General features: G+C 46.7%; 2 protein-coding genes and 1 long non-coding RNA gene across 3 annotated transcripts; 1 reads left to right on the top strand and 2 right to left on the bottom strand.

Moving 5' to 3' along the window:
* The first annotated feature begins 52112 nt into the window (after window positions 1–52112).
* On the top strand, window positions 52113–57271 carry LOC126525587 (uncharacterized). Its single transcript, XM_050173517.3, has one exon. The coding sequence runs from the start codon at window positions 52228–52230 to the stop codon at window positions 53692–53694; it is 1467 nt and encodes a 488-aa protein (XP_050029474.1). The 5' UTR covers window positions 52113–52227; the 3' UTR covers window positions 53695–57271.
* Window positions 57272–73795: 16524 nt separating this feature from the next.
* On the bottom strand, window positions 73796–90503 carry LOC129383326 (uncharacterized). The gene is made up of 2 exons (XR_008611198.2): window positions 90262–90503; window positions 73796–76278 (listed from the first exon to the last, which is right to left on the bottom strand). It is a non-coding gene; the product is annotated as an uncharacterized lncRNA (long non-coding RNA).
* A 9531-nt stretch (window positions 90504–100034) lies between these two features.
* On the bottom strand, window positions 100035–141051 carry LOC126525589 (ornithine decarboxylase-like). The gene is made up of 10 exons (XM_050173519.3): window positions 140660–141051; window positions 115537–115914; window positions 110922–111021; window positions 109368–109591; window positions 108750–108910; window positions 106752–106917; window positions 105715–105865; window positions 104503–104606; window positions 102094–102302; window positions 100035–101236 (listed from the first exon to the last, which is right to left on the bottom strand). Exons 2-10 carry the CDS (start codon window positions 115771–115773, stop codon window positions 101185–101187), a joined length of 1404 nt encoding a protein of 467 aa, XP_050029476.1. The 5' UTR covers window positions 115774–115914; window positions 140660–141051; the 3' UTR covers window positions 100035–101184.
* Window positions 141052–144179: the final 3128 nt, after the last annotated feature.

Below are 144179 nucleotides of genomic sequence, written 5' to 3'. Positions count from 1 at the left end.
ACTTTGTCAACGCCGCGCTGGAGGTAAGGGAGGCCCTGAGAGGGATCTCCGAAAAGTGTACTTCCATCGAGTCGAAGCTGGAGTCGTTCGAGGAGCGTCTTCCCTCCTTCAGAGACGACTCGATAGCGGAGCAGTCCGCCATATTGAACCAGACCGGGAGGCGCGCCATCGAAAGCGCCACTGAGACTAGTCGAGTCGAGACCGGGGCTCTGTTGGCTGAACACTGGCCCAGAGTCCGTTCGCAGATCGGGGAAGCCCTTGCTGAGAGGGAGCGCTCGACAGTCGTAGCCGTCGCCCAAGAGTGCAACCGGAAAGCGGAATCAGTCAACCGTAAAGTCGCACACCAAAGATCGACCGAAGCACTAAACGACGGGCGAACCGCTCCTATGTCATCGGCCCGGTCTCGGTTGATCTCCGACGTGAGTCGAAAGATCACGAAGTGTCGAGAGAAGCTCATGCAGAAGGAAGCCCTGTCGGGAAAGGAAGCGGCTGAGCTCCTCAAAATGCTCGCTCTCTCGTCTCTCGCAGTCACGAACGACGCCCTGGACGTGTCAGAGCCACGTGAGTGCACTATAGGAAACTGGGAAAATTTCCGGTCCAGGCTGCCTGATCGTGGTTGCATCAAACACGTTGGTCCAAGCGCATATTTTTATGGATACCGTATTTTCATCGAGCTGAGCCTGCATCCTTCTAGTGATGAGCTTCGACTACAAGCGTTTGTGCGCGAAGGCTTGTACGACGAACTCGTGGACTGGCCCTTGAGCGTAAAGCTCACGGTGCACTTCATTCATCCCACTGACGAATGCAAGAACTTCATCTTAGACGAACAATTTACCTGGGAAGAGCGCACAACAGACGATGTCTATCCCCAGGATGAAGTCCCCTACCAGACGTCGAGTCACCGTGTGAGCATTGTGTCATTGGAATGTGGTGGTTTCACATCGAACAATGGTCTCCGTGTTGAGTACGAATTTGTGCGTTAATTAGAACACGCGTGCTCACCGAAATGAATGCAGCCAGTGTATACTTTTCTTGAGTGCTGCTCGTTTTCCGTGGAACGAAAGTGCGCACATTCTGCCGGTACTGACATATGGGGCAGAAACTTGCATGTCAATAAAGGCTGCGCTAGTCCGTGTTTCGGTCCTCTCGTGCTTGTCCGTCTTGCGCATTATCTTTTTTCGAAGCATTATAAACAAACTAGCCCAGCATAGTGTTATTTCGCAAAGAATGCTTGAGCAGCTAAGGTCGGCGCAACAAGTGATGGAACCATTATGGTAGGAGTAACGTTAAGGAACAGGAAGACGGCGGTGCGCATTGCAGAGGGAACAGGAGTTGTCGATATAAAGTTGACATTAAGCAAGAAGAAATCGACCTGGTCAGGTACGTAATGCGTAGGCAGATAATCGGTGATCTATTAGCATTCCATAATTTGTGCAAAGGTAGAAGAGAAGCGTTGTCGAAGATGGTAAAGGGGTGATTCATGCAAAATTAGGAAAAGGACGGGGGTTAAGGGGCCTAAGACAAGGGTAATTGGAGATCGCCGTAAGAGGCCTTCGTCGTCTAGGGGAAATAAAATAAATTGGTGATGATGATGATGACGGGGATGATTATTGCTATCCGTACTTGCAATTGCTTATTTACGTTGTTGTTATGGAGCCTCGCTTCGGTTATACAATGTGATTGTTAATTCAGCGTTCACTGCCCTACGTTACTTTCTTTTATTAGAGCTTACAGTCCTATGCACTGATGGAGCAGCCTCAACGGCTTGCGCTGCATTTTATGTCGTAGGAATCGCTCGATATTGTTGCGTTATCATAGAGCACACCTACACTTGCTCGCCTGAAGATCGACGCCGTAAAGGTTTACCCTTGAACGTTTCTTCACTCAACACTCCGTCGCGACTCAAGAAGTTAGGGCCCCTAGCGCACGCTCCCCCTCGACCCTCTGAGGATGGAAGTATACAGGTGGCCTGGAAGCCTTCAAGAATATTCAGCTCCCTTACGCAAAAATTTTTTTTTCATGATGATGTTGATGTCTGTTGACATCCCCTTCGAAACGAGGCGGCGACAAGTAGTCTTCTATAGCCTGCTTGTAGTCAGGTTTTGCTATATCTATCGCCGTCTAGCGTTTTGCCTGTCTCTCCTTAACCTTTTCCCTCTTCATTAAAACCCCTATATCTATATTGTGCGTATGCTTGTAACGACTCCGCTTCCGTCAATCTCTTGCTTATGTGGACTTGGCCAGTTAAAGCTTCCACCCGCTTGGAATCCCAGCGCTTCTGGATTGTGGACGTTTCCTACGGGTCTCGCTGGGTGCCGATATGTCTACGGGGTGGGCCGTATGTGGCTGGGACTAAGGTCCTTAGATAAAACAAGTTTTACAGCCGAGCTATTATACGCTAGGTTCTGGCGGATTGTGTGCGTATGTAGTCAATAAAGATGGCGGCCACCTGAGGGCTTCAAGAGCTCAAGCCTAAAACAAAAACTTATCGCCGCGTGTGCCCCAGCTGCGTTTAATCGCGAGAAGTGTCAAGACTTATTGTGATTTTAAAAGAATGTCGTAATAAAAAAATAAAACCGGAATAGACACCGTTCAGTATCGATTGCGGTTTGAGGTAACGGGCTCCATAGGCAAACCACGTGACCTTATCTCGGTTCCCTTCCACCCGTGCGGTTGGTAGGCCGCGTGCGGTGAGGGCTGCGGAAGAACAGCGCTCATACGAAGAACACCGTCGTTCACAGAAGCGGGAATGTGCGCGGTGATGGCGGGCGGCACGTAATACGGACGACGATCGTGCCGCAAACGCCAAACGTATACACCTTTGGTTGGATCACCCGTATACCGACTCCACTCCCGTCGTAATTGTGAGCAATTTCAACATAGACGTGTCTCGGCCAGACGGAAAGTGGTTCGTGGCGTTTCTCTCGGAAAGGTTCGGCATTTCAATGTTACACAAACACCGTTGTGCCCACGACGCGTCATCGGTCGTCTATGGACCTCGCATTGACCAAGAACCTTTCCAGTGTCGCTACAGAGCCAATGACCGTATATCGTAGCGATCGTCAAGCGATAGTCACCTTGGTGACCAAATAATAAATCCAAAAAAAGCAAACAAAGGAAGGTTTAAAATCCAGAAGGCAATGAGTACGCAATTTAATAAAACAAAAGAAGTGAAAACATTGTGGCATGTCTTTTATTTTGAGTGAACATATGTATTATTAACATATTTATCGCCATGTATAAAGCTCCGCTGGTCATCCACCTTCGCAGAGTGCAATGGTCCTGAATTTTTTCAACTTCTTCCATCTAGGGACCTTATCAGGAACAGATTGCGCTCTCACCGCTCTTCAAAGCACGCGAGCTGTTCCGTCCCCACCTGCGCATGCGTAGGCGCGAGCTTGCGTGTGGTTTGGCCTCAAGCCCCCGCAAACGTGAACGCTGAACTGCAACTGACTAACTAAGCTAAAGCAAGGACACAAACAAAAAATGAATAATATGAGCGCCTGTAGTAGTTGTTTCTTTCATCGCGTTGTTTCAGCCTAGTTCTAAGGATGAACCAATATTTTACTAATGCAATTGAATGCGAGACGTGCTTGAATAGGATACATGCTTGAATAGGATACATGCGAGAGGAAATTGGAGAGTTTGGAGGGATACATAAAATAGATGAGGCTTTGTCCTCACAACGTTAACTTCAAGAGAGGAACAAGAATACCGAAAGACATAACCAGGTGATACAACACCCTTGCCTTTAAGGCAAATCATATGTGCAAAAGCATTTTGCTTCTATTTCTGAAAGAGAAATATTGAACTTCTCCAAGAGCAGACGAAGTTGTTTGGTTGCCTTCCTTGCGGATTGTGTAATGTTTGGAGTCGGGCATGAATTAGATGGTAGCTGGCCCATGCCGTCGTCCAACTCATCCACGCTGAGGACGTTGTTGAAGCGAGACTTGTTTTCATCGAGAACGAAAAATATGGGTTTATTTACAGTATCTACATAAGGACGTTGCAGTTCATCAGTCTAGCATGACTGCGAGTAAAACCACACTGATGAGCCGCGCAACAGCTCCTTAAATACACTCTGTCCTCCCTAGATCCCAAGGTGAGGGAAAACGTTCGACCGGAGGCATCGTAGCCGAGCCGCATTTAGGTAGAGGGCTTACACACGTACTTCCGCACAAGTTTCACTGCCCCCACCGAGGTGAGACGGTCTTCGCAGAACTGGGTCTTGCCCTAAGCAGGCGCCTCTTAATCCCCGAGCTGACCCCCGCACAGTGGTTCTCCATTGTCTTGCGTCTTGAAAGGCGCGTGGCACGGTGCCGCCAAATACATTCCCTCAGGAACCCCCCCGCTACCGACAGACCAGGTCGGTGATGGCGAGTTCACTAACAAAGCTTGGTTCGCCGACCTCGTCCCGGCATTCCGGCGACGAAGAGTTGCTGACTCGGCGTATTGTCCTCCTCACACAGTCAGTCGCCGCAGCAGGCATCGTTTGCATGTTGGCACCTCTGCAGGCCGTTCCTAACAGTGGTCTCCTCAGTCCTGGAAACCGTGTCAGCTGGGCCTTGCCCTGTTCACTTGGTGGCACTCGTTATCGAGGTTGAGGCTATTTTCAGGTACTTGTACAGCAAAAAACATTGATCCACACCGGAGTAAAAGAACCAGGAAACTTCCCAGCAACTATGCCACCTGTATCGTGAGCAACATGACAACAAAGAATGTCAAGCGGAAAGTCAGAGAGGCTTAGATAATCTCGTGGGTGGCAGCAATGGAAAAGAAACCTGCCATGAGTAACTACGTAAGAAAAAAAATGAAATCAGAAAAAAAAAAGACAATTTATGATAACTCAAAGGGAAGCTCATTACTTTTTCGAAGCGAGATCAGGATGTCTTAGAACACCCACTTATAAAGCGGGATGTAAGAAGGAAGAACAAGCATGTGCTTGCTGCCGGAAAGCTAGGGAAACGATGGAGCATGTTTTATTAGAATGAAGATATCTTCCCAACGGTCGATTTAGGCATCGCTGGCCTCCTTGAAGCCCTTGGCTTAGGTGAAAGCAGGGGTAAAGTAAGCATGTCCGCAGTAGAGGTTGCTAAGCGGTGATTGGAAGATTAGTGGAATAAAAGTAGGGAATCGTCAAACAGCGGAGGCGTGCAAAAACAAAGTTCATAATAGGGGTTCAGAAACTTTAGTTATGGGAATTCATCGTGTTTTGTTTTCTTTCTTTTTTCACATATGTAGGACATTAGGCATGATGATAAGAGCTTTATGGCGCAACCCACCACCCCGTTCCAAAGGGGACACTCACAGCATCCATCCACAATGCAAAGGTCCAAACGAGTTTCTCGCGTCGCCTTTCCTTTCTGCTGCGCTCCTGTCATGTATACACATGCTCTGAACCAGGCCCCGACCCAGTGTGCCAGACAGCAGCAGCACTGGGAAAGGCAAAGAGAGCTTCGCCGTAATAAAACACCGAAGGGTGTGACACAAGCGTCCCTCATCTTGTGAACCTCTACCGCTTCTAAGGTTTCTCTCGTGTTTGCACAAAACCTCGGTCCTTTCCAGCTTGGGTGAGCAGCCGCAGTCTCCGCAGCGGAAAGACTGGTGATCTAAATCTTTTTCGAGAAGTGGTTCCAGTGTTTCGATCAGCGTTGTGTTGAGAAGTGTTCCGGCTTTTATCGAACAAAATACGCTTGTTTTATTGACTAAGAAACGCCACAGTGCAGAGACCTATACTTGGCATAAGCTTATGGCAAAACGAAATGCTTCGCAGGATGCAGATCATGACTTTTGTTGCACGTATCGCTGGCAGGAACGAAAGCGAGAATTTCGCTTATTTCGAGCACTAAAATAAAACAAGGAGTGTAACCGCCAGTTGCATTCTGGGAAGGGGTTGGGAGGGTGGGGAAAGCGGTTAAAAACGAAGTTTAAGACTGCTGTATGTTGGGCATGTTGACAGCCTAACCTGGAAAACATTTTTAGTGCCAGCAGTCGGGGGCGTATAGCGCGTTGTGTTTTCCTCGCCTTCTGGAGCTAAGATTGTTTTCTAAGTTTGACGCTAGGTTTGTCTCCGCGTACGCCCAAGAAAGTAAAAATAAAAGAACAATGTTGGCCACAGCAAAGCAGAGCAAAAGTGTGCTAACGTTGATAAGCGGTCACCATTCGAGAGAAGGAACATCGATTTATCAGCTGCGACCACCTTGCATTGATTACAGCTACACCAAATTGAAACGGAAGCGAAGTTTGCTGTTCGCGATGCAGCCTCGCTCTTTCAAGTCGGCGATGCTTGTGAACATCGCGCCCGCCCACGTGTAGAGGGCGCCTCGGGGGGTACCATTCGTGAAGTCCTTCCCCCATGGCGTGGTCTCGCTCATTACGAAGTCGCGGCTGCAATCGCTTGGATGAACGAACTGCAGCGTCGGCGTTCTATTCACGGGCCACGTCAGTAACTCGTCGAAAGCTCCGCCGAACGCGTACGCCTTAAGTCGAATTTTGTAAGGATGCGTGGTAGAGATAACCACCTCCGCCACAATCCGGCAGCCGTAATAATACCGCGTTGTGCTGAAGAGACGCCTCGGACGATCCGAATTCAACCGGAAAGCTATGAAGGACGGCACGTCGTCTATGCACCATTCGTACGGCTCGGAAACGCTTATCGGATCACCGGCGGTTGCACCGACACCAGCTGCGTGTCGGAGACCCACGCCCGCTGCTCTCTGCGTCGACGACGCTCTCCAACGAGTCGGCGCGTTTTCAGGGACAACCGCCGTCGTCCCGACTGCATCGAAGGCATCGATGTTGGAACCTGGGGCGGTAAGGACCGCGGCCTGGGCCTCCCCAGCTCTCGCTTCTACGACCTCGAACGCGTCTTCCAAGCTCCGCTTTGACTCTCCTTCGAGGAAAAGTGCAGCGCTCTGGCTTCTTCCAGTAGCAACATCCTCGACCTCTTCCCGGTCGTCCACAGGGAGCGCGGTTCGGCTCTCGACCGGGAGGCTGGCCGCACTCGCGTGTTGCGGCGTGGTTTCGGCTGCGTCGGCGATTGTCGCCGGCGGCGGCGTGCTGTCCGTCTCGGAGAAAGGCCGCTGCCCGCACTGCGCGACGATCGCTCGCTCACCGGAGCTTTCCGGGCAAGTGTTCGCGAGGTTGTCGCTCAGAGGTTCTCGCTCGGCGAAGCAGTGCGATGCACAGCCGGACTCGAGGTGCCTCCAAAGGTCCCCGTGCACGACCTTTCGGCCGCACGTGCGACAGTTCACGGTGTGGCAGGCGCAGGCACTGGCGAAGTGTTCCAGCATCGCGGGAACGGCGCCCACGAAGTCGCAGCCGTGTTGCGCGTTCCAGCAGCGTACGTCGAGGCGAAGAACTTCGTCCCTGCAGAAGGTCTTCCACAAGACGTGCACCTCCCGGAAGGTCTGTTTGTCTAGGAGGCAGCGGTTGCGTGGGCGGAAGTCGTAGCACGTCTTGCAGACCGTGTGGTGGCAGGGCAACGTGGCCAGCGTGGGAGCGACGAGGTTGCAGACGCTGCACAGTCTGTCCGGAGGGAAAGCGTTCACGAATGATGTGGGCCGCCAGTCGAGACAGCTTCCGGAGCCGAACAAGGTATGCTTGGCGGTGAACGCCATGGGTGGACGCCGTTGGGGAAGCTGTTTGTCCCTCCTCGTGAGAATTTGTGGCTGAGATCTTGTAGAAGCTGTATCGTCACTGTACCGACTGCAGTGCAGCTGTGGCGTTTAAAGAACGTCGCGTCGACGCAATGTGACAGACAGGAGTGACGACGCGCCTGAAGATGCGCACCTGATATTAGGCTTGTGGTTCTCTGGCTTCACGGTGAGACGCGCTATGACGCTATGACCGAGTGATTGACGTAACCCACTGACTGTCCAGCGCGGTACCGTGTCTTACGATTCGTTTGCTCTTCACTAAAGGGTTCTGCTCGTGTCAAGTCAGCGCACCATAAGTGCACCATCAGATAAAAAACTGTCCGCTTTATCGGTGGGTTGGTAGCAATTTGTGTGAACCTGGGGCGGAATTCGGAAAGCTGTGCCGTTCGTACGCAATTTTTTTAGCCAAAAAGTTCTTACGCTAAGGGTTCAACCAAAGTGGCAACGCATTTAACTTACAGCGTCGTATATGATAGCGAGGCGGAAGCAAAGCTCGGATTAAACGATAAGAAATGATAGAACCGCGGTCAACTGATATCAAGACCGCACATCATGCATGTGTAATTGAGGCTGTATTCTTACAGCGAATCACTGCACGCCCCTATTCGACAGCTTCCTTTTCCGGGCGTCTTCTGCAGCGCTGACAAGCGCAACCACGCTCAGCCGTTCACCGCACCGGCGCTCAAAGGATGGCAGTGAAAGTGCCACGCATTCTTCTCGCATTTCTGCGACAAACAGGACGGATGGATGCATGGTGGCATATTTAGCGCAGAAAGAGACGCTCGTGCGGAGCAATTGCCGGCCAGCTAGGTCTTCCAGGCGGAACCCACCTGTAGCAACATCGCCACCACTGTCACCAAATTACAAAGCGACTGAATGGCTTCATTTTGATACTAATTAGGGAAAGGTAAAACGAAAGAAAAACTGCATAATAAATCGCTCATATAGCCGCAGGGCTATATGGACCGGCACCCGGAAGTCCGTCGGAATGGTATGTGATGCCGCTGCACACGGTTGCATGTCAGGTTTTAATACCGCGCATCTATAGGCCCAATATATGCTCCCTCGACAGTCGGTACCGTTTAAGTGCTAGTCGATGATGTCGTCGAGCGCCAACTGACGACTGAACTCGCGCTCCCTTCGCATATATGATCTCTGTCGAAGGCACAGATAGCTATGACAGCCGCCATTAAACAAAAAATTTACTCGCCATCCCGGCCCTGCGATAGCTGGATGTGCAGCGAAGCTGTTGAAAACCGCCACTACAACTACTCAGGGGGTTACGTAACGATTTATTGCTTTAGAGTAATGACAGTCATGATAATTTAGAGTAATGGGCGCAATGGTAATTTTGACAGCATGCCGCCGCCCATAGCGATGCTGCAACAACAATTAAATCAGTCGCTAGGCTGGTTATTTATATACGAAAGGCTCGGGAGGTCACTCCCCACGTCGCAAGCTGCCGTCGCCGCGGCAGCTAGCGGTGGCTCACATTTTTGCTAACGGGCGCAGGACACGAAAAATGCCGACCAAATAAAGGCTAGCAGCTTGGGTGTAAAATGCTGAAAGAACTGGTGGCTACCGACACTGCCGAACTCATGACGGATATAACTTTGCTACGTAACATCCGTCGCTAAGTTACGTCGTATCAGCGTTCATCGCTTCTCCGTGGCTTCACCTTAAGCTGAATTCCCTTTTTAAGGTTCAGGTGGTTGGATTCCAACAAAGGCGAAATCCACAGAGGTGCGTGCACTGCGATTTCGGAGCCCGGTAAAGAATCATAGGTTGGTGACGTCAAGGCCTGGAGCCCCAAACTACGGTGTTTGTTATAGCCCAATCGCGGCAACTGATAAACGTCAAGGCTTATCGGTGATGATAACCACAACGATCAGCGCTACCGTTTTCGTAAATTCATCAACTTCGTAAGAATGCACGTTCACGTGCACGTCGGATACTGCCCAGCCCCGCACACAAAGCACACGACGGTTCAACGTCAGCGTCGGCTTCGGATCAAATCTATTCAAGTCGTCAACTTTGCCATACTAACGCACTTTATTCGGAGCCAACACTGCACATATAGTACGAGGCCTGAGGTGGGAGTTGTGGTATCCAAGCGGCTGCAAATATTTCGTCTCCTGTCGTCTTCTCTGTCTTTGTGCCTGTTATTTGCGCTAGTCTTTTGATTAATGATGACACACCAACTACCCCAGCTTTCTGCCTTGATTGCCTTGATGGTTGCAAATAGCCATGCGAATGAGTCCTCGCAGTACGAGCAACAGTGCGTCGAAATTCCGTACGAATTTTGCATATTGTAAAACGTCAACCTCGTGCCACTGCTCGCACATTCGTCGTCCTCTTCCACATCGATGCCGCTAATTATGCCCAGAAAAGGCACATTTTTTTATATGGACTTAATTATGGAACTCAAACCCACGACCTTTAGTGTTAATTAAGGGCGCCATTAAGCGCTGCGACTGCCGCTGTGCGCCACGTCGCTAACGCCCTCCACGTCAGGACGTCGTTCAGACGCACGCCACTAACGCCGGCCTAGTCGGCACGTGGTCGAGACATGGCCATGTCACAAAAACATAAAAGGGCATGCGCTGTCGATGTTTTGTTCATGACATTTGTTTATGAGCTGTCACTCTCAAAATTACGACGAATAACTTTGTAAAGCATCTAAGACAATGCGTACCCCACGCGGAGGGCCTGTGCGATTGTGGTTCAGAATGATTGTTGCGACGCCTGCGGCATCGATACCGGATTTCCTGCGACACGGGGCCATTAACGCTATCTCGTTAGTGCATGACAGGAGTGTGGCCACAAAGGAAAGACGCCCAGAGAGGCTCGTGTCAAGATGTACGACGTGTCACATCTGCACAGCGCCCTCTGGACGCCTAAACTAGGCGTGACCGCTCAAAATGCTGTGCAGCAGCTGCCGCGCTTGTCTCCGTGCTCAGCCGCAACAGCAACGACTAGAAGGAGGAGGAGGGGGGGGGGAGAATATTAGCGAGGGAATAGAGAGAGAGAGAGGAGTCAGTTTTGTGAGCTACAACGCTACAACCCAGGTTAGCGCCGAAGCGTGCACTTAATGCCGAGGAGACGAAGGCTGGCATAAAGCGTCGAGCGGAGCAGGCAAGGTAACATTTCACAGTGCCGCCACTACTGTCGTATGCCGTCAATATATGACCGCCAAATAACGTCAATGCACGCAAACAGCAGACAAAGCTTCGCTTACATCGACTTTTTGTATCGGTTGCTTCTGACTCCCGTGTCTCTATACCTCGTCTGCTTGTCCACTGGTCGGCATTCGTCAGTGTGAACATTTCGCTTTCCATGAGGCAGCAGTGGGGGTACTTAGGGCAGGTAGTGACCGCGGATCCGGATTATGAGACTGAAATAATCAGAAGAACAAGAATGGGCTGGAGTGCGTTTGGCAGGCATTCTCAGATCATGAACAGCAGGTTGCCATTATCCCTCAAGAGAAAAGTGTATAACAGCTGTGTCTTACCAGTACTCACGTACGGTGTAGAAACCTGGAGGCTTACGAAAAGGGTTCTACTCAAATTGAGGACGACGCAACGAGCTATGGAAAGAAGAATGATGGGTGCAACGTTAAGGGATAAGAAAAGAGCAGATTGGGTGAGGGAAGAAACGCGAGTTAATGACATCTTGGTTGAAATCAAGAAAAAGAAATGGGCATGGGCAGCACATCTAATGAGGAGGGAAGATAAGCGATGGTCATTAAGGGTTACGGACTGGATTCCAAGGGAAGGGAAGCGTAGCAGGGGGCGGCATAAAGTTAGGTGGGCGGATGAGATTAAGAAGTTTGCAGGGACGACATGGCCACAATTTGTACATGACCGGGGTAGTTGGAGAAGTATGGGAGAGGCCTCCGCCCTGCAGTGGGCTTAACCAGAGTGGAGGAGATGGTGGTGGTGGTGGTGATGATGATGATGATGCAGTTGGTTGCAAGAATGAGTCGACGGCGACCAAACTTCTGCTGGGGCTTCTGCCTATGCGTCTGCGCAAGAACACGCGTTCTTGTTTTCACTAGGGTTGAGGATTGGGCGAGTTGGTATTGCATTCTAAAACTGGTACAGCGCAGCATACATAGGAAAAAACAAGCCGAGACGGCGGCCAGATAAAGGAACATAGCGCTGACTTCCAAATGGAAGTCAGCGCTCTGTTCCTTTATCTGGCCGCCGTCTCGGCTTGTTTCTTCCTTTGTATGTTGCGCTGTGGAAGTCAGCGCTCTGTTCCTTTATCTGGCCGCCGTCTCGGCTTGTTTCTTCCTTTGTATGTTGCGCTGTACCAGTTTTAGAATGCGTTCTTGTTTTGTTCTTGGGGCCATGCGAGAGTATAGCCACACGTTTGTGTGTGTGCAGGTTGAAATGAAAATAAAAGTTATCGCGTCTTTTTCTTTGAACATGCATCATTTGGTGTGTGTATGTCACCGCGACATTTAGGAAAGACAAGTACCCTCGTTGCCGGGAGCGTCCTATGTGGTGTAAAGTAACAGTGCGCTGTCTTCGATACTGAAGGCAAGGTGCGATAGCGGTGTAGCACCCTCTCGCTTGCTGACACCCTCTTCACGATGGTGTTCCCTTAGCTCAGTATATGGGACCGAATGTCCTTCTTGAGGAACGGCACGCTGACACCTATGTCACTACTGTGCCATGCGCGAGCTTATCAGTTGGCAATCAATGCTACTTTTGCTGATATCGTGCCACCAGGATGTAAGGGTGAATTTCGAATGTACAGCAAGACCTCGTTATAACGAAGTCGAAAGGGGATACAAATATTTTAATTATATTAATTACTTATCGTTATACCCAATACTGCGTGCACTGCAATATGAATCCATAAAGAGACTTCAAGGGGAATTTCACTTATTTCGTTACATTCGTTGTTTCGTTATAGCAAATTTAAACTGCGAATCTTCAGAAGTCGCCCGAATCCTTAGGCGAGAGCTCGGATTTCGCAAATCCAAATCTGCCACTGGAAATCAAATTGTTGCGCGCCGGGGTGCGATATTCCGGACACTGACAAATCCCACCGTATTGTACAATTCGCCCCACCCCCTTGTCAGCTCTGATTGGCAGAGAGGGCTGCTACGGCATCTCCGATTGCCTCAAGATGCCGCCATTGCGGAACCTAACATGGCTGCAACGCTCAGTACGGATTTGCTATGAAGTATCCGTGCAACTATGAAATTCGTCCTAAAAAATAGCTTCAGTTTTGCAAACGTTATCTTTTTGAAAGTTATTATTCAACCGATTCAAGATATGTTAAAGCGCCCTTCGAGCCTTTCGAAACAATGTTTCTGGCGGACTCATGCGAATAGACTTGTCATCTGCGTACGACACTACGGAAGTATCCTCATTTGCCTTTAGAGCATCGGTTACGCGTACACATTAAAAAGAAATGATCTAAGGAGAATTCCCTTTGAAACTCATTATGTCCCATTTTTAAAAGCGGACACGTGACACTGTGTCACGGGCTAGCCGTGACACATTGCAGGCGACCAGTCAAGTATGTCTCAAGCAAAGAATAAGCTACACCACCTACGCGATAGCTGTACACTTTCTTGAAAAGAATGTTGTGGTTTAAATAACCAAGGGATTCTTGTAGTCCATAATGCACTGGTTAAGAGGGCCTATAAAAAAAAGTCAGTCGAGCTCTTTGCCTTTCTTCCAGCAAGGCCTCTCTTTCCGTGAAAAAAAGTATTGGTAAGCCAGAAAAGGCGGGAAAATGAGTCAAGTGGCGCCGCCGCCTTGAAGTTCTCGCACCAGCTTGCTGTGACGTCATGAACTTTGACGGCATCTACTCGGACCTAGATAATATATTTTGTCGGTAAAGCTACTTGTATTCAGAAAATTGAAACAGGCAACTCAATTCGCAACTTTCAAGCTCATTTACCGAAACACAACAGCGCAAATACGAAAAGAAGGCAATTGAAACCCGTGGTTCGCCACACTGACGTACCAACGCCAGGGTTCCGCACAAAAATGATAAAAAAAGGAACATTAAGCTTTATTTTCTGTCTTAATAATCATCCTGTTACAGCAAAATTAACAAATTTATATATTTTTTTCAAGGAATGTGTTATTAGTCTAGGGGGATTTAACGTTGGTGTTGTCATTATGTTCCCATAACGTGTTCAACCAGAAATGAAATTCGTGCTTCAGCCACAAAAATTAAAGGCGGTTGGGTGTGGTGTATATAAAGCTATGGAGTCGCGGAGAAAAGCCAGCCTACTGACGGTTTACGCCAAATCGCAACCGGAGCTTGCCGTATGCTGATGAAGCCACCGTTTTGCAACGCCGAGGTGTATATGCTTAGGCTTTATCCTTTTACATTGATCTTTGGAAAGACAGAGGACATGCCGAGTTTCTTCCCCTTAATTTGCTGACGTAGTGCGATGTTCTTAGTGGGGTGGGCATGGTGGACAACTACCACGCTTACGCCCACTTCGGGAGGCCACGTAACAAAGCCGTCGAACAAACCTTCCAGCACACAAGGAGTGAACGCGGCAATGCGCAAGTCAAAGTTCAACAGAAATCCGACCAGATATCCGTAGAAGTAACCGCACGGACCGGCCAGAGCGAAAGTCTTGTCAGACAGCGTGGCCTCGTCGACGAATGTGGTTCACTCGAGAGGCGACGAGACGTTCACCACGTCGGAGGCAGCGAGCGACGCGACGGCCACCAGTTGCATGGACTTGGCCAAGTCCTTTCCGGACACGGTTCCCTTCTTGCAAAGTTTCTCTTGGAACGCGTCGATCTTGCGAGTGACGTCGCAGAGCAGACGGCTGCGTGAAGCAGCTTGCGCGCCTTCTGCACTCATCGTCTGCTGGGCGAACGCTTCCGCGGCCAGTTTGCACTCCCGCGTTACAACGGCCTCTCTGCGGTGCGCGGAAAGTGCGTCCCGTTATTGAGCCAGTATCGCCCGAGTCTGGACTCCGTCATCGTCCTCGGGGTCTCCTGGATTGGCTCCACTGAAAGCGGAGCTCGAGTACGACTGCTCTCCCTGGCTTTCGTAGTCCAGCTTCCCTTCGACGCGTCGGACGCTACTCTCTAATTGAGGCAGTCTCTCCATGACAGAACCAAATCTGTCGCGGTATACGTGCTCCTGGAGAAGTTCGAGGCTTGCCCGCATGAACGTGAGATGTACGGCGATCTGTTTGAGTGGTTCGTCCGACTGCGCGATGTCCGCGCAAGGGCTCGGTGGTTCGTAAAGGGGAAGCTGCATCAGGCAACCCGAGTGCCTGTGTTCAGCTATCTGCCGCTGCAGGAAGATGAGGGGGTAGGCGGGACAGGCCGCGACGTGGAACCGGCAGTCGTTTTCGAAGTAATTCACCATGGCGGCCGCTGCGCCTTGAAAGCCGCACCCGTTGGGCGTGTTCCCGCAGAGCACCCTGTAGGCCATTAGCGCGTCGCTGTTGAAGCGCGTCCACGCGAGGTCTTCTTCTCGGAAGGGTCGCTTGTCCACGGGGCAGTGGTGCCCGTGCTGCTGCTCCTGCTCGTCGTAGCGGGGTCGGCAGATCGGGTGGTGGAAGGACAGTATGGCCAACGTTGAGGGCACCAGTCCGCAGGCGCAGCACATCCTGGTCTGAGGGAAGGGCTCCAAAAATGGGGTGGGGACTGTCAGTATTGGGGGCTCAATCCCATCGCTCGTGATCCGTTGTCAAGATTGGAGTCCGGCATGAATTCGAAGGTAGCTGGCCCGTGCCGTCGTCCAGCTTATCCACGCTGCGGACGTTGATGAATGGAAGGACTGCTTCTCATCGAGAACGAGGAATATGGGTTTATTTACAGTATTTATATCAGTCTAACATGACTGCTTGAGAGAAGTGTGTCGAGCATCCGCACAACAGCAGTTTTTAAACGCTCGGTCCTCCCGCGATACAAGGTGATGCGAACGTTCGTTTAGTCATCGCAAACTAGCCGCCTCTTCGCAGGACGGTTTACACACACACATGCACACACACACACGTGTTTACGGTCCGAAACCGACACCACACGAATTTCATAGAACTCGGAGCCGTTCCGGGTAGCGCGTTGTCTTGCGTCTTGGTCGGTGCGTGGGAAGAAGCGCAAAACGGCGTTCCCGCGGCAACTCGCGCACCCGTAGCAGATCAGGTCCGCGTTGGGGAGTTTGGTAACAATAGTTGGCCCGCCGAACTCATTCCGTCACAACGGCGATGAGGCTAGAGGTTGGCGGCGGTTTCAGCACAAAACCTGCTTCATCGAACGCATCCTAGCTGAAGCGACGGAGAGTGGAGGATGCGCGTATTGTTCCCCGACACAAAGTCGATTTATTCACGCTGTGGCTAGAGGTTGGCGGCGACGCTCCCGGAATGTTGCCGCCATAGTCGTAACTGGGTGGCAAACTTGCACTGCAGCTGGCCGTTCTTAACAGGACCCGGTCCAGGCCGGTGCCGAAGCCGAACACCGTTTTCACCTCAGGACTGCTTGTAGAAGTCATGGGAGCGTGGCTGGCTTGGGCCATGGCTCGCTCGCTTCACGACCGATTGTGGCGGCCGTCTGCAACAGAGTCACGAAAGGTTGTCGGCGATTATACGTCAAAATAAAGCAGTGGCGGCAATTCCCCGCACAGGCTGCCGAGACATTCTAGAGGGCAGCATACTGAATACTCTGCATAACGTACAGCCGTAAGCGAAACTATGCGGACCAGAGATTGCGCGATAAAGCTTATTTTATAAAGCGTAACTTGGAAATTGAGGACTCCACTCGAAGCTTGGCATTGCGAACTTTGCAGTGCACTCATCAGTTTCTGCTCATACACGTTAATTACGATGAAATTTCGTTTTCTCGTTGACCCTGTGGTCAGTTTACTTTTGCTCACAGCTGTAGTGCTTGAGAACTGAAACGCGATCGAATATCAGCGAACGCCTTTTACGCGCAAGTAAGTACATGAAAACGCGACGCGTAAAGCCGAGACCACAGGTACGCTCGCGGACGCGCACCTCGGGATTAATGGCGGTTTGTATCCACAAAGACGCTCACTGGGCTCGCTCACAGACGCCTTGACATACGGCGCTTCGTACTTTGTTATTGGCAGTGTTAAAAAATACTTCGATCACTATAAACGTAATTGTTATATTTTTATAGCTGTTAGATCAGCACAAAAAAGGAAGAAGAAGCACTTTTTTGCATTATGTGAGTCTGCTTCACTGAGAGCTGAATGTACCGCGCCATAGCTGCGTAGCAAGGCGCGCCGACGCGAGGTGGCTGCTCAAGCCAACACCATAGAGAAAGAAATATAACAAGAGGGGACACTCTGCAAAAAGTGGCAACAGGAAATACGTCACGCTATAGTATTAACGCCGACCGTTTGCTGCCGCGAGCATCGAAAAAAATGAAATGTGAAATGAGATTAACAGAAATTGTTTCATTCTTTTTTTATTCTTTCTCGCCAAAAGCAAAAATATTTGCGTATAAATAAATTAAACTTTGCTGCTTACTTCTGCTTGTTGCCTAGCGACAGGCGAATCGGCGCATGACGAGCCAGATGCGTCATAGAGAAAGAAATTCAACAAGAGGGGACACTCGGCAAAAACTGGCAACAGGAAACACGTCACGCCTAGTGTTAGAGTGCACTAGATTGGTAGAGTGGGTCCCGTGAGGGCTCCGCGCTGAGGCATTTTTTTTATTGTAAATCCAGATGTCGCCACCTTCGCCTTTTTCTGGACGCCACGCCCCCGCGCTGTACTGACGCGCCGGTCGGCAGCGTCAGTACAGTCGCGGCCGGACTCGACTCACTCGCTCCCTCGCGGAGGAAAAAGTCGAGTCCCACCGTGGTACAGTGTAGCGGAATGGAGCGTCAGAGCGTGCGGAACAGAAGCGCGGCCGCACTCGAGCGCAGCGTTGCACTTGCGTTCGAGGATGGCCGTGCCTGGATTAGCCGGAGCCACGCAGTCAGATGGATAGCGTTTGCAGTTTGCGTTCCTTTTTAAACCTTATGTGCGTGTTTCACTGTGTCATGAGATAACAAAATTTACAGCTCATATTCCGAAGAAATGGGGATCATGTGCAGTAATGGGATGAGATACAGGACTAAATGAACTGTGTGGCATAATTAGGGGTTAAATAAAAATTGGTAAAACCTTTTTCTTCCTTTCTCAAGGCGATATATTGAATGCTAACAAAGCTTCCCCGATGCCCTAATAACGGCAGAATTTGACATTTAGGGAGAATGTGGGTCACATTTCGTTACGTGCTGCACATTTTTTTTGTAGGTTGACTGTGTGTTTTGAAAATATTTACGAAATAGCCGTTTTCTTCCCTATTTTTATGCGTCATACGCCTGAGATGTCGTTGGTTTTCCAGATCCCCTGGGTGAATAAAGCAAAACACATTGTTTATATTTGCTTGGATTAGGAAGGATGTTATCGGTTGTCTATGTCTTCGAGCTCTCTCAGGTTTCCATTGTCACATACCTCCAATCTTAATGGCGGTTCAACTGAGAACGGGAGCGTTATCTTTGATGACCGGCCTTCATCTGTTGCATATGAGGCCTTTCTCTTTCGCGTGGGCTGCTCGGGTGTAGGCTTCTCGCAGAGATACTCTGGAAAATACGGCAAAAGATTGTGGGTACCGCATCAGACCGAAGCGCAGGCTTTTCACGCTGTGTAGATACTTCCTGGCCTTCGATGATATGCGCATAATGCCTCAGTATGTACTTTGCATCAAAGTGCAGCTCACAAATGGAGTCGGTGACTTCCACAGGGCTAATCGGTGCGGTGAAGATTGAGCTAGCGCACGCATAACCTTTCTTCGTGTTTAGGGAGTCTGAAGAGCGACAACTTGACCTGACCTTTCAATCTACTGTATACGGTTTTGCAACCCACTACACAACAGTAGTTCTTTCGCCGAGGTGTGCTCATCCTCTCATTCTTTGAACACTCTGCCAAGTCGCCGAGTTACGAGACGAACTATAGACATATGCGAGGGCCGTCTGCGCGCGTGAACGTCGCGCAGACGGCATCGTTTGACGGAAGCGAGGAAACTCAATTCATGGCAAATCAGTAATTTTATTGTATTCTTTCTTTTTTCGCACATACTAGGAACAAAAATTGACGAAACAAACACAAGCACGATGCTGTGTCGGGTAGACGACGATGCGTCGAGCAGACGCCAGCTGGGCGCCGCCGTAAGCACCGTCGGTAGGCATGGTTCCGCCGGGCCGTCGAAGCACCGGATTGGCCGGAACATCAGAAAAAGGAGAAGTTTTATGAAGAAGGCGACTGCAGCGCCGCCGCAAATTTCAACGTTTTTTGCTTTACTCTCGCCGCTTGCCGGGGTCTCCGTCGGACTCACTCCCCCATTCATGCAGGAAGCAAACTGAGGAGAGGCCCTACCCCCTCCGCGCGCTAGGAGAAAAGTGTGGAGGAAATGACGTAGTAGGTTCTCCTTTCTCTTGCTGTTTTTTTTATTTCTTTGCTGTAGTGGCCCCGCCTTTCGGGCCACAATGGCGGCATTGTTATTGTTCTGTGCGCTCACACGTGTTGCTCCGTAAGTTTCGTACCGTGGAAAAGGCGTCGTGCGGGCAGGTTTGCGTTGGTCTCCGTGATTTGTTGCGCTGCGTTATCTGGACCGTGCTCTACCGGATGTTGCTGTGGCCAGGTGGGACAGGAGGAACTAAAGTTCGTGAAATGAACGCGCATGCAGCGCTGTACGCAATGTACCGCAACACGGCAATGGCTACGGACGAAGGAATATCCGCGGGAAATGTTGCCCTCTTTCGCGCAATCATGCTAACGTGCTAACGATTGCTTAGTATTGCTGCGGAGCGCGCGTTCCGGGCAGCACGCTTGCGCGCAGCGCGGCGTGGTTTCGCGAGAAATGTAAACAAGAGAGGAGAGTTGGCCCGATAGGCGGAGCAACGTCATGAGCAACGCTAACTTCCGACTTCACTTTAGCTTCACAAAGAGTGACGCCAGGGCCTCTCCTTATGTTGAATTCCAATGACAGATCCAGATCAAGTTTTTCTGCTCTGTATGGAGCAATCCTATTCTAATGGCAGAATGGGAGCGTGAGCTGTGTGTTCCAATGGCAGATTGGGAGCAGCCGCTGATCCCGGATTGCTCCGTGGAGCAAAAATATTTGCTCCGCCGAAATCGGCAGATTTGACCGGAAGTCCTCGTGACGTATTTCCTTCCCCCGCCTCTGCTTCCTGTCACGGTCGCCTGTTTCCGGTCGCGGGCACGTTTCCGCCGACCAGGTTTCCGCCGACCAGAAAGCGGTGGTGGCGCGTGGATGGAGGGGCTTTATGGACGACATGGGAAACATGGACGCCGCTTCGCGCCGTGCGATTTTGTTCGCGCTCCTAGACAGCTCCCACTCAGACAGTACAATTTCCAAGTCGAGTGATGATTCTTCTGACACAGACAGTGAAATGGGGTGGTGGGTTGCGCTTGTTCCTGTCTCTATTCTAGCGCCTCTCACTTGATTTTCCTGTACTAGGTGCCCCCGCGGGAGCTCACGCATTCCCTTCGCAGATATGGTGCGAGCAGATGAGAGCGATCCCCGTTCGAGCGACGCACTCTGTTCGTGATCCGGCCGAGCGCTCGCGATCTACCATTGGAATTCAACATCAGTTTCCTTCCTCCATGCCCCCATTATAGTACACTCTACTAGTGTCAACTCCATCCGTTAGTTGACGCGAGCATCAGAAAAAAAGAATGTGAAATGAACTTACAGACAACGTTTTATTTATCTTTATTTTTCCCACTAAAATTAAAGAAGTTTTGCGTGTAAGTGTAAGTTGCGTGTAGTTTGGCGACTTATTTTTCTTCCGTGGCCTAGCAACAAGTTAGCGGCACGCCAGACGCGCGTGCATACGCCATGCGCCAGACATGCCACAGGAGCGAGCGAGACCGGTTGCACATGCGAAGCTCGCGTGCTCGGCGACCCGTCTATTTTGTATGTAGCCCGTTTTCTTTTCTTCCTTCTTTTTCTTTCCTTTTAGGGGGGGGGGGGGGGGGGGGGCTCTTGGCGTTTTCTTTTGGGTTCCGTCTGCATTTCGACACGGCACCGCTGCACTACTGGACTACAGAAAGGTGAGGAATTTTGTTTGACAGTCTGCGACGCACTTCAAGCACATTTAGGCTTAGTGCACGAAACGCAGTTATCGAAAAACAACTCCGCGTCCAGGCCTAGTTAATTTGAGTTAATTACTCGTACTGGGAGATATTTCCGACGCTTTCTGTGAGCCCAAGCATTATTATAACTTATTTTGGTAGTTTTTGGGCACGCTCGCCGCAGCTGGCTTTGGAACGAAAAGCACCTCGGTCGTGTGACGTATAGTTACGCGTGTACTGCATCTTACCCGGACACGTTTTGGCGCTCTCTCTTACCCCATACATTATCGTAACTAATTTCGCAACTTTTTGGGGTGCTTTTCAAGCACAGTGGCCGCGCTCGGCGTAGTGGCGCAGTTAGCGAAAAGCAGCTCGGCTGTGCGCCGCAGTTGGTTTCGCGTGTACTGAATCTTATACTGGGAGAAGTTCGTGACGCATTCTCTGACCCGAAAAATTATTGCAATTCATCTCGAAGCGTTTTGGGATACTTTTGAGGCATGCTCGCCGCGCCTAGGGTCGTGAAGCTGTTAGCAAAAAAGGAAGCCGGCCGTGGTGAGTTGGTTTGGCGTGCACTGAATTTTAGTGGGACAAGTTTGTGACGCTTTTTATGGCCCTGCAACAATATATACCATATTTCGGTACTCACGCTTGTCGAAAACGCGACCAGCGATTGCCGAGAGTGATAACACGGGAGTGTGTTGCTTGCGCCGGTAGGACTCGTAAAAGATAACGCCGAGGAGCTCAAGAACTTGACATTTCTGTCTTCTGAGCAACTGAAAACAGGCTTTGCACCCACGAATCTGTGTTGAGTGCGACTAGAAGGCATTCTGCGAGCGTGTAACATGGTCTGGTTCACATCCTGTGTTGTAGCCATTACTGTGTATATACTTGGCGTACCATCGCATCGACTGAGGCCAAGTTGTTTAGGAAACGCGCAGTCACCCGTGTATTTGCGCTCTTAAAGTGCAGGAAATAATGCCCGGAAGGCAGGGATGCTTGAAAATCGGATATTTTCTCCAGATTTTAGGGCATTGTTTGGGAGGAGTCTATTTGCTACTAAATGTATGTAAAAGTGAATTTATCTGTAATGCCGCTCGTTCACCACTTACGCACGTTTCGCCTTTACGAGCAATATTCCTGTTAGGTCAATATACCAAAATGATACATGCTTGTAATTTACTTTTTTTCAGCTGATGACATCCAGTGGACCTTCGTACAGCAACGATTGCTTCTTACCTGGTGCCACAACTTTGAAAGAATGCACAAGAAGCCCAGAACGAGCATTTATATAAAACAAAGCAAACATTTCATCATTTCAGAAGACGTCCTGCGTTTTCTTTATGAAATTGCGCGTGACACAGATTCGGTGAGGGCTTGTTCGCAATCATTTTTACTAAATAATGAAACGATTCCGCGCCAAGGCCGCGCGTTGTTCAGCAGTAGAAGCGAGAAAAAAAAAATTACCGACGATTACGTTACTTCCTAATGCGAAATTTGAGCGCAGCAAATAAGCTGTTTCACCTTTTCGATAGATTGAGGCAAAGAAATCGAGCAACACATGTATGCGCTATCACAGAATTTTTTTTTTATTTTTCACACGTTTTCCTTTAACAAAGACTCCACTAACAGTTCTTGACAGTCATGAAGGAAGCTTTGTGGTCGGAGAAATAGATTGATATATGTTCGACTTGGTACACCAGCGGCAATTTCGGCTCGGGCGGTGCACATATACAGATCCGCCGCCACCGATCTGGCTCTCTGATTGCCACCGCACAGGGCGAACGGCAGCGGCAATTTCGGCTCGGGCGGTGCACATATACAGATCCGCCGCCACCGATCTGGCTCTCTGATTGCCACCGCACAGGGGTTGCATTGGAGGAGGAGCGAAGAAAGGAATTAAGTTCGAGCCGGCGCTTTGACAACCGGAGACTCGCAGGAAGAGGGGGGAGGGGGGCGGCGTGTACACCCAGCGGCAAACGATGGGGGCAGAAGCGCGCGCAGCAAGCGGACAACACGATAAAGGGAGGAGGGAAGAGATAGCAGCGACTGACTGATGCCGCTGACGCCGATAGTGAGTCAACCCCAGCTGCGGAGTTGGTTTCAGGGACAACGCCGCCGATGCCGACACAAACAATATGATACCCTCGCTTCCGCAGCGCTAAGAACCAGGTCTAGCCGTGGGAAGGTGGTCACGTATTCGTCGACGTGCCGGGGCCTACGTGAAATAACCGGCGCGTCGGCAACTGAAGAGCACCCTATCCGCCACACAAGAACAGGGGGGGGACCCTTTCCTCCTCTTTCTGCATGGCGGCGACGGTGTTCTATGCAGTCACGTTATCTTGACTCTCTAGCGGCGTCAGCGGCATCCAGCGGTATCAGTCGGTCGCTGCTAGCGCTGGGGGGATGAAAGGGGGGCGGAGCTGGTTACGAGGCCGACGACAACGCCGACGACGACGCGAAACCCAGGAACGGACGCCAAAGAGCTGCGCTCTAAAATGCCGCGCCGATCAGCGTAGCCGGCTTGGTTGTACCAGATGGCGTTCAAAACGCGCGCGCCCAAAACGGAAACCGGTGCGCTACAGTCAATTCGGCCTCTGGGCTCCATGGGAGTGTCCGCTCTTGTTGGAATATCTTTCTCTATGGTGAGCTCTTGAAATAGCACCGTCGGGTTATCACTCTTTGGACGCGACGGCTCACTTCGTCTAATCTTTGTTCCGCGCACCTGCGCGTTATCGTCGGCTCTCAGTGGCGATAAAAAAACCGGCCCTGCTATTGTGGGGGTAGAGATAGATCACTCGTCCCCTTCTGGAAACCCGGCGCTGTACTGTGTGGGCGAAGGCTGCGCGCTACGCTGGCGAAGCTGTTCATCCGGCGATCATGGCACGGGCTAGCACGCAGACGGCGTTCGGCTTCGGTTGCAGCCTCGACTGGCGGCCGACTTCGTTCGTGCCCGCTTTCCCGTCGACCAGAGTGTGCAGCGCCTGCGGACTGGTGCCGCCGGCGACGGCAACGCTGCCCTGCCGTCACCTGCTGTGCGAGCCGTGCTACAAAGGACGTGCAAGTGGCAGCAACCGCTGTCCGCTGGACAAGGAAACGTTCCAAGAGGAGGACGTCGTTTGGTCGTCCCGTATCAGAAAGGACGCTCTTCTGAGCCGCAAGGTGCGCTGCTGGAACGCTGACAACGGCTGCAGCGCCGAGGGCGCAGCTTCGGTGATGCTGGGGCACTTTGCCAACGCTTGCCGCTTCCACGTCGTGAGCTGTCCCAGGTGCTGCGGCAGGGTACCGCACCTGGAAATGGCCGACCACCTGGAGTCCTGCCGTGCGCCACCCAACCTTCCTGGGCAGCCGGCGCTCGACGACAACTTTGTCAATGCCGCGCTGGAGGTGAGGGACGCCCTGAGAGGGATCTCGGAAAAGTGTACCTCCATCGAGTCGAAGCTCGAGTCCTTCGAGGAGCGTCTCCCCTCCTTCAGAGACGACTCGATAGCGGAGCTATCCGCCATTTTACGCCAGACCGCGAGGGGCGCCATCGAAAGCGCCACTGAGACTAGTCGAGTCGACACCGGGGCTCTGTTGGCTGAACACAGGCACAGAGTGGTTTCGCAGATCGGGGAAGCCCTTGCTGAGATGGAGCGCTCGACAGTCGCGGCCGTCGCCCAGGAGTGCAACCGGAAAGCGGAATCGGTCAGCGGTAAAGTCGCAGACCAAACATCGACCGAAGCACTAAACAACGGGCGAACCGCTCCTATGTCATCGGCCCGGTCTCGGTTGATCTCCGACGTGAGTCGAAAGATCACGAAGTGTCGAGAGAAGCTCATGAAGAAAGAAGCCCTATCGGGAAAGGAAGCGGCTAAGCTTCTCAAGATGCTCGCTCTCTCGTCTCTCGCAGTCACAAACGACGCCCTGGACGTGTCAGAGTCACGTGAGTGCACTATAAAAAACTGGGAAAAGTTCCGGTCCAGGTTGACCGATTGTGGTTGCATCAAACACGTTAGTCCAAGCGCATATTTTTATGGATACCGTCTTTTCATCGAGCTGAGCCTCGATTCCTGTACTGATGAGTTTCGACTACAAGCGTTTGTACGGGAAGGCTTGTACGACGAATTCGTAGACTGGCCCGTGAACGTAAAGCTCAGGGTGCACTTCATTCATCCCACCGACGAATCCAAGAGCCTCATCTTAGACGAACAATTTACCTGGGAAGAGCGCACAACAGACGATGTCTATCCCCAGGATGAAGTCCCCTACCAGACGTCGAGTCGCTGTGTAAGCATTGCGTCATTGGAACGCGATGGTTTCACATCGAACAATGGTCTCCGTGTTGAGTACGAATTTGTGCGTTAGAACGCGCGTGCTCACCGAGTTGAGTGCAGCCAGTGTATACTTTTCTCGAAAGCTACTCGCTGTCCTTGGAATGAACGTGCGCACAATCATTTCATTCTGCCGCTACTGACATATATGGGGCAGAAACTTGCATGTCAATAAAGCGTGCGCTAGTCCGTGTTTCGGTCCTCTCGTGCTTGTCCGTCTTGCGCATTATCTTTTTTCGAAGCATTATAAGCTAGCCCAGCATAGTTTTATTTCGCATAGAATGCTTGAGCAGCTAAGGTCGGCGCAACAAGTGATGGACCCAGTATGGTAGGATTAACGTTAAGAAACAGGAAGATGGCGGTGCGCATTGGAGAGGGAACAGGAGTTCTCGATATAAAGTTGACATTACGCAAGAAGAAATCGAGCTGGGCAGGTACGTAATGCGTAGGCAGATAACCGGTGATCTATTAGCATTCCATAATTTGTGCAAAGGCGGAAGAGAAGCGTTGTCGAAGATGTTAAAGGGGTGATTTATGCGAAATTAGGAAAAGGACAGGGGTTAAGGGGCCCAGGACAAGGGTACTTAGAGATCGCTGGAAGAGGCCTTTGTCGTCTAAGGGAAATAAAATAAATTGGTGATGATGATGACGGGGATGATTATTGTTATCCGTGCTTGCAATCGCTTATTTACATTGTTGTTATGGCTCCTCGCTTCGGTTATGCGATGTGGTTGGTCATCCAGCGTCCATCGCCTTGCATTTTTATTTACATTAGAGCTTACAGTCCTATACAGTGATGGAGCAGTCTCAACGGCTTGCGCTGCGTTTTATGTTGTAGGAATCGCTCGTTGCGTTATCATAGAGCACACCTACACCTGCTCGACTCAAGGTCGAAGCCATAAACGTTTACCCTTGAACGTTTCTTCACTCAACACTCTGTCGCGACTCAAGAAGTTAGGGCCCCTAGCGCACGCTCCCCCTCGACCCTCTGAGGATGGAAGTATACAGGTGCCCTGGAAGCATTCACGAATGTTCAGCTCCCTTATACAAAAAATGATTTGTTTTTTAATGATGTCAATTCAAGTCAGTTTTATTTACATCGTTATGATGTGGGCAGGCTCAGGCAAAAAAGCGAACGATTTTCGCTTGAGGGAGCCCGAGTCCCCCTACATGGCGTACAGCAAGGTCAAAAGTTTAAAAAAAGGGCAATATCCACGCACTACATAACTGAATATAATACAAGAAATTCAGAACAATCGATATAAACTCTTGGTACATGCTCATTAATACACAACGCATTGGTGTTAACAGAGATGCAAATGTCATTCATGTCACACTTTAATGCAAAGGGAATGCAGCGGCTTACAAAAAATGAATGCTTAGAGTTTGTGTATACTATATGTTTCTGGAGAAAAACGTTCAAAGATGAATTTATTTAGTAACCTTGGAACTGCATAACGCATCATCTGTCGACCATGTTCTGTACGGCAAAAGGGAATGGTCCAGCGTTCGTGTTTTCGAGACGACTATGGCGTTGAGTTTGATTCGAGGGATGACAATGCTGTCAAGAAGTTGTCATTGTGAAAAAAAATGGATTTTTTATATCTTATGGCTAAGAAAAATTCGTATAGCTTATGAACGGGTATGAACAGTTCTTCGGTATGTATGGGGTAGTCAACATTTGCTATGTAACGTACTGCTTTCTTTTGCAGCATGTATATCTTGTGCAGGTTAGTTTGAGTAGTGGTGCGCCACACAAGGAAACAGTAGTTAACATACGACATAAATAATATGTTGTATATTATTAATTTAATAGATACAGGTAGATAGGAGCGAAATTTCGCGAGCATTCCGACGCACTTTGATAAATTGGTTAAAGTGGAGCTTATGCGAGGGTCCCAGCACATGTTCGTGTTAAAGAAAATTCCTAGTGTTTTTACTGTGTCTACCACCTCTATAATAGAGTTGTCTATTTTTAGCCTAAGGTCTGATTTAACGACGCTCTGCCGGTAATGAGAAAGTACCGCTTTTGTTTTCTTACTATTTATTATCAAGGAATTTGCTGCGCTCCATGATTTCAACTTTTCTAGCACACGTTTTAAATGAGCAATGGAATGTTATTGCCTCTAAACGAAGAGACTCGTATTGTCTGCATACAGAAGATATTTTGGAAGGTTGCTGATATCTGTTATGTCGTTTATGTATACAATAAACAGTAGTGGTCCTAAAATACTTCCTTGTGAAACTCCAGTGGTTATAGGTTGAAGGGTTGAAACATGCTGATCTATTGTTACACATTGATATCGATGCTGTAGGTAGGACTTTAGTAGACAAGCTGCAGTGCCACGGATTCCATATCTTTCTAGCTTGTTGAGAAGTATTTGATGGTTTAGGCGATCAAAAGCCTTCGAGAAATCCACAAGAACACCTATGCACATCTCCCTGTTTTCAAGTACCTCGAGCATTATCTCTTTTTGCATTAATAAGGCTGTTTCAGTGGACCTGTTTGGGCGGAAATCATGTTGTGACGGATTAATGAGGTTAAGCTTATTGCAGAAGTTCATGAGTCTTTTATGAAGTACTCTTTCTAGGCCCTTAGAAAAAATCGGCAGAATAGAAATCGGTCAATAGTTGGACATATCGTTTTTATCGCCACTCTTTACAAGTACAATTACTCTGGAGATTTGCTATAATTTGGGAAAGCAACCTGTTGGTAACGCCAGATTATGTATAGAAGTCAGTAGGGGGGCAATAACATTCAGCACATATTTAACTGGAATAATTTGTATGCCATCAATATCGCGTGATTTGCTATTTTTCAACGAGTTGAAGATATTACATACCTTGCATTCATCTGTCGGATCAAAATAAATGCTGCGGTTATTCCTAGGAATTGTGCTGCTCAGAGATTGAGGGCCTTGAGAACTGCTGACAACATCTTTAAAAAATGTTTTAAATTCTTCGGCAGGTTCTGTGCCATGTATGCGGCGGCCCTGAAAAACGATATGTTTGATAACTGGCGACGATAGGGTTCTGTTTAGCAGCTTGTTTAGTTTTTTTCCATACGTCTGCACTATCCTTATAAGATTCCTGTTGGAACTGATGCTGCAGGAAACGCCGCTTTTCATTTCTCAGGAAGGAATTCAGCTTATTTCTATATTGCTTAAATATTTTTAAATCTAAAAGTGACCTCGTTTTGACAAACTTCTTATATAACATTGATTTTTATTGATTTTTATTCGCCTTAAACATTCACGGCTGATCCAGGGCTTTCGGTTGTTATGATGTGGCTTTAAAATAATTTATCTAAATTGTTCACAGTAAATTCGCTTAAAAATCTTAAAAATAGATATGAATGTTTCATACGCCTCATCTGCAGTGTCACAGTGGAATACACCATCCCAGTTTTCATTCACAAGACTCGAGTAGAAAGATTCCAGTGTTACAGGGGTGATGTTCTGGAAAATTACTGTCATCTAAGTTTGCGCATGCGTTCTTTTACCTTCACATTCAACAAAAAGGTATATCGGAAAGTGGTCGCTTGTGTCATTACATACAACTCCAGATATTACATTTTTTGCATCAATGTTGGTGATAAAAACGTCTATCAAAGTCTCTGTGTACATTGTAATACGTGTTGCAGTTTTAGTAATGATAGCATGGACCGTTTGCTTCTACTGTCAAAAGAAAGGTCTCCTGTGTAGGGCAAGATTTTAGTACATCAATGTTGAGATCACCCGCAAGTAATAATTCCAAATTATTTACATTCACGTAGTTGAATAGCAATTCAATGTGGGAAATGAATTTATTGAATTGACCGTTTGGCGGTCGATAGATCACGCAGTTGATGTATTTTCTCGATTTGAAGCATAGGCATTCAAAATCTTCAGTCAACAGAGACAGTTCAGGAATTATTTCACATTCTAGATTATTTTTGATGAGGATTTCAATCCTACCACCTTGTTTACTACGTTTGTTTAGGAAGAAACTATTATATCCATCACGCCTGTAAACTTCTGTATCCGACGAATACCTCGCTTCTGTCAACATTATTACATCGAAATCAAATTCATTTAGAAGAATAGAAAGCCCGTCATCTTTATGCCTTGCTGATCTTATATTCAGATGAAAAGAACTCAAGCCGATTTTTCTCGATGTATTAATGTGGTGTTTATGTCGTGCAGACTGAGCCATTTTACAGGCCAGATGCAAGATATAAACAAGGGAAGACACTTAAACCATTTTTTCCACGTCCTGAGCATTGCGAAGGTACAGAATCGATGACGACTCTTCCTTCCTGGCAAGAACCCTACGATTCCTTGTCCAGACAAATTTCCACCGTTTTGCTTCCTTTTGTTCAATAGCCATGCCAAGTACTCGTTTGAGTGCTGGACAAAGATGCTCGTTGATGAATAGGGGACGAGCTTGGTGAAAAACCCAGGTCCTTAGTTGACAAGCGCATTTTACGTGCTTTTTGAAGCACAGCGTCTTGCTTGGGACAGCTTTTCAACTGTACAACGATATTCGGTACAGTGTTGGGGTATTTTGCGGGGACGCGATGACAAATTTCAATGTCGCTTTTCGCAATATGCTCCTTTAAAGCCTCCCCTATTTTATCAAGAGCACCCGGAAGGTCTTCATCTTAAGAGAAATGTATTCTTTTAATCTCAAGGTTCCCATTCCTTGAATACTGCTCCGAGAAAGTCGCTCGATCCTCGAGCTGTAAAACTTGCGTTTTGAGCGCTTGGCATTCTTCTAATAACTTTTCATTAGCCGCTTGGAGCTCTTTGTTTACTTTTGCGAGCTCATATCACGTTCTTGCTCGCTGTCCTCGAATTCTTTATTGAAAAATTCGAGACTTGCCTTTACTTCCCTTATCTCTTTTCTTAGATCCCGTTCAAGTTTAGCTTGAAAGTCGCGCATTTCCTTCCTAAGTTCAGCAGATTTACCCATCTCAAACGCAACAAAACAGTGCTTACAAGCAACGGCGTTGGCAGCAGTTTGGGCAGAAAGGACAGAAATGGCACTTCACTGTATGGAAAACGTTCTAACCTGTAATGATAGCGGACAAGATTTAGATGGTCTCGTCAGGCTGCCCCTGCCCATTCCAAGTGATTCCTCGGTAAAAACGCGGCCCTTTTTGTAGTAAACGCTTCCCTGGTGGACGTGACGTCACCGGCGTATTGTCGTCATCACGCTGGCTGCCTTCCTTGCTGACGGTTGCTTCCAACATCGATGAATACTGGCCGCGCACTTTATGCTGCAGTGATAGCGGACAAGATTTAAATGGTCTCGTCGGGCTGCCCTTGCTGCTGCCAGAATTAAGGACATAGTTGCTGCTGTTGTAGAAGTTGCTGCTGCTGTAGAATTAAGGACATAGTTCCGACAGTTCCATCTTACATTCGGGACACCAGTCAATTCATTCACGCAACAATTGGAGTCGACTATCAGACATTGTTTGGAATATCATCCGCCTTATAGTGAGATTAGAAGAATCGGTGAGGCTTATACATTGCTGAATAACGGACATGTCCTCTGCTATAGAGGTCTCCCGGATAAGACGCAATACGGGGAAGGATTCCTAATCCAGAAAGACATAGCGGGCAACACTAATTCTACAGCATTAATGGGAGGGTAGCTGTAGTCATAATCAGACTTAATAAGAGGTATAGATTAAAGGTAGCACAAGCCTACGCTCCAACATCCAGTCACAATGATGAAGAAGTAGATCAGTTTTATGAAGATGTTGGATTAACGATGAGAAAAGTGCAAACTCGGTATACAGTAGTAATGGGTGACAATGCAAAATTGGGGCAAAAGCAGGCGGGTGAACAGGCAGTTGGCAACTACGGCGTTGATTCTAGAAGCGCCAAAGGAGAGATGCTGGTAGAAATTGCAGAAAGGAATAAGCTTCAAATAATGAACACCTTTTTCATGAAGCGTAGAAACAGAAAATGGACCTGGAAAATCCCTAACGGGGAAAGAAGCAATGAAATTGACTTCGTACTTTCTGCTAATCCCAGCATAGTGCAGGATGTAGAAGTGATAGGCAGGGCAAAGTGCAGTGATCATAGGTTAGTGAGGGCTAGGATTCACCTCAATTTGAAGAAAGAAAGAACAAAATTGATCAAGAAGGAACAGGTCAACCTAGAGGCAGTAAGGGTAAAAGCAGACAAATTCAGGCTGGTACTTGCAAATAAATACGCAGCCTTAGAACAGAGAGATAAAGATGACATAGAGATAATTAATGAAACCATAACTAGGCTGGCTTCAGAGGCAGCAATTGAAGTGGGAGGCAAGGCACCAAGGCAACCAGTAGGCAAGCTCTCCCAAGAAACAAAGGGCCTAATAAAGAAACGACAAAGAATGAAAGTGTCCAACTCAAGAGATAAGATAGAATTCGCCGAACTGTCAGAACTGAGAGAGAGAGAGAGAGACAACTTCATGTAGTCGCCTGCAGAACGACACCATGACTAAATGGCGCCGTGACGCGGGCCCTGACGTCTTCTCAACGGGTGGTCTCTACTCAACTCCAGCGCATGTTACTCCCGCGGTCGGTCGCCCTGAGGGGCAACGTTCCGTCGGTTTCGCTCGGCCTTTGTCTTTCAAGAGCCGCCGAGATCTGCTGGACGGCCCAGGTTTGGCTTTCGTGGTCGTCGCATTCCGCCGCAGCAGCGAGTCGCGGCGGAATCGTTGTACTTGTCGAAGCTTCGTCGGGGTACTTGGTGCAATCTCATAGGATGTGTGTCAGGGTGGCCCTCTCCCGCTGGCACACGTGGCACACATCACTCACATATAATTTCGGGTATAGATGAGTCATTAACACTGGGGTGGGTGAAGAACCAGTTTGCAATAGTCTGAACAGCACCGCCTCCGCTCGGCTCAGCCCCGGGTGCGGCGGTGGGAAAGTCCTTCGAGCCAGGCGGTGGAACTGTGTAAGTTCGTTGAACGTCGTCATGCGGTCCTTGGCACTACACCACGTTGGACGGTCGGTTGAAACTGATCAACAAGGCGAAAATAAGTGATATTCGAAACTATAATTTGAGAAAGACTGAAGAAGCTGTAAAAAATGAACGCAGCCTGAAGTCAGTTAGAAAGAATCTTGGCATAGGACAAACCAAGTGTATAAGCAGGGTAATATCAGCAATCTCGAAGATATAGTAAAAGAAGCGGCAGAATTCTATACTAACCTGTACAATACCCAGAGGAGTCAGGATACCTCCATTCGAAGTAGTAATGAACAGGTTACAGAGGCTCCTTCTATAACTAGCGATGAAGTTAGAAGGGCCTTGCAAGACATGACACGGGGAAAAGTGGCAGGAGAACATGGAATAACAGTCAGTTTAATCAAAGATGGAGGAGTCATAATGCTTGGAAAACTGGCGGCTCTTTATACGAAGTGTCTATCGACTGCAAGAGTCCCAAAAAACTGGAATACAAACATTATACTAATCCACAAAAAGGGAGGCGTTAAAAAATTGAAGAATCATAGGCCCATTAGCTCACTCCCAGTATTATATAAAATATTTACCAAAATAATCTCCAATAGAATAAGGGCAACACTGGACTTTAATCAACCAAGGGACCAGGCTGGCATCAGGAAGGGATACTCTACAATGGATCACGTCCATGTCATTAATCAGGTTATCAAGAAATCCACAGAGTACAATGAGCCTCTCTGTACGGCTTTCATAGGTTACGAAAATACATTTGATTCAGTAGAGATACCAGGAGTCATAGAGGCATTACATAATCAAGGAGTAGAGAACGCTTACTTAAATACCTTGGAAAATATCTACAAATGTTCTACAGCTACCTTAATTCTACACAAGAAAAGCAGGAAGATACCTGTAAAGAAAGGGGTCAGACAAGGAGACACAATCTCTTCAATGCTATTCACTGCATGCTTAGAAGTATTCAAGCTATTAAACTGGGAAGGCTTAGGAGTAATGATCGACGGCGAATGTCTTGGCAACCTTCGGTTTGGCGATGACATTGTTCTATTAAGCAACAATGCAGACGAGTTACAAGAAATTATTGTGGACCTTGACAGAGAGAGTGGGGTTGTGGATTAATATACAGAAGACAAAAATAATGATGAATAGCCAGGCAAAGGAGCAAGAGTTCAGGATCGCCAGTCAGCCTCTAGAGTCTGTGAAGGAGTATGTTTACCTAGTTTAAATAATCACAGGGAACCCTGATCATGAGAAGGAAAATTCATAGAAGAATAAAGATGGGTTGGATCACATACAGCAGACATTGTCAGCTCCTGCCCTTACCATTATCATTAAAAATGAAGGTGTACATTCACTGCATTTTACCAGTGCTGAAATATGGGGCAGAGACTTGGAGACTGACAAAAAAGCTTGAGAACAAGTTAAGGACAATGCAAAGAGTGATGGAACGAATATTGCTTGGCATAACGTTAAGAGACGGAAAGAGAGCGGTTTGGATCAGATAGCAAATGGGCATCGACGATATTCTAATTGACATGAAGAGAAAAATATGGAGCTGGGCCGGTCATGTAATGCGACGGTTAGATAACTGTTGGACCATTAGGGTTACAGAATGGGTGCCAAGAGAAGGGAAACGCAGTCGAGGACGGCAGAAGACTAGGTGGAGCGATGAAATTAGGAAATATACAGGCGCTAGTAGTAATTTGTTGGCGCAGAACAGGGATAATTGGAGATCTCAGGAAGGTCTTCGTCCTGGAAGTGGACACAAAAACAAGCTGATGATGATAATAATGAGATTTCAAATTCTTTCCAAAAGATAATGGGCAGTGTAAATTTGTAACACATTCGTGTTTACTCATATTTAATTGGCGTAACAATTGCATAATCCAAGGTATGCACGCTTAATGCTGACATATGTCAAGTTGCGAATTCATCCATTAATTCTGCCAAATATTGTGTGCTTACAATAGTACAGGATCACATAAAATAAGGCACGAAACTTCCCTGCGTTTTGAATGTCCTGTATAAAATGTGTACTATTTACACGTTATCCACAAGGACACACTTCAGGCATGTCAACAGAGTTTATTGCTGGGCATGTTGTACATGTGAATGAGCAGCTAGGAAACCAACGAAGGCATGCTAACGCCTGTGTGTAAGCACGACTAGGTATTTGCCCCTATACGTCTTCCGTTGTGTAAGAGCCTGCTTGGTGGCTTTCGTTTAAGATCACGTGAATCATGAAATTCAAGCACTTCTACCAAATTTTGATTAGTTAAGGGCATCACAGGCAAGACAACATTTTACTGTGCCTTTGAATGTAGGAGTGCGAAATGGGCATGGGGCAAGATATGACATAAAAAAAAGAAGGCAGTGTGAAAAATGAATCAAACATGTGCACGCTTTATGGCCTATTGATGCTTCATGCATTTATTATCGGTGGCAATACCAAAAAAAAAAGTTTTGTTATGCCGTTGGTTGCAGTGAATTATTTCCTTCTTGCTGTTACTTGTGTAATTATACACTCTCAACATTATGGTGCAGCTGCCTGTGACATCCATTCTTTTCTTGGATGCAGGAATTCACTGTATTTGTAAATTTATGGTGAAGTGATGTTCTCATTTCATATTTCCCAATAAGCAAATACTCGCCACACTTTCTGTAGAAGCAATGTTAACATGAGAGTGGAAATAAAACCAGGAAACCCCTAAGGGAGATTTTATTAACCTTTATGGAAACAAACAGTATAAATTAAGTGTACCTGTATTGTGACAGACAAGGATATAATGAAAGTTGAGAGAGCCATTCATTATACATTCATTATGGCAACAGTAGAAGGAAAGGAGGCAGAATCAAGGACACCACAAGACTGAATAATTAGTTTTGGGTCTGTCTGAACCAATATAGGGCAAACCAACTTGCCATGAATTCAGTTTTGCCATGATATTGAAAGTAGAGTTTAAGCAAAGGAACTGTTAAAGGAAGTGTTATGAATTTTTTAGGGTACTGAATGGACAGCAAAAGTTAAAATTGAGACTAAATTAGAAAGTTTGTGCGCCAAAATAATAAATGTGCCACTGTTGCTCAGAACAGCCTCTGTAAATGTGGAATTACAATGAAATGTGAGGAAGAAGTGGTACCACACTATGGAATTGGCTTCTTCTGACGGACCTTAACCTGGCAACAATTTCTGAAAAGTAATAAACAAATGTCGGTCGAAAAGCAAATTACACTGCATTTGAATACAAAAGAAAATGCAAGTTTAGCCATTTTAATTGCATCTTCCTGCAGAAGAACATGTTCTTGCTACCTTGTCGCATTGCTGCACTGTAACTCTGTGCAGGACTGTGCTGGCCTCTCAGTGCCATCTCTCGACTTAACTCTGAAACATGGAACAAAAATTCAGTCCTAACAAGTAGAATCGAGCTCGTTGAGAAGCAATTATCAACTGTGGCTGTGCTGGACAGCAAGGTTAATGACGTTGAGACCACAGTATCTGTACTGAACAAACAACTTACTTCCTTGGTCGAAAAGATTGACGACCTCGAAAACAGGGGAAGGAGGAACAACTTGATTATTTTCGGCGTAGACGAGTCTGATAACGAGACTACCGAGGTGCTTGAAAGGGTAGTGACAGAAGAATTTAGCAGGATATTGGGTGTAAATGATGCCAGTATCGAAGGGATACATAGACTAGGTCAAAAGATTGAAAATAAAATGTGTCCTGTTATCTTAAAATTCTTGGACTACCGCGACAAAGCATCCATTTTAAATGCCTGTAGCAAACTAAAGGGTAGTAGATATTCTGTGTTAGAGGACTTTTCTAAAAAGATGCGTGAAATACGCAAACAGTTATGGAATCCTCGGAGGAAAAAGCAAATGGAGCGAAAGTTAAGTCACTATGTGATAAGCTGAGCATTAATGATGGCGTCATGTATGGATTGGATGAACAAAAGGGTTTCGTTGTCATCTCAATACAAAAAAAAAACGAAATTGACGATGCAGTCCAAAGTGTCGTTCGCTTACAATTCTCAATGTTAACTCTAGCATTGTAAACAAGTCTACTGAGTTTGAGGACTTCTGCTGATACATAATCCAGATATTGCTATTCTAATGGAAACGTGGTTGACCAATGCAATATATGACAGTGGATTTGTCCCACCGGGTTTTAGTGTGCTTAGAAAAGATCGCGGCATTAAAGGTGGTAGTCTGTGTATTGTTTTCAAGACAATCTTATATGTGCGAAAAAATGCCCGATGTACCTAATATAGAATGCATCTTTTGCAAGGTTTATTGTGCTAATGTTGGATATGTTTTGGAAGCAATGTACAGACCCCCTTTGTCTACCATAACTGTTCTAGAAGAATTACGGGAATACATGAACACATATGTTAAATCCGGTGATCTAATTATTTTGGCAGGAGATTTTAATTTGCCTATAGTGAACTGGTCCTCCATGTCGTAGAGCAAGTGTAGTGATATTACTGCTGATGCACTCTTAGATATCGCCTTTGATTTTGATCTTTCGCAGGTAGTTGAAGAGCATGCTAGGGTGCAGGGTGTCTAAATTGATCCTGGATCTTTTTTTTTTTTTTGGTAGTGGAGACATTCTTCCTAAAGCATGCTGTGAAGTAGTTCGTGGCATTTCTGGTCACCGTGCTGTATTACTTCATGTATCTTCTGCCTCTACAAATGAAATCCGAAAAGCTTCTACGTTTCCTAACTTTTCTAAAGCAGATGACGTGTCCATAATCGATTTTCTTTCTTTTCATTTTGATGACTTTGCCAATAGCAATGATAACATACACATTTATTGGCGCCGGTTTAAGCATATTGTGAACAGCCGTATGCATCTCATGCCAAACATTGTTAAGAGAACAAAGTAAGAATCCGTGGATACTGGAATCCATCATACTGTGGTAATCTAATTTCAGATTTATCCTCTGAAATTATGAATCAGGTGTACATAGACAAAACACGCTACTACGGGGAATCACTACCTAGTTTTATTACAGCATCACCGGAAAAGTTTTGGAGAACTATTTCTCCTAAATCCTTGGACTGCAATACCTTTCAAATTAACGGGTACAGGTAACTGATATTGAATTAATATCCAATTCATTTAACTACCACTTCAAATCTGTTTTTACTAAAGATGATGGCGCCCTACCTTTTTTTTGGTGCCTCCTTGCCACGTATGCCAGACCTTATAATCTCCGAACAAGGTATCTTCAACATGCTGTTAAAACTGAATATAAAGAAATCACCGGGGCCAGACAACATCCCAAATTCATTTCTTCAAAAATATGCCAAGTGGGTGGCTAAGTATTTGCACGTTTTATTTCACAAATCATTACGCGACGGTGAACTACCAAATGACTTGGTGACAGCCAGAATCAAACTATTGCATAAAAGTGGAAGGAGAAACAACATTAAGAACTATTACCCGATTTCATTAACATCACAACTTGCAAATTACTCGAACACATTAAACATAATCAAATGTGAAATTTTCTAGGTAATCATAATTTTTTCACCAAATATCAACACAGTTTTAAAAAAGGATTCTCGACGTGTACTCAGCTGGTAGAAACAATGCACGATTTTGCAACATCTATTAACAATGGTACACAAATTGATGCTATATTTATAGATTTTTCATAGGCGTTTGACAATGTTTCTCACAAAAAACTACTCTATAAATTGCACAATGTTATCAAAAATGATCATAACTGAGTGGACTGCTGCGTACCTTACCCACAGAAAACAGTTTGCTTCCTTCCGTAACAGCATATCTGCATCAGTAACAGTGGTGTTGCTTACGCAGCTCTGGGACCCTCATTTTCAACATCTGGAGCACTAAACCCACACACCAGTATCTTTACAGCGGAAGCATACGCTATACTTAAGGCTATATCAGCCATATCACATCTACCATGAGGAATTCATTGTGCACGCCATCCACAATACATCGTCAACATTACCACTTGTCATGGTGCTCTTTGGCCAAACCAGGCCCTTGCGCCATAAAACACCACACATCATCGTCATCAATAGCAGTGGATTCTGGAGTATCCCAGGGTGCAGTATTAGGGCCACTTCTCTTCCTCCTATATATCAATGATATTGTAAAAGATATTCCAGTTCATATTAAACTTTTCACCGACGACTGTGTTGTGTACTCCGAAATTAATACCAAATCGGGCCAATTATTGCTTAACAGTGCACTTGAGAGGGTTGCTTCTTGGTGTCGTGAATGGCAGATGGTGATCAAAGTTGAAAAAACAGTTTTCATGAGAATAACACATAAAAAGAAACCTTTGCACTTTGATTACAGTATTAATAAGTTTCCTCTCTGAAGTTAGTAGCTGTAAATATTTAGGGCTGTGGACTTCGAATGATCTCAGTTGGAATACTCATAATAATTATGTCACTGCAAATGCGAACGATAAACTTTTTTTCTCAGGTAAGCACTTAAGCTTTCCTCCCCTTCTGTTCGCCTCTTGGCTTACAAATCCATTGTGCTGCCCATTTTAGATTACACTAAGTGATGTGGGACCCTTTTACAAAAACTAACATCGCCAAACTAGAACAGGTACAAGGAAGAGCCATGCGTTTTATTTATAACACATTTACGAGAACTTCAGTTAGAGCTTTTAAAAAGGGCTAATCTTTCTTCTCTGGCACAAAGAAATCGTTGTTCACGATTGAAATTCTTATATCAAGTAGTAAAGGGGCATTACAAGATTGACATAACTGATATCATATCTTTCTCATTCAGATACACAATTTCACTATAACTCCCGTTTCCTCACGTAGCAGCCCTTTCAAGTATTCATTTTTCCCGTGCACAATAGTGGACTGGAACTAGCTAAGAAGTAAAGTCATCTCTGCTCCAACATTATTTTTTTTCTTATCATGTTTACAGTGCCATTATTTTGTTTGCATCATGTTTCAAGTGACAGTATTTTAGTTCCTCGGTGTAACCTCGTGTGTGCCCAACCTGTATGATTTGCGTTTATTTATATAATAGTTTTTTATTATTATTAACCTGTGCATTTTTCTGTACATGCCATTGGATTAAGTTTGTACTACCCTGCTAAAATCACCGCATGGTGATTGCAGTATCTATAAAATAAATAACCGAGTGGTAGCATCCTCTGAACATGGCATCTGTGGCCACTGATGTAGTGTGCAGTTCCTGTATTGTTCTGATATGTGGATGAAGTAGCTCTCTGTCAAAGAGGCCCATAGAAGAGGCCCAGTGGGCCTCTTCGATTTTCGGAGCTCTGGCAGCCAGATGGTAGCCAGCTAGTTCCGGTCCTGATAGAAAGTCACGTGGGCTGGGATCCCAAGACAACCCGAACCTGGCCGAAGTTTGCAAAATCGAATGCCGGGACAGCTGGCCAAATGTAAACGTGCTACCAGCATGGCAGCGCGCAGCGAGGCCTGCACGTGCTCGGCGTAGTCGGCCCATTTATGCGTTGCCAGCTTGAAAATATATGGTTGCACTCAGGGATACGATCACTGTTGCGCGAATTCGCACGACTCGACACAGGATGCACACTGGGCCAACATCACCTTGCGCAGCGCAACAGATGGCCTCCGACTCGTCCGATGACAAGACGGGAAATCGCGCGTAAGTGATTGTATACTCGAAAGCGATAGCTTGAGGATCCCTGCTCGCAGCGATCACATCGCCCACCAGCGACATTGATGAGTTGGCGTTGTGTCATCACTTCACAAGACATGAAAAAGCAGGATATTAAAAGCAGACATGAAAAGCAGGTACGTCTCATACGCATCAAATTTCGTGCCGACCTGCTTGGGCTTCGATTTCAGAAAGTTTGTTGTGGCTGATGGTGCTTCTCATTTTGACCCTAAGGAGCTGGGGACGCGGCTGGCGCATGAAAGTGCATGCTACTTGTGACCAGCGAAACGTTTTACACGAAAAACAACGTTGGTCGCGATCATGAGGGCAACAAGCCAATGTACATGTCTCTAATGTACGTGTGCCAATTACTCAATCAGTGCATTCTTAGATCAACGACCTGCAGTTCGAACACATATCGGTTTCGAGCCGCCACCCAAGCATACGACGGAGAGACGGAGCGAACACGGGCTAGCTGCAAAGCCTTCGCTAACTGCAGAAAAAGAAGATATATCCGCATACATACGCGAGATATGTGAAAAGGAATGCCACCAGAGAAAGACGTATCCAAAATGTACCGCAATGTGTGAATGAGCGTCTACAACTTGCGTGGAACACGATGCAGATAACATACACTCATGAGAGCATGGTGCGCTGATCACCGCCACGAAGAAGCCTTCAAGGGACACACACACAATAGCTTCGAACAGTTCACCACTCCTCGTATCACACCTCTTCGCAATGTGGAACAGAGCTTTAGCACCTAAAAAGATAATGCTAGAAGTAAGGAAATCCGAAGATGACCGTAGACAGTCGGCTGAGAGAGGTAAATTTAAGTCCTCAAGCGCCCGCATTGCAATCCGTGAAGTGCCCACGGCGGCCACTTACCGACGACTTTAAGCTGCGTGAGATGGCACCACAAAACATCTCGTTCCAGAAATTCCCCTGCTCCTACCTGACCTTGACGGCGTACACACCAACAATACTTGCTCCGCCGACTGCGCCTAGCCATCTCGGAGCCGTCCCCTGGTTGACGCGGTGCATTCTTGCCTTCACAAAGCCGGTTGTCGTCGCAGCAGACATCCCGGCGCCAAACGGCTGGGGAAGCGGCACATTGTCCTCCCTACAAAATGAGTCGCCGCCGCAGCCATGGTGGCGCCGGTGGGTTGGGGACTGACGTCTGGTGATGCTTTCAAAGCGAATTGTCGCAGCAGACCTGGTGGCGCCTTTCCGTTGGTCGCTGCCCGGAAGATCACCAGCCCCCGCCGGTCAAATGTAGCACCGCGCGGTCAGGGAGTGGGCACGGATGCCCCATTTGGTGATCGCTGTGTCTGAAGGGGCAAGGCTCCAACTGGTGTTGTACAAGTTGCGGGTCGCTTTTTTCGTCGCGACGATAGATTGGATTTTTTACAAGCACTGCTCCAGGAGGGCACATTTCCCCGGCAAACGGAGGCCTCAGGAGAGCACCTGAGGTTATAAAGCAGGCGGCGCAGGATCGCCAAATCGATTACCCATAGAGTTTCACATTAGTATAATACAGTATTCATTTAGACGCTCTATGAGGTCAACCAAGGGGTAGTGAGGGGATCAAAGCTGGAAGCAGGGCGCCCCGTGGGTTGTGGCCGCGTAGGCCGAAGCGTGCCAGGGGGTGTTCGCAGAAAAAATTGGCTGTCAGCGATAGCGGACAGCCGATCTTATACACCCCTGGCACGCGCAGGCCTCGGTGAGCGCCAACCCACGGACCAGCCCGGGTTGCGTATTTCCAACTGCTTGTAGCTACAGCGGGGCGTGGCACTTGCGGAGACGACGGACGTTTGCGCGCATGCGCGAGTAAGAGCGGGTGCGAGAGAGGAAATGTGGAGAGTTTTGCTTTTTGAAAATACGACTCTGCCTAGGTACTACGGAGGAGTTTCTTCGCGCGCGTTGTATGCGCTTATCCCTAGCCGTGCCGGCAGAAGTCGCGGGGCGCGGTAGTGCTGAACTTAGCATCGCAAGTTGGCGGCTCGAGGCAATTATATTTATTCGATCATGTTTTTACTAATTAAAACAACGTGTCATTATTTCGCATTATTGGCGGCACCTCCAGGACACCAAAGCGGCAACGGGGACATCAAAGCTAGAAGCCGGACTGGTCCGTGGGTTGGGGGTTCTAGCTTTGAAGGCACGCCGGATATACTTTCTCGCGCCTGCGGCGCTGGTGCTGAGTCATCGTCACCGGCGGCCTTTCAGCCGCTTGCGTTCAACCGCGATTGCTAAGGCGCTCTACTCCGCCTTCTAGATTTTCAATCTGTATGCGGCCCGGGCACTACTGTCGCTACTGCTCCCACAGAAAATGTGATGTTATTTACAAGGTACATCGCCGTAAGGCGCGAGAAAGCTATGATCCGCCACGATTGACTTAGCACGAGCGCCGCAGGTGCGAGACAGTCTGTCCGACACAGCGGTCGCCAAACCGGGCGTCAATGCCTGCTGCTTCGCACGAGACGTTCATTTGAGGGATCGCCAGTCGTGTGTGCGCAGGCGCGAGTAAGAACGGGCGCGAGAGAGAAAATCTGGGGGCTTTTGCTTCTTGACACTGCCTAGGCACTACAGAGGAGGTTTCTTTAGTGCGTGTTGTTTGCGTTTCTCCCCTAGATATGCCGGCGTTGCGGAGTGCGGTCTAGACGGTCTAGCTCCGCCGCTGGCTGGCCGCGCGGTGAGGCAGTGTTGTAGCAGTGGGCACGGACGCCCTATTTGGTGATCGCTGTGTCTGAAGTTTCTGGCTGGTGTAAGTCGCGGGTCGCTTTTTTCGTCGCGACGATAGATTGGATTTTTTACTAGGACTGCTCCAGGAGTGCACATATAACCGGCAAACGAAGGCCTCAGGAGAGCACCTGTTATAACTTGAAAGAGCGTAGGTTTGGGCATGTTGGTATTCCATAACTTTTAGGTTTTTAGCGCACAAAAAGGGATGAGTGACAGGTACAACGCGGGCACAGCGCCAACTTCCAACAATTGTTTTATTCTACGAAGCGGTACACATATATATAGGTAACGACAGCGTACGCATGCGCATATGTATTGGTTTCTAATCAAATGAGACAGCAACGAGACATGTGTAATGGAAAGTTAAGATGATATCGAATACGAAAAAGCGGCCATGCATAGCCAAAAAAAAATTTTTTTTGTATTTACAAGATTAAAATGCCATCTCCATCAACGTGTCACAGTGCCGGGTGGCTTCAAATGCAATAATCTTGCAATCTCACCTCTGCCGCGGGTCGGCCCGGTATTGCACTACCCTCGAGATCGGCCCACGTAGGTGTAGGATGGATGGAAACAACTTTATTTTAAATCCGGCAAAGTTTAACGACCTGGGCCCAGGTCTCCCATGAGGGGACTTCGAGGCCTCAATTGCCTCGTCGCCGCCTCTCGGGCCTGCTTCACAGCCCACTCTTGCTTCTTGAAGTTGGAGCTGCGCAGAGCGGCGGCCCACTTCGACGCGAGAGCCTCCGGAGCTACTGTCATTGTAGTTGATTTAACACGACACTCCCACAAAATGTGTAAGAGCGTCGCTCTAGTTTCGAGACATAATTTGCAAAGAGCACTCGGGTATTGCGCGGGGAAAATGTGCCGCAATCGCACCGGACTGGGGAAGGTTTGTGTCTGCAGTTGTCGCCAGACGACTGCCTGGCGACGTTTCAGTTTGGGGTGAGGGGGCAATAACCGCCTGCCTAGCTGGTAGTGCTTGGTAATGTCATTGTATCTGATCAAGCGTTCTCGCGTGTTTGGAACCAGGAGTTCCGAACTCGAAGAGGCGGTCTCCGATTCTGCGCGGCGGGTTAGTTCACGCGCAGAGCGGTGTGCTACCTCGTTAAAGTTAAGGGGGCCCTCGTCGGTGGGGGTGGCGACGTGCGCTGGGAACCACATGATCGCGGTACTATCGAAGTGCTGTCGACCAGATTTCCTTATGATCTGGAGAGCCTCGGAGGAAATGCGCCCCCGCGCGAAGTTGCGAACTGCGGATTGTGAGTCGCTAAGTACTACCTCGCAGAGGGGGTCGTGCTTAACGCTTGCTTTATCTCTGCCGCGAGTTGGCCCGGTGTTGCACTACCTTCGAGATCGGCCCACGTGTGGGGAGTGCTTAACGCTTGCTTCACCTCCGCCGCGAGTCGGCCCGATATTTCATTATCCTCGGGATCGGCCTACATATGGGGAGTTTTGTCTCTACACACGGACACGATCCTGAGGGAACTGGCGCTTAACAGCTTCGCTGTAGGAAAGAGATGTTCTTGGCGATACCTTCTTTTATTTTGCTCTCTGCGGTTGATGCTTTTACTTATCCTTCAAGCCCTTGTTCGCGTCATGCGCCCGTTTCGAGGATCTTCCTGTCCATCCTGGAACTGTCGGGGCCTTTGTATTTTTATTTCTTTATTTCCTTAAAGGGGCCCTGAACCACCCCTCGGGCTTGGTGAAATAACATAGTCCGCGGGTAGCATACGCTGTTGTGAACATCTCAGCCAAGTTCTGCTGTCGTACGCGGTCCGTGGACCTCGCAAGCGGAGCGCGAAATCACCGTTTTCTCAAACGCTTTCGTTTCAAAAACCCCATGCTCCTCGCTCTTTTCTGTGTGCTTTATTTCGTCATAAAGCACACTCCAATACGCGGCTGCTATTGGTCGCTGCGCTCGACTACACCGCGGCCGCCGCGAGGTGCCGCCACGAGTCCAGTGGCTAAGCGCAGTGCGGCTCTCTGAGGACAGCCGCGTTTGGCTTACGTCGGCACAGGCACCAAATCGGAAATTTGAACAGCGCGCCACGGTGACGTCTGCGCCGTAGCCTTCGCAGTTCAAGGCATTGGAGGAGGAAGGGGAACACAGCTGAGGTCGTGTTTGATAGCTGATAACTCCGCTTCTGCTGAACGCATTGAAGTACTTTTTGTGGCAAAGTTGTTCTGAAATAGCCTATCTTCGCTTCAAATGTAGGTTGGCGTTACAACGGTTGTCCTGTTTTACTGCTTCGCTCTTCCAACAAAATTAACGGAATACCAGCTTGCCCAATATAGCACCCTTCTCGATCGTACCTTAGTTAAAGGGACACTAAAGTGAAAAATGATTTCTTCTGCATCAGTAAATTACCGTTCTACAACACCAAAAACACCACTCTTACAAGCCGTTTGGTAAGCCATAAGCCGTTTGGTAAGCCATGAAAAGCGCAAGATTTTGATGGTATCTTCTAGGGCCTACTAATTATATATAGCGGTACAGATTGACTACATTGTGTTCTAAAGGAACCAAATATTAAACATGGCAAGTTTCGGGAACCTTTATTCAGCCAACGCGGCCCAAATGCGAAAACATACTTTGGAATCCCTGACGTACCGGCGCTGGGGTTTCGGCGCGAAATTCAAATACTGATACTTGGACCTTCCTTTTCTCATCTAATAATCAAACTATTTTTTTAAATGACTGCCTGCAGGGTTCTTAAACAATGCTTCATTAGTCTAAACTGATTTATTGTTTCGCTTTAGTGTCCCTTTAAGGAAATGCCCTGTCAACTTCACAGCTACCATTTTCAATGCGGAGCAACGTCAGCGCTGCGTTCGCCTCCCAGCACAGCACCGCCGTTTACATGTGCGCGACGTGCGGCAACTGGGAAGCGACGCGCCATTTTTGAATATGTAATAAAGGCGGCAAAAAAAAAGGGGGGGGGGGGCAGCAAGCTTTCATTCACTCAAGGCCAGCGAGCGCCGATCTTATTATTTATGACGATTTTGCTTGAGCGTTGACCGAAAAGGAAGCATATGTGTGTCATATTCATGTATCTTCACCACTTGCTCACAAAAGGTGGGCAGCATTCGATGGTTTTTCTAATGCCTGCATTTATTCCTACTCCTTACTAAACCGCGCAACTTCGGCGAGAAATCACGCTTAACCCCATTTCATAAAACTTGTTCGGTGGTGCAAAAATCAGTGATTATGATGCTTTACTCGAAAACGGAAGGTTCCTATGTGGCACTGGGGCCACTGGGTATGGGCTCCTGCGTATGTGTCCAAAGGGTTACTGGGTATACCTGCCGTTCTTCAGCGAACCCCTTTGACGCCAGCTTGGGTCACTGAGCATCACAACAACACTCAACAACACAATGCCCTGCACTCCGTATCACTTCGCAACACGTCGTCAAAGCGTTAAACCAAGACTGCTTCGCATTACGTAGATGCCAAATGGAGTTAAGTGCTTTAACTTTTGTTTTTATCTTCTTTTTTTTCTTCACCCAATATACATCGGCACAGGTGTAATGCACGTAACACGTCTACGCATCGAACTACAAAAATGTATGTAGGAACGATTCAATTTTTAATGCTGACATCCTTTGATTACCGTTCTGCGCGCATTCAAACCTACCTCATTTAAGACATATTACTGACACACTGCTGCGTGCAAGGGTTACAACCAGAACCGTAGCCGCCTAGGCTATGCCAGAACACGTTCTACTCTAGCGACTAAGACGCCGAATCTAAAACAGTTCTCGATGCGGCGCTGCCAAAATGCTAGGGCGGCAGTCTTGCGCGCTTGCCTTCCGCCTGTCGACAGCCGTGTTTACTTATGTTTTATATTTTTTACGCTGTAAGAGCAGAGTGCAGCTGTTGCTTGCTGAAAGCTACATGCAGGCGAACAGACATATCAACAATCATCGAACTAACAAATGTGCCAGAAGAGGAAATTACACTCGGGAATAACGTACGAAAAAAACATGTAAGTCACTTGCGTGCGTACTAACAACGCGAGAGAACTAGCAAGGTGCCACTTTGAAGCGCATGCGCAGTTTGTTGCTTTCGATGAAGCCGCCAGCTTCCAGATCTCGAACACTGCCCAACGCGCTGCTGGACCACATGTACTCCACTTGTTCACCCACAATACTCCAAGGTGTACCCAATCTAAGCCAAGAAACATCGTGGCACGCTTTCACGTCCAATTTGGCATATTTCGGATGAAGGAACCGCAACAAGAACCTCTTAACCAAAGGTAAGCCAGTTGTGGTCCCAAGGGAGCTTTTGAACGCAAACACCTTCATGTATAGGGAACCGGCCGTCGGTGACGAACGTAGCTCTGCACTGAGTATGTATCCGAAGCCGGATTGGCGAGCTGTGCAGTCACATCGACCAATACAGATGCTCGCTTGCTCTTGCCCGCTACTGAAAAATGACCAGTTTTCTATAATGCACTCACAGCACTCAGCTATGTCGTTCACAGTGGTCTCGAGCTTTGGACGGGAAACCGACGCCTGCCTGAAGCGATTCCCTGGTACTGTCGGTTGGACAGTGGCTGTCATTTGTTCCACGCTCGCCCCTGACGATCCGCCGGGTGCCTCCAGGGATGCTTGTAGCCGCCCGTGACCGACAGTAGCACGTGTCCATTTACCATCTCCAGGTGAAGTTTGTGCCACATTACCTTTTAATGCGCGCATCATGCGCTCGTATTCCTGTTTTAGGACGCATTTGTTCCTATCGAGGACGCCTCGGATCTTGCCCACCGAAGAATGAATGTTAGCACTGCTTGCCCAACTCGACTGCCGCGCGGCATCGTCTATGGCGCGAGCAACAACTGTCGACACGCCCATCAACAGAGCTTGTCTCTCGGCGATAGCTTGCTGTTCGAACGACTCGAGCGCTGCCTGCAGGCGCTCGTTCTCTTCGGTGATCGTTCTCAGTGCTTCCCTCACTTCTCGCATATCAATGCCGCCGTTAGAGTGCTGTAGGGCTGTATGCGGTATGGAGTACCCAACGCAGCCCGAGTACATATGATCCACGATGTTCCGTTGCAGCACTTTTTCGGCGCACCTTAAGCAGCTGACTGCGTGAAATAGGCAGTCGTTGAAGTGGTCCCTCATGGAGATGATGTCACCCTCTGCTCCACAACCGTTGCCAAAGTTCCAGCAGCGAACCTTGTATTGGCGAAGACTGTCATCATGAAAGGCCGCATACGTAACGTCTTGTGGTGCGAAGACTTCCTTGTCCAGGGGACAGTGGTTGCGTGACTCGACGTTGATCTGGTAGCAAAGGCAGCAGAGCCGATGACCACAGGGCAAGTTGATCAACATCCGGGGAACTAGTGTACAGGCGTTGCACGTTCTATCCGAGGGCGACGGCTCGAGGAAACATGTAGGACGCCAGTCGAGCTTGCTGCCGAACCGGAACAGCGTGTGTTCCGCGGTGGGAGTCATGGGTGGATCGTGCTGGTTCAACGCCATACAGCCCTTCTCCGCCGCACAGCTGCAGGAACGACTGAGTGCTTCCAGCTAACGGCGAGGTGTGGTGAGCACCGCGCTGGTGTTGGCATTTATAAGATGGCTGCGTCGCCGATAAACAGGACTGCATGCGGTATTATCACAGGTGATGCGCCCGTCACTGTTGCGGTCAGTTGCGCCGGCTATACTTTCCAGTTTGTACACGTGCATCGAAAAATCGTCGCCACTGCGTAGACATTCCTATTTTTTTTTGTCCCACCCGTGAAAAATCTTTTTCGTTTTATGTCTTGACGTGAAATGTATTTGAAATCGACCAGCATCGGGGGCCGCTTGCTGAAACCACTTGTAACGAAAATGTGCAACACTTTATAACGGCGCCCATATCTTTGCAACCGCAACAACCCACGCGTCATACTTTCGTATCGTTGTGCACAGGAGATAAGCCATCACTCGATCTTGCATGTGTCGCGTGCGTAGAGGGTGCCATTAGAGAGTTTTAGAATAGGGGCCCCAAAGAGCTTTGCGGGTGTTAGCGTTGGGGCACGTAGGAGTGAAGAGTTTCAGAATAGGGTTTTACGTTTTCGGATAGCGTCTTGCGCTGACAGCGCCACTACGGCGTCAAAGAAAAGCTATTAGAAATAATTAAATAAAATATACCATTTTATGATAGGAATAATAATTTTGACTTTCGTGTATTCGCATTTAATTACAATTTATACCCCTGTGCACTTACGGCGAGTGCACTCGGTTTTTAAGTGCACTTTCCCAAATCTTAACGTCGCAGCGGAGTGTACTCTCAGATGAGTGCACTCAAGTCGGAGTACGTTCACGGAACGCACTTTGCTGGCCGAGTGCGTAGCCTCGCCGCCAACGGTTTGAAGGAGTGCCTAGCCTCGCCACCAACGCTTTCAACGACGCAAAATGTAATGCATAGAAAAAGGACACAAAAGTTCATTTCAGTTATTGGACAGCTTTTAACAATATAATTTGTGTTTAGCGAGAAGCGAAACAGCGCAATAAAGAAACGAATTTATCATGTACGCAACTAACGGCGCCAGAATGATGTGGCACTGCGGCGCCGCCATGTTCATTGAGTTCGTGTTTATTTTGGTGTGAAAGCGTGCTGACCACGTTAGTCGTGCTTTGAGCCGTGTGCGTGGCATTTTGCAGTGTAGCTAAATATCGAACTCGCCGTCTTTGCTCATATATACTCGCTCATATTCTGTTCTAGCAGGATCATGAGCAGGATCAACTGCCGCACACCGCCGTGTTGTTTTGGATTGGCTAGGCATTCGTCTTGGCCAGCATTGACTTGCAACACACTTATAATAAAAACATCTTCGTTTTTTGTTGAGACAAATAGATGAAGTTTGTTTTTATATATAATTCTACTTAAAACAATTGCTTTTTAGCAGCTTTCTCTTGTTAATTTACATCTTTAAGAACGCGCTCTTAGTCTGTCGCAATTTTTTTTTTTTTTTACTGCGAGTGCACTCTGTTTTCCCGTTAAGAAGCGCGTTGCCTAAAGTGTGACTCAAGGTCCCGAAGTGCACTCAACGTAAGTACACTTAACTTGCCCGCTTGACAGGGGTATTAGAGGTTATTCTGTAAGCAGCAAACAATTAGTTGCGCTTAGTTTTGGGCAAACCAACTTTACTAGCCTTCACCAGCCAAGCTTAGCCGTGTTAGGCCTACGAGCCATAAAATCCACAATCGAATTCAATATCAGCGGCGTCTAATCAGTCAATCTTCATAACACACGCTAGTTAAGAGAAAGCGATAACCGCAGTCACTTCTCCGAGCTTGCGAACTTCACGCGTTACCGCGAATCGAACCCAGTTTGGTGCTAGGTTAGAGCTGTCGCTTCGATGAGTGCCGCCATGTTTGCCGACGCAAAACTTTTGGGGCCGCTATTTGGGCTCCCGCTAAATCGGTGAAATAGCGTTCCCAACGCAAAACCCAAAGGCGTCTTGCGCATGCGCAGTGGCTTCGACGCTATTTCTTTGGGGCCCCTATTCTAAAACTATCTATTATCGCGCCACGCATGACGCGATCGGAGCAAAGTTTAACATGGAGCGCGAGGTTTAGGGAGGGCACCAGTTTGGGGATATGTGCGCCATCAAACTCGCCGCGGGAAATGATATTTCGTTCCACGCACGTTTTTAACAAAATACGCTTTTGTGTATTGAAGTACAAAAGTAACTGTAGAACGAACGCCCATGTAACGTAACGCTCATGGAATGCTCATAGAACGCAAGTAACTGGAACTCACGTCCCACAATTTGGAATGTAATATCTCAAAACTGGTGCGATCCCGGAGCTTCATTTCAAGATGACTCGTCTTGCAAACTCAACGGAATAAATTCCTAAAGTGCAATACGTGCCGTAAAGTAATTAAGAAGTCAGTTGGTGATGTTTGGTTGATTACATGAATATTTTTATCGATTTCTCGCGCTATAGTAATGTCCGCCTCTTGGAATAATCCATCTCAAGGAGAAAACATTACGCAATGTGCCACAGGCGATTTTTAAAAACTCCGGATAACTTAAAAATGATCACTCGGCCACAGTACACTTTGGTGAAGAAAGGACACCCCCACGTAGCTAAAAGAGGCGCGGTAGGTTGCTGCTCGCTCTCTCCTGCTTACTCCGTGCGAACAGTGTGCGCATGCGATGCAGTCGAGATGGGATCGAGTTGAGTCGACGTGAGTCGAGATGTGAACTTAACTGCCACGTAGCACGCACAACAGCTTACAAGGACCTCGGCGTGCGTATTTCACCCAAACTTTCTTGGACAACTCACATAGATAAAATCACAGCGCAGGCTTCTCGCACGCTCGGCTACCTTAAACAAACCTTCACGATGCTCCTACTTCGACCCAATCACTAGCATATCGGTCTATCCTCAACTTGAATACGCGTCATCAATTCGGTCGCCTCATCAAACCTATCTAATCAACGCTTTTGAACATGTTCAAAATCGTGCCGCGCGTTTCATTGCCAAAGACTACAGCCGTCATTCCAGTGTTACTAATATTAAATATTTTATGACATTATGCTCCTCAGAATCACGCGGAAAGATTGCTCTAATCTGCTTATTTCATGAAATAACAAACCGTCAGCACCAGACTGCCCGCCCTCTCTCCCAACCGTTACGAAAGTCTCGCCGTTTGCGCAACAGCCGCTTCTTCAAACGTATCTTTGGGCACACAAGCGCTATCAATTCATCAGCGTTACCACTAGCAATTGAACTATGGAATAGTCTCTCTGATAATGTTGTCCACACTCATGACCCTGTTAAGTTTCCTCGTGAAGCAACCGCTGTTCTTTCGTGACCAGTTGCTTTCATTAATTTTCTCTTAATTGTGTACACGCTTCTCGCTAACTTCGGTATTTGGCAATGTCAAGAGGTGTGCCTTTACATTGCTTTGGTAAATTTTCACTGTGTTAAATGGTAAGCTCTTACATTGTGTATGTCACCATTCATTCTGATAGTGTGTATCGCTTTCCGCTAACTATTCTGTAACGTCAGCTCGTCTTAGTATGCGTCTCATAACCTCGTTATCTCTTTCCATTCTTTGTAATGCTCCCACTTATACAGATATATACGGTATAATCTCACCCCCCTCACACAATACTCCTGCTGGAGCCTGTGAGGTTCTTTGAATAAATAAATAAATATTCATGAAAGACGCTGTGGGTGACCTCCTTTTGGTTTCACTTCCGGTTACGGTTTCCGGGCGCGCACTAACTCTCTGTGGCGAGGCGCCTGCATACATATTGCAATTTTGACATTTCTTTGAGCGGAGCACGTCTATGTAACGACAACTTTCGGTACGGTACAATAATTTTTTCTCGCCCCGATTTTTTTTATATTGCAACTATATTGGTACGGGGATTGTGTGTACTTACTAGGTAGTATCGTGCAAACGCCAGAAATGTCGTATGCGTTGTGTAAAAAAATTATTTGCGTGCTTTGCGTAACTGCACGAACAATGTTCAGCTATACTGACATATTATGGAGAGCTTATTTGTTAAAGCGAAGCTTTTTTTGCCTTTTCCTTCGGTTTTCCCGCCGCCGCTGCTGCTGGTGCTGCCGCTGCTGCTGCCGCTGCTGCCGCCGCCGTTGCCGCCGCCGTTGCCGCTGCCCGCTGCTGCATCAAGCGGGCCATGTTGCAAATATCATCATCATTAATGCAGCTGCACGGCTATACCAGCAGCCAAAGCCAACACCCGTCCGAATTCAGGTTCACATGAGAATCGTCCACGTGTTTACAGAAGACGTCTCGTGACACTCGTCGTGTACGTCCACTACAGCCATGGCTTCAGCCATCGCACAAACAGTATTTGGCTATGGTAGCAGCCTCGACTGGCGGCCTACTACTTTTGTGAGCCCGTTTCCGTCGACCAGACTGTGCAGCATTTGCGGACTGGTACCCCCAGCGACGGCGACGCTGCCTTGCCGTCACCTGATTTGTCAACCGTGTCTCGACTGCCTCAGCCACGACACTTGTAAAAGGAAGCGCTGCCCTCTTGACAAAGAGCTGTTTCTAGAGGAAGACGTGGTATGGTCAACGCACAGCAATGACAATGTCATGGACCGCCGGGTACGCTGCTGGAATGCGGCCAACGGTTGCGACGCTGAGGACAATGCTTCTGCCATGTTGGATCATTTCACGAACACCTGCCGATTCCACGCTGTGAAGTGTCCCACATGCGGCGGCAACGTACTGCACCGTCGCTTTGCTAATCACCTTGAGTCGGGCTGCGTTCCTACGTCCTGCGGCAACGTGCAGACACTGAGCGAAAACTTTGCCAACGCGTTCGTGGAAGTGAAAGACGCGCTGAGGAAGATCTCGGATGAGAATGCATCGCTACACACTAGTATTAACTCGTTCGAAGAGCGCCTCCGCTCCCAGAGAGACCGTGCGATGGCGTTGCAGGCTACGAATGTCAATGATGCCCTGACAACCGCTATTGAACGGATCAGAGAGACTTGTCGGGCGTCGCTCGCCGACCATTTGCGCCAAGTGTCCGCAGAACGCGGGCGTCAGCAGTATGAGAACCGACAAACCATGCAAGTGCTCCTAACCGGCGAATTCAACAGGAACATGGCGTCATTGAAAGCCCAGATAAAGCAAGCATTTGCTGAAGGGTATGGTCATACTAGTGATGATTCTGCCTCCAGCTCGGCCAGCTGCGTGGCTTCCGGCATAACCAAAGAGATTAACCAGTTCGTGAAGGACCTCTCTAAGCGGCCGACACTTACGGGAGAAGACGCGTCCAGGGTCCTCAAGTTATTGGCTGCTGCTGCCCTTGGTGACAAGAACAATGCTCTAGTGGAAAATCCATCACCACGCTTTTGGGTAATAGATGACTGGAATGACTTCTGCCCCGAGTCTAGCGGCCGAGGTCGCCAAAAGCGTCGAGATAGGTTCGGCAGTCCATACTACTTACGTGGACACCTGGTGGTCCCACGTTTGTGCTTTTACCCACGCACCGATGATGTTCAGTATCGTCCCTACATAATCAAGGGTTTATACGATGAGTTCTTGGACGAGCCCGAGGAAGCATCGAATGTGCGCTTTGTTCATCCCTCAGATTCTTCTAGATACTTGGAATTTACTGGCAACTTCAGTTGGGTCAGGCCGGATCACTACTTTGAGTGTATGGGCAGTGAAGTGCTGTACATAGGGTACAACTCAAGGTCCATAGAAGTCTTGACATTGGAAGATGATGGCTTCATAGCTGATGACTCAGCTGAGCTTGAAATATACCACTCTTGAGATATCGCATTGTGCCATTTTGCTTTGAAGCTTCTACGAAACTTCAGAAAGGTGTTCCAGGAAAGATGTTACCATGACAGGATAAAGCTGGACAGCTGACCTGTGTTGTTAAGAACAGATAATCATGTTCCATGCTCTTCGCCGTTACCCTTTTTCATTTAATGCTTTTTGTGCTGATAACCTTTATTGTTTAACTCATATGTTCCCATGTGTTTCTGAAGTTTACTTTTTGCTCTTTGCTTTTATTTTTACAACCCATAAGGTTGGATCACCTTTGGTGCTGCAAAATTTGTGCCATAAGCCTCTTAGTGGAAGCATAAACTACATTCTGCGTGAGTTGGAGGTGCTCACTGTGAATCATGATTGTCTTCTGTTTCATGCTTTGTCGTTTGTAAACAGTGACTTGTAGATCTGTGTGTGCACTAGGGTGGGGGGCAAAATATACCCTGCACTTGTTTCCTCTCTTCGCTGTGATGTCTAATCAATATTTTCCATAAGGAATACTAGCATAACACATAAGACAAGGACTATAAAAGGCACATCGACACACAGATGGTGCTACATGTCTATGTATTCGTGATTTTTATTGTTTTTGTGTTGGCTTTTCATGTCTTGTATGTGTTAGACTAGTATTCAAAGATGACATAGACACGGCCGCATCGCAGCACTAATTGGTTCAATACATGGTTTCTCTCGCTCTTTCTCTCTCTCTCTCTCTTTGGATGCGATACGTGCCTTAAGTTGACTGCCATTCAGAAAACATTGACTTTCTCACTTGCCTGCTTCCGAGGATGAACAGTGCTCAGCGATTCTTTTTCTGTTGTCTAAAGATCAAGTTTGGCAAGTGCTCTGACGCAGAACTTCTGGGGTATGCTGAGCAGCTAAAGATTGCATGGCTGTACATGGTAGTCATAATGGAAGTTGCCATCCTGAAAGATCAATTGAGAGCCAGCCAGTTTGTTGCTGTCTTAAGCCAACCAGCTTTGCTGGCACGCACGTTTCTATGATGCCAATGCCAAAAGTGAAGGAGAGGGCTGCACTGATGTTCACTGGACATCATCATGCATGTTTTGTCAGTAAGTCGGCCACCACTCTGTACAGCACCAACCTAGCCATCAGGCAACAGAAAACTTACCACTGCACACTGCCTTTGTTGCAGACATGGGAGGAAACAGTTGTCTTTTACCCCTGTCAAAACTGAAGCATATTCAAACTTGCATAACAGTAATTCAAAAGTCGGCGACTCCACAATACATAGTTCTAAGGTATTGGTGGCACTGTGCTGCTCTTGCAGCATCGGTGGTAGAAAGAAAGATGTTTTAGCATTAAACTCCACAAGGAAATATACTGGGGATCTTGTTTTGTATGTTGCATGGGAGAGCATAAGGCTAATCTGCTGTGCATGAAGCTGGCTTCAGTGCAAACAGCCAACTCCACCTGTAATTTGATTTGATGGCACAATAGCATGAGAAGGTGCATGCCACAGTTGTCCTTAATTCTTTTCTTTAGATGTTTTTCTTAGCTTTAGTGCTTCGTCTCCACAATCTTCTGGAATGACTATGGCCATTTAGCCGCCTTCAACTCATATTGGCTTAGTAACAGCTGCATGACCATGCTAGTCCTTCACAGAGTGTGAGAGTTGCCTTTCATAGCGTGATGTTTGCCAAGCCAAAAAGAGTGTGAAAATTTTAACTTGTTTGCAGTCTGTGTAAGAAAGAACAGCAGTGCATACACTTGCTTGTTACAAATGCTTTTAGAATGTAGCACGTTTGTAGCTAATTGTTTGTAAGCAAGAACTACCAACTGTTTTCACATGTTCCCTCTAAGGACTGCCCTCTGTAATGTCACCTAAATTTGAGGATATTTTTTCACCCTCCGTGGTTGCTTAGTGGCTATGGTGTTGGGCTGCTAAGCATGAGGTCGAGGGATTGAATCCCAGCCACAAAAAGGAAACGCAGACAGCACAGGGCACTGTCGTGCACCGGGCGCTGTAGTGCACCACGGTGTCTGTCACACTTCTGTCCTTCTCTGCTGGAAGTAAAACGTTATCAATGTCTGTCTTGTTCTCCTTATAACTAGGGGTGATAAAGGCTGTTTCAAGTCCAGTCAGCAGAAAGGGCCTATTTGCATTATTTCCGCATGTACTGTACTGTAATTCACCCACCCGCCGTGGTGGCTTAGCAGCTACGGTGTTGCACTGCTAAGTATGAGGTCGTGAGATCAAATCTCGGCCACAGTGGCCATATTTCGATGGAGGCAAAATAAAAAAACCGCCCGTGTCCCATGCATAGGGGGCCTGTTAAAGATCCACAGGTGGTCAGAATTAATGCACAGTCCCTCACTAAGGTGTGCCTCATAATTAAATCATGGTTTTGGCATGTAAAACCACACAATTGAATTATTCACCCTTTCACGTAAACCCACTGTAGTGTAGAAACCCGGATGCTTGTCTGGTTGACTTTCCTGCCTTTCATCTCTCTGCTTTCTCTCTGTACTGCATTTAACAACTGGATGTTGGGTAACCAAAGAAGCTTGTAAATCAGAAATGGCTAGATGATGATTGTATCTAGTACACCATGACTATGATAACAGTGAAGGAAAGGGACAGCATGTTATTGCATGCACATACTAGACTTATGTCCATTGACGGAGCCAAGTTTAATGCTGCAGCACTACATGTTGTCCTGAAGGAATGCAAACAGAGTGACATTGGCCAAATGTTATAACTTGGTTTGTCTAAACTAAGACAACAAATCTTGTAGGCTGCCTGGTTGCCTACAAGGCACGCTTATATAGCTACTGGAAGCTATTGTGCAAAAGTGGCTATTGTGTAAAAGTGACCTCCTCCACTTCTTTGCTCAGGAAATGATGCATCCACACAACAATGAACCACAACTCTTCTGCAGCAGAATCGTTTGGAAGTATATATGTAGCTCTTTCTGTTTGTATATAGCAACACTGCTGTTATCTCTTTTAATAATTATACAGAAATGAATATTGAAGAACTGCAAATTGTCAATTCTCATATTGAATATGAATCTATTCGAGAGGTTATTTTTATTCAGATTTTTTTATATTCACAGACCCCTGCTTTGAACAGCAAAGCAACATTCTGAAGGTAACCTGAATAACACGTTCACATAACGTGCAACAGAAGTACCATATTACATTGCAAGTACAGTGCACAAGTGATATGTAATAAATGCCATAACTAAAGATTAACTGCATAATGTTTTCTATAAGATGTTGACATAACTATGAGAATTGTTCTCGTGCTCTTTGGTGCGCTGTTCATTCTTGTTTTTCTAGCATCAAATTACTTTAGCATATTTTTGTCTGTTTACCTTCAGTACTGCAGCCAATAAGGATAGTCTGATTTACCTTAGTATTTATGATTAAAGTTTCATGTTTTCCACCTCCATTAGAAGTTGGTTTATGACTTTTCCATAGGAACATTTCAAAGTAATATTTTGTATCAGGTTTCTGTATGACTGTTCATTGTATTGGTGCTTTGTTTGTGAGGAGTGTGTTACGTTTGCATTGATTAAAGGGTGCCATAGTGCTCTTGTGCTTCAAAGGGGCTTAATTATTGGTGGCTGCTGCCTTCGGTGTTAGAAATTTGAGGTTTTACATGGGGAGTGGGCATATCTAGAAGATATCTTCAATTAATGCCTTGATCGATGAATGACTGGAGTGGTGCACCGCTTCAGCAAGTAGATGATTCCAGTGTTTTGCTGTTTGAACAAAGAAAGAGTTCAGATGAGCGGTGCTGAAACTGAAGGTGGATAAACAGCCTTTGAATGGCTATGATGGGATGAAGCACTATGCGCAGGCGTGATGTCAGTCTGGTGAAGCAGCGAGTGATAAAACTTGTAAAAGAGACATAGATTTGCTATTTTGCGGCTGTGCTTGAGGGGTGGCAGGTTCAGAGGTGACTTAAGTTGAGTGACGCTAGTGTGAGAAGAGTAGTCGGAGTGAATAAACCTTGCTGCGTTATTATGTATGGATTCCAGGGCTGTTGCCAGGTTAGATTGGTATGATTCCCACACTGAGCATGCGTATTCCAGTTTGGGTTGAGCAAGCGATAACTAGGCTAGTAGTTTTACTGAAAGGCAAACAAGACATAAACTACCGCACAGGTATCATAGCACATGATTGGCATCGTTGCCAATGCTGCAAATGTGTAAGGACCAACCAAAGTTACTGTACAGTATAATATCCAAGTACTTATATGAAGTCACGACACATATTTCAAAATGTGCAATAATTTATTTATTTATTACAATACCTCAAATACACCTACTGGAGGGGTTTTACATGAGGGATGGGATACAAATTAGCAGAAACACAATACCATTGCAGTAAGCACTGAAATGAGTTAGGAGAGAAACAGCAACGTAGAAAAACATATAGACTACATCACTTTGAACATCCACAGGTTAAGAAATAGGAATACACGAAAAAACACGAAAAGTTATCAAATATGACAGTCAACAAGTGTTGAACGTAATGCGTACAAAAAGTGGCAGTAACGTTTTTCTATGTATGGAAAAGGTAAGTAAAAACAGGCGTTCGCGTTGTCCACTTCTCTACTCTTGTGTCCCGTCTGCACGCCTCACCTCTTTTTTGCATAATGAAGACACCTCAATTAAAATATTAAGACGTTGACAGAAACACGTTTAAGAGAACACTACAGATATAACGAGCAGATGACGCAATCAGGCGAGTGATTCAATGGCAGACCTAAAACTTGGAATCATTATGAGTAATAATGCTGACTGGGAGATTATTCCAATCGATGGCTGTTTGAGAAAAGAAGGAATGAAGATAAGCAGTTTTCCGAGCATTGCTGCCTTTCCATTGTTCAGTGTTGCGATGTTATTCGCTCTTTATTGTTGCTGGCGGGTGACATCGACAGTAACCCTGGGCCTAATAGTCAAGCCGTACTAAAGGAACTTAAGAGTCTATCCGCAGGTCAATTCCAACTGGTCACCGAGATTCAAGGCTTCAAGTCTCAGTTACTAACAACTGACAAAGCAATATCCGATTTGAGCATGCGCATGACTAACCTGGAGACCCACTGCCAAAACCTAGCCCCCTTGCGTTCTGATATAGAAAGCGTGAAGAGTGATGCTGCCCGCGCAGCACACGCAATACAGAGGCTGGAAGCGCGTCTTGATGATGCCGAGAACCATTCTCGGCGCAACAATAGTAATTTTTTATGGTATTGATGAGTCTTCAGGGTCAGAGTCATTCGCGCAATCTGAGGATGTAATCATTGACCACTGTCGCAAACATTTTAGCATCACGCTTGACCCAAAAGAAATAGAGTGCACGCACCGCTTGGGCAATCGTGCAGCTAATCATAACCACCCCATAATAGTGAAGTTCACCTTTCATAAAACAAAAGATCTTGTTCTTTCTAACGGCTGTAAATTTAAAGGACAAACTTCAGCATTGGCGAGGATTTTACACGTCCTATACAATTTGCCTGCAGACACTTTGTTTCATTCGCAAAAAGCAAATCGGCACCTTACTCCCTGCGCTTTAAAACCCTGTTCATGGGTAATAAGCACTATGTTTTTGAAGAACGCACACAGGGTGGGAAAGAATTGCAATAGCAGCCAACCCGATGCGGGAAAGCCCCTTGCCCTGCGGTATTGACAAGAGCTAACCTTTACTTTTCTGTAATCTTTGCCAATGCATGCAGCTTCCTTCCTAAACGCGATATTCTGTCTAGCATTGTGTTGTCGTCTAACAGTAATTTGCTGATAACTTAAATCTGGCTGACTGACGATGTTACCGATACTGAGGTTCTTGCTGACTTGCCGAATTTCTGCCTTTACCGGAAAGACTGTGAAATCTCACGAGGTGGTAGTGTGCGAATCGCTACGCATCACCATTTATCGTGCACGCTTGCAACCATTGAGACTGATTTGGAAACAACATGGCTAATCTGCCGCACATCTCCGCAGACTGTTCTCTTGGGTGTTTGTTACAGACTACCACATAACACTCCTGATTTTTTGCATAAACTTAACATCTTGAGTGAATTTAGTGAAAAACACCCTAACGCAGAGATCTGCTTTTTGCTGACATTAATTTTCCGCAAATCAACTGGACTAACAATCGTGCTTTAATCATAGGCAATGATGCTACTAAAGAATTTGTTAATGTGTGTCTTAATTTCAGTCTAACTCAACTTGTGCTAGAGCCTACGCGAGTTACAAAGGACACATGTAATGTACTCGACCTTATACTCTGCAGTCATCCTGACAGTCTATCATCCATAACTTACCTCCGTGAGGTAAGTGATCATAAAGTAATCCATGCCACCTTCACCTTTCAACCCATGCGACAACAAACATCCAACAAAACTATATGCCTATATGACAAAGGGAACTAGGAAGCTATTAATTACAAGTTAGGCGACTTCTTTTCAACGTTTGAGACATTATTCCATGTGCATTCGCCTCAAGAAAACTGGACATTATTTAAAAACAAAATTAATGAACTCGTAAATAAGCATATACCAAGAATAACTATGCACACCAATCAAAATAAGCCATGGTTCACCAGAGCTCTAAAAAAGCTTGAAAACCCAAAGAAATGTCGCTTCCGGCTAGCCACTCGTCTTGGAATCACCGTGGCATGGTCAAAATACTACATGGCAGAGAACGCTTACCTGAGTGCCGTTCGCACTGCTAAAAAACCTTTCTATAACGTCGACTTACCCCAGCTACTTACGCGAAATCTTCGGCAGTTCTGGCGCATTTTAAATCCCCAAAAGCTTGTACTATCAGCGTGAGGAATGCAGCTGGTGACACGGACGCAGAGTGCGCTGATATATTCAACACAGCATTTTTTTCCGTGTTTACAAAAGAAACTACCACTTCAGACTTTCCACTACCTACTAACATAACATCGAATATGCCACCCATTGTATTTTCGATAGATGGTATACTATCGATCATTGAAAGAAACAAATTATGTACTTTTTCTGGTGTAGACGAAATTAACTCAAAGATGCTAATGAATACTAAGCATATATCTGCGGCATGTTTCACTCTGTTGTTCTCGCAATCATTGTCTATAGGTGCTTTACGGTATGACTGGAAAGTGGGAAAGGTCGTTCCAGTGTTCAAAGCAGGTAACAAAGACTCCCCCTTAAACTACCGCCCCATTTCATTAACTAGTGTTCCTTGCAAAACCATGGAAGATGTCATATACTCGCATATCATGAACTTTTTAGACTCTGTAAACTTTTTTAATCCTTCTCAACATGGTTTTCATAAAGGGCTTTCATGTGAAACACAACTAGCTATCTTCCTTAATGGTCTCCATGTTAATCTTGATAACAACGTTCAAACCGATGCCATCTTTCCAGACTACTCTAAAGCTTTTGACAAAGTGCCTCATAACTGCTTGCTAATGAAATGATCCAGATTGAACTTGGATCCTCATGTAGTACAATGGATAAAAGAATTCCGTATTAATCGTTCCCAGTTCGTCCTTGTCAATAACTTCTCCTCCGAACCCCTCCCAGTCACTTCAGGTGTCCCTCAAGGCTCAAGGTCTTAGGATCGCTTCTTTTTCCTAATATACATTAACAATCTTCCGCTGCATGTGTCTTGTCCTATTTGCATGTTTGCTGATGACTGTGTGATTTATCGTACTGTGACTAACATCTCTGACCAAGCATCTCTCCAAAATGGCCTTAATAATGTGCAGGACTGGTGTAACCGTTGGCAAATGGCCTTGAACCCTAAAAAGTGCAAACTTGTTTCAATTTTCCGCCGTTGTAATCCTTATCGCTCTACTTACACAATTGCAAACATGCCAGTAGAATCAGTTCTAGCCTATAAGTACTTAGTCATAACCCTGTCCCACGACCATTTCTGGAATGCGCATGCGACTAACGTAATTTCGTCAGCAAACAAGACCTTTGAATTCATGAGGCGTCACCTTTGTCATGCTCCACAGCACGTCAAAATACTCGCATACAAATCATTTGTCAGACCACAACTGGAATATGCCGCCGCCATCTGGAACCCTCATCAAACATATATCATCAATGCACTCGACTCAGTTCAGAATTGTGCGACTAGATTCATCCATTCTTCATATTCATATAACATCAGCATTTCACACTTAAAGGCACAATCTAGCTTGACATCTCTTGCTTTTCGTTGTCGCATCGCCAAGCTCGCTCTTTATCACAAATTTTTTTACAGCTTACTAAGCCACCCACCTTACGTCACGCGATCATCTTCACGCATGTCACAGTGCACCAGCCATCAAAGAGGGCATTTATGGGAACGTTTTGATCAAGATGTGAGATAATATCATTAACAAAGAGAACTGGTTGAGTCCCACAAGACATGCCTTTCTGAAAACCATGTTGATGAGGATTAAAAAAATTTGCGGATGTTAGATATCCGACAATATGGGAATAGATTACATACTCTATTAGTTTGGAGCAAACACTGGTGAGGGAAATTGCCCGGTGATTGTGGCACAATGACGATGACCATTTTTTTGGCACTGAAACTATCTTGCCTATTTTCCAGTCTTGCGGCACCACTCCAGATGATAATGATTGCTGCAAGATAGGACACAAAAGTACACTAGAGATGTGCACTGTGTTCTTAAGCATTTTGGAATTGATTCCATCGACGCCTGCCATGGATGTTAATATGAAGGACTCTATTAGTTTGGTGATACCGTATACCTCAAGCGTTATGTCTGGCATGGTTGGGTGGTTGAGGTAAGGACAGTCTGGGAGGTCAGTGTTAGGTTCAGAAGTGAGCACAGAAGAGAAGACAGAGTTTAGTACTTCAGATACTTTATGGTCAGGGACACGGTTATTGTCATCCTGTAATAATAAAGGTTTATAGTTATTTGGGTTAATGTATGTCCAGAATTGCTTGGGATTGTTTTGCAGCATGCTAGGGAGTGTTGTTGAGCAAAAGATTTGTTTAGCTGTTGCAGCCAAAGAATCAAATGCCTTTTTGCTGGTGTGATATTCTTCCCAGGTAGGAGCAGTATTGGTATGTTTGGCTTTGGGAAATAATCTTTTATTGTTTAGTCATTTTAATGTGTTGTTGAACCATGGGAGCAAAAGTCGCTAGGTTAAGGTGCTAGACTGGTATGTAAGTCTTAGCGAGTTCGATAATTTCAGTTTTAAAATGCATCCAGTTGGTGTCTACTGTGCGCTTTGGGAACTATATAATATACCAGCTGTAAAATTGATTAGTGCATTGTTAATATTCATGTAATCACCTTTATTGTAAAGTATAATTTGGCTTCTTTTTCTTTTTTTGCTCTGAGGTAGTTGTCAGGATAATTATGCATGCAGTACTGAGTGATCACTCAGTTCTGGTAGATGTACGTGTTACAGAAGAAACACTGTCAGGATGGGATGTTAAGATAAGGTTGAGTATGTTAGAACACTGTTTGTTTTCTCGCATTGGGGTACATGCTAGCTGCATCAAACTTAAGGTGAGGCATGTGTTAAGAAAATTACTTTTGATGTTTTTCTTGGACAGTGTTATGGCTTGTTTGGACAATGTTATACCAGGAAGGTTAGACACCTAAGAGGAGTAGTTGCACATGACTTAATGATGTAACAGATTGCTGTGTGCCCTATGGAAGTGAATAATGAAGGGAGCATCTGGTGTCAGGGGGTCGAGAGCATACACCAATAAGAATTTGTGGGTAGGAAGAACTGCACAAAACTAATAAAATTTATAGAGGTGAAGTGATATCAGCAACGGAGCAACAAACACTGTGATGGGAAGCTATCATATCAGGACACCTCCTCCACATTTTTCTACACAATCCCACCTAAATATATCAAAATCGGGGAGTAATGAATTAAGCTGTGTTATCGACGGCTGAATTCAGCTATGTTTCTCTTAGTATGAGAAGTTTGCAATCAGAAGAATCAGTGAGGCTGCAACATGCTTTGCGTTTGGGTGGCAAGCTTCTTATGTTAGTATAAACAAATGGTACAAGGATGCTATCTGTTTTTGCAGTAGTGAGTGATGGTAGCTGTGACGTTGATATGACTCCATTTGCAGTGTTATCATACTTGTAAGTTCTGTTCTCCATGACTAGTTTATCATGCCGAAGTTTAAAAGATTTCTCTTGGAATTTGCCGATCTCAGTTAGGTTACGTGCATTTAAAATATTTGAAAAGCAACAGCCACTTACGTGGATACTATGTGGCAGGAATGATTGCTGTAATCAGCTTGGCAAGCAAGGTCACCAAGATTGTCGTAATAAACTCTGCACTCCCTATTACTTCGGTGGATGCCTGGTGGTCCTGAATATGTTATTATCCATGTATGCATGTTGTTAGATTTCACCCCTATAAGTTTTCTACAATGAGTACTTGGGGATTCTTGATAAAGCAGCGTAGCTGTGCTTCATTCAACCCATGGATTCCTCAAGAGACATGATATTTATTGGCAAGTTCTACTGGGAGAGGCCACAACACCAATTTGAGTGTATGGGTATAGTGAAGTGCTGTGCATAGAGCCAAACCAGCTGCCCAATAAAGGTCAGCACATTGGAACATGGTGGCTTTATATCAGACAACGAAGCTAAGCTCCAAGTATTCGACTTGTAGAATATTATAGAATTGCCATTTCGCATCCCCCAGGGGTGATTTGGGAGAGAAGTGAAGGCTGTATTGTAACTGTGTAACAATTGACAGCTGACCTGTGTTTTCGAGGAAAGAACAGATAATTATGTTTCAAACACATTTCCGTCACTCTTTTTCTGTTTAGACATGCTACATAAAGCTTTTATTATTTTGAGTAAGTTAGTAGTTTTTTTTTCTGGGTGTATGATATCTATAAGGTTGCAACACTTTCAGTGCAACAATGTTAGTACCATATGTCTCAGTGGAAGCTTAAATCAACTAGGCGTGGCTGCGCATAGTTTCTGCATTTAAGTCTAGTTGGAGGTGCTTGCAAACAAGATTTTCATTTCTTACACTGTGACTTTGCCATTTGTAAACAAATTACTTATTTAGGGTGTTTTCATACAAAGGTGTGTAAAAAAACCCTGCACATTTCTTCTCCGTTTGCCATGATTTCTTATCAATGTTCGCCATACAGTGTTGGCGTCTCTTATGACATGCTACATGCATTAAGTTTTGACTGCTGTGCAAGAAACAGTGGCTTCCTCACTTGACTGCACCAAAGGAGTGTGCAGCTATTTGTTTTCTGTTGTCTGAGAAGTATGGCAAAGGCTTTTTCGCTAAGAACTGTTGTGGGCTGTGCTCTAAATTACACAGCAGTATGTGGCAGCCAAGGTGGAAGCCGCCGTGCTGAAGGAGTGAGCGAGCACCAGCCAATTTGTCACTGTCTTCTCAACAGCTTCATTGGAGCACACTTCATGTCCTTATCAGAAAGTGCCAAAAACGAAGAAACACGCCACACTGTGCTTCACTGGATGTGCTCCATAATGTTTTCATCAAAAAGTCGCCCATCAATTGCTATTTACAGCACCGGGCCATGTTTGCCAGGGATTTAGACAACAAACTTCTGATCACCGCCTGCTCTCCTTTGGTGCAGTTAAAATAAATACTTGTGTCTTCTACAGCTGTCAAATCCGAAGCAATCTATCATGTCCAAAATTGAAGAGTAGTGAGTGTAAAGTCAAGAACCCCACACACTAAGTGCTGATGAGATAGTGTAGCATAAATTTTTTAAAGAACAGGAGTATGGATGATTTCGGCTTGCCCTCGTACAATGCAAAGGTGTATGTGCCTACACTGGATGTCCCAGCTAGCATACAGAAAGTTTTTAAAAAATTAAGTTTTCAGCACGAATGAAACCGCCATACATTGCTAGCAACCTAAAAAAGCTGCCAGTATTTTTTGTGTTCTATGTGGCTAACAGGGATTAACTACTGATTAGTAATGTCCATGGCCACAATGTTAATACAAGGTCACTTGCAAAGCACATTTGGAAACATCACTTTGCACTGCTCATTCTTCAGCATATAAAAAAGGACACCACCTTTGCGTACATAAGGTGCGGGCCATGGTGGCTTTTTTAAAAGCTTTCAGTGGCTTTCTTTCAAACTAAAAAATATATACATGGTACCCCGTCAGAAATGGCAATGTTTTTAGATGTGCTCTACAAACCTCTTATTAACATTGCCATAAAGTTAGTATATTTTAATTGATTACTCAATTATTATGAACACAAATATACTGGAGGCTTTTTCAGGAGGTTTCTAACCAAATGAACATGGTTTCGTCCATGCTGAAGTGTTCCCTTTCTTTTTTTGAACTTGCACCATGTTTGCTGGGACACCCAGTGTACATGCATACTTATGCATGCTTTCTACGGGAACTGTGTGTGCACATACAACGAAAAAATGCACGACTTACTCGAGAACGGAGAATCGTACACCGTAGTAACTAAGGGTCCCACAAGCGGCATTCAAAGCCAACTGGAAAAGGTGCTGTCATGTGTCTTCCCGCTGGCCTGCCCTCTGTACAACAAAGTATACTGTCATTTCTTATGCACAAATGATTCAGCCCTTGCAATCTATAGTATCCCAAAGGTGCACAAAACAGGCCAATGGCGACCAATGGCGGACTTCACTCGTTCACCATTTTAGAAACTATCCAGATATCTGCACCAGGTACTGAGCCTAGTAGCTGGCTGCACCTCAACGCATGTTGAGAATCCTTCAGCATTTGTGGAAACTGCGTTACCTTCATCTCAGTGGTGACGATGTGATGGTGTCGTTTGACGCAACCTCACTATTTACAAGTGTTCCCGTTGACTTGGTCATCAAGACATGCAAGAAAGCTCGTTCAAAGAATGCCACCCTTGCTGAGTGGACACCACTGGATCCTTCTGAGCTGTGAAAACTGCCCCAGTTTTGTTTAAGTAATACGTACTTTACCTACAACTCTAAAGATATACAAGCAATAACAAGGGACTGCTATGGGGGCATCGAAATCAGTGTGATGTAGGCACTGGAGCAAAAAGTTCTGACAGAGTTCAAACCTGTCCAAAAGTCTTTCTCCATTATGTGGATGACTGCTTTTGTATCCTGCAGAAGAACATCAACCAGTTGCTGCAAGGCCTCAATGCCATACAACCATGTCATACAATTCACTGTGAAACCAGAACAGAAGAGGCAGTTGCCTTTTCTCAACGTACTTGTGAGTCGTTCTAATGGCGGCCTGTCTTTCTCCGTGTATCGGAAAATGACCCATACCGGTTGCTACCTCCACTTTGCGTCCTGCCACTCAATCGGGCAGAAGACATCTGTTGTGTTGTCTTTGATTCTTCATGCCACCCACTTATGCTCTCATGAAGATGAACTCGAAAGAGAGCTTTTCACAATACACCAAGAGCTGTCAAAGAATGGCTGTTCGGCTGACTTCGTGGGCAGAATCGAAAAACAGGTGCTGAATACTGAACCAGCACAAAAATGAGTTTATCAAAAACTGGCCAGCATTCCCTACATGCCTGGTGTCAGCGAAGCACTGTCATACATATTTTCAAAATATGACTTACGCATTGCGCATGTGCCATCCAACAAGCTCTGCAACCAGGTTTCAATGTGAAGGATCTCTTAGATGAACACAAGTTCCCAGGAGTAATCTATAAGGTTCCATGCAAAGACTGCAATTTCTGTTACATTGGTAAGACTGGAAACTTCACTCAAAGAGCACAAATGTGATGTTCAAAATGATTGCCACGTGTCCAACGCACTTGCTGAGCATGTACACAGTGCAATCATTGCTCAAAGAAACATGACAACCAGACTCCTGCTCGAGTCTCTGCTGATACAGATTGGAAATTTGCACTGCAAACTCAGCTACTAGAATTTGCACAGGGGAGTTGGTGCAGTTGGTTATTAGTATTTTGCACCATTTATCTCTGCAGGAACTGATGGAAGAAAGGAAGGACATGGTGCAGGAAATGGTGCAGAAGAAAACAAGCACTAGCACGCTTGTTTTCTTGCTTGTGCAGTTGTGTCGGCTACAGATTTTCAGCAAAGGTGACCTGTATATCTGTTGCTGCTTGCTGGATGGCAGCGCATGTACACCTTTCCGTACGCTTCTTGCTGCCTGCTGCTGCAGCAGCCACAGCAGCCGCCACCGAAATGCGCGTTAAAGGGCGAGGGGAAAAAATGCGGTAGGAAGAAAAAGAGCGTTAGGAAGAACATGGTGGCCTACGCGAGCCGCTAGGGAAAGCTTGGTAGGAGAGGAGGAACTTGTCAATCTAGATACTTTATGGCTATGGTGCTCTGCTAAGCATGATCACGCATTGTGCGGTAGGTCTTGCACGATGCTACCACTGTGGTCATAAGCAGTGACGACTGAACGACAGCCAGAAGCGGTAAGCGTAATAACGATGCTTGATGGCTGTGTCGCATTGAAACGGACGCCTCACCTACATCATTGCCTACATCGAAACATTTGTGTCATTGCTTTACTTCTCTAACATATTATATTGTTAGCGCTTGGTTTGAATAACGTTGGCTTTAACATTTGTGTAAGCAAAAAAAAGGAACAATTCATTTGCACAAACACCAATCTCAAAGGCCATGCTTTTTCGTAATGCATCAGCCGAGGAAGGTGCAATATGCAACCTCCTTAGAAAGATTGTGGAACCCGAATGACATATTTTTCCACGTGTTTGGCAAATAGGAAACGCGCCGGGTGTCCATGGAACAGCCATGACGCCACTCACAGAATGTTATAGATTAATATCCAGAATTATAAATCAGTATTCTGGGCCAGCCTACTGTGATTCGTTACAACTGACAACTGCGTTGGCACTTCTCCATAGAGTTTGGTGTTGTACTACCATAACCTCCTCTATAAAAGAGATTATGGTCCTACTGGATGGCAGTAGCGCCAGCAGGTACGTAGCCAGGAGGGGGGGGGAGGCGGCCCCCCCACCCTCCCCAAATTAAGCGGCAGAACTCACAGGTACGCCTTATTTCATTTCTCTTTTGCGGGTTTACGCGTCTTTATGGCACATGGTGGGCATTATTCACAATTGTACTAGTAAAGGTATAACCCCTCCCCCCTCTATTGCATAGAAAGGTTACCTTCGGTGCCCCCCCTCTCCCCCCCAAATATAATAATCCTGGTTATGTGCCTGAGCGCCAGCAAAAATCTCCAAGGCCGTGCTTTCGCTTACCCTACCTGCAGCCTGCAGTGGAGCGTCTTGGTCATCATCATCATCATTAATTGAACTCGGAAGCTGAGGATTAGATACCTACAGCCGAGGGAAGGGGTCCAACGTGGTTCTAGTGTGGGAAAGGAGGTGAAGGAGACGGAAAGAAAAATGTGGGAAGAAAGAATGCTCGGAAGGCCAGTGCTATCTCTGTATAGGACACAAAAACAGGAGATAAAGAGAGAGCTCTTATTTGATAACTCGCGGGGCAGCTCACTATTATTCGAAGCTAGGACGGGGGTTTTGAGAACGAAAACATACAGGGCTAAATTTGAAGACGTGGACCTTTTGTGCACAGCTTGCGGAGCCAAAATTGAGACTACAGAGCATATAGTGCTGAGATGCACAGACCTTCGCCCGACTCTGGCTGAGGGAACAGTGACAGATATGGAAGGGGCATTAGGTTTTCTCGGGGAACGAGGGCAAATAGACGAGAAATGAGTGGCAGAATCGAAGGGGAGGCTAGAGGAAGGGAGAGATAATACCATACATCGGGAGCTAATGTTTTCTATACTATCTTAGATATTTATTTTGGGGAGAGGAGCGGAGGGAAAACTAGTTTAAAGAGAAGGGGATATAAAGAAAAAAAAATAGGAGGGGGAGCAAAAGGCTAGGTGGCGCCAGCCGCCGCCCGTTACAAAGGGTATTATCCAATTTATTTTATCTATTGAATCATATTACCACCCGATTCGTGGCCTATCCCCCACAGTGGGTTTGTGCCATTTGTTGAGGATTCATCATCATCATCATGTAGCCGCCATCCATCCATCCATTCACCCATTGGCGGGAGTTACACCTGTGGTTGGTGGTGGTGGTGACATGTGGTGATTGAAGGTTAGACAATGGTTAGCTCCAACAGCGCCTCCTGTGGTTCCACTCGTTCCACTCCCTCGGCAAACTTTGGTCCAAGGATATTGTCGGCGATGGCTTCGGCAAGTACTCAAACAGTATTCGGCTATGGTAGCAGCCTTGACTGGCGGCCCACTTCGTTTGTGAGCCCATTTCCGTCAACCAGACTGTGCAGCGTTTGCGGACTGGTGCCCCCGGTGGCGCATTTACATTCGCTCGCCTGTGCAGCCGGTCGACTGCAGTGCCGCCCCCGCGGCACCAAAGGGAACTATGTATCTAGGTAACTTTTCGCCCTAGGGGAGCCTAGGTCCCTAGTTGTCGTGCAAAAAACGCGCCTAGCTCCTGAAACGCCCTAGTCCCCATGCGCGCGCGCGCGAGGCCCATAGAAGTATGCGCTAGCGCAGGGTTTTTAGTCTTTATTCTATGGCGACAGGGTGCACGCAAGCAGCACGACCACGAACGAAGCGATACAAGGTGGAACAGCGCTTTACGGCAATCGAAGCTGTGTGTGTGTGACGAAGGTGTATGCGCAAAATAGCACGACCACGAACGAAGGTGGAACATCGCGTTTTGGCGTTTAGTGTGCGCAGAGCAATCGAGTTGCGTGTGTGACGCGTTTGTTCGCGCAAACAGCACGACCACGAACGAAGCGATACAAGGTGGAACAGCGCGTGTTGCACAATCGAGTTGTGTGTGTGCGTGTGTGACGCGTTTGTTATGCTCAAAGAGCACGACGACGATCGTCTTCTAACTGCGCCAGAGCAAACCGATTGTTGAGTACTACATACGTATTGCGCGGGCGTAAAACCAGAGAAACACGGGATTGCGACGCGACCAGCCGCAGTGTATAGGACTGTACGTACGTACGTTTTTTAATGTGGCCAATCTTAAAAGGACGATGGCATTTCTGCAGCGGCGGAGAAGTGGGAAATCGTGATTAAATTTGGCCGATCATTGTCAAAAGCAAAGGCTTACCCTTAATTAGGGGTTATCCCCTACCTTCTACTGAAACTGCAGCCTCTAGTAGGCTTCATGCACTTTTGTAGTCATGACACCATACGACGATACCCTCTGACGTGGGGCCCAGACTACTGGAGAGCTGGTTGATCAAGCTTGCTCAATATACTTGACCTTTTGTTCTTTCATTATGCTACAGTGCTAGAGCGTAGTTTCTTGCTATTAGTAAACTGGCAAAACAACAAAGCATTGCTACTTTACTCCTCAGTGTTGTGGTTCTTCAGTCAATGACACTAGAGGGGAAAGGAATCGAGATCCAAGCCAAGTGGCAAATTGTGTTTAGTCAGTCTTAAACACCCTTAACTCAATGTTTTAGATGCCTGTGTGGTTGATACCTTGTCTAGTGGAACTTCTTGCCATCCCCAAAATGTGCATAGCACCAGAGGTATAGTTTGACAGCTGTAAGCAGTGCAATTAAGGGAGTGCAGTACCTGTATTGCAGCTTTACACCAGCTAAGATATTGAAGCTTAGGAGTATGTTCATATTTCTCATCTATAGTGTGGCAAGAACTTGTAATCCGCCCTCAAGTTCTGCTGGAGCACAAGCTACTGTTGCTCTTTTGTGCAGCTAGTGTCAGCAGACAAGCTTGCAGTATTGCTAGGTAGAAAAGCACTTAGGCTTCACGACCATCCAAGTCATAAATGAATAAGTGCATGGCAAGAAGTTGTAAATTGCAAGGAACAGTTCAAATGCCATTGAGCATAGTTGCGCTATTGCAATGTATCCTTCGGAGCATTGTACGAGCCATGGTGGTTCCCACATTGTGAAGTGCCACACCAGTGACATATGATAATGATGCCAGCGTAATCCAGTGTGGCTGTACTTTGTTCTATAAAAACTTTTCATGTGTTTTAGATTATATTTAGTGCAGTATCTGAAAGGTTATGCGCAGATGATAGTTGACCTTACAGCCATTTTTTCTATACAGTCCTTCACTTTCCATCAACTTCAGCAAATCATTGAAGCCCCAAAATAACACATTTAATATTGGTATTCAGATTGAACAGTTTCAGTTCTATGTGTATGTTTCCGAGAACTGGACCAAACATCAAGAATGAAAATTTAGCTACCTATTGATGCTGTAGCTTTAGGCTCTGCAGGAACCATTTATCTGCAGCACCCAACTTATCCCGTATTTGATGGATCGTGACAGATGTGTGAAGAAGCACGAGTGTTATGCAGAACAGTTTTCAAGAGGTAATGAACCTCTGCCATATACATAAATAACTGGAAGCCTTCTCCTAAGGAAATGTTCGTGCTCTGCACTGTAACATCGACAAGTCCCTCCCTAAGATAAGGTGATAAAGAGAGCTGGTTTTATGAATCTGTTGTATTTCCACAATTTTAACATGGTATAAGTGAGGCCCAAGGCATAAATGGGACTGTGTGCTGTTCTGTATGCGTGCTGCGCTTATTGTACAGATCAATAGTAGCCAATCAATAGCCATTTTATTGAAGATGCAAACTGGATCATATCCTAGGGCCAACTCACTGTCAATGAAAACTGTTATACTGGCTTTCTGCACTGTTTATTGATCATGGACTTCTTTTTGAGGTGCGATTGAAGTCCCTCAAAATCTTACTTAAACTATGAATTGCAACTGGGAGAACGTGTCCGTTCATTAGGACCACACTTTTTGTATTTAGCTCTCATCATTGTAAACAGCTTCATAATGAGAGGAACCTCAGACGAAATGCTTATTTTTTCCTCGCATCCTTCTTCTGCCTTCTTTGTAAGCACAAACTATGGCCATGTAAACTAGGTAATCTTGCATTTATCCTGTCTACAAGTGCCTCTTTTGACATTCATGCCTGTATTGCCTTTTCAGTGCCTAAAAATTCCCTTTTTCCTTCTTTTCTCATGACTCCATTTTGTTAAACAAGAACCACTGAATAGTAATGAATCTGAACAGTAATGACGAAAGCATTGTGCGGAAATATGCAAGGTGATCAGGAAATGTAAAATGAGTCATACACCCGATTGTAGCAAACTGTTACAGAGAAAACCCATGCAGGTTTCTCAGAAATTCTTCACAAACCTACCACATGCTTCAGACTGCTCCTGTGATTCAGATATCTGCGATAATACGTAAAAGTAGGTTCTCACGGGCACATCTATTCTCTAGTTCATGAAGTCTTCATTCCAGAGAGCCTCACCATGCCATAACACTAACCCCTGTATTCAGAAATGCATCTTAACTTGAAGCCCATGCTTGACTCGATTTAAATGACGCCTGTCGTGAACACACCATAAGCAATGCAATGAGCATCTTGGGCACATTCACACCATACGTCATTTATATCAAGTCAAGCATGAGCTTCAAGATGTATTGCTGAATACGGCAGTAAGACTTAATAAAGGTTGCTATTATTTGTCCAATGTTTCAGTTTTCTCTAGAATATCTAGCTTTTTCTGAATGCTACCAATTCTTGCTTCATTCTCCTTTTCACCACATGTGCTTCATGGCAATCTCTTTCATCTTTCCATCCCTTCTCCTTTCCCATGCTGTTGGCCAACGTGCAGGTGTTGTCTATGCGCTAGACAGTTACGATGTGGTCAGCAGGCTTTGCATTTCTCTGTCAACCAATTTCTCTCTTTGCTTTTGTGATCAAGTCCGCCTGACCCTTAGCTTACTGTATACAATGAAAACAAAGCCTTTTTTTTTTCATGAAATGGGCAAGCACTTGCATCTCTTGCAAAGGATCTTCTAGTAAAGTTTCTCGTTCCTGCAATCACACTGAACATGCACATCCATCATAATTTTTATGCATCTAAAACGCACCGCCAGAAAGAGTAACAAAAACCAGCTATATTTTCAGATAACACTTGTGGCTAAGAAAGCAAACCAACACCAATTATGGGTGGTCTCCATTTTTTTTTTTTTTTTTCAACATGCAAGGAGCATTGTGCACACACCTCTCAAGCATAAATGGAGCACGTATGAGCCATGATGCCTCAATGGCTCCCATGTTTGATCACCCAAAAGAAGGCAGGCCAAACATAAAATTTGTTTTTTGGAAATTCCGTTTATTATAGCTAAAACTTTATCTTGAAAACACAAAAAGTAGTCTTCATTTCAAGACCGTGCAACCTCTGGCTGTATTTTGCAGAGCATGAAAACATGAAAATATACTAAATTGAAATGGCAACAGCAAAGAAACACTGGCTTCCATCTTCTGCAATGCAGAAGAGAGTGACACTGTACACAGTAATCCAAAGTATGGACCCAACTTGGTCGTAGCATACATGCTCTGTGCTGATGTAACTTTAATTAGAACTGAAGTGTGGCATCCACTACTCGCTTGTGTCGTCAAAGGCCATTTCATGTTGCCACACATTCTTTATCCGCTACCTGAAACGATTACATTACACCATGAGGATGACAAAGCTCACATGCATTAGAGGAAAATTGGTTGGCTATCTTGTCTCCCATACAACTCTGCCAAATACCTGCAATTAGTGTAAGTATGCTAGTTCCTTGCACTGTTTCCCATAACATCTTTGTTGAAGGTACTGGGTAACAATATCTCAATCACTTCACAAACTGCGGATATTATTGTTAATTTTTAAAGCGAACAGCTTTATTTGCCTCTCGACAGCACATGGCATAATTTGTTTAATGTAAAAGGTTGAAGCAATTCATCGGCATGCGCTTCACAATGTGCCTTGCAAAGATTCCTCATTAGCAAATATACTGTTTCGAGAGTTTTCATTTCAGTTTGCTGACACAATGACAAGAGACAGGAGGGAAGCTATGAAGCTGCTTGTCTCTCCACACCAAAAGCCAGCACCTATAGACTCTGCTAAAGATGTACTTCTCAAAATCTGGCTACTCCTTGACCAATCTGTGCAAAAATGTTAAATATGCGAGTCAGAAGCTATGTCAATCAGGCTGCTGCCACTCAAAGGGCAAAGCTCCTTGAAACAGCAAAGCTCAAAAAAGAAGGAAAGAAAAGCACGTGTGAATGTTTCATGCTTTATCATGTAGAATAAAGGTTTCACCAACGCCAGGAATGCCACGCATCAGTGCCAGCGGGAACATCGTCTTGAGAATGGCTCCTTGATTTGGATTACATATTTCAACTAACAATTCTGCTGTATTGATTTATAGGTTGTATTTATGAAATCAGCAGCAATTCTGCTCGTACAGTTTGAGAAATACGCCAAAATTGATGCATGGTTCTTTCACATAAGAATTTGAAGGATAAATTCTAGGAAGCGTTACAAAGGCAGAAACAGTGTTCGAAGGTGTCAGAATGAGGGCCATGAAATGAGGTCCTTGACTAAACGAACAGTGCCGCTGCTGCAGACATTTTAAGCATGAAATGCTTTTAGCTCCTGTTGTCAGCCACCTTCAATGAACCGAAAGCCAGAGTCATTATCCTGTCACTCAAACCAGCTCATCCGGGCAAACAGTCAAGACTGCAATACATATGCTAGTTACTTCCCAAACATGTTACAAAAAATATTGCTTCTGAGTTCTAAATATTTGCTCACAATATCACTCAAGCTGTAACTTCTAGTACGCTGAAGTTTTATTGGTCACTTCTAATAGCGACGTTCAGAGGCAGATACAAGGCACTGTACACTTGATTGTCATTTTTTGGCACTGAGACACAGTTGCTTGTGCTCTTTTCAATGCCAGCAGTCCGCGAGGTCCACGGCGCATCTGGTGGACCGAGACGAGACTTGCAATGGGGTTCTGTCTTTGACAGGAAACTTGCTTCCATATGGACCAATGTACAGTTGCGTGGTGCAGTGGGGTGGGGTGTGCCGTTGGGAATGTACGCTACACCCATTTTAAGATTGTGGCTAGTATCATCTACAATCAATCTGCTTTGTTGGCAGCCATTTCGTGCTTACATCCACTCTCGATTACAGGAGAGCCAGTATTTTTTAGTGTCACCAGAACAGCCTGAAAATGCTCATACAAAATTCTCCAAAGAGCGCAAGCGCTTCCGAGCTTTTTTAGTCTGTACATTCCAGCTATCTGAAATGAATCCAAGAAAGTAGTGGATGTTAAGGATATGATCATAGAGCTATGGCATATTACTTCGAGGTAGATGAAGTGGTACACGAAGGTGTCTTGTGTGTTCTATTTCAGTGATAACATCATAGTGAACTGTTGGATAGTGTTCAGGAGAGATGCCGCACTAGTGCAGCCAGCATCAAGTGCAATCAAAATGTGGCTTTGCTGTTGTTCAAAGCAGATATTACATTCGCCCTACAGCAGAAAGGAAACGAAGCAACACCTTTAAGAAGGCAGTCCCCAAACAGCAAAAAAAAAAAAAAAAGGTTGGAGGACACTTAAGAGTGCCTTTAAGAGTGGAACACGATAGCATTAAAAGATCCCTGGCTGCTTCTCACGCTTCCGGGCAGCTGCAGCTTATGCTTCTGTAATGTTTTCCTGGAAATGCTGGTGGCAAACGCTATGCACGAAGGCGAGCTTTCTGGGGTGTGCCACTCCTAAGACAGACCTGAAATGGCAGCTGGAAAAGGGGTTTGTGTTTGAGTTTCTGCACAACAGAATTATGTTTTCTCGCATATTCAAATTACAATCCAACGCTATCATGTCTCGAGGTTGTGTGCAAGTCATACTTTATGAATTTTTCACACATTCTACTTTGAGAATTTTAATTCGTTCAGTAACGCCTATATGCCACGTGGAGGGCCTGCATGAATCGGGATGCATGGTTTGGGATTAATTTTCTTATGAAAAAGGTCACCAACACCACTGCTGGATTTTCAGCGACATGGGGCCCTGAACGCTACGGCTGTTAATATTGTGAATCAGTTCCAAGCCAACAGCACATGTGCCATGCACAAAAAAAATCAAAGTAGATGTACTTGCGTACTTCCCAAACATTTTTTTACAAGAAAGGCAGAGGAAAAACCTATGCTGCTAAGACATCAGATGAGTAATATGTAAAACATGCAATATAAAGTTTAATTGTACACCCGACAAGGACTATATGGTAACGTAGATTGGAGACGGAGTCTTGCAGAATATACGCTTCTCTTTAATGGCGGGCCAGAACAAGAGCGTGCAGCTTACGCACTTCATCGTCTTTAGTGGCACCGACCTTTGCGCGCGCCGTCCTGCGGTGCAGGAGCCCCACATCTTTGTGTCAATTGCCTCCCATGAGAAAAGCGACCGTCTCGGTCGCGTCAAAAAGTTATTTCAGTGACATAAGAAATGGAGCTCCTCAGGTGCATCTCGGCATTCACGTATGCGCATAGTATGGTTTCATGCGCACTACGTGAACAACTTCAGCGGGAGGACGACGACAGAGTGAACTGGGGTCAGAACTGTAGGGGACCACTTCGTAGGTCATGTCACAGAGGTGGCGTGTAACCTTGTAAGGACCAAAATACCGGCGGATCAACTTTTTTGAAAGTCCACGGCGGCGGACAGGCATCCAGACCCACACGCAGCCGCCGGTATTGTAATGGATGTCGCGTTGACCCTAGTTGTATCGAAGGGTGTCAGGGCTATTATCAGCCAGTGGTAGCATGGTGTCAAGTGTTGACCTGACGTGGCGCCCGTATACAAGTTTGAATGGCGTAAACTGTGTAGTCTCCTGTACAGCAGTGTTATACACGAAAGTCACATAGGGTAAGATCGCGTCCCATGTCTTGTGCTCTATGTCGACATACACGGAGAACAAATCAGCCAGCGTTCTGTTCAGACGTTCCGTTAATCCATTGGTTTGAGGGTGATATGCAGTGCTCTTGTGGTGATAGCTATGCGTCAGCTGGAGAACATCCTGCATAAGTTCCACTGTAAATGCTGTACCGCGGTCAGTGATGAGAACAGACGGTGCACCATGTCGTAGGACGATGTCGCGTACAAAGAACTTGGCCACTTCATATGAATTTGCTTGCGGAATAGCTTCAGTTTCGGCGTACCGGGTTAAGTAGTCGGTAGCGACGACTATCCATCTGTTGCGCGAAGAGGTCACTGGGAACGGTCCAAGTAGATCCATTCTATTTGTTGGAACGGTGCTTGAGGAAGGTCCACAGGATGGAGAAAGCCAGTCGGTTTAACTGGTGCTTTCTTGCGGCGCTGACAGTCGCGGCAGGTCTTCATGTACAGTTGCACAGAGGAATAAAGCCGGGGCCAGTAATACTTCTGTCGTATCCTTGCCTAAAGTCTTGGCAAATCCCAGGTGTCCCGCACATGGCTCATCATGGCAGGCTCGCAAAATGTCGTGGCGTAGTGCCGAGGGCACGACAAGGAGGTACGTATTGGGGCCGCTTCCGCAGTTTTTCCTGTAAAGGACGTTGTTGTACAAGTAGTATGATGATAAGCCGCGCACGAGCGAGCGGGGTAAAACACCTTCAACTCCTTGGAGGTGTTCGATCCGCGGCAGCAGCTCAGCGTCAGCGCGCTGGTGCTCAGCCATCTTTATGGCGTCGATAACGCCGACAAATGGCAAGTCATGGTCAGGGTCCGATGAGGTCGTAGAGAGTGGTGCACGTGACAAACAGTCAGCGTCACTGTGCTTCCTGCCAGATCAGTAGACAACCGTAATATCATACTCTTGTAAGCGCAGGCTCCAATGGGCTAGTCTGCCTGAAGGATCTATTGAGGTTGGCAAGCCAGCACAGGGCGTGGTTGATCGCTGACAGCGTTAAAGGGTTTACCGTACAAGTAGGGTCAGAATTTGCCAATTGCCCACACAACCGCTAAGCATTCCTTTTCAGTAGTTGAGTAGTTTTTCTCAGCCTTGGTGAGACTGCGGCTTGCATAAGCAACGGTGCGTTCCGCACCAGCTTGCCACTGCACAAGTGCCGAGACTCGCATTGCTGGAGTCAGTATGCATTTCAGTGTCAGCGTCTTCGTCGAAATGAGCAAGTATCGGGGCCTCTTGCAAACGCACAATTCATTGAAAGACTGCTGCTGCTCATCCGCCCAAATGAAAGGCGCATCGTCGCATGTAAGCCCTGTCAGAGGCTCAGCAATTCTCGAGAAGCCCTTGACGAAGCGCCCATAATATGCGCACAAACTAAGGAAGCGTTGGACAGCCTTCTTGTCTGTGGGTGGTGAAAACTCAGCGACGGCAGCTAACTTGTCGGGGTCTGGTCGGACGCCTTGAGGACCAACGACATGGAGAAAAAATTTGAGCTCTTGGAACCTGAAGTACCATTTCTCAGGCTTGATGGTGAGGCCGGCAGTATGGATCGCAGTGAGGACACTCTCGAGTCATGTGAGATGTTCGTCAAACGTGCTCGAGAACACGACGACATCGTCCAAGTATACGAGGCAGGTTTGCCGTTTGAGTTCAGCAAGCACGGTATACTGGTGCTATTAAAGGTGGCAGGTGAGGAACAGAGACCGAAGGGGAGAACTCTGAACTCATAAAGCCCATCAGGTGTCACAAATGCTGTTTTTTCACGATCCTGTTCATCAACTTCGATTTGCCAATATCCTGATTTAAGATCCAACAAAGAAAAAAACTTGGCATGTTGTAGACGATCCATTGCGTCGTCGATGTGTGGCAATGAATAAACATCACGCTTGGTGACACGGTTCAACTTTCTGTAATCTACACAGAAGCGTAGTGTGTTGTCTTTCTTTCTGACTAACACTGCAGGGGAGGCCCACGGGCTGGTGGATGGCTGGATCACGTCGTCTTGGAGCATCTCTTTCACCTGATGCTTGATCGCTTCCCTTTCCACTGGAGACCCTCTGTAAGGATGCTGACAGACAGGACGTGCAGACTCGTTCGTAATAATGTGGTGCTTTGTGATGGACGTGCGCCGCACTTTGGATGACGTTGAAAAACAGTCCACAAATTCATTCACAAGACTCAGTAGACGGTCTTTCTGATGGTCTGGCAGAGCGGCGTTAAAGTGAATCCGTTCTTTTAGGCTGGGTAACCCAGATTGCTGAGACGATGCGGTTTCCAATGTGGCAATGTCAGTAACGTTAGTGATTTCGCGAGGAAATGAGCTCAGTTCAGCCATTTCGTTCGTCGCGGTACATGCCGATACTTGTTGCTAAAGTTTGTTAGCAAAATGACTGAACATTTGTTTTGCACCCGAAGAAGCCCTCTGGCTATACAAATGTGGCGCTCAAGAAGCAGGGGCATGTTTGCCTCAGTAATTCCTTCGGCGGCGTCCTCCATGTCGCATCGGACAAGGGTAAGCACGCTACTCTTGGGTGGCAACGTGATGTGATCGTCAGTTACGCAAAGCGCGATGTCACGGTCGTTGTCATTACTGTTCGCCATGGCTTGCGTAGTCGTGAAGCTGACTCTAGACTCTTGCAGGTCGATGATGGCACTGTTCGCCTCAAGGAAATCCATGCCGAGTATAAGGTCCTTTGGACATTCAGGAAGAATGATGAAGTCGCCGATGTACGTGAAGCCCTGCATGTTGACTCGTGCCGTGCACTGACCCATTGGAGTTATGAGATGCCCTCCTGCAGTACGAATCCGAGTTCCGGTCCATTGCGTCGAAACTTTGTTCAGCATACACGCGAGATTCTGGCTCATGACAGACGTGTCTGCACCCATGTCGATTAACGCCGTGACTTCGTGGTCATCTATGGTAACTCGTACGTCGCAGGATACTGACACGGAACTACACTGCTTTCTCTGCATCTCAATTACGTCATATCGCGGTCGTCGTAGTGGAGGATCTTCAGCGTTCGCAACGTCAGCAACCTCACCTGCGCAGGTCGCTGGACTTAGTTTTCCTGGGAGGCAGGGCTGGGTGAGCGACGCCTCGTTGCTCTCGATGTGAGGAGGGGGCTGGAAGACCAGTTTCGGGCGGGTGACGGTGACCGGGGTTTAAGAAATCGTGGAGCAAACAAGGTCCTGGCCTCTGCGAGGTATGCTTCAAACTCCAGGGGGCGTTCACCATTGCACGGGCACGGTGCATTCAGTGAAAATCCAAGGAGCCCAGCTCGACGGTAAGGACACGCCCTGTAGAGGTGATCAGCTTCATCGCAATAAAAATACAAGGGCCTCCGGTCTGCGGTGCGCCATACGTCGCTCTTGCGGGGTGGTCGTGTTTCAGCCATGAATGGCGTGCGGCGAGGCCTGAAGTCGCCAGTTGCTTGTTCAACGGCGTGCACACCATGAAAGTCCGGGACGTCGCTCACATCGCGAAAAATACGAACTCCACGTTGCTTCCGCATACGACATGCAAGGTTGTGGCTGCCGTACCTCGTGCTGTGGTGTCTCGCTTCACTCTGGGACTTCGACTGACTGCCTGATTTCCTCCCGGACGACCTCAGCCAGATCGAGCCGCTGTACCGATGCTGGAGCCACCTGAAGATTTTGAAGCTACTCTCGAACGATAAACCTAATGAGCTCCTGCAAGGCGTCGGTATTGTCCAGGGGTATTGCGAGAGAGTCATGCGATAGGGTCGACACGTCGCGGTTCTGCCTTGTTCGCTGCTGCAGTGCCTTTTCCATTGATACGGCTTCCGCGAGAAACTCTGCAACAGTCTTTGGTGGGTTGCATATTAGGGCACCGAATAACTCTTGCTTGACACTGCGCATCAAGTTCCTGAGCTTCTTTTCTTCCGGCATGGATAGATCCGCGCGTCGGAAAAGTCGGCATATATCTTCGAGAAACATTGCGACGCTTTCATTCGGCCTCTGTACTCTCGCCTGAATTGCAGATTCAGCTCGCTCCTTGTGATCGAAGCTGGCGTATGTGCCGATTAGCTGTTGTCAGAATTCGTCCCATGTGATAGGGCCCCGCTTCACGATTCTCAAACCATGTCCACACATAGTCCTTGAGGGCAAAGTAGCCGTTCGGTAGCTTGCGCTCTGGAGTCCAGCCGTTGAATTCTGCAACACGCTCAAAGTGATCGAGCCAGTCCTCTACATCCTCAAAGGTGTCCCCATGAAAGGACGTGGGGATTCGTGGCTGGTTGAGGACGACCTCGGTCGGCGCGGTCGAGGAAGATGGAACCGATGTATTCGTCCTTCTTACTTGACTGCGTAGAGGCTCATGTTCAGGCGGCAGTCTTTGAAGTCGGCAGCTTGTCCGTACTTGCACAGTAGTCAGCTTGACCGGACTTCGTACTGGGTTTGTAGGCGGTGTTCGATCTGGGAGTGGTAGCACGTACCCCGCACCTCCACCAGAAAAATGTAACGCAGATTGGAGACGGAGTCTTGCAAAATATACGCTTCTTTTTAATAGGGGGCCAGAACAAGAGTGTGTAGCTTACGCACTTCGTGTTTCATAGCGCCGACCTTTGCGCGCGCCGTTCTGCGGTGCGGGAGCCCCACATCTTTGTGTCAATATGCACCAATTGCACGCAGAATTGACGTCAACTCAGGGTGAAGGTCGCTTTCCAAGTTCTACCTGGTGTTGTCTACAGGCAACAAACGCACTGCTGAAGAAGCTTACACAAGCATTTTTCATTTTCCTTCACTGTCTTTAGTCTCTGTGTATTTTGTACATTTCCACCAAACCTAAATGTTTTCCCTGGGGTTTTTCATGTTTCATCCCTAACAGTTAATGCTCATTACAGTGTTGAAGATGTTTGCATGCTTTTTTCTTCTATGCACCACACTTAAAGAAGAGCCATCCTGTCAGCCACCTAGGTCTACTCCTTTTGCTCAACTACATTTTGGAGCCCAATGACGAGAAAGACTTCTCTAGCATACCTGAAGGTGATGAAGTAGAACAGGATTAGCGGCTGCGTGAGATATTTGAAGACATAATGATTTTTTTCCAGACAAGATTTGAAACATGAGTTCCAAATTTATTAGCTTTCTTTTACCATTTTTTATAAGGCTATTGAGTAAAACCATCTTCATCTTCAATTACTGACTGAATTAATCTTTCATATTAGCAACATTCTTGTATCATTTAGCGTGTGTTGATGTTGGGCAGTGTTTTCGCAATAACAGCCTTTAGAGAGTTTTTATCTATGTGTAGCTGTTCGTCAGTCTCCTTCCCAGTAACACCTGCCATACATAGTGGCATGCAGATTGAAGTGTTCGGAACTAGGAATGCTACATTGAGGTTGATGTGGCTTCAGAAATTTACCACCAGACACTCGTGAGCCATGCAGGGGTTGTGGAAGCAAATAAATTACATAGGGTGGTGCCTAATGACATCGTGCCAAAAAGCTTTACTATGTCACCTAGGGCTGCTTGGCTAAGGCCATAGTCGGATTTTGAGGGTGCTCACTCGTATTACCCCCTACCTCCCGGAGGAACTCAACCACTTGAATGGCACCTTGCCACGGGCATCAGTTATTTCTTTTTGTCAGAGATGATTATTAGACACGATTTCTTGTATCAACCTGAAAACAATGTGGTTCGTGACATTTCAAGAAGGTGGTGATCTCCAAGTTACTGTGGTCACTGTGTAAGGCGACTAGCACAACATCAAGTTCCATCTCGTGCATCAGGCAGAATGCTGCTATTTCCAAATAAATCTGCTATAGGTCACAGAGGTGATTGTGAAGGTGAAGTCGAGCGCTTACAGATTGAGAATGTTAATGGTTAACGGGATTCAAAGCCGCATCCTCAAATACTCTGCGCAGCTTGCATGACAATGTTGAAACTCAAGCCTGCGTCCTTTGGACTAATATTTCACTGTTTTGTATGGCTACTTTTATAGAAGACAAAAGCCAAACTTCTCCAGGTTTAAGATTGGTTTTACGACAGCTATGACAGAGCCAACTCCTTGGTGCACGCTTATGGTAGTGGTGACGAAGCCATCAGGAGCACTCTACACTTTTATGGATTATACAAAAACTGAATAAGCAAGTTCTATGAGCATCATATCCAATTCCTGCAGTAGAGCATACCCTTCAGATACTACGAGTCACAGCTTGGTGTATGAAAAATTGATGCCCAAATTCAGGGTTTTGGCAAATCCCTGAGAAATGACGGAAAGTTCTTGACCACCTTTACAGCACCATTCCATTGGTTTCACTTTAACTGCTCATGCGATTTGGTATCTGGCGTGCCCCAGATCAAATACAATGGTATATGAATGATATTCATCCAAAACACACATATGTTGCTTGTCATATGGTCGAGGTTATCAGTTGATGCTCAACTAAACAGCAACACAACAAACTCTGCAGTACATTTGAGGGCACCCACTGGGCAAGAGCTGCCATCAACAAAGAGAAATGTAAGTTTGGCATCACAATAATATCCTACTTGGGGCATATCATGAACGAAAACAAGCTCAAAGCTGTCACAGACATGCCAAGACCATCCTCCAGAACTACAGCTGCTAATGGGCATGACCACCTATCTAGGTTTATTCGCTCCTAACATGACAAACACTACACCCATTGCCCAGCATGCTGTTTTCAAAGGATGGTTTATCTGGAACCCACACAGGTTCAAGAATTCTCAAAATGGAAAGAAATACTTTCTTCAGATCCAGTGCTTGGCTGGTGCTCCTCAAAATGAGAAACCAGCTGCTAATCACAGCTGATGTTTTGTGCTGTGGTCTAGTTGCAGTGCTCAGCCAAAAGCAAGACGATGGGCAACATGTTACTAGATACGCCTCAAGATATTTTGCAGAGACAGAATGCCTGGCTATGCCTAGATATAGAAAGAAGTGCTTTCTTTCTTGCAAGCTTGAGATAAATTCTATAAATGGGGCAACAATCTGTTTCCCAAATCATAAAATGCACACATGATTGATACATTATGAGGCATAATGTACATCTTAGGCAAAGACTTTCCCGCAGCTGATACACTGTCAAGTTCTCATGTGAAGGAGAATAACAGGCACCAGAAGGGCCTACCAAGATTGAAGGCTATGCATGCTGCCTCTCCCCACCTTCTTTACAAGAACTGAAGAAAGAACAAGTACTAGATTAATGCTGCTGCCAACTTCGCATCTTCACTCGAAAGAGCTGGCCAAGGTGTTGCAAAGTCTGAAAGAATTCTGGCTTCACAAGGACGATGTAGTCCAAGACATGTTGACATTGTGGTAACAAAACCATCGCACCCAAGAAGCTACAGGAGCTTACCCACCCAGCACTTCTCACTTGAAGGCCACTTTGGAATCAATAAATGCCTAGCAAGACGGCAAAGTACTGCATCATAAATACATACAAACAGCAAATGTCTTCAAGTCATGTCATGCATGCTAGCACCACAGGGCTAAGAGAAGGGTGACACTCCTGCATCTGGGATTCTGAGAAAAGCTGTTACAGAAGTTCACCATGGACATATTTTCTATTGGAGGGGTGTGGTGGCTCATCATAACAAAATACTAGTAAGGGTATCCTGAGCTAGTACTGGCTAGTTTGACAGGACCTGTGGTTGTGACTCAATGCCTCATTGTTTTCACAAGGCGTGCAATAGTGTAGTGGCCGTGAACCACAACAAACTGTAGCTTGGAAAAGGCGCAGCTCGCTGTTCGCAGAATTCATAAGAATTCCAACAAATGGCATGCAGTCCACACTACCGACACCGCAGTGATCTCACAGAAGCCACTGTAAACTTATCCAAGAACTCCCTTGAGACGTCAGGTGATGCCTACAAGACACGATTATAGACTGAGCCTTCTGAAATATAGCTCCTCGTTAGTGCAAATGCTTACGAGCCGAAGGCTTAGGACTACACTTCAAGCTACTGCAGACAGCTTCTTTCCACAACTCCCGGACCGGAGGAAAATGAAAGTGCATGAGCAAAAGTGCTGGCAGAAACAGAAAACTTACTCTGATGTTGGGCATGGCATGCAAGATCTACCCAATTTGTATCCAGACATTAATGTCCGAGTAGTTGACCTGGAAAATGCAGGCACACTTCAGCAGCCAGGAGATAAGCCCAGGTCATAGTGGATAGAGACGGACAAAAGGACCATTCATCTCAAACAGGACACAACCAGTGCCACTGCCTCTGGCTACATAATCAAGGGTTCGACGAAAGTTCGTCTGATCAGGCATGGAAACGGGGGAAAAAAAAAAAAAGAAAATGTGATCTAAGAAATAATAGTCACACGACTATTATTTGCCAAACATGCGCAGGAACATAGTCACAAGATTGTCTGGGACAATGCCACTGTTGTTGCCAAAGAAAAGAACATGTCATCCCGGCGGCTGCTAGAATCGCTAATCATTCAATCAACGCCAGCTACGATGAACCAGACACCAGGGACTATGCCTGCCATTTACGCATGTTTGTTACGTCACGTGCTGGCTACATAAGTGACGACGATTTCCTGTCAAACTCAGTGAACAAGGAGCCCGTATGCAGTTCCAAAACGTCGGGTTATACATCAGACTTGGTCAGTGACCGTGAACCCCCCTTCACGTCTCTGGCTAAGGGAGAACACAAGCAGCCACAAGACTGTACCAAAGAGGTTCCGTTTTGTAGAGATCCTGGGCATCAACACCATAGAAATGGACAATGCATAACACCAACTAAGCAGTAAGCAACATGACCCTTTTTATACAGGGAAAGATGTGCTACAAAGATGCTCGTACTACTGTAAGGCTAATGTGCATGCTTGTAGAAAATGATCACAATAAAAAACTCACCTCTTGCTTTGTGCTCAATGTTGAGGCTACTATTCTGAATCACAATTACTTTATCCCACCTAGCTAACAGTTTGCCAAATCTCAAAGAGGTTTTAATAAGAATTTTGTCTCGACTACCCGAAACGCCAGTCTGTGTAGTAGTGTTACACAGTGTTGGGTTCAAATCTGCCATAATCATGAATCCGAATGAACTTGCCCACATTTCAGTTATTCTGCAAAAGTATTTGGCATCACTTCGTTGCTTCTATACGCACTGAGGCAATCACAGCTGTGAAACACATTTAGGTCGTACTAAAGATGTTTTCGGATTCCTGATTAATAAGAATACAGCTGGTAACGTAGAGGACTTCTATAGCATTAACGAGAGGGTGGCAGGTCTCGTTGCGACACTTAATAAGAGGTACAAATTGAAGGTCGTACAGGTCTACGCCCCTACATCCAGTCATGATGACCAGGAAGTCGAAAGCTTCTATGAAGACATGGAATCGGCGATGGGTAAAGGCAAAACAAAATACACTATACTGATGGGCGACTTCAATGCCAAGGTAGGCAAGAAGCAGGCTGGAGACAAGTCAGTGGGGGAATATGGCATAGACACTAAATATAGCAGGGGAGAGTTACTAGTAGACTTTGCAGAACAGAATAATATGCGGATAATTAATACCTTCTTCTGCAAGCAGGACAGCCGAAAGTGCACGTGGAGAAGCCAGAATGATGAGACTAGAAATTAAATAGACTTTATACTCTGCGCAAACCCAGGCATCATACAAGATGTGGACGTGCTCGGCAAGGTGCGCTGCAGTGACCATAGGATGGTAAGAACTCGAATTAGCCTAGACTTGAGGAGGAAATGGAAGAAGCTGGTACATAAGAAGCCGATCAATGAGTTAGCGATAAGAGGGAAAATCGAGGAATTCCGGATCAAGCTACAGAACAGGCATTCGGCTTTGACTCAGGAAGAGGACCTTAGTGTTGAAGCAATGAACGACAATCTTGTGGGCATCATTAAAAAGTGTGCAATAGAAGTCGGTGGTAACTCCGTTAGACAGGATACCAGTAAGCTATCGCAGGAGATGAAAGATCTGATCAAGACAAGTCAATGTATGAAAGCCTCTCACCCTACAGCTAGAATAGAACTGGCAGAACTTTCGAAGTTAATCAACAAGCGTAAGACAGCTGACATAAGGAAGTATAATATGGATAGGATTGAACATGCTCTCAGGAATGGAGGAAGCCTAAAAGCAGTGAAGAAACTAGGAACAGGCAAGAATCAGATGTATGCGTTAAGAGACAAAGCCAGTAATATTACTAATATGGATGAGATAGTTCAAGTGGCAGAGGAGTTCTATAGAGATTTATACAGTACTAGTGGCACCCACAACGATAATGGAAGAGAGAATAGTCTAGAGAAATTTGAAATCCCACAAGTAACGCCGGAAGAAGTAATGCTTTGGGAGCTATGCAAAGGGGGAAGGCAGCTGGGGTGGATTACGTAACAGCAGATTTGTTGAAGGATGGTGGGCAGATTGTTCTAGAAAAACTGGCCACCCTGTATACGCAACGCCTCATGACCTCGAGCGTACCGGAATCTTGGAAGAACGCTAACATAATCCTAACCCATAAGAAATGGGACGCCAAAGACTTTAAAAATTCTAGACCGATAAGCTTACTGTCCGTTGCCTACAAAGTATTTACTAAGGTAATCGCAAATAGAATCTGGAACACCTTAGACTTCTGTCAACCAAAGGACCAGGCAGGATTCCGTAAAGGCTACTCAACAATAGACCACATTCACACTATCAATCAGGTGATAGAGAAATGTGCGGAATATAACCAACCATTATATATAGCTTTCACTGATTACGAGAAAGCGTTTGATTCAATTGAAACCTCAGCAGTCATGGAGGCATTACGGAATCAGGGTGTACACGAGCCGTATGTAAAAATACTGAAAGATATAATGCTTCACATCAACCATGGTCCTCCATAAAGAAAGCAACAAAATCCCAGTAAAGAAAGGATTCAGGCAGGGAGATATGATCGCTCCAATGCTATTCACAGCGTGCTTACAGGAGGTATACAAAGACCTGGATTGGGAAGAATCGGGGATAAGAGTTAATGGAGAATACTTTAGTAACTTGCGATTCGCTGATGATATTGCCTTGCTTAGTAGCTCAGGGGACCAATTGCAATGCATGCTCACTGATCTGGAGAGGCAAAGCAGAAGGGTGGGTCTAAAAATTAATCTGCAGAAAACTGTTTAACAGTCTCGGTAGAGAACAGCAGTTTACGATAGGTTGCGAGGTACTGGAAGTGGTAAGGGAATACATCTACTTAGGGCAGGTAGTGATCGCGGATCCGGATCATGAGACTGAAATAATCAGAAGAATAAGAATGGGCTGGGGTGCGTTTGGCAGACATTCTCAGATCATGAACAGCAGTTTGCCATCATCCCTCAAGAGAAAAGTGTATAACAGCTGTGTCTTACCAGTACTGACGTAGGGGGCAGAAACCTGGAGGCTTACAAAAAGGGTTCTACTTAAATTGAGGACGACGCAACGAGCTATGGAAAGAAGAATGATGGGTATAATGTTAAGGGATAAGAAAAGAGCAGATTGGGTGAGGGAACAAATGCGAGTTAATGACATCTTAGTTGAAATCAAGAAAAAGAAATGGGCATGGGCAGGACATGTAATGAAAAGGGAAGATAACCGATGTTCATCAAGGGTTACGGACTGGATTCCAAGGGAAGGGAAGCGTAGCAGGGGGCGGCAGAAAGTTAGGTGGGCGGATGAGATTAAGAAGTTTGCAGGGATGGCATGGCCACAATTAGTACATGACCGGGGTTGTTGGAGAAGTATGGGAGAGGCCTTTGTCCTGCAGTGGGCGTAACCAGGCTGATGATGATGATGAAGATGTCAAAGGCCATGTAACATATGTGCTGAAAGGAGCAATGACAACTTACGACATTGACAGATGCCATTCAAATGAGCGTTGCTGTGCCAGTCGAAATTGCTGCTTTGACATTGGCTAAACTTGAGACAGAATAGCATGAGGCAAAGTGAAAAGAGAACAAAGGTGCATTTTTGGAGCTACATCGCCTCATTGCTCCAATGCCCAAGCATTTGATAATTCATCCATACAATGCGACGGCCTACGCAAAGCCACGTTTGGATGAACCAATGTCTGCTTTCAAACAACACAAAATTCCACTTTTTCACGCACTAACCAAGAACTGGCAGGTTTGAGGATTTACGAGTGTCAAGAAATATTGAATCTGTCATTCATATGTGTACACTTTGTCGCATTATCTTCGTATTATCAAGTGTATGCTTGAAAGCGCAGACACTAGTGCTGGCTTGCTAGCTAAACGCACTTTCAAGTGGCAGCTGGTGATAGAAATCTTCGAGCATTTGTCTATAAAAACGTTCGCGTAGATTTCGCTGTATGCTCATGCGCTTTCACTGCAACGCACTGCGTGACCTCTGCCTGTCAGGCCAAGCAGAAGAGCGCCAAGGGACGAAAATTGTTCATTTGGCACTGTAAATACGTATGTCTCTATTATAGTGTGCCTGTATATATACTTCGGCGACGGCAATGATGCAGCGCTTGCAACAGTCGGCCAATTTAAAGAGCGTGTCACAGCGTTCGCTCTCCATGTGTACAATCTAACACGGCGAGTCTCTTTTTTCATGCGGAAGCAGCCTTCTGGATCTAAAAACACTGATATCGCGCGCGCAACAGAACAAAGGGGCGGTAGTGCGCATAAGGTTAAAATCGTAGTCCGCAAGATATGGGCTATAAATAACGGCTCAAACACGTTACAGATGGGTGTCAATTTAAGGCGTGCAGAGCATTTAAAGCGTACTTTTAGCGAGGACTTCAGGCGGCGTGAAAAATGATGCCTATTCATGCATAAATAACAAAAAAAAATTATGTGCGCCCCAGATGAGTTGAAAGTGGTCGCAAACAGCTACCTTACCTGTCTATGTGAATGACAGGTGCAGCCTCTGAGCTTCTATACGATCTCTATTCGGTATTCTATTGGGTACAAGAAAGAGTTATTACGCGGAAGGATAAGGAACAGCTTGGGATAACCAAGAAAGCTTAGATGTACCATCGAAGCTCCCATGTTACGCTCACGTCCACGCTCACATCCAATTGACAGGAAGCCGCCATGACACATTTTGACTACCGGAAACAGATGGCGCTTAGAGCCCTAGAATGTTATAGCGTCCTCGATCACCCGCACCGGTGCGCACCGGGGCGCCTTGGTGCGCACTTTCATCCTCGATCAACCGCACCGGTGCGCACTGACCATCCTCGATCACCGGAAGCGCACCCTGTTGGAGCGGTTTTCCGTTGCCCCGTCTCGCACCGAGAAAATCGGCGGTGCGCCGGAGTGCAATCCCAGCAAGCACTGCGGGACGCGCGACGTGCGCGCGTACTGCCGACTGCAGAACCGCGGACGCTCTGGCCCGAAAGCTGCGGTACGTTGCAACGGAGTTGACGGAGTTAGCTAGTGGATTTGTCGGCAATGAGAAAGGAAGCGCTGCTAGTTGCCGCAATCGATGAGCATTCTTCAAGTTCGTCTGACAGCGAAGACGACATGCTGCTCGACCTCGTCCGAGAACAGTGTGGTGAAGAGCGGCCGAAAGTGGACAGGTTCATTGAACGGGTCGTCAGGATTAATTATAAAATCCATTGGTGTTTGCTTGCAACCAGGTATGTCGGAGCACGCAGTTTGACAAGGTTCGAGCGCTTGCCGCAGATGCTCAGCATCTGAAAACAACAAAATATGCGCGCGCACGTTTTGCGCGCCAGGGGCAAAGTAGCGCTGCATGCAAGCACCCTGCACAGGGTGCAGTTTTGTCCTCGATGTTGACCCTCCGCAGTGCGGCACCACGGCGGGGCAAAGCGCACCATTCTGGTTTCGGGGCAACCCCGGGGCAAGGTGATCGAGGACGCTATTAGAGTTACTTTAAAGACCGTTGAAACAGTTTTTTGTTTAAAACATTTTACGTATTGCTTACTTTAATTGCCAGTTTTCGTTTTCGTTCCCTGTCCAAAGAATTGCCAACAAAAAGTACGATTTACAAACGGTTTATTATCACGAATGGCAGCGAAAACCGAAACCGAAACTAGGGCGACGCACTCGTTGTGGGTACAGTTTTATTAACCTCGATCAATGCCTCGATGATAGTGCAACGAAGCCAGAACATATGTGTACAAGGGCGATGGGTGCTACTTTCATAACAACAATATCTCGACATTGGACAATGCTGCATAACATGCTTGTAGCTGTAGTTTTCACACATTTTTTACACATGGTACGCTTCGGTTCTTTTCGGATTTACTCTCGGACACATTTTAAACTGCGCCACTACGCACATGCCAACGTTTCGTCACAATTTCTTTAATGCGGCATTTAGTTCATCGAGTACACCGACAAAACTTGCGCGAAAATGCTTTCGAGCACCTGTCTCAGCAATCCCCGCCACCCTCCGCTTCCCCCCCCCCCCTTTCTTTTTCTATACCACCGCTAATTAATGCACGTGTGTTAACCTCCGCATACAAATCACTCGTGGTGTGTCCCTTATTCACTCCGAATTAAAAGTCGGTGCTGTAAACTTACGTACGTACTGCGGCTGGTCGCGTCGCAATCCCGTGTTTCTCTAGTTTTAACGCCCGCGCAATACGTATGTAGTACTCAACAATCGGTTTGCTCTGGCGCAGTTAGAAGACGATCGTCGTCGTGCTCTTTGCGCATAACAAACGCGTCACACACACGCACACACACAACTCGATTGTGCAACACGCGCTGTTCCACCTTGTATCGCTTTGTTCGTGGTCGTGTTGTTTGCGCAAACAAACGCGTCACACACGCAACTCGATTGCTCTGCACACACCAAACGCCAAAACGCGATGTTCCACCTTCGTTCGTGGTCGTGCTATTTTGCGCATACACCTTCGTCACACACGCAACTAAATTGCTCTTTGCACACCAAGCGCGTCACACACACACAACTTCGATTGCCGTAAAACGCGCTGTTCCACCTTGTATCGCTTCGTTCGTGGTCGTGTTGCTTGCGTGCAAGCGCAATGAACCGCCCACCCTGTTGCTCCAGCGGGTTAAACCCTGCGCTATGGTATATTTCTATGGGCCCCACGCGCGCGCGCATAGGGACTAGGGCGTTTCAGGAGCTAGGCGCGTTTTTTACACGACAACTGGGGACCTATGCTCCCCTAGGGCGAAAAGTTACCTAGATATATAGTTCCCGTTGGTGCCGCGGGGGCGGCGCTGCAGTCGACCGGCTGCACAGGCGAGCGAATGTAAATGCGCCCCCCGGTGACGGCAACGCTGCCCTGCCGTCACGTGCTCTGTCAACTGTGCTTCGACGGCTTCGACCGCGACTGCCGCGGACGTAAGCGCTGCCCTCTGGACAAAGAGCTGTTTCAAGAGGAAGACGTGCTATGGTCAACGCACAGCGAAAACAGTGTTCTTAGCCGCCAGGTACGCTGCTGGAACGCGGCCAACGGTTGCGACGCCGAGGACAATGCTTTTGCCATGCTGACTCATTTCACGAACACCTGCCGATTCCACGCTGTAAAGTGCCCTACGTGCGGCGGTAGCGTCCTGCACCCTGACTTTGCAAACCACCTCGAGTCGGGCTGCGTTCCTACTTCCTGCAGCAATGATCGGCCACTGGGCGAAAACTTTGCCAACGCATTCATGGATGTAAAAGACGCGCTGAAAAAGATCTCCCAAGAGAATGTGTCATTACAAACTAGTCTTAACTCGTTCAAAGAGCGCCTCGGGTCCCAGAGAGACGGTACGATGGCGTTGCTGTCAACTAGTTTTGATGGTACAATAGCAACCGCCGTTGAACGGATCAGAGAGACTTGTCGGGCGTCGCTCGCCGACCATTTACACGAGGTGTCTTCTGCGGTCAGGCGTCAGCAGGCTGACAACGAGCGAAGCATGAAAGAGTTCCTCACCGCGGAATTTAACCAGAACATGTTGTTAATGAGTGCTAAGATTGCACAAGCCTTTGCTGAAGGAGGTGGCCATGTCCACGGCACTGCTGTTTCTGCGTCCAACTCGGACTGCACCCTGGTTTTCAACTTAACCAGAGCGATTAACGACTTCGTGAAGGACCTCTCTATGCAGCAAACATTGTCAGGAGAAGGCGCAGCAAGAGGCCTACAACTGTTGGCTGCTGCTGCCCTCAGTGTGAATAACAATGCACCGGAATATCCACAGCCATGTATGTGGACGCTATATGACGGATGATTTCTGTCTTCGGCTTGGTGGCCGAGGTCGCCAGAAACGTCTGGATAGGTTTGGCAGTCCATACTACTTATGCGGACGCCTGGTGGTCCCACGCCTTTGTTATTACCCAAATACTAATGCCATTCACTTTCGCCCTTGTATAATCAAGGGTTTGCACGATGAGCTCTTGGACCTTCTTCATAAAGCAATGAAGCTGCGCTTCATTCATCCCACAGATTCCTCGAGCAACTTTGAATTTGAAGGAGACTTCTACTGGGAAAGGCCAGAACACAAGTTTATGTGTATGGGTAGTGAAGTACTGTATGTAGGGCGTGACACGCTACCCATTGAAGTCAGCGTATTGGAAGATTACGGCTTCATAACAGACAACAAAGTTGAGGTGGAAGTTTTCCATTCATAGCCCATCATGAAGAAGCATTTCCCCCTGCAAGCTACTGCAGAATCCTACAGAGGCAATCTTAAAGAGAAGACTCATGACTGGTAAGGACTGACAGCCGACCTGTTGCCATAGCAAGGACAGATAATTACATGTTGCATGCAGATCATTCTCACCAGCCTTTTTCATTTAAGTTGCTGTGTGCTTCTGAAGATTTTTTTTTTTTTCGCAATCTAAAAATTTGAAACTCGTTCAGTGCGACAAATTTTGTGCCAAGTTACTGCATCTAGCTCAACAGGGATGTGCTCACTTGAAGAAGGACTTTCTTGGATCGTTACCTTGTGGCTTTATGATTCGTAAACAAACGCATAAGTTGTTGATGCTGTGTGCACGCAAGGCTAAGTAAAAAATTACCTGTACTTTTGTTCTCTAAAGAAGTACCTTCACTGTTAAGTCTCAGCACCATTTTCTATGTGCCATCGCTCTCACCTGTTGCTGCTGTGCAAGTTTGGACGTGCTGCATGTATTAAGTTTTGGTTGCCTCATTTGTCGGCACTCAAGGGACAACAGTGCTCTGTGACTGGTCTTCTGTACTTCGAAGTTGGTGTTTTACAAGTTTTCTGATGCAAATAACTGTTGCTGGCTATGCTTAGCAGCCGAATATTACACCGCTGTGTGTGCATAGCATTCATGATGGAAGCTGCCATGCCGAAGTATTGGGTGAGCACCTGCCGGATTGTTTTCTATCTACCAGTTTTGCTGGCACACACTTCACGTTTCGACCAAACCACTGGCAAAAGTGAAAAAGTGCATTGCACAGAGGTTCTCGGGATGTGGTCTTCAATGTTGTCTTTGCGACCAAGCCACCCACCACTATCTGCAGAGTCAGTCTATGAAAACTAACTACTGCATGCTGTTCTTTGGTGCTGACAAGGGGGTCAGTTGTTGTCTTCCAATGCTGTCAGAACAAGTTATGTGAAGAAGTGTGGCTAAAACATATGCAGCAGTGGCTGAAAAGGTAGTGAGTCCACATGGAAAGTGCTAATAGGACAGAGCTACATATACATTTGTTTTTTTAGAAAACAGGAGTGTGGATTGTTTTGCGCTGTCCCCGTACAATGCACAGGTGTATGTGCCTATACAAGGAGTTTCACATAACTTGAGGCAAACTTTAAAAATTAGCAGATGCTACATAGCTGGACAGAACCAAGGTAATGTTGTTTGCCATCGCTTGGAGAGATATTATTTTTTTGCTTTCCACCTAATTAGAAAATTAGTCTTTACTAATCAATCAACTTCTCAAATATTATAGTTAGATGGAAAATGTCAATGAGAAAATTGTAGAGCAACATGAGAAACTCCCAATGCAGCTTTCTGTTGCTCAATGCGTGCTACATAAAATGTTTTTTTCGAGCATGAAAGAAGCCCACAAATACACGCAAAGTGCTTCAAGCGGCCAGTCGTATGGCAATTTCGCATGTATTCGCGAGCTTCTTTCACGCTTGGAAAAGCACTTTTATGTTGCACATATTGAGCAGCAGAAAGCTGCATTGGGAGTTTTTCATCTTGCTCTACAATTTTCTCATTGGCACTTTGCATCCAGATGTATTAATTGGGAAGCTCATTAATTAAGACTAATGATCCAATTAGGCATAAAGCAAAACATAATCTGAGTATCTTCAAGCGACGGCAAACAACATTCCCATGGTTCGGCCCAGCTATGTGGCATTTGCATATCTTTAAAGTTTGGCTCAAGCTATGTGAAGCACCCTATGCTGAGTGTCTCAGCCAGCATGGAGCAAGTTTTAAAGAGACTGACGACCAAGTTTAGGGACCCAGCTTTTATGGCACAACGAAAAGCTCATCCTCGCAAGTGTTCATACCTGCAGTGTTTACTGTGAAAAGGGCATGGAAATTTTGTAAGAAAGATTTTTCGCTTTGACCATTGTAAAGGATAGGAGTCCAAATTGCAGCAACACTAAAAAGAGTGCTGCAGATAGCCTTACTTGCAGATTGGGAAAGCAGAACAATGGATGGCTTTCACAGGGGTGAGTGTAACTTTTGTTAACCATCTGCATTTTGACCTTTTCAGCTACTTCTGAAAATAAAAAAGCTCCTGCAATAAATTGCCGCATCTGTGGCTGTTTCAAATCCTAGTGTTAGCGGCAATGTGGGGCCCTCTGTTGGGCATAGCCACGAGTTCTGACAGCACCAGTTATTTGCTCATAAGAATAGAAGATTTAGCTGTACATTGCAAGTTACAGAAAAACTCAATAGAAAAAATGTATTCCGTTTCAGTGTTAAATATAGGCCCAGGAGCCGCTTACACCAATAGAACGCAACATGGTAGGCCACCCAATTTGTTGTCATGCTTTTGCCGTGTGGGGCCACCGAAGTAATTTTTCTCCACTTGTGAAGAGTTAAAACTGCAAATCATGGTTTAATGAGGAAAACAGTGCTTGTTTCAGTCACTACAAGACACGATCTTTCCATCAATAATGGGGCATCTCAGTTCATGTCCTTGACTGTTTGTCCCTTTAAAAGCAAGCAAAGCCTTCTCTCTAAATAAAAACCAACTGCATACTTTTAACAAGATCTTAAAGAAGCGTACTGTATTTTTTGTGTTCGTAGTAAGTAATTAGCAGCAATTAATTCTCAACCCTTCTAACTCTATGGCCAGAATGTCAATAAAGAGTTTGTAGACCACATTTGAAAACATTGCTCTTTGCAGCGTGCTACCTTTTGCATGCATTTCTCTTGTGAAATAATAAAACAACCACTCCAGCATGCAAGTGGTGGGCTTCAGCAGCTTTTTATAGGTTTCAGGCACTTTCTTTAAAGCTTGGAAAAATAACGTGTTGCTAACAAATTTAAGTGATCTTTTAAAATGTGCTCTACAAATCTTGCATGGACATTGCGACCATGCTGTCAAAAATAGGTTTGCTGAATATTACTAACCAGGAAGGGGGGGGGGGCTAAATTCTTAAATACCCATAACATACTGGAAACGTTTTTTAGGAGGTTGCTAACAACATGCAAATGATTTTGTCCACGTGGAAAGTGTCATCTTTTTTACTTGCTCTTAGCATCTTGTATACTGGGTCCACATTTTATTAATTTTAATTTTCCAGCAACATGCAATCTATTGAGAAATCAAGCAGATTGGTACATAGTAGTATTAGCATAGTTAAGTATTGGTACAAACAACAAAGATAACTTATACAAAGCATAAAATTACAGGTTAGATTAAGACATCTCGATTTCTTTAAATTGTCTATATGCACTCAAAAATGTAGATGCAAGCATGCCCTTTGTGCCTAATCAGCTGCCCAATGCCAAAAGTATGTAGTGTAAATGGTACGAGAACAAGTTTACACAGCAAATATATAAAGATGGGTCTCAAGCATTGTCTATGTGCAGAAGAAACAGCTGCAGACATTCAAAGTTAAGCAGTGAAGAAATTTACTTTGAGTGCTGTGTGTGTGTGTGTGTGCACACATTTGAGACAGGCACTTTATCTCACTGTATGTTTGCGACTACGTAATCGCACTTCAATATTTTTCATTTTTGTGTGTTTATTTCTCTCTTTCTCTTTTTTCTGAACAATGTGAAGCTAGAGTCTACTTCTGAAGGGTCCATTTTCAGCAGCTACCTCTATCGCCCATCTCTGTGGGTCAGTTCAGTACAACTCGTTGATCGTGGATCTCTTCCAGAGGCTAAGCATTATACTGTTGTGTAGTAAAAATATTTCTACTACTACAAAATGCGTGCAAAAGACATTGCCAAAGTATGTTGTACAGTGCTCATGGAAATAGTGTACAGTGCTCATGGAATGCTATGCAGAAACTTTAAATAGGATACTCCATGGGTCCGATTACTCGAGTGCCATACAATGTCGCTACAAATATGGACACTAAAGGGGATATGAACTCTGATCTAAGTGTATGAGCCAAAACTGTGCTGACGTCGCATGAACTGTAGAAAGTGGAAATTAAAGTATGTGCATAAGTTGGTCCCTAAACTGACGCATTTAATTCCGTGAGCACTGTACTTGTATTGCTTTATATGCTGAGAGTTTCACTTATGTAAAAGCAATAAAACTGTTTTACTGACGAGCTTAGGAATGGGTGAACTGCAATGCAGTACTGCTTCATGTAGCATTCGCAGTACGAAAATAAAGCCATGCAAAACTTGACTGTGTTGTGAATTTGTGCCATTCCATAGCATGAAGCTGTATGAATACAGTCGGTTTTCCAGCATTCTAAGCTTATGTAGGACTCTCTCAAGCAGTGGTGCGCCAGTGGGGAGGGAGCTTGGGGATTGTAAACCCCTCCTTCCTTGAACGTTCGTTTCTTGGCTTCGGTCTGTGCAGATATGTACATAGATAATATGTACTAATAAAAACCATCACAATATCAAAAATTTGGCAAAGGGCAGAGCACGGAAAGTGATAGCAAGGCCTAGTGTTGCCGTCAAGTTATTCAGACAGTGTTTCAATATGCAGGGACACTGCATGCAATGCAGTGCTCTGCAGCAGGAACAGTGCCCTGGCAGCTACCAGGCGTCTCACAATGATGGCACGATGAGAAGGTGTCGCAGCTCAATAATGGTGCACGAGTGAGACCGATGGGCCATCTAGTCGACGTTTGGTCTTACGTAGGAATGTTAGTGTTTGTGTTCGTTAAAATTAAGTTAAATTTGTCCAAAGTGGCAAAGTACACCTAAATGCTGCTGTGGACTTGTAGTTAGTCAAATTCACGAAGGATCTGATGCAGGAAAGAGCAGAGAAGAAGAAAAAAAAACAGTATCTGACAAATCATTGTCAGGATAGTTGCAATCTTTTCATCTCGGCAAGCAATGCTGCGCTTTCATCACATGTACAGGTAGCCAAGTTTTATATTAGTATATGCCTCAATAATCCTTCTACTGTTGCGTTTTCTTCTTGTCCACAAATTGCAATGCTGTTGATAGAGGAACCACTATAACGGCTCGGTGGCTATGACATTCTACTGCAGGACTTTCGGTCGTGGGCTTGATTTCCAGCTGTAGCAGTCGTATTTTGATCGAGGCAAATGCAAAAATATCGTGGGCATATAAAAAAAAACTCAGGTAGTCAAAATTGATCCGGAGCACTGCACTATGATTCCCCTCATTGCCCAACTGTTGCTTTGGGACATCAAGCCCCACAAATCAGTCAATCAATGCTGGTGAATAAAGTGCAGCTGGGCTCTTTACATTGCAAGGGCAAATCTTATCCCGTGCCCAATGGTAGTAAGTATCGGTGTTCTTGCAACCTATCATTCATGAAAGATTGGTTGCATGGTTTCGCTCATATGCTGCTTTTTCCTCTGGAATGCATTCTTTGCAAATATGGGTAGTTGGAACTTCTGTCTCATTCACTCTTTTACTGTTTGATTTTTGTTAATTGCTTCATAGGTGTTTGTTAGTCTGCATTCTTTGAAAAATGCTATTCACTAAAAAGACTGTCCTTGATGAATGCTGGCTAGTTAAACAAGGGAAGTGTCAGCTTGGAGCCAACATTTCTATCAAGAGCCCCCAACTAAAGCAAGTCTGCAATATAGTTGTTAGCTGGACTTAATGGTACAATGACGTACTATGGCGAAGAGTGTGAAAGCAGGATTAAGTACACGGTAGCAATCCGGAATGTTTCTCTATACCCTTTAACTTCATTTTCCTCCATTCTTCCAAGCCTACTATGTTCACTGTACTTAGGCATAAGATCAATGAGCATTACTCTGTCTGAAGAGAAAAAAAACCTCTCTCCATAGTTGAGTAGGTGCACGAGGAAATTCTAAAATGGAGGTTAATAATATGTCGCAAGTAGTTAGTTAAGGGAACAGACTACACAGGCACTGTGGCATCTCTCTCCTTAATCCTAGTACCATTTTCATGACTTGCCATAAAGAAACAAGTCTGCTTGTTGAAGCGTTCGGTCATTGTTGATGACTTCAACAATCTTTAACTTTCTGTTAATGCTTTGTCCTTCTTCCTGAAGTCCTGGTTTCACCAGGACTTCATTGTAGCATTCATTGTAGCATTCATTATGCGATGAAAGACACACTCATTTTGAACAAAATCTTTATTGAGCCAGCCAGCAGGATAATTGCTTATGTGCTGTGAACGGTAAAACAGCATAAAATCTATTTTCGTAGTTTTTTGTTTAGACGCTCAACAAGTGAGTTCTCGTTGCTCCTCGATCCTGGCTAGTTGGATGTTGCTTTGAAGGAAATCGAGATAACCCTGTAATTTCAGTAGTCCTTGCCTTTTAAGCTGTACTTCCAATTTATGTTTTCATGTATGAATGACTTCTTGTCTTACTGAGTGGTAAACAGCTACCAGTCTCATGGTTAACTTATTTCATCAAAAACAAACAGTCACTGTTTACCATTATGTTGAGCGTTAGTGTTTAAAAATCCTGCTGGGAAGAATCGTACGAATTATTATTCTGAGTCACTTGTATAAAGCTTGCAAAAAAGATAAAAATTAATATAATATGTCAAATAAGTTCTGTGGAAATTTGCAAGGCAGACAAATATTCACGAAAGGAGAAGATTGCCGTCCACCTAAAGGTATCACAAAGCTACATAGGAAACACATGGGTTTTACAGAAGGAAAGCTTCACAGTTCAAGAAAAATTTATCGTGGTAAAGGGATTGACCCTGGGACCAGCGCCTGTCCGGGGTGCCCACTTTATCACACATGCTAGCAGGTTGCTGAGCGATGACAATTTGATCTACGACTTGAAGCGTAATCCTGAATATTGCAAATAATTTCTGTGCAAATGCTTCCTCTTTAGCTTTGTACTGCTACTCGGTGGGTGACAGCTTGCCTTTTTCGTAAAAGATAGTAAGTACCATGCAATAACTAAACATCATCGCAGCTGTCATTCTCCAGGTGTTGCAACTCCTCTTTACACACTGACACTGCAAAAGAAATCTCGCGAACAGTCTAAATGCTGACTTTGCGCTTAAAGGACAGTCGGCTAATTCTAGCTTCAGTGGAACCCTCTCCTGCCCTTCAACAGGTCGTTTGAATTAGTCTTTGGAGCATTTTTGTCTGTAGGTCCTTTTCCGAACGGCACCATTGCGTGCAAGTGGGCCCCTCGCATGTGGCAGTCACGCCAGATCTTGCAATCATTGTCTGGACCATGTGACTTTAGAGGTCACTTTGATAGTATAAAAACTTGAGTACTGTGTAGGAATGAGTAGGCCCTGTCAAGCGGTGTCCAGAATGGAAAGGATGAGCTTCTTTCTCCGCAGGTGGTCCCTGGAAGAACAAAATGCAAGAAATAGACTTTGTTAAAAAAGAATTGGACTGAATCTTTTAACAATTGCTAAAGTGGCTGATGATATGCGAACTAGGATAGAAGATCAAATATTTTGCCAGAATTGCCTATCTGGTTGAACCATTTACGTATTTAATAAGAAAGTAAAGGGCAATTCTCCTCACTTCTCAGGTTAAATGGTGGATAGTGGTGGAGTTGGCCAAATGGTTTCTGCACTACTACCACATGCTATACAAGAATCTCAGTTGTCAATGACGAGTGGGGCTTCCTTTGAAATGGGGTGGTGGCAGCACCATTACAGTGCACTACAGTCCAGTATATTCAAGTTCTTATGCGTCCTTAATGTCACTACATGTTCCAATTTCCACTCCTTAGTGTCTACGATAAGCACATGATTATGCTATGCTGTGTCAATTTGCCGATATTTATTCAATGTCACTGTATACTTCTGTGGTGTTAATCTTTTAAACACATTTTGCCAATGTTCACTCTGCCGATGCTTACCCTCCGATTACTGCCTCTGAAGTTTAAGGCTTCATGGAGACCAACCACATTTTTGTCTGCTTCTGAATGTGCCCTCAGACATTGCAGAAAAATACGTGTGCGAGTGTCTCCACTGTATTTTTGCATGTAGCGCAAAACTCATCTTTGGTAAACATTTTATAACTTTGCATTCTTAGATAGCATGCTCTAACCTCAATAACAAGTGAACTTCCCTTCGAGTTACCCATTACCTTTGAAATTTCTTCGTTATTTTTGAGTGAGCTATGCATCATGTACAGTGCCCTTTTTGTTTTCAAACATGCAGCCTGTCTATTCTGCAGTTTGTTCTACTCACTCGACAATCTTGCTTGCGCGGTAGTGCACATCCGCATTGGGAAAGCCGTTGAACGGAGAGTTGATGGTGATTGTGTAGGCGCCCATGTTCTCAAAATAGAGCCACTCGCCAACTGCCAGATCGGGAAGCTTGCAGACGGCCTTGATCTTGTCTACGCCGTCACAGGTGATGCCCCACACAATGCTAGAGAGCAGTGGCCCTTCACCATCCTGCAATATGCGTTCGCAGATTTTTACTAAGTGCCGCATGGTGTTGCTAAGAAACATTATTGCAAAAAGGAATCGTATGTCTCTTGCTAACACATCAAGCCCATAGGGAGAATGCAATTCATGACACTTCCAAGGACATCAGGTTCAGTCATTATCATACCAGCAGCCTGTCCCCCCACACCATCACTACATGGACAAGTCTATATCAGAAATATTAAAGGGACACTAAAGGTTACCAGAAAGTCAAGTTAAAGTGATAAAGCAATGCTCTAGAACGTCTAAGGCGTCAATGTAATCGCGAACAGAGCTTTAGTAACAGAGAAATTGAGGTAAATGCACGACACGATTTGAGACCCCCCAGCCACATTCCGGCACTAGCCCGATGACGAAAGCACTCCTCATCATAATTTATGCACTAGTATTCAACTACTCGTATTAAAAAGATCACTTCATTAGATTATAAGAGGGAAGAAAATGCTACTTGTCTATTTCTATTCGGTTCTAAGAAAAAAATAACATTTTGACGTTACCCTTGAGTAGGATGGGTGATCGAAAGGTTTCGTTTTCGCTCGACTCTGCGCGCTCGACTTCGCGCCGCGCGCGCTTTGGAGTTTCAGTTGTTTCTTTATCGCGTCGTGCTGCGGTGGTCCTGCTGGCTCGCGAAGCTTGCATTTGGAACAAGCAGCGAGAATGCCACGTCCAAGTGTTGTCGTGGGATGCGCAAACGGTCCGTGGAACTTGGCCAAGGGCAGTTGCAGCGGCGAATCCAACGTTACTTATCACTGTGCGCCAACGAGTGAACCTCTCCGTTCGAAGTGGTTGAAGTGCCGTACCTCTGCCACAACGCGCTGGCAAAGAGCCGAAAAATCACGTAATGTGCTCGCTACACTTTCGTCCAGAGGATTACGAGTTCAACGCCGACTTACTGAAGTCGCGTGAAGTGCCTTTCACAGCAGGCCGTCGTCGTAGTAGTACGCAACGACGCCGGCAGCGCGATCCCTCAACAGCTCGTCACGTTCATCAGTGCTTAAATCGCTGAACTCGAGCCCAGCATCGCGAGCTTATGTGTCGTTGTCAGGGTCATCCATTGCAACGAGCGTCGAAGTTGGCGTCATAAAATAAAGAACCAGCTTATCGTCGTGCGCTTTCCCTTCCGCTAGCCACCATAGTTCCGCTTTCGCGCTGCTGTCGGCTCTGTCTTGGCTCTGTTTCTGGCCGCGCGTTTGCGTTTTGTGCAGAAAATCTGTAGCGCCGTCTGCGGGAGCCGTTTTACTCACCGACGGCGCAACGTCACTGTGAGACCATGACGTCAATACTCCTCGATCGGAGGGCGGGTGATTTGAATTGCGCTAGAGGTACGCGGACGCTTCAGAACGCATTTTCTCTTAACGTAAGTCTCTTCTTCGCACGAAACAAGCGTTTCGAGGTTTCTGGGATGGTATTTCAACAATCCACGTTGACTTAATATTAACCTTTAGTGTCCCTTTAAGATATCATCCTGACCTGGTAACTGAATGCACCTTATGCTAACTACCTTTACATTGCTGACTTAATACAACAGCACATACCTTACTCCTGTTTTTTTTTTTTTTACACTGATCCACACATTGACTCCCGTATCCCCCTCATCCTTTCCTTTTTTTTTAGCACATTCTTATACCCTAACCACAGCAAGGCCATCTGGTCTGTGCATCACATGAAATCTGAATTAGGATATTGTCTATTTGTGTCCGGTTTATAATCTATACTGCTGCTTTTCTGCCCTGCAAAGTTGCACCTTTCACTTTCCAGTGGTCTCTACGCAGTTTTTAGCTTTCTTCAAGCTTCTCTGCTAATCTCCGTCTTGGACACTTGGTGATCACAGAGAGAAGTTGTCGTTCATGACTTCCCTGGCAGCGTCTGTCAAATGCACATAAGGCCAATTCTATTCTCCTACACGCCTTTTGTTCGCCCTTTATTTTTCCTCATGACTTGGATTCCATGTTGCCCACATAAGTGGTTGGGCATTATTACAACAATAGTACAAATAGAACTAACTAATTAAAAATGCGGTTGCAATCATGGAGATTGACCAATTAAAACCTCAATATATATTGAGGTTGTTAGTCAGCACATGTCGTTCTTTCCTTGCCCTCGTCTTACACACTTTTTCCCCTTCCAAAAACACCTTGATACAAGAGCCAAGAAAACTCCTGCTCACCTGTAGTGACTCTGGCTCAACAGGTTCATCGTTGAAGAGCGAGACAACGAAAGACTTGTATACAGATTCGTTGACATAGTACATGCGCTCTTTGGGCTTTGTATCTGCAATGAAAGTAAATAGTCTGTGTTGGTCCTTGAGAACCAGAAGCTAAAAATTGGATATGTAGAAGGACGGTCGCAAGCTAGCTTTCCAAAAACAAATTTCTTGTAGAACACTTTGCTGGAAAAATGGTCACTTGAGTTGATAATGGTCTTTCATGTCATAAGGACTAAACAGCAGGCTGAAGCACTCCACAGGGCTGCACATGGATGTGCAAGCCATTTCTCATACTTGCAAAAAGTGCCACCCATCAGGTGCTGCCTCATGAGTTTGTCCAGATGTGTAAAATATTTTGTTTAAAAAAAGTTATACTGAATGTTGCATAATGAGACCGTCATGTACTGTAGCACGTAATTATGGCTCCTCGAGCTACAGCGATGACTCATGCTCTAATTTCACATAGAGGTAGCATTTATTGATGGACTCAATTTATTACCATGTTTGCATGTTTCATGTAAAATGAAAACTACACGTTGCCTGCGGTGACGGCAAACTCAAAGTTTAGAATTGGCGGGGATGGAACTGTGGCGCTGTCTGCCACTTTAAATGGGAAACAAGACGCGTGTGTTGTGGCCTCCGAGGCTGCACCAACCAAGCAGGTTATTGGCACCAACAAAATGCGTGGCAATCTCCGAGGCCATAGGTCACAGCAGGGTCTCCACGATTAAACAATGCGCGTTGCCCAGTCTTGGAGGCTTTTACGATTTCACCGATGAAGACAATGTCTCGTAGCATTAGCCTTGAAATAAGGTGGCGACAAGTAGTCACCTAGCCTGCTAATCAGGTTTTACGATAGCACTTCCATTAGCTAGGTTTCGGCTAAGCAGCTAAAATTTGGCAATTGCGGCAGGCCACGCATACTTCCGACTTATTCTAGATGGAATCAGGCAAGCAGTCTACCCAAAGTTGGTACGAAAATGAATCCACCATGAAATGCTGCTTCTGTGCAAAATTTGAGTGCAAGGGAGCTGCTGGTTTAGCTGGTAGAACGATTTATACTAGCCTATGTTTGCAAAACATTCTGTAGAACCTGCTGTCGTTAGTGATGGGACACTTCATAAATATGTAATGTCACGCAATGTTCGATTTGATGTGTGCGCGCACGCTTACCGTCGTAGCTTTCATTCAACCGCTTGCCGATGATCTTCGTGCAGATGGTGAAGGCGGATGCCACGAAGAATGTGCCCGGCTCGCTGATGATGCTGACGCCGTAGCTTTCTGGGAAGTGCTTGTCCAGGCCTGCGTTGATGATGTCCGCAGTCTGCAAGAAGACAGGGGAACGTTGATTCTGCTGATGAATATTCACAGTAGAAGAGACTGTTATGCACAACGAGAGGATGAGGCTGTGATTGGTGGAATTGTATGTCTTGTGGCGCTCGCGCGGTCTCCGTTTAGAGAGTTTCATCTCGCACATTGTCAAATGCTCTTTGACATCCATTTAGGAAAAAAAAATTGTTTATGTACGTGTTCGTGTATGTACAAGGCAGCACAAACAAGCATGCGTAGAGGAATATACATATAAAGTGCATTTTTTTTAATGTGGATGAAAATTGACATTAAAAGGAATTAAGTACCACACTAACCAAGAACAGATATCGAAAACCTGTAAATTTCATTCATTAGGGCGTCTACTTGAGGGGTAAACTCAATGCACTAGTTTACGCGAGTTTGTGAATACTGTAATTAATAAATTTATATGAGGTTTTTATATAACGTCTCCAATTCAGTTCATCTTGGACGCCGTATTGATTGAAGCTCATGCTATTGTGACGTATGTCTTCAAAGCGGAGCTGCCGAGCTGGAAACATTGTGCAGAATATCTTTGTGCGATTTCTTTTATAGTTTAAATCTGGTGTCGAAAAGTCGGTTGGCTCACCTGACTGATTCTCTTTGCTCAATTACTGCAAGTATATAGTAGTTAAGAGCCCTCTACTACCCTATACACTAGGGAATTCTGCGGGGACATATCGGGCGCCCAGATTTCCTCCGCACTTTTTCATTTGTCATCCTGTACTCGACGATTGGTTCACAAATTAAGGTGGCTACGCGCGCTCCGAAGGCTCGAAATGACAGCATGGCTGTCACATATATATATATATATATATATATATATATATATAGCAGAGAGGAAGAGGCACTCTGCTTACCTTGAGGAAGACTGTCTCGAAGCCCTTCTCCCCTGCATAGCCGCCGCCGATGTCGAGCAGCCTCAGGTCGAAGCCGAGGTCGCGTCCAGCGTCGAACGTCCGTCTCGCGGCCGCTATGGCTCCCGTGAAGGCTCCCGGGTCTTGGTTGCTGCTGCCCACATGGAAACTGGCCGTGAGAAAAAGGAAGAACACGTGGTTAGGTTACGTTCGTTTAGTGATGGTCGGTGAACACAGTTTGCGTGCCGGGGGGCTGCAATGTGTTGGACGCAGCTGCGAAAGACGCCCGATTAGTTTTTGTCGGGCGAAATTCTGTGGCGCGCAAGTGAACTTACGGAAGGGGAAAATTACGTTGAAGATAATTGACTAAATCTAATTTATTAGGAGTACGTATTGCGACTACTTCGTGTGAACTGTTAGTGGAAGGAAGATGTTATTCGCCAGCTCAGCAAATGCGTGCAGTGCTGCGAAAGCTATGGGTTCACGCGAGCCTACCAAGGTAGAAAACCGGATGGAAGACTCCTTCGCTGTACGCGTATGATTGTTCTCCGCGTAATGGAGACTGAATGGAAGTTTTACTGGGATACTAGTAGCGTGCAACTGGCGAGTGCCCTCTTACTTTGACTAGAACAAGCAGACGGCTTTCGTTATTCATTGGCTCGCACGAGTCCTAGCTCTCGCTGTATCGGCTGCACCGAGACGAAGTACAATCGCACGCCGATGGGGATGCATTGCGCGCTTACGGATTGTGGCAGTAGAATGCAGCGCTTTCGGTGTGAAGTAAAGACAAAGCTTATTTGTTTGCCAACTCGCTCGTGTTGTGTTCTCTATTGCAGGCGAGAGGCGGTACGTGTGCGACAGTCGGCGAAATTTCGCAGATGCGCATACTGTCTGTAGCCGGTGCCTCGAAAGCAGCCTTCGCCACACAAAGGCTATTCTTGCGGAGAAGCCCGTCCAACTATTTTAGGTTTACAGGCAGTCAGCACGTAAGAAGCATTTATGGAAAATAAGTTCTCCCGGAAGCCCGCAAGGTAGTCGAAGGTTGAGGAAGGTTCACTTGTGTTGGTCCTCGGACCAGGGCAAATTTTTCTTCAGCTGCGAAGCTTTCTTTGAGAAACCCGTATTGGTTGCCTTCATTGCCGCGTACACATAAGCGCCAGGTGTTGCGGGGCATCGCCGCAACGCCACGTCACCATCGAAAGCATGCGTTATCCTCAGGTTCCTCGTCCGCGCAAGCTCTCGCCTGCGTTTTAACTGCACGTCGGTGAGACTAAATCAAAACGCGCCAAGCGTCTCAATGCGTTCGTTTGCCTGTGAGGAGTTCACAACTCGAAGAACCGCGCAGCGGTGTTCAACTGGATTTCGAAGTCATAACTCATAAGAAGTGCTTAAGTGTCGTCAGATTCTTTTAGCACGCCACTACGGCCATCTTCTACGCCACCTGCAATCTTTGCCCGTGCTAGCTAAGCCGCACTTGCGCGTGGCACGGCTTGGATGGCGCACGAAACACTGCCAGGGGGTGAAGATGGCGTAGCGACGAATCCGCGTACTAAGACCATCTGTACATTCTCTACTTCACACAGGTAGAGAAAAAAAAATAATATTGAACCTGTCAACTGGACAGGGATTCGCAAAGTGGACCGCAAGAACATTGCTGTTCATTTTGAACAGGACTTTGCTCTGCGAACTCCTTTGATTGTACAGTGAAGGCTGTTGCGTGCGTGTGCGCATTACTCGTTATCCCTTTCCTTTTCTATTTCCTTTTGTGCCCGATTGCTTGTCCTCCACTGTAGGGAAGCAAGCCAGGCACAACCTGATTAACGTCGTTGTCTTTAATTTTCTTGTCCGTTTATACGGTCATATGTCCATTCTTCGTGTGTGTGTGTGTGCGTCCCTCTTTTATTCCTGTAGCATTTACGCTTAAGGGCTTTAGCGTGACGCAGCAACAGACCGAACGTGCAGCCTTAGTCTCTGCGGAGAAGGCTACGTAGCGCAGCTCACCACACGCCCACGACGGTCAGGTCGAGGTCCTTGGCCAGGTGGAGCAGGTTGATGGCCTCGGCCTCGGAGCAGCCGAACTTGTCGCCCATGCCGAACCAGGCCTTCTTGTTGTCGACCTTGAGACGCAGCACCAGACGAGCGCACGGGTGGTGCTCCTTTACCTGGAGCGACGAGAAAAGATGGCTGGAGAATTCGGGGGCTCGGAAAGGGACGCAAGAAGAGAAGGCAGGTGGTGACGCCACCTTGAAGTCGTCGCACCAACCACCCGTGACGTCACAAATTTTTCATGGCGTCTGCTGGGGCCTAGTTAATTTGCTTTTCTTTAAATATAGAGTGCGTACATTATATACTAAGGTAATTTCGGGAACTTTTTCTCAGCCAAAACGGCCCAAATACGAAAAAAATACTTTTGAAATCCGTAACGTCATACTGACATAATGGCTCGGGGTACCGGCGCGGAATAAAAAAAAAAGAATACTCTTTTACACCTTTTATATGCTCTTCGAACAGTCAACCCATTGCCGCGACTTTAACAAGAACAGTGTTTTTTTTTTTTATGTTACTTAGTGTGTCGTATAGCGTAACTTTTTCAAGTTATGAAAACACCTCAGCGCTGACCTTGTACAGCTCCTCGGCGCAGTCGAAGGTCATGAGGTCGACGCCGAGCTCGTGCGCGCGGTGCAGGTAGGTGACGTGCTTCTGCGGGTGGGCGTAGATGATGCGCGACGGGTCCACGCCGAGCGACATGATGGCCTCGATCTCGGCGAGGCTGGCGCAGTCGAAGCCCAGGCCTAGGCCCGCGAGCACTTCGAGCACGATCGGGTTGTCGTTGCACTTGACAGCTGTCGGAGGGAGACACGAGAGGAAAGCGGCTGAGTCATCCTGCACCCAGCGCCTCCCCCCCCCCCCCCTTTGCATAGGGACGGTGACGCTACAGAGACACGGGCGTCTGCGGTGTCTTACAGACATTGGTGCCCACCTTCGAGTGCGCGAGGAGCTAACGATCTCGCTCTCTTTTCATCCCTTTATTCCCCCTTCCCCAGAACAGAGTAGCAAACCGGCAGTGCGTCTGGTTAACCCCCCTCTCTTTTTGTCTCTCAAAAGGCAGAAAAATTGTTGAGCAGTAATATAGTAAATTATTTTTATGCAATGTCAAAAAAGCCACGACGCTATGAGAAAAGGCTTGGTTAGCCAGGAAAGACGCAAAGGCGAAAGACCTTCAGTTTCCTACATCAGCTCGTCCCGACGAGCTGATGCCGAACCAATTCTTATCCGCAAAGATAGACTGCATTGTTACTGTAGAGCAGCCAAAAACAGAGATTAGCAAGGTTTGAGAACATTTATCCAGTCGCAGAAGCCAAAATACGGGGGAAGAAAAATAGCTTTGAAATCCGTGACGTGTTATTGACATAGCGGCGCTGGGTCTTCTGCGCAAAATTCAAAGAAGAAAAAAAATGCAACTCTTACCTTCGCATTAGCTTCTAATAACCTATCACCGTGAAATTAACAAAATTATAGTTTCGAACGAATACTTCAGAAGTCCTAACTCATTCAGTGTATATTGTCAGAGTCCCATTAATTACATGTACCATGGAGTCATGGATATAATTACATTAGGTGCGCCACACAATGGGACAATTGCCGGTCTCTCTGCATGCCGTCGCCTGTGACAACGTCCACTGTTCCTTGTGCCTTTAGTGAAGTATTTCCATGGGGGTTTCGATACAGCTATTGAACAAAAAAATGTAGAAATTCTACAGATCATGCTGAGAGACTTAGACAACCCTTATAGCACTGTTGCTGCACTGCGCTCTTAACTGTTATAACGCTAGGTAATTGTTGCTTGGGCACCTTCTAAATAGAGTGTTTGTGCAAGGTAATCAAAGGCTACAGCAAAATTCGTTGAAGTGTTATGTGAAGTATGAAATGATGTTCCGGCGCGTATGCGTATCAGTCCCTCTCTCTTTCCCCCTCTCTCTCTACACACACACACATTATATATATATATATATATATATATATATATATATATATGCTTCCATGCAACTCTGAAGGGAAGCTCGATGAACCTACACCTCCAATTATTTTTTAAGCGTACGTATGACGCCAATATTGCTATCACCACAAATTTGAGAGAACCGCTAGAATAGATCAAACCAGAAGCAAGCTTACCGTAAAAAGCCTTCACCCGTGGCACAGACTTGCGCCATAGGTCGACCTTGTAGAGTAGGTCGTCAATGTCCACGATGTAGAACGGGTTGTCCAAGTCATCCTGCAGTTACGCACGAAACGCAATGAACCACGTATGTCGATGTTATCGTCGGCACAAAGGCGTCCGAGCAGTCTAGAAACCATCAAAACGATACATTTATCAACGTCGCTTGTTAGAATGGTGGGTCAGCTGTTCAGGACACTTATATTCTTCAATTATTATTCTCAAGGCGCTAGAGAATCGCCCCTTAGCGGCGTGTTACGATAAATATACTTCTTGAGCCTACGCCTAAAGGGGTGGTCGTGGTAAAGGCAGTTTCGACGGTCCACTGACAGGGCACAGGTTGAGCATGCCATACCGCATACAGCTCCTGTAAAAGCTAATATTTATGAGCGGAAATCGGATGCGCCGTGGCAAAGTACCTAAACTACATGTAGTCAGCTCGTCGAAGTTACACTGTTTTGCCTCCAAATACGTGATCCAGGCTCACTACCATCGTAAGAAGACACTGCAAATATGTCCATGCTGTACCTTAAGAAAAGGTTTGAGAAAAAAAAAATGTCGAGCGCTTACAATAGCTTTAGCGTGAAGCAAACGAGCACACCTACGAACAGGGGGACGACCGCTAACATACAGCTGTTTCGTGGTAGGTAGGTAGTTAGGTAGGCTCCTGTTTCGCATCGTTTTGGACCCTCTTGGATTAAAAAAAAAAACTGAATTCAAGTGTCCGATGGTAGAATGGATCCGAAGCCTTCCAGCGCGACCATTAAGCCACGGTCAGCGCAACCTTCATTTCTTTTTTTTCTTTCTTATCAGGCTACGATCGCATGCATGCTTGTCACGCGCCAACGCGAGCTAGCTCTTTGAGTCATCTAGTGTGTGCGCATCAAAGACTGCGATTAAGAAAGGAAGAAAAAGAAAGAATCAAGAACAAGGTTTTGAATCGGCTCCTGAATTAACGATGCACTCAGTACAGAATAAAATCAACTATCAATGAAATACAACTTCGCTGTCTATACGTATACAGTCGAACGTCTTCGTAGAGAAGTGCCTCCGAAATCGTTCGTTATACAGCTCATTTCGTTGTAAAGGTGGCACACCGCACCGGTCACCATTGAACTGGGACACAATATTCCCTTCGTTATACGTGTAGAGGAGCTCGACCGAATAAAGGGCGGTACTTCGATGCTCGCTCCTACACAGACCTTTGCTGTAGAAGCGCACAGTGTGAACAAGTGAATGGGGGAAAAAAAGAAGAAAACGGGCCAGCTTTTCATTCTTCTAATTTCATTCGCACGACAACAGGTCAATGCATTTGGCTGATACGCTTCTTATCTGCCTCACATCTGCAACCTCTAATCTCAGGTAACCGCGTCGTTGATGTCATCGAGATTAACAGACTTAGATGGGCTAGTTGGTTGCTGGAACGTGGTTGTAACGGCGCGTTTTGAGGACAAAACACGGAAAGAATGCACGCAGGGCAGTCGCCGAACTTCAACTGTCCTGTGTGCATTCTTTCCGTGTCCTGTCCTCAAAACGCGCCGTTATAACCATGTTACATCATTTCATCGAGAGGATATCAAATGAGCGATAACAAAACCGATACTGCCAGGACGCAGCTGACATTTTTTTTTTTTTTCATGCGAATATTCGACAGTTCAACTAGACGCGTTCGTCCCAATATTTTTTCTGTCATGAAAGAACATTTAAAACTAAACAGAACCAAACTATTTTTTTTTTCTTGGAGAACGCACGAAGCTCTCAATTTCCTGGCAGATCAGCAAGTATACCGGCACTTCTGCAGCAGGGAAAAAGCGACGCTCTTTCCCTTCGCTCTCGTTTGGATCGTATACAACCCGGCGTCTTTAGGGCGAGAGTGAGGCAAAGGGAAGCCCATCGTTTTCGTGAGCACATTAAAGGAATTGCTCGCAGCTCTGCAAGACTCCTAAAGTAAACTTGAGATAACGAGAAGGCACTAAAAGCCGAAATAAAAGTGTTGATCAGTTGTAGTAATGACCGATTGAAAAATACATATTTCTATCTCTCTCTATCTCAACAAAATGTTCATGTTACAATATTTTACCAACGAAGAAATAAAGAACTGCGTAGTACTCTTGCAGCTTGTATTTCCGTGACGCTTACACAATCATATGAAGCCAACGAAAGCACAGGGGAAACTATTTGTTGTTTTAATTGGAGTGTAGAAATGACGTGATCAATAAAGGGCCCTTCGGGGGCTTGTCTTCCTTTTTTTCGCCCACTTTCACTTTAGCTTATCATTTCTGCGCTTCAACTAAAACTACAAATAACATCCCTTATCTTTTCCTTGGCTTCGTTATTTATCGGCTTCTCGTACGGTTGCGTCTAACAAAAAGTCGTGCCCCTCGGTTTGCCCCCTCCTTTTTTGGCTGTCGAGCCTTTACAGCCACACTTGACCCCTTGGAATTGCCGTCAAATTGCCCAGAGCGCGAAAAATGAAGACGAATAGGAATGAAAACAAGTTGAAACAAAAGAAACGAATTGGTGGCCTCGTTTCCACAGCGCTGGTCTGAGGAGATTAAGGGGATTAGCAGGCGGCTTCAGTCGTTGCATTGCCCCATAAACTGCAGGCGTCGTCGTTGCCTCGCCGGCGCGTCATCTCCGCGGGCGTGTTATCTTCCGAGCTTTCAACGTCAGTGTCAAGCGAAGAAGTCCAACAGCGTTCAGAGCGAGTCTTCGCGCCACTGTTTCGGTGAAAGGGGGGGCATGACCTCGTCGTAAATTTCAATGACTGTAATCGCGAGGAAAAAGCAAAGAAGAGTCTAACGCCACGCGTTAGTAAATATACGTAGAGTGGCGCTGCGTACAGGTTTAGCTTTAAAGGATTCACGAAGGTCCTTCGCGGTTGATATACGACAGTCGCGCGGACCGAACACCTACCGTGTGCGCCGTTTTATTATCGTCAACAGCCCGCAAAGCGGAAATACCACTCCAGGTGAAGTAAAATTAGAAACGAACGTTGTTCGTCTTTATTTATGGGCTGTGGAGCGTACATTCGTACATAAAAAAAAAATCAAGACAGCAACTATGAAATGTTATTTTTTTTTTTACCCTAACCTCTTCATTACAGGCCCCCTTGTGTGAATGTATACCTTAATTTCATCGTTCTCGTCTTTGCTAGGGCTGTCGTTAGTCAAGCGTGGACGTGTACCAACTTGCCCAAGTTTCCCTGATAACGACATGTTATTCACGGTAAAATTGATGCACTGCCGAAGTGACACCACCTTATTCGACCAATTTTGGCGCGACATCACCGCCGCAACGACAACAAACACGCGGGATCTGGCATTCCCGCAACTTTCAAACTCCGAGAATTTAGGGTCTGGCACATCACCTTTTTATACCAGCCCACGGTACAGTAATGCATACGTACTAAGCGTGTGGTATAGTCGGCAAGAATTGGCTGTGACGACGCCCGATTCACGCCACGATATAACAATATCAGTCATTCTTAAAACGTAATCGCTGCATTCAGGGCACCACAGTCGCTCACTAAACGCAACGCCAAGTAACGTTCAGAACCATTGTCATCCCTGGTCGTAGCTGCAACGATACGCAGAGCCGTCGTGGTGACTTTGGCGTTGCGCTGGTATAAGGCCGAGGGCGCGGGTATCGAATCCCGGTCGCGGCGTCCGCATTTAGATCGGGGCGAAAAAAAAAAAAGCGCCCGTTTACCGTGCATTTGGTGCATGTCAAAGAATCCCACGGTGTCAGAATTATTGCGGAGTCCCCCACTACTGTGCGCCTCATAATCATGTCGTGTTCATGGCGCGTAAATTCCCGAAATTAATTTTAAAGATACGCAGGCATTGATCCGGCGATCATCACTACAATCCGCAACGTCATCTATATGGGTGCGTTGGTTACCGTCGCGTTCGTGTCTCGAGTTCGAAAAATGTGTTTCGCGTGGCACACAACTCCCAACCATTGGTCGTCCGTAAGAAATGCGTGGCGATTGCAAGCACAGACTATCGTCGAACGCACAACGAAACAACCACGCGGAAGTATTTAGAGAGTCGTCACCAACACAAGCCAACACACGTGCGGGTGTCTTCGACACTGGTCGGCACATTCTCGCCATGACGGGCGTTCAAAGGCAACCTATATGTAACGCACACCAGACGCACCAGATCGTCGCAGCAACCTTTTCACCGCGATCTCGCCAGGGCGAGCCCACACTCGTAACGGGCGCAGCAGTCACCACCGTTCACCAATGACCACCACCAGCGACCAGTTCACGCTCGCCGTGTCCGGCGTTGCTTTTCTACGTGGGCATCTTTACGAGTTCGCGCAGCTAGCCGCACGGCTCACGATGAACTCTTGTCGCTGCGTCAAGCAGTTATGTCGCGAACTTGAGGGCAAGAGATATCGGTGCACGACAATCAGCCACGTATCGTATAGCCCACCGGAAATGCATGGCTCTGTATATACACTCGGGGCGCAAGCAAATCGGAATGAACACACACCGCGGCTATATACCGAATCAGCCGACAAACCGAGCATCCGCCACACCGCGGCCTCGGTGCTGTGCCTCACCTTGTTGGTCTTGCCGACGACTTCCTGGGCGAACTCCCGGGGCTTGAGGTTGCTGAAGAGGATGGCGTCGTGCCGCATGGCTGTTCGAGTCGTGCCTTTGGAGACGCTGCGCGGCTGCTTGACCCTCGACGGGCAGTGCTTCTTGTTGAGCGAGTGGTTGCCGCCGGCGCGGTGCTTGTGGTGGTGGTGGTGGCGGTGGACGACTCCGGATGACTCGAGCACGACTTCCTTGCCCATGGTGCCGGGCACGGTGGCGGCCTCGGCTTTATATCGCGGCGCCGAAACCTTCGACGGCCCCTGGTCGCAGCAGCAGCAGCAGCGGGGGCCGCAGCAGACCAAGCGGCGGGCTCGGTGGGGGAGGAGGAGGAACAGCCTTATCTGCGAGACAGAACGACCACGAACGGAGCAGTTTGAGAATACGGCATTGAGATAGCGGAGTAATGATTGTCGTTGTGATCCGTGTTCTTTGCAATCGTTATTGTTTTATTTTTATTTTTTTGCGTTTCGCGGCGTCACCGCGACCATCCGGCTGCCACCTCGTAAACGCAAAGTGGCTTAGAGCAGTCGCGCGTACGGAGGAAGGCGATGCCGGGAGAGGGAAACGCGGTGGTCCAGGACTGTGCCCAATAGCGCCGCTGTGCGCGGAGTCGTTAAGCCTAAGACCAGGGGGGGCTATTTGGGAAATTGCCAAATTCTGCCATATTGGCGTAAGTCTTAACCAATCATAGAGGCTGTATAGCAGCCCTGTGAGCCAATCAGCGGTGACAAGATGTAGAATATTGGGGATTCCGGTAGTGTCCATAATATAGCGTCCCAGCTGGTCTTCGCGAGGAGAGGTGCTGCTATCCTAGATATTGCCAAATCACGCCATATTATTGAATTCTGTAATGGCGGCATTTTGAGACAGTCAGAGGGGCTTTCTAGCAGCCTTGCGAGTCAATCAGAGCTGACAAGATGGCGAATTTTAACAGTGTCTAGATAGGCAGCCTGTTGCCTTACATAGGAAGTCAAAAAGGACGTTCAAGGGTTATGCAACAAGGTCATGCCTCTACACGTCACCTTGAAGCTTGCAGTATGAAGCCAAGTGCAATCAAACGATGCACGGAGTCATCTTTATATAGGTGTAGCCTACTCACTACTGTGCCGCTAAAAAAAAAATTGTTCGACGTCGTTCTGAAACACTTGAACCGTGCGCAAATCGCTGAGGGGGATGACGAGAATATCGAGAGGAACAGTGACAGTTCCCTGAAAACTAAAGTTGTCCAGGCATCTTAAAGAGTTGCTTAGTCTGATATTATGGCAATAAAACCCGTTTCAATCCCAGATACGGAAATTTTCTTCGAGAGCTCTGTCTAGTGCATATGTCATCGCGACAGCCTTAACCAATGACGGAATTTGAAGAACTCTGGAACGGCCATCTGCTCAAAACGGTCTTTGTAATGAAATTTCGAGGCAGTGTGCTGAGCCAATTTAGAGAGGCCGTACGTAACAGCCCTCTGGGCCAATTAGAGCTGACAAGATGGCGAATTCTGCAATATGGCTCATTCTGTCACATTCAGTAAGACGTTAGACAGTTTTTAACGCTGTGGTTCGTTCAGGCGAGACCACTGACACCACAGTCAAGGTCCATTGTCCGTCATTAAGCCATTCCGTAATAACGATACTCTTTGTTAGAGGTTGCGCAGAGTCGCAGGGTGACATGTCTAGAATCTGTACGAGACACATGACGTCAGTGCCGATTGCGGCAACTTGCGCATGCATCCTTTCGATTGACGTAGGAATTATCAACCTTTCCAAGGTTCGAGCGACGCTTATCGACAACGACGTCAACAAAACGCCCCGTCAGAGCCAGAACTAGCTGGGAGAGAAAGATGGAGGATAGCGTAGTGTTCTCGTTTTGGCTTTGTTTACTCCCGTATTCACGCGCTGTCGCCGACAACCACTGCCTCACAAACATTGTTGACGACAAACTTCTTCGAGCTAATTGATAACCACCTGTCGTCCGGTTCTCGTTCGGCGTTTTCCTGTCGCTTATTCCCGCCTGCTCCGCAATGAGTCGCAGCGTCGCCTCTTCTTCTTCTTTTTGACAGTTTCTTCGCGTTTCCTGTAGCCTCAGCTAGTTTTGCCTTATCATGGTTCCGCGTCTGAGTTACCGCTGCGTCGCGGACGACCGAGCCGCCCAGTCGGGGCGAACCTTGGATCATCGTAAAGAGGAGCTTGGCGGCGAACTCGCTGCACGAGCCCGTCACGCCGTGGCGGCGGCGATGGTTGTGTATATCAGCGGCGTGGCGAGATGCCTCGGCAACCGTAAAGTACTTCTCTTCTTATACTTTTTGTTTTATTTCCCACGTCGTCCCGCTACGCGCGTGGCGCGAGCCGACACCTTTACTATACCGTCCCGCTCTCTCCTTCGTATCGTATACACACGCTCCAGCGCGTGCTTGTGGCGTGGGTTTTGAATGTCGGCAGTGCGAGGGCACCGGGATTACGTAAGACTGTTAAGAAACGTTGCGTTCTCTCTCTCGTTGTCTCCTCCGAGGTGTCTCCACGGAAGCCTGTTCGCGTTACACGTCCGACGGTCACATGACCCGCTGAATGCGACGTGCGCGCGTTGATTGAAATGCAAAAGGCGGTGGGCATTTGGGGGCCAAAAAAAGAAAATAAAACGAAAGGTCTTTCGCATAAAATTGCGAGTGAAATGTTTTCCGACAGCGGATTCACGTATCCTTCGTGCGCGTGCTCTTGCTGTAATCGGTCGCCGCATCAGGTGTGCACATTGACGAACTCACGCTATAGCGAGGGGCAGACACTTCGCGCCCTGGCGGAGCCTTTGGGCACGGCGCGGAATTGCGGCGTCATCTAGAATGAACTCGCCGAATGACGGCTGTTGTCTTCGAGACTTTCATGCGTACATGTGCGTTTCTTTCTCCCTATTTTGTGCTTTTCTTTTGCGATTAGACGTATGACACAAAAGGCTTCAAACATATTGACATGAACTATAGGGCAAACACCAAGGATAAACTCACTATCGCGAGTGAGATGTTTCGTTTTTACGCATCTCGGAGGTACATATGACAAACAAAGGAAAACAAAAGCAAGGAAAACAAAAGAAAAGCAGGAGATTGGGGAGGGTTTTGGCCGATGCTGCGCTCGCCGGTGCATCCTTACTCGAGTTCAGAGTACCGGAGTTTATTTCTTTTTATATTTTCTTGCTTGTGACTTCAGACGTTCTTGTGGCGTTATTTGCTATGTTTTGCCTGCCTCTGTTGAAATTCCAACGCAATCCTGTTTTTCCAAACTCGGAATGCGACAAGACTCCACGCACATGCATAATCCGCACCGTCGCATTTGCTACAAATGATAATTTGCAAAGCGACAAATTGGTTTTAAACTAGAAGGTCAAAGTCTAGGCAACTGCATGGACTAACCATCATTCTCATTCTTGCAGCACCCACAGACACTAGCGCCAGAGTTCCTTGTAGTAACCATGTGGTACTACAACCTGTGGTACTACTACTACTCTGTGGCTGCTACATTCATGATGGTTATAAGTGTGTGTGTTTGTGCGCGAGCGGACCTTCCGTGAAAAGTAAGAGCGATATCTGAGAAGTACGGAAACCGTCTGCCGCTTCTATTGCGAGCCGGCCTGAGCAGCACTGCCGCAAGGCAGTCAAGAAAAAAAGAAAGAAAGACAGGCTATCGCAGGCAAACAGGTTTAAAAAACAACAAAGTGCGGGCTTCGATTCCTCGACCCCTCAGGTCGTTATTTCGATCGACAGCAGCAGACTCTCGCCGCGGAGGCCACCGTCTTCTCAAGGAAAGAAAAGAAAAGGAAAAGAGCCCTTCACGATCGATGTACACAATGTCCTTCTCGTATACGATGCGGTATTGCCCGTCGTGTCCTCTAAGATACGCGTAAAAGCAACACTACTCGCAGACTTGCACAACCCCGCACCCATTAATTGCCCAGTAAGAAATGCCTCGCGGTAGCGCAATACACGATTAGAGCGCGTCCGGTTGTCGACTGCACGTGGCTGCCGGGGCTAGGAGTTCGACCTTTAGCGGCGATGGCGATCAGAGTTCTCTTTTTACTGACACGCTGTTAACAAGAGTTCTTGCGGTGAAGGCCGCGATACGCATCAAACGTCTGCCAGAGAGCAGCCGGCAACGCCGCCTCGCTGTACTGCACCTCGCAAGTTGTTTGCAGCGCTGCCGAAGGCACGGTGCGTACACAGGCAACATCCCAATTGTGCAGCGGAAATGTACTTCCGGGCGTAACTGTGGGATTATAATGGCAGACTATGGAAATAGTTTTTTTTTTCTTTTTCGCTTGGTACATGATAACTTCCAGCGACGCTTGATGTCTGAGGACTGATGACCTTCGCGCATGCGCGCCGTATATCGCGATTTACTGTGGCGGCGAGCAGACGACGTGGCGCGGATGAACAAAGCTCGAGGTGCAAATCGGCCTCCCTATATTGGGTAGGGAGTACTGCAGCTTCCACAGTGCTGCAAGCGACTTGCAAGGTGCAGTATAAGCTCCGATATGGTGAAGCGTTTGTTAAGTCACGGGTAAACTTCTAGCAGTGGCAGAGCAGATAGGACTTTTAAAGGGCATATATCTGCAAGGGCTTCGTGATGCTGTTAGCATTCTTTGAGAACTTCACCCAGTTTGCGACATATATGTCTCTGTGTCCACGCCTAACCTCTTTCCCATCAACTTGGGTCGCCATAGGTATAGTCCATGGGCAAATGGGTAGAGCATCAGGCTGCTTTGTTGGGGAAACCGGGTTCAAATCCAACCGTCGGACAACTTGGATTGCTGGGCGGCTGGCATAGCTACCGAAATTATGTTTTACTTTTATGGCTTTTTCATCGTTCCTCCGACTTCCTGATGGCCCTCTTTCCAAGAGAGGGCGCACCAATGACTCCCTGAAACTTTTCGGCCAGGCCAATGAGATGTACCAGAAGTACCACGTCCTAAGCCGTCAAAATAATGAAGAAACTGCAAGAACACTATCACCATTTGTTGTCGCGAAGTGTCTTAGTGAAAAGCTAGGTCCCGGCTACACGGACACGGAAATAGCCAGCGTTGATCTGTTACTCGAAGTCCACGACAAGAATCATTTCCAGAAACTGTCCGAAATTGTTGAACTCGGTAATGCCCCCGTCTCGATAAACCCACACAGTTCTCTGAACAGTACACGTGGAGTCATATCTGAGCAAGGCCCACTAGACTTCAGTGAAACCGAGCTCGTTGAGGGCTGAAAGAACAGCGCGTGGCAAATGTCCAAAGAATCAAGAGCAGGCAGGATGACAAATACATCCCCACTAAACACCTAATTTTTGATGTTCTGCACAAGTACTCTACCCGAATATGTTGGAACAGGCTACCTGAAAATCCAACTTATACTCCACATTCCATTTACAACCCACGCCGCTGCTTTAAATGCCAGCGATTTGTTCACGGCCCCGAGAGCTGCCGTGGTCTTACCACACGTGCAAAAATGTGCGTCTCACGATCATCCTGCCGACAGTTATGCTGAGTCGCACCACAGTGCAAACTGCGACGGTAACCACCCTGCACACTCCCGGTCACGTCCTTCTTGGAAGAGGGAAACGGAAACAATTACGCCAAAGATCACAAAGAACGTTTCCTTTCAGCAGAATTGTTTGTTGGCCCAGTTGGTGTTTCGTGAAGGACGTGTTTTTTTTTTTTTTTGCCGCAAATTAAGACACACGCAAAGGGAACAAACCTAGACGTCAGCACGGGCGTCGTTTCCTTTCAGGATAGTGCATTTCCTTCCGCAACGCCGCATGCCGACTCCGGCACCGGCCCGGACCCCAAAGGCTGCGGCCGCGGCAGTGGCACCAGCCCCCCCTCCCCAAGCGACAGCAGCCAGCGCTGGTGCGCCGCCTCTGAAGGAGGGCTCATCGACCTCTAGGTTGGTGGCTTCCAAGGCCCCGCTTTTTCGGGGCAAAGCCTGCCCCGAGAAGTCCAGCGGCTCCCAGGAGTCGATTCTCGGCGCGATTCTCGCGACCACTCCAAGGGCCGGATTACGGGGGTCTGGAAAGATTTCGTAAGCCAACTCGACTCCTTTTGGCACACGGCACAATGATGCCAACAATATGGATACGCAAGTAGTACACTGGAACGTGAGGGCTCTACAGTCTCGATGACGTTAAATAACTATTACACAAATACAATCCAAATGTGCTTTGTGTTCAAGAGGGACATCTTAAATCTAGACAAACAAACTTTCTTCGGCAATGCACCATTCTTCAGAAAAGAACGAGACGACGCTTTTGCGTCGTCCGGCTATGTAGCAGTAATCGTAGACAAGTCTATAGCTTGTGAGCATGTGGCCCTTCAGACGGCCCTTGAGGCCGTGTTAGTTCGGACAATTCTTTGTAACAAGTTGGTCCACTAGTATGTTCCGTATATATACTCCCAAATAATAATCTCGGTAAAACAGACTTTTGTAACATCAGTGGTCAGCTTCCGGAACCCTACATACTCGTAGTGATTTTAACGCTCACAATACGTTGTGGCGACACTCGCAATGCGACGCGAGAGCTCGACTCATGGAAAACTTCCGTGTAAACTCTGGTGCGCGCCTCTTCATGAAGAAGGAACCAACTTACTACAATAATCATCATAATTCTTATTCATCAATAGACCTGTCGATTGGTTCTGCTTCTATATTCCCTGACTCAGAATGGCATGTAATCAAAAATCCATTCGGAAATGACCTGTTCGCAGTAACACTGAACTTAGTGACACAACATGGCTCCCCTCCGCATGTTCCTCGCAGGAAACTAGCCTAAGCTGACCGGAAATGTTTTAATAAATCGACCTACTTATCACGAGATTGTATAAGTAATTTTAGTTTAGATCATGCTGTATAATACTTTACCACTTTTACGATTGACGCAGCTGAGGAGTTCATTCCTCAAACAAATGGTACTTCATTCAAAGGACGGGTCCCCTGGTGGATGATTGCAGACAGGCACGAAGCAGACAAAGTAAAGCCTGGGGCAAACTACGTGAATGTCCTACTGCAGAAAATCTTGTAGAATTTAAACATGCTAAATCCCAGTGAAGAAGGACGCGACGACATGCAATGAGGGCAAGCTGGGAGAGGTTTATTTCAGGTATAAATTCATGCACTCAGGAGACGAAAATATGGAACTGGACAAGAAGGATAAAGGGGCAATAGATACATCTGTTGCCCCTAGTCAAGGATTAAGTAAATAGGTTGGAAGACCAAGCTTATGCTTTAATTGGCGAAGACTTCGAGCGCGTATCTGGTTCCAATGATTATTCCGACGCATTCCTAAGACAAAACAGAATAGCAGAACTCAAAGCAATCGACCGCAAAGGTGGGCATAAAGAACCTTATAACCTTCCTTTCAATATCGGCGAGCTGACAGCGGCCTTGACCGCATGTCACAGCTCTGCATTGGGACCTGACAGTATCATGCACAACATGATTAAACGCCTACTCAGTGACGCTCAAATGACACTACTGTGAGGTGGAAGCAGTCTCATCGGCTTCATAAGCGTTGCACGAACGATTCACGGATTGCCACAATTTTAAACAAGAGGGAAAATAAATTACGCTTCGCTGAATTTCGCGATGTCATACGAAGAGCATATCAGTCATCATGAAGTTCAGATACGCACACAAACAAAATATCACGCTCGAATAACCTGCAAGACCAGGGGAACTGAAATGTAACCAGAATAACTAGGATATAGCTAGAATATAAGTTGAATATATAAAATAGAACGTGTAACTCGTACTTCATCCATCTGCTTCGTGTTTGGATAGACCCCACCACCATATACCAGAATGCTTGTAGACAACATCAACACCGTCAGCAACAACGACAGTGAAAGAGAGCACCAAGAGCATATGCTCATTGTTTTATTGTTATACGAACCGCAACGGCTCGTATCCCATGTATCCTTGCCTTTAGCGTTCACTTCGCATAGGTTGATCGGGTACTCACCGCGCAAACTGTCTCAACTCCACTCTGGCTTACAGTCGGCTTTCCTCGGCAGTTGGTTTGAATTGAAATAACAGCGCGTCGACGAAGCTGCAAACACCGCGCGGAAAACGAGCCCGTCAGTGTGCTCGCGCACAAGTGCCCTTGATTTATTCGCCTCACGAGCGTAGCTGGCATTCGACACGCGGTGGTCATTACAGGCGAGCGTCGAAGCGGTGGCGGAGCCTTTTTCTCGTATCGAGATTGCCGCGTGGTTTTTTTTTTTTTTTTGTGTTCGACAGAGCGCGAACGAGGGCGAGAACGATGAGGGAGGAGGGCGCGCGCATGAACTCGTGTGCTGTACCGCGCTCAGTATGAGAGACGCAACACGTTGCCTGCAGTGCACGCAAGGGGCTCCGAGGCTGCACGCCGGCACCGCGACACACTTTTAATGCGCTCGCGCTTTACAAACAAATGTCAAAGCGTAAAAAAAAAAAAAAGAAATGTGTTTGTGAAGTGCGGGAAGCCGAACGCGTAGCATATATATATATATATATAACCACAGGATCCGGAATAGCAATAGTTTAAAGAATAAAAGCGCGTAGAAAAAAATAACAGGACTCTACTGACGTTTCGGCCGGGGTCCGGCCTTCATCAAGAGTGCGATTAGAAGCATACAAAGTTCAATTTATACATCTTTTTTTCAATAAAAAAAGAAAGAAGTGAGAGAGAGAAAACAAAAGCGTGAATACAAACTTTACAATCTCGCGCGTACATACAGTGGCGTTATGAAAAAAAGAGAAAGAAAGGAAAGCAAACCAGGCAGTCAGTTTGTGAATAACCCACACGTCAGCAGGTGCACATTCAGTCGTGTCCACGAGGGAGGAAAGACGAAAGATGCAGCCAATGCAGGGGAGAGGAGTGACATGTCAACAAAGGCATGCTAGGGGTCGCATGCTCTTTAAAGGGACACTAAAGGCAAATACTGAGTCGACACGGACTGTTTAAGTACCATCCCAGAAACCTCGCAACGCTTGTTTCATGCCAAAAAAAAAAGCCTTAGTTTACGAGAAAATTGGATCTGAAGGGTCCGAATGCCTTTTTTCGAAATTAGCCACCCACCCCGGGGAGTGGTGACGTTGCATACGCCATCACCACCCTTTGCAGCCTGCCGTCAGTGAGTAAAACGGCGCCCAACAGACAGCAATACTGAGTCAAGAGAGAGAAATGAAACAATTTGTGATAACTCAAAGGGGACCTCATTACTTTTCGATGCGAGATAGGGATGCCTTAGAACACGCACCTATAAAGCAAGATATAAGAAGGGAGAAGAAGCATGTGCTTGCTGCAGGAGAGCTAAGGAAATGATGGAGCATGTTTTACTATATATATAGAATGTGAAGACGTCTGCCCAGCGGCCGATTTAGGCACCACTGGCCTCCTTGAAGCCATTGGGTTCAGCGAGAGCAGTGGAAAAGTAAACATTTCCGCAATAGAGATTAGTAAGAAGCGATTGGAAGCTTGGTGGAAGAAAAGTAGGGAAACGACAAAAAAAAAAAAAAACGGTGACGTACAAAAGCAAAGCTCGCAATAGGAGGTCAGAAAATTTGGTTGAGGGAGTTCATAGTGTTTTTTTTTTCTTTTTTTAACCTAGGTAGGACATCAGGCAGTATAATAGCTAGAGCTTGGGGTTGCAACCCACCGCCCCGTTCCAAAGGGGACGCTCATAACATCCATCCAGAGCGGTGGATTCGCCGCTGCAGCTCCTTTTCGTCAGGTGGCGTGGACCATGCGGGCATCCCGTGACATCAAACGGAACTTGAATTTTTTGCTACTTGCAGTTTGTGCGAGTTTCGAAAACCAGCCCAGCACTACGCCATCTGGAAAGTGCTGAAACGCGAAAGCGTGGGCGGCGCTGAGTCGAGCGGAAACAAAACCATTCGACCGCACGCGTCGTTGTCAACGGCAATTGCGATGAGTTCTTTTTCCTAAAAATGAAATAGAACGGGACAAGTAGCATTTTATTTCATCTTATAATACAACACAGGGATGTCTTTTGCAGCGAGTAGTTGAGCAATAGTGACAGAATTTAACTGAAAAGTGCTTTCGTCATCGGGCAAATGCTTGAATGTCCCGCAGGAGCCTCAAATCTTGTTCCGCGTTTACCTCAAGTTCTCGATTATTGAGGCTCTGTTCGTGATAATATTGACACCTTAGAGATTGTCGAGCACTAATCTATCGCTTTAGCTTGGCTTATTATTTGCCTTTAGTGTCTCTGTAATGTAGCCATTACATATATATACCTCTCTCTCACTTATTTCCTTTTTTAGAGAGAAAGATGTATAAATTGCACTCTCTGTGTTTCCAATCGCACTCTTGATGAAGCTCCGACCCTGGCCGAAACGTCAGTAAAGTCCTATTATTTTTTCCTACGTGCATTTGTCCCTTAAAAAAAATTTATATATAATTGAGACGTGCACTTGTTTTTCTCCGGGGGCCCACCGGCTCACAAATTGCCTGGAAAAGGAAGCAGGCGTCGTCGGCCGTCAGCTTCCTTTTTCTGCGCCCGAGCCCGTTGACGCCGCTGTTCCGTGGCCCACAAGTGCTAGACCACGCACTCTGCGTTGCAAGAGGAATCGCTCGAAAGCGGGGAGGAAAAGCGAAAGTGTTGGTGACGAACTTCAGCCAGGAGCACAAACACCTCGGCAGGGGCACGACGATCGCATATGTCGACGAAATTGTGGAAATCAGGAATGCGATTGTCCTCTCGGATTCTGCCGCATTTACCCGGACGGCCATAGTTCCCGAACCTGCCGTTGACATCAATCCGAGTGTCTCCTTGAGTAAGCAGCAACAGCTCAAAAGTTTGCCGTAATCGTTCTGCGGAAACCCGCAAGGTGTAGAGAAGTAATTAATAAAGGGAAAATGAGTGGTCCACCCAGTCGTAGCAATTGCTACAAAGGAAACCCATATGGGTTCCTCGAAAGAAAAGCCTCGCAGTTGAGGAAAAATTCGTCCTGGTCCGAGTCTCGAGCCCGGGACCACCTCCTTTCCGGGGCAGCCGCTCTACCATCTGAGCTAACCAGGCGGCTAGCAGACGGCAGGGCGAAGTCGAACTTGTCAACAACTCGAAGCAAAAGCCACAGTTTGACGTAATAGTTCTGCGGGAACCCGCAAGGCAGACAGAGGTAATTAATAAAGGGAAAATTAGAAGTATTTTCCGACTATACAAAGACTGGTTTTCTACGTTATCGAGGATTCGACAAACACCAGTTGCTAAAGGCTCGCTCACACTTGGCCGACGCGTCACCTATTTCGGTCTGCCTAGTGTCGGCGACAGCGTTTTTTCCTTCGTGTGCTTTCCTTCGTGTGTGAGAATGCACTCGGCTCCTTCGTCCGAGCCCGTTCTGAGTATCGACGCGCGACCGAGAAGCCATTAGGCAACAAGTCAATGAAATGGGCGTCTCCTGTCGTCTCGGTAAAGAAAAAGGACGGAGCACTGCGCTTCGTTCTGCGTGGATTATCGTCGGCTAAACAAGATCGCCCCCCCCCCCCCCCTCGTAGAAGTATTTATACCCTCTCCCATGGATAGACGACGCATTGGACCGGAAGCTACACCGTCCCAGCGTGTGATGGACAGGTGTTATTAGGGTTGAAGTGGCAGACCTGTCTCGTCTACTTGGATAATGTCGTTGTCTTCGCCGGCGGGAATTTCCACGGTCAGCTTAGGCGGACGCCTCGTGCACTGCCTATAGAGGCGCCACTGAAAGCCACCTAGCGGACGCTTCCAACAGTACACGTGGGAGCAGTAGCAGACGACAACCCTTTGCAGCAATGATGGCTGAAGTTCGCGGCTGCGATTTCTCCTTTGTTCGGGTGCCAGGCTGCTTCTTCTGCGGTGACAGCTGTAGGGAAGATACTGACCTCTGTGCGAGCGGGTATGAACACGATGTTACCGGTGTTTGGGACAACATGGTCCACATACGTGCAAGGTGTGTCCCGCAGACAAACGCCATGAACCCCATTTACATGACGTGGAGCTCATGTTCACTAGCCGATAAATTTTGTTGAGTGATGCGATCTCGCGACGGTTTTTTTTATTCTACCCTTGCCGCAATGCTGCTTCTGTACATGAACAATAAGCAGCCGTCGTTAGTGCAGACTTATATCAAACAAATCCGCACGGTGCAATCTCTGCATATGCCGCTGTGATTTTTCTGCCGATGAATACATGTGACATCGCCGAATAAGTGCAGTCGAAGCCGCCTCAAGAAGAGTAATTGCAAATTTATTCATGGAAACGCGTACACTAGCCAACGAAGTCACCAAATACACGGGTTAATAAAAGCGCGTGTTAGTGCTGTACCGTCGATGCAATTCTGCTGCATACGCCGATGAACTACCGTTCCCGCTGCAGTTTGAGCAATTTTAAATTCCTCAAGGGAGCTGCTTGGAAACGTACAAAGCTAAACACTGACTAACATTTCAGTACTTTCTATATTATTAGAGAGAGGTGCCACATGATATATTTAAAGGCAGAGCAGCGCCAGTCAAAGTAGATGAGCGCTGGCGGCAAGGCCCGGTTTAGTCGTCTGCAGCGTAAGTATAAGAAAGAATTCAGTTGAGTACAAAACTCACATGCAAGAAGGGACTACGTTGTGAAACAAACAAATGACTCGGCGTGGTAAGTTTGCTCAGGCAGCATCGAGGTGTGATGAGTTCCCAAACGGGACGCGAACTTTTCAGCGAGAAATGGAACAAAAATACCATATGCAGCAGCTATTAGCAATTATCGCCCTGAACTACCTATTTTCTAAACACATTTCCAAAAATGCAAACAATATCTAAGATGCCCTCCGGCGAAAAGAATAAAGCTGTTAAAGAAGCACTTCCTTGGTATCATTCCGATAGGACACAGCGTGATTTATACCCTTTACAAACAAGGCAGGGTGAAAACTTCGCAGCTCAAAAGAATCGACAAGAGTTATGCATGGAGCAACTAGCAACAGTTAAACATGTGGAAAGCCACGCATAAAATAGATGTAAAAACATGAAGTGCGCGACAGCTGGTGCGAGGATTTACCGCGCCACATGAAACCAACAATTTCAGTTCTTGCAAACTTCAGTAGCTTTAACATACAACGCAATGCGCTCGTGCAGTCGTGCTGCCTAGCTAGCGCAACGCGGTAAAGAAGCGGAAAACAATATAAGCGGCAAACAGCATTCCGAACTTTAACGAAATGCCTTTAAACATCATGCTGCACTGCAGACGAACTTCGTTGCTCACGCGTCTATGATCGAGTGGAAAAAAACACCGACGAGACAAAGGAAAGGATGAGAACAAGAAATTTCCCTTCGAAGCGACGATCCATTTTTGCTACCGTTGCTCCCGCTGATGAGGCTTTGCCGAGAATTATTAGAACCGTACCGCCGGCACGTTTTCACCGGTATTTGAGCCCCCCACCCTGCAACAATTCTTCTTCGACATTCCCTGAAGCTTTGGCCACCCCACACGTGCGAATGGTGTTGCCTATCGTGCTCTGAAAACGTGAATAAGAGAGAGAAGCACGATCAACGACACAATAAACTACGGCGCGCGCCAGGTTCCTCTCCCGCGTGTTCTGCGCAAGGCCGCCACCAGTGGCGCGTCCGTCGGTCACCACCGGTCAACTCAGGAGGGTTTGGGCGAGACCTATAGTTGGTACGGATGATTCATTTTTAAACCGCTTAAAAAAAAAAAAAAAACGGTCAGCGCTGGTCCTATGTTCTTCCTTGTCCGTTATTCATTCTTTTTTCTTTATTCTTATTTTTAGCGCCGTTTAGAAATGATTGGCCTGTACTATCCCATTTTGATGAAGACGCCGACATCGAAATCCACACCGCGACGAAAGTAGCCTATAGACCTCGGCGCCGTCCTAGTCCACAGAAAAGACAAATTTGAAAGGGTCATTGCTTACGCTATAGCCGGTCGCCAACTATTCAAAAGAAGAATGCCTTGCCATCATTTGGGTTTGCTACGGTTGTGGCTTGGGCTAGCTAGTTCATGGTGCGAAAGTACGGGGACAGCGCAACAGTGGCGGTGCACAAGACGAACAAAGGACGAACACGCTGACTTACGACTGATTTCATTCATGCGCACACGCACACGCGCAGGCACACCTTGAAAGACAAAAAAAAAATGTAGGAAGGAAAATAAGTCTAACATAACATGTTACAGTTATCCCTTCTCTAGTCGACATACATCATCGACTTACGTCGCAAGCACGTGCTGTATTATCCGTGAGTAACAAAATCGAGCTCTTTTTTTGGGAAACGAGCAGAGAAGGCATACTAAGCAATTTTTTTAGGCGTGCTATTTCCGCGGCTTCAGTTATTACTCTTGTTCTTTTTTCTTTGTTTCTTGCTATAATATTTGCTCCTAAAGAATGGAACTCAACCACAATTCTTGCAGTGGAGACTTAGGTGGCCACTGATCACGTTGTGTGCGTTGTAGTTATGCTCGTTTAATTTCTCATTTATGCATCTACCCGTTTGCCCCACATATTTCCTTCCGCAGGATAGCGGTACCGAATATACAACAGCCTCAATACAATTTACATAGCGGTTTTAGTGCCCTGTGGAGCAGGCCTGTGGGTTCCTCGCTGTTTTGTTTACTTTGGAACACACTGGGGAAAGTTTTTTAGGAGCGGAAACTGCAACTTTCACGTTGGCGCGTTTTCCTATATTTTTCAAATTATGCGCTAACCGAGGGTATCACAGTTATCTTTTTCTTTTCTGTTGCGTTCTAATGCTGCTTCTCTGTCCTGTAGTTTCTTTTTCAACCTTTTTAGAACCGATTCCGCCACGAATATTAGAAGCTGCTTCGGACACCCCGCCATCTGAAGACTGTCTATCTGCTTGCTAAAGCTTTCTACCATCGAGTGAAAATATGGTTTGTTTGATGCAGTCGTGAAGCGCGTTGCTGCAGGCCTTTTTACGAAGTTTTGCACGAGCCGAACGACTGCCGCTTAAATATTGTTATCTGTGTGTTCGCTCTTGCTTCTGGTGCACCAGGTGCGAGTCCGTGCCGAGAAGCGACCGCGCATGGCGGAGCGCTTCTTTTTGTTGGTGAAATAGTCCACAGTGGAGCTCATATCGTTGCATTTATGTATTTTTGCTTGAACCGTGATACGGTGCTCGTACTGCATCAGTTCGGGCCGGCACCTGTTGCAGCTGTCGGCGTTCTCCCGACCCTCGGTGTATCGTGTACAAACGCGGCGCAAATAACTTGCTGCATTAAACGTCTGCATTGCTGCCTTATTGTGTGCAAGCTTACGGGCTCAAGGCGACGGATGTTGTAGCCTTATGTTTGCTTTTGCCCTTTATATTCTAGTTATTACAGCCGTAGATCACATCGGCCGTGCGCCCGTTGTTGCTGTTAGCTGGTTCCTTCATTCGTTAATCTTCCTGCAACAACTTCGTTCTGGAATAGGTGTGTGGGCGCATGCGAAAAATGTCTCTTTTTTTTTTGTGACCGGCTCCGGCGCCATAATTGTTGGCTCCGGCCGCGTCATTTTTGACGCCGGCGCTGATCAAATAACTAAATTTGGGAAAAGTATTCTGATTATTTACTGCGCAGATCAAAATGTGCATTCGCGTACGCGTGGTCAGAAAGGTTGCAAATGGCTGAGCGATTGTTCGTCTGCTGTTTGATTCACGGCGCAAGAAACAAAAACTCGCGGTGCCCGCCTATTATACCAAGTATGACTTCGCTGCTGCGGAAATTAAGTGAATATCGTTGCAGAGAAAATTTAGACTGTGCATGCAGTACATACCCGCTTAGACGAACACGGTTTAGTCGAATATTAGGACATGAGGAACACTGCGTGAACATTTGGTTAGCTTCGCGTACACCCAGTGCAAGAAAATAAATGTAAATAACTATAAACTATTGAAGAAACCCACAACACAAACCGGTGAACCCCAACTTTTCTTGGGGTTTCTGGCGGCATATTGCGCAGCTGAAGAGTGGGGTGGCAAAGATATTCAGGAGGCGACTGGCGCTAGATATACATTAGAAGCAAATGATGTTTCTAGGGGCCTAGAAACAGCTGTGGCAACGTCGGCGATCACGTGGGGACATGTATCAGCGACCCCACAGACACATTGTTTGAGGAGCTCGTCGAGGTTTTTTTTTGCAGTCTGATGATTATGATGACCACACTGCCCAGGAACCATTAGATGTACCTGTGTTATTCACGCACGATGCAGCTGGCAATGCCATAAACAGATCGGCGCATTTTTTTTTCAGCAATAAGGGCTTCGATTTCTTAAGCAAGGCGCGTGAAATGTCCACATTTGTGACGGCGCATAGATCTTCGCAGCGCTGGCAAGCAGACATCACCCCGTGGCTTGAGGGTGTACAAAGCGACGCTTTTTATTACGAAAATCTAACACATGTCCCTTTCTTGCATCTCGCTTTGGTTTTAAAGCGTAACTTATTGTTTTATATAGCGGATGTAGTTTAGCGTTGTACACATTAAATAGTGTTCTGTGCCTCTTCTTTAAAAAGTACTTGTAAGACGAACCGCATACAAACACTGCGGAAAGAAAAAGTGATATTGAAGGCGCCACAACGGCAATACACAAGGAAAATGCAGTAAACGAACGTGTCCAGCTCGTTTGTGTACGCGGCAGCATGACGCGGGCATGTGCCTCCCGCGTGTGCGACAACGCAGTCCGGCCATGCGGCGAAAGTTCTCGCGGTGATTCGTTCTTTTACGACGCCGTTACACGACCGTTACAACGCCGTTACAACGTCCGTTACGACGGCGCATCATGCGGCGTGTCCCGTGCTGTACTCAACCGTTTTCAGGGCCAAGCAGTACTGCGGCGTCGTATACGTCTTTCTTCAGCTTCCGGCTGTCAAGCCGGACGACCGCGTTCTCCGTGCCGCCGTAATTCTGCACATTGCTTTGCGAGACGACAGGGCTGAATTCGGACGTTCGCTCGGCGCGGATAATTTGTCCATTCTGTTTATTTGATTCGAGATGTAGGTTATGCGTAGTTACATGACACGTATTTGTGTTCATCATCAACAGCGGCCTATGTTATGTCCACTGCAGAAAGAAGGCCTCTCCCCGAGACCTCCAATTACCCCTGCCCCGTGCCAACCAATTCCAGCTAGCGCCTGCGAATTTCGTAATTTCATCCCACCACCTATAGTCTTCTGCCTTCCTAGACTGCGCTTCCGTTCTCTTGGCACCCATTCTGTAGCCCTAATGGTCCGCCGGTTATCTAACCTACGCATTACATGACCTGCCCAGCTCCATTCCTTTCTCTTAATGTCAATTAGAATATCGGCTATCTTTGTTTGCTCTCTGATCCACATCGTTTTATTCCTGTCTCTTAACGCTGTGCCTAACATTCTTCGTTCCATCGCTCTTTGCGCGGTCCTTAACTTGTTTTCGAGCTTCTTTGTCAGACTCCAAGTTTCTGCCCCATATGTCAGCACCGGTAGAATGAATTGAATGTACACCTTTCTTTTTGATGATAATGGTAAGCTTTCAGTCAGGATCTGACAATGTCTGCGGAATGCGCTCCAACCCATTTTTATTCTTCCGTAAGTTTCCTTCTCATGGTCAGGGTCCCCTGTGAGTAATTGACCTAGGGAAACATACTCCTTGACAGACTCTAGACGCTGACTGACGATCCTGAACTCTTGTTCCTTTGTCCGGTTATTGATCATTATCTTTGTGTTCTGCATATTAATCTTGAACCCCACTCTTACACTCTCCCTGTTAAGGTCCTCAATCATTTCTTGCAATTCGTCTGCAGTGTTGCTGAATAGAACAATGTCATGTCATGTCAATGGTGCCTGCTGCATCCCGAATTTCCATTGTCGTCTGTGACGAAAAAATTTTCTCCATCAAATCAGTGACCATTTTCTGGAGAGCAGACGGGAACAACATACTCGAGACATTTCAGTACAGCTCGACGTTCACCTGACGTCACATCACGGATGAATATTTTACGCAATTGCTCACGAGTAGTTTCACAAGGATTTAAACTGTACGGTTTTCGTTCGCTCTTTCGCCCAGTATTCGTACGCGAACTTCCTACTTGCTTTCACGCAACCAAGTTGCGGGGGGGGGGGGGGGGGGGGGGTTCTTTCGCGGAACCGAGTTGCAGGGCGCATTCGTCGCTGAACTCCGGCTGTCTTTTTGAGACGTCGTACGTGCTGTCGCGCAAGAGCTCGGTGTCGTCTGCATGTTTGGGTGCTGGGTTCGGCGGTGGCGACGTTACGCGTTTCTTCGCCGCCTGGGCTGACAGTTGCAGGGCGGGAAGTCGGCTCCGCGTCGCTCGTCAAGATGCGCCCAAATGTGACGTGGGCAATCCCCATTTCAATATCGCATACTTGCAGGCCTATTTGTGCCTACTTTCACTATTTCTATTTACACTCAGCGGCCACAGGTCCTGCGGCAATCTAGTCTGGTTCAGAAATGAGGTATGCCATATTTTCCTTTTTTTTTTTTTTTAACGTTCAAGGTGTCATATCGCCAGGCCAGAGGCTTGCATGACGTATTTGACACGTCATATGACACGGAGATAGATAGATCAATAAAGGGACAGGGGGGAATGAATTAACCATATCACGATACCCGACCCGCTACCCTGCGCTGAGAGAGGGGGGAGGTGTGAGGACAAAAAATAAAGGAATAAAGCGAGAGTACAAGGTCACTAGAGAGAGCATGACACACGCGGGAAATGAAAAACACGCTGATTGTGTAGTCGTTCGCGGATCTCCGAAGGAAGCACACCATTTTCCGTGCTGACAAGCGGTGAGGCCGCTTTTGGATTGTCTTAGCAGACGTAATGATGGTAGCTTAACCGTAACTCTTCCTTACATACGCACATAGGCACGTGTCATACAGGTCTCACGCGCGCTGCTAGAAAGTTTAAGACTATACCGGCGCTCCTACGAACTTGCCGAGCCATCTGGTTTATTGTCTAAGCACTAAAGTTTCGTTTCTCGAGTAGTTCGAGTAGTTTGTCCGTGTTTTTCCCCAGCCGAGGCGAGTTTTAACGGCGCTACATAAATCGGTACAAAGAGCGTGGTTCGTATCCTTTGATCTCGAAGATGGCAGACGCTTCGGTCGCCGTGCCTTCGAGCGAACGACGTCGTTTTCCCGATTACGTTGCATCCTCGAGTGATTGGATGGATGGATGTATCAGCTGTGACTGCGAGGACGAATGGAGTTGGTCAGATTTCAGTTCGGACGAAGACGACTCCCACAACCACAACGCAGTTTCCACGAGGGCAATGTTTTTTATAACTCGTGTTCCTTATATGACCTAGAACCTTGAAACTTTCACGTGTTATAGGCAATTGATGTGAAAGCATTTTGTATATTTCAATGTTCTTTTATTTGTTTCTTCTTTTTATGTTATCAACGCAACAGTGCAAATATTTTATCAATTTCTGAATGAATTTCTTTTTTCGCCAGTATTACATATTGGGCCCTAACATTTCTTTTTAAGAGTAAAATATTTAGATAGTGCAATTATCTAGCTTTCGATCGATATACAGCGTGTCATCGTAACCGTAATAAGGTTAATAAAAAGTGTTACTGTATCCTTCAAGAAGTGGCTAATCTTCCCATGGTAAGGAAATAGCTTTTAATGCCTAAACACAGTTCCATGTCAAGAATAATTATAAAGACTGTTCACCCTTACTTCTAGTTATAAAGAGTACAGTTGTACAAGAAATGCAATGTTACTTGAGTTAAAATCTATTTAGTATAGTAATTAATTAGTATTTGGTTTTCCGCGAGCTATCCGCAACTGAAATTTCACTCCATCGTGTCAAAAACGCTATTATAGGCTACGATGAATGCAAGTTCAACGAGCGCTCATGTTATAGACGGGAGAAAGTGCTACAGTAGCTCGAAAAAAAAAAGAAGTTCGCACTCTTTGGGGCGTATTTTCGTTCCGCAACAAGATTCGAAATCTATCGTGCGTGTCCTTGCTTTACCTACACACTGCACGCCTAATACTTTCAGTTCACGAACAGCGCGCGTGTTGTCAGCGTGTCGTGACATTCTTGACAGAAAAGTATCGAGCGCAAGAGTTTTCAAGAAAGGAAACGCAAGTCCCAAGACGCTTATTGTTTGGGGTCAAGACACACCCGAAAGGTTGGATACTTCATTTAGGGTATATTCTTCCTTTTTTTTCCATCTAAGGCGTGCGATTGTTAAACCTGCAAGCATGCACCAACGAGCCCATCGACGCGTTCTGTTAGGTACAGTCTACATGACACGTTACAGGGTCAAAGCACCGTAACGGCTTAGCGCTCGCGTCTTCCTATCTTCCGGATCTTCGCGCGTTCACCGGTGGGCTAGCTAACGCTGCGCACAACTAGTGAATTACTCAGCGCATGCGCAGTAGACTGATGACGTGGGAAAGGAGGCGCAGAAGGACGCCTCCTTTCCGTCATTGTATTTAATGGTAAAAAGCTCGCATGCATACGGAGCAGCGGCTGATAGCCGAATGGCATCGTTACGACGAGCCGCCACTGGGTACGCTGTAAACATGCAAAGCGGTCGCTGCGCGGGGAAGCAACGCCAACGACGCTCGTGATTACGGAGTCGGTGGGTGAAGGGGAGCACGTCAGGGCTCTGTTGACAGTTACCTCAGGGCACTGATGACACTGGAGAGAAACGTGCCATCAGCGCATTGACTGGTGTGGTGTGGTTTCAGGTCATTGGTTGATCGATCGACTCACTGACTTGACGTGATGTTACGTGGCTCGCTACGTTACGTTACGTGACGCTACGTTACGTGACGCTACGTTACGTGACGCTACGTTACGTAACGGAGTTTAACGCCCCAAAGTAATGCAGAGGCTGCAACTAAGATTGCGGAGATTATCGACTAATAGGTCCATCGGTCGATCAACATAGACATGGTAACAGGGTGGCTGCACGAGAGACGCCACACCGGAAGGACGCAGAATTTTTTAACGTGCGACCAAGGTTTGGCGTGCGAGCTTTCGTTACTTTCCAACCGCATCGCAATGCGCCGCCCCGACGACAGGTAGTCGTACCTACGACCAGCAGCAGGACGCCATATTGACTAAACTACCGCGGCGGGCGAAATTATTTTGACAACCGGAGCTTTATATACTTTAACGGGCAGCGATGCCAGGGTAGGTTCGAGTGTTAAATCACATTTCTTGAAGTGCAAGCAGTGACCGTGCGTGTATTCGCGCGTCGGTGAGTCACAAAGTAGTCAACGCAGGAAAATAGGTGGCGCGATACGTAGAAGTTCAGGCGCTATAGGTGACCGTTGTACACAGGCTAGATAAGCTAACAATTGACTCGGTCGCTATCCGCAAATTATTTTTGATTACGCAGACAAAAAAAAAAGAATTAAAAAAGCAAAATTTTGCCCACGAATGCGCTACTGGAGGAATCTTAACTACATGAACAGCAAAAAAAAAAAAAAGAAAGAAAAAGAAAAAACGCACCAGAGATAACAAGTACGTAATATATCTGTCTCTCTCCGTGAACGACCGGATTTTCCCTGCGAAGATTGAGAGGCTTGTTTTCGTGCTCATTTCCGTTGAAAACACGATTGCGCTCGTCGTGCGTAGCATGCGCTGGGAATATCGGCATTTAATAGCCCCGGCCGATAGCAGCAAACGTGCAGGCAGCCACCTATGAGCGGGAACGTTAATTGATGGATTTACCGCGTTCCGTCTTGAAGCATTGCTCCACGCAGGCACCATTCATAGTTAGGCAGACGCTTAGCAAATGCGCGCGTGTGTGCGTGTGTGCGTGCTTGTATTTGCCTTTGCGCTTAATTGTGCGTGAGTATGCGCGTGCAATTTTCAGCCTTCGATTGGGGAGATGACCACATACACGAAGGCCACCACCGATGAGACATCGTCGCCGATATCGTGTGCCAAGCACATACCTGAATTACAAAGTGAGCACCCTGAGCGGGAAAAAAAAAATGTGCGGGGTAAAGTCATCGAAATGTTCGCGTGCGCGTTTTGAAACCAGTGCAGGTTTTCATTTGCAGCGTATGCGTATTCAGAATGGGGTTTCTCGATTCTCCCCAACCTCGAACGCGAGTCCTTTTCCCTTGACGAGTGCAGCCAACGACCCTCGGCCTCCCGTCGGGTCGTTATCCGGTCATCGCGTATGCCGCGAGCCGCAACTTGGAGTGCGTAGGCGGGAACGTTCGAGTGCGCGTTCGATAACGATGCGCTAGGGGCAGACCCCGTGAATCGCGAGCACCCCCATGCAACGTCGCCGGAGGCAGCGCAAAGGTCTCTGGACCGTCGTGGCGGTCGCGCTTTGACCGGCCCGCCCAATAGCTTCGCTGAAAACGCGACGATGAACACCGACTCTTGGCGAATTGAAAGATGACTCGACCGGTATCTTCCGGTAGCCGGTCAGGAGCCATCAAAAACTGTTCATATATATTGCTCTCGCGAGCACTCGCTAGGACTTCTTTTGAGCGGTTCGGAGAGAGAAAGCTTAATGGCTTCCGAAGAGGTTAGCCTATAGCGACAGGCTCGGCATGCCTCTCCAGGTGAGGCAACGAGAGATCAATGAAAGGGAGTGCGATAAAAAAAAAAAGCACGGACATGTCAATGCATGCTCATGCGCGAAATGCACAATACAACAAACGTTATTTAGTCTCATGGAGGCCCGTATTACGCTGGAGTGCTATATAAGCGACTATGTGGGACGCAGTTCGTGAGCCAACTGCCATGGTACGAGAACATGCCGCAGTCCAAGTCGCATGTCGCGTACGCGTCTTTCGAAGGGCTGCTGTTTGTTCTATGGAGATCGCCAAGATGAGCTATGCGCATTTTCGAACGTGTACACATTCGAAAGTTCCGCGCTGTTATCAGTTAGCGTGTATCCGCTTGACCGAATATCTGCAGTAAAATAAGGAAAGGTATATAGAGGGCGTAAACTTGTGAGAACTGCAGATGCGTCCTCATCGTGTCGTATTTGTATTCATCCTGTTACTACGCTGGGGGTACCCCCACCCCCCATGTTAAACAGTCAAGAGTCCTGTTGGCTACCCTATGCCGGGAAAAAAGAGAAGGGGAATAGAAAGAAAAGATAGGCGTGCACAGACAGCACTACGGAGTCAAAGGCGCTCGCAAAGGCCAGACGTTCTCAGAAAGCACAAAACACCTGCCTTCTGAGCCGACGATCGGTGGTGACGGTGTTCTAGTATGCCTGTTCACTCAGATTATCATCTAGACCACGAATAAAAGGCGCCAGCTGCGCTGTCTATCGTCCTACCAGCATTCTTGATACGATCTCAGTGGTTACCAAAGGTTTAATCGAAGGACGGTCACAATGACGACTCCATGGCATCATGTGCTCACAAAGAGATAATTTCTGATAACGCTTCGCGTTCAGTCGTCGCTGCATGTAAGAGCGTCAAGGAGTGGAGGATACATATCCTCCTGTAACCTGAACATAGCTCAGGGAAACAATCGCATTTCAAGTTGGTTTTTATTACTATGTAGCATGTGCTACGAACGTGACAAGACAATATGTTTTGTTTTGTTCAACGTTAGGCACGAGAAGCGGCACCTCTTTCATACATTTCATAGAGATAATATTTATGAAGGTTAATGCAGTCGGGCAATATAGCATGAATGGATTGAAGTGCACAGGCCTTGCGCAGTTTCGTGACCGCTTTCGCGAATCTGACATCAGATCCGCAGTGTTACGTAATTTACGTTGCGTAATCGCCTCCTAATTAATTCCGAGAAAGATTGAAGGGGATGTGCAACATATAATGTGCAGGATATCTTCGGTAGCAACTCTGGCCGCAGTGCACATTAAAGACGCCCAATAGGAATTTATCTGCAAGAAAACCCATACGGTATGCAATCAATTGCGGAGTGTTTCTTATGAACACGTTTTCTTTTCTTCTTTTTTAGCACTTCATCGTGGGCACTACGCGTGATCCGCACAAGTTGCTCCCGTTTTCCGCTGGGCATGCGTAGACGTCGTTACAAAACTTAAGTCTTAAGATACTTTGCACTCTGACTATTAGATGAAAAACATACGCCATACTGAGCTAGGTCAGCGACTCCACCTCCGACGAGATCCAGAGAGAACCGCGATTTAAGACGACCTGGGCCTAAGGCGTCCGGCGACTGTGACGGGCTGAAATTGTAGGCGCGTGCGAAGAACTTGAACGTTGCATGGGACGTCGCTACATGAACTCTTACAAAGGCCACGATTTCTCACTTCAAGTTCATTTTGTATGTCTGAGCAGGACGGGACAGCCATGTGTTAAACCAAAGTAAAGTCGAGTACCTCGAAGGGAGTCGCTAGGAGCTTGTGCCCGCCGGAAGTTCTGGTGGCACAATGAACTGGAACGGTGCCTCTTATGTAATTTACTGTCGTGGACAATGGGAAACGAAGGACCGCGTTCACCCACGAAGCATTACATCGGGCTCTCTTCAACCCTGGCCCTACGTACTCCAGTACGCATAGAATTCACCCGATTCTCCAAGTCCTACCAATTATACCGCAACGAGCAGACACATCTTCGCACAACTATGTACACGCACAGCTCACCAGAAACAAGGCGCAATCGCTCGTCAAGCGTTATACCCAACGAAGTATACCACAACGTCACACCTGCCAGCACAGCACCATCCTCGCAACCAGATGTGTCCTCTGTGGTGGACACGCCGCGCATGCTCTAGCACTGTGGACCGGCCCATCCAACCCCCCCCTCCCCCCACCCGAAAACGTACCGACCATCTCACTTCACCACTAATGGCTGACGACAGCCGCAACACTTGATCGCCAAGTGAGATTGGCTGGCTGCATTGGAGCGGCGTTGGCGCAGGCAGCCAACAGGACCCTGGACAGAATTTTCGGCATCGCATTCTCTCTGCATTTTGTTTCGTTATATAACGTAAGGTTCAGCCTTACGATTACTACTACTGCTGCTGGTGCTGCTGCTATTAGGCTACGCCACTAGGCCGTCGCTGCAGCCACTTGGCATCATATTACGTCACATCGAGGACGTGGAAGGACCTGCTGTCGCGCGCGAGCTCTCCCGCAAGTGCCACAGTTCACGCGCCGATCGGACTCACCGCTAGTTCCCCGCAGGCGTCCTTCCTCGAGGAAACGTTGTCTCAGGGAGGTCTCGAGCCTCCTTCTCGTAGATCGGGTGAGCCGTTTTCAATGAACCAGAGCCGTTGACCTGAACCGCTGACGGGCAGCAGGCTGACGGGCCCCGGTTCAGTGTGTCAGCGCCTCGGCAGGAGCGCGCAGGAGACGCCGGGGGCCCAGCTCTGACCAGAGGCTTCCCACTGTCGCTTGGGGACCGTATGGATCATTCACGTGCGTGGCCAGGAAACGGACAGAAGGACCGCCTTTCGCGAAAAAGGCGCCGGTGAACCAGCAGGAATTCGCTTCCCGTCCACGAACGATGCGTACCGCTGCGTCTGTCTGGCGGAGTTCGCAGAGAACTGCTGGGGTCTCTGCGGGTCCGGAGGCACTTGGATCCTTATATACGGTGACCGCGCGACCTCTCTGCCCCTTATGTCGGTCTCTCTCTCTCTCTCGTTCTTTTTTGAGCTGAGTCACCGCTGGGTACGAGGGTTGGGAAAAAAAACTAGGCGTGCGCTTTCTTGGTAATTCCGCGCCTTCTTTACTATCTGTTACAGACCGGTGGAAGCCGGTGGCTCGCTTGCGAAAGAGAGAGAGAAAGAGAACAGTTTCACAGGATCGAGGTCCTTCCGATAGACATCGGCTGCGGCTACTGCTGCTCAGAACGTCTGATAAGCCTTATCGGTTTTTCTGTTCTCGCTCACGCGCCTGTTCGGTAGGCTGCGTACGGTGATACCGACGAGCTCTCAACGTCGACGTCGTCCCCGCCTCCACCCACTCGGGTCTCTCACCCGTCGCCACTCTTACCATCGTCATTGCGCAAGCGCCCGAGTCAGTACGGGTACACGGTCGCAACCGCGTGACTCACATCATCGGTCGCTCCCATTGAGAAAGATTGCGATCGTTGACCACACGTTGATGACTCGTCATCGAGTATTTGCGGGGATCGTTGGGATAGACGCTGGCGCGCATAGGTGCCTGCATAGAGTTTCGTACTAAAATCACTAGAGCGAAATCTGGCGCTACTGTCGTTCAGCCACCACGACAATGATGGGTAGTACATGGAACTGTCTGATATTCGTGCTTGTGGATTCGGACGTCCTTCTGACTACGTTTATTGCACTTATTTGACTTTACCGGCACAAAATTTTCAAGCACATCATTGTTGCACATTCGAGTTGCAAGTTCATTTTATTGGTTGTAAAGATTCCCGCTATACATCTGAAGCTATCAAAATAAATAATCGTCGAGCTGCCGAAGCAAACTGCAGTTCCCAAACTCGGTTGCGTTGCGGAAACATAGCACAATGCCGTGATTGTGCGGGAATCATGATCCTCTTATTGTTACGAAAAGCGAAGAAAAAAAAATGACTCGCCTTCCCAACCCTGCGAAGCGGTTAGAAAACCACACAGATGCCGTCGATTGGGACATGAAATGTTTTATTATTCTTCCTAGTCTTACCACGACACCGTTGTTGAGCATTACGATGTTGCACTCTTCCACGCCCATCGTATTCACGCTGCTCTTCGGGAGTATTTGCGTGGTCTACCCATAGCGGCCTTGCAATGAACTGAGTGAGTTGCTAGGCAGGTCTCCCTTTCATATATGAAGTTTCGTGACGTCACTCACTGATTCGTATGCTACTGTGGCCCCTTTCCCATTGGAGTAGCTTATGCAACGCAGGAGGGGAGAAAGAACGCGCCTCGCATTGTTCACAGGCGCCTTGTGCTGTTTTGACGCCTGTATTGTGATTTTCTTTATTGAAATGAATACTGAGCTGTGTGTTGTATGCCTGATCCTAAAAGAGATATGCACTTTTACTGGGTTCTATTTCTTTTTTTTTTTTTTTAGCTGATGGGCACGACAAATCCCGACCAACTAGAGGCTAACAGCTTCGCTGTAAAACAGAGATACCAAATAAGAGAATAAACTGGTTTGGACAACCTCGCACAGGTTTGTAGACTTTTGATTAACATCTATCTGTTGTTTTGCGTGGACATTCTTTCATGTCTCTTGGCTGTGTTCGCAAAGGCGCGCGACGATGCGTCTCGGAGCAAATTTTTGTTTGTCCGCCTCGAAACACCGAGACCGTCTCTAGCCTTCCTTGTTTTGGCTCGCATATTCCAGACACGCACGTTCCAGGACGTGTACACAGTATAGTGCGCATTAAACTGTTATTAGATCGATATCGCCCGCGAAGTAACAACTAATTTTCCTGAAAAACGTGGTGCCCGTCTTCTTCTCTTTATTTTATTTTTTTGAAGATCCGTCGTTGTAGCAGAACCGCATTAGACTAATTTATCGCAGAGTGTTGGTGATTAACTGCCCTGTGGTTTCATTCTAACGCCAACGCATTTTATTATGTCTGCTTGCTCGGCGTGAGCCGCTATGAAGGCACTGCTGAGTTATATAAAAAGACGCCGGACTTTGTGACTAAGTGTGACTGCACACTATGTGACGTGGAATGCATTAGTGGGACGTTGACACTGTGCAACACTATGTGACGTGTTCGCAGGCTTCGCCATGGACAGCACCCAAAGAAAAAGTTCGGGTATTGTGTGTGTGTGTGTGTGTGTGTGTGTGTGTGTGCGTGTGTGCGTGTGTGTGTGTGTGTGTGTGCGTGTGTGTGTGTATGTGTTTCTCCTCATCTATCGCATCCATTTCTCCCTCCCCCGGTACAGGTTAGCCAACCAGAGATATTCTCTGGTTAACCTCTCTGTCCTTCCTTCGCCTTTCTCTCTCTCCGTCTCTCTCTCTCTACTTGGCTCAAAACAGACAGGAGAAAATTGTTCGAAGTAACGAAACTATAGACGTGGTTAAGAAGGGCTGTATGTTTGGCTAGTTGGTATTGCATAACCGTTGAGGGTAATTAGGGCTAAAGCACACGCACGCACGCAGGAAGGGATGACGAACACCAGCGCTGCTGTCAACTGTCCCCAATAAGCTTTCGAAGCTGTATCCCCGCATACACTGTGACAGGAGACGAGTGTTCCAGATAAGTGGTTCACAACGCGCCCATATCTCGCGGTAAAATGTTTGCGGTTCAGTACTCGAAGCTCTCCAGCTGCTGCCTTGCTGCTATATAAAAGCGCGCAAATGCGTTTTCCACAGCCCGTTTCACGAATGCCTAAATGCAACGCGACATCATTGTAAAGGTTCGTAACAGCGCAGCGCAAAGACACGGACAAAAGGAAGGTAAAAACGATGACACGGCACGTTCCTTTTGTCCGTGTGTAGCGTTGCGCTGTTACGAACGTTTACTGTGAATGCTCACCAACTGGCCCAACTCACCGTTTTGATGCCGTGTGCATCATCCCGGTACCGAGTGTATGTATACAATGCGCTTTTATTTCTGATCGCGTACCTTGCATGTGGGGTAAATTCGTGTGTGGACGACGGACGCCGTATAACTCTATCGGCCTGCAATCTAAGCCGAAGGCAGCCCGTGTCGTGCATGTGTAGGCCCTGTGTACGCGCTATGTATAAATCGTGCACTGGACT

Source organism: Dermacentor andersoni, chromosome 8 (assembly GCF_023375885.2).
Source record: "Dermacentor andersoni chromosome 8, qqDerAnde1_hic_scaffold, whole genome shotgun sequence".
NCBI classification, from domain to species: Eukaryota; Metazoa; Arthropoda; class Arachnida; order Ixodida; family Ixodidae; genus Dermacentor; species Dermacentor andersoni.
This window is presented reverse-complemented; position numbering and strand designations above follow the sequence as displayed.

What these genes read in the sequence shown, in the direction of transcription:
- LOC126525587 (XM_050173517.3), top strand. Translation starts at nt 52,228, where the DNA reads ATGGCTTCAGCCATCGCACAAACAGTATTTGGCTATGGTAGCAGCCTC.
- LOC126525589 (XM_050173519.3), bottom strand. Translation starts at nt 115,773, where the DNA reads ATGGGCAAGGAAGTCGTGCTCGAGTCATCCGGAGTCGTCCACCGCCAC. An exon ending in GCGCCGAGGAGCTGTACAAG is followed by an intron (nt 108,911 to 109,367) that starts GTCAGCGCTGAG and finishes TCGTCGCTCCAG; the next exon opens with GTAAAGGAGCACCACCCGTG. An exon ending in CTGACCGTCGTGGGCGTGTG is followed by an intron (nt 106,918 to 108,749) that starts GTGAGCTGCGCT and finishes TCTCACGGCCAG; the next exon opens with TTTCCATGTGGGCAGCAGCA.